Source organism: Oenanthe melanoleuca, chromosome 25 (genome assembly GCF_029582105.1).
Source record: "Oenanthe melanoleuca isolate GR-GAL-2019-014 chromosome 25, OMel1.0, whole genome shotgun sequence".
Classification (NCBI taxonomy): Eukaryota; Metazoa; Chordata; class Aves; order Passeriformes; family Muscicapidae; genus Oenanthe; species Oenanthe melanoleuca.
Genome location: NC_079358.1, coordinates 2,890,458 through 3,023,266, shown reverse-complemented (window position 1 = coordinate 3,023,266; position 132,809 = coordinate 2,890,458). Strand labels below are relative to the sequence as shown.

The 132,809-nt window shown below is 50.2% G+C and overlaps 31 protein-coding genes and 1 pseudogene across 33 annotated transcripts; 17 read left to right on the top strand and 15 right to left on the bottom strand.

The window, feature by feature from the left end:
• Window positions 1-9,094: 9,094 nt before the first annotated feature.
• On the top strand, window positions 9,095-9,403 carry LOC130263250 (claw keratin-like). Its single transcript, XM_056510786.1, has one exon. It carries the CDS (start codon window positions 9,095-9,097, stop codon window positions 9,401-9,403), a length of 309 nt encoding a protein of 102 aa, XP_056366761.1.
• A 2,540-nt stretch (window positions 9,404-11,943) lies between these two features.
• Window positions 11,944-12,381, bottom strand: LOC130263154 (claw keratin-like). Its single transcript, XM_056510627.1, has one exon. The coding sequence runs from the start codon at window positions 12,379-12,381 to the stop codon at window positions 11,944-11,946; it is 438 nt and encodes a 145-aa protein (XP_056366602.1).
• Window positions 12,382-13,814: 1,433 nt separating this feature from the next.
• LOC130263249 (claw keratin-like) lies at window positions 13,815-14,123 on the top strand. Its single transcript, XM_056510784.1, has one exon. It carries the CDS (start codon window positions 13,815-13,817, stop codon window positions 14,121-14,123), a length of 309 nt encoding a protein of 102 aa, XP_056366759.1.
• Window positions 14,124-16,792: 2,669 nt separating this feature from the next.
• Window positions 16,793-17,278, bottom strand: LOC130263140 (claw keratin-like). The gene has a single exon (XM_056510608.1). The coding sequence runs from the start codon at window positions 17,261-17,263 to the stop codon at window positions 16,793-16,795; it is 471 nt and encodes a 156-aa protein (XP_056366583.1). The 5' UTR covers window positions 17,264-17,278.
• Window positions 17,279-18,675: 1,397 nt separating this feature from the next.
• On the top strand, window positions 18,676-18,984 carry LOC130263248 (claw keratin-like). Its single transcript, XM_056510783.1, has one exon. It carries the CDS (start codon window positions 18,676-18,678, stop codon window positions 18,982-18,984), a length of 309 nt encoding a protein of 102 aa, XP_056366758.1.
• Window positions 18,985-21,556: 2,572 nt separating this feature from the next.
• On the bottom strand, window positions 21,557-21,943 carry LOC130263149 (claw keratin-like). Its single transcript, XM_056510620.1, has one exon. It carries the CDS (start codon window positions 21,941-21,943, stop codon window positions 21,557-21,559), a length of 387 nt encoding a protein of 128 aa, XP_056366595.1.
• Window positions 21,944-23,879: 1,936 nt separating this feature from the next.
• LOC130263150 (claw keratin-like) lies at window positions 23,880-24,538 on the top strand. The gene has a single exon (XM_056510621.1). It carries the CDS (start codon window positions 23,880-23,882, stop codon window positions 24,348-24,350), a length of 471 nt encoding a protein of 156 aa, XP_056366596.1. The 3' UTR covers window positions 24,351-24,538.
• Window positions 24,539-26,851: 2,313 nt separating this feature from the next.
• On the bottom strand, window positions 26,852-27,159 carry LOC130263247 (claw keratin-like; annotated as a pseudogene).
• Window positions 27,160-29,224: 2,065 nt separating this feature from the next.
• Window positions 29,225-29,524, top strand: LOC130263246 (claw keratin-like). The gene has a single exon (XM_056510782.1). The coding sequence runs from the start codon at window positions 29,225-29,227 to the stop codon at window positions 29,522-29,524; it is 300 nt and encodes a 99-aa protein (XP_056366757.1).
• Window positions 29,525-31,346: 1,822 nt separating this feature from the next.
• On the bottom strand, window positions 31,347-36,027 carry LOC130263139 (feather keratin 4-like). Its single transcript, XM_056510607.1, has 2 exons — window positions 35,845-36,027; window positions 31,347-32,233 (listed from the first exon to the last, which is right to left on the bottom strand). The coding sequence occupies exon 2, from the start codon at window positions 32,217-32,219 to the stop codon at window positions 31,827-31,829; it is 393 nt and encodes a 130-aa protein (XP_056366582.1). The 5' UTR covers window positions 32,220-32,233; window positions 35,845-36,027; the 3' UTR covers window positions 31,347-31,826.
• A 7,783-nt stretch (window positions 36,028-43,810) lies between these two features.
• LOC130263146 (claw keratin-like) lies at window positions 43,811-52,471 on the bottom strand. The gene is made up of 4 exons (XM_056510616.1): window positions 52,366-52,471; window positions 51,878-51,936; window positions 45,154-45,423; window positions 43,811-45,062 (listed from the first exon to the last, which is right to left on the bottom strand). The coding sequence occupies exons 3-4, from the start codon at window positions 45,407-45,409 to the stop codon at window positions 45,028-45,030; spliced, it is 291 nt and encodes a 96-aa protein (XP_056366591.1). The 5' UTR covers window positions 45,410-45,423; window positions 51,878-51,936; window positions 52,366-52,471; the 3' UTR covers window positions 43,811-45,027.
• Window positions 52,472-55,870: 3,399 nt separating this feature from the next.
• LOC130263125 (feather beta keratin-like) lies at window positions 55,871-56,176 on the top strand. Its single transcript, XM_056510587.1, has one exon. It carries the CDS (start codon window positions 55,871-55,873, stop codon window positions 56,174-56,176), a length of 306 nt encoding a protein of 101 aa, XP_056366562.1.
• A 2,183-nt stretch (window positions 56,177-58,359) lies between these two features.
• On the bottom strand, window positions 58,360-58,666 carry LOC130263164 (feather keratin 1-like). The gene is given in 2 exon segments (XM_056510634.1): window positions 58,360-58,512; window positions 58,514-58,666. Coding segments are annotated over 2 exon segments (306 nt in total).
• A 3,179-nt stretch (window positions 58,667-61,845) lies between these two features.
• On the bottom strand, window positions 61,846-62,151 carry LOC130263126 (feather beta keratin-like). Its single transcript, XM_056510588.1, has one exon. It carries the CDS (start codon window positions 62,149-62,151, stop codon window positions 61,846-61,848), a length of 306 nt encoding a protein of 101 aa, XP_056366563.1.
• Window positions 62,152-66,817: 4,666 nt separating this feature from the next.
• On the bottom strand, window positions 66,818-67,141 carry LOC130263128 (feather keratin 1-like). The gene has a single exon (XM_056510590.1). The coding sequence runs from the start codon at window positions 67,121-67,123 to the stop codon at window positions 66,818-66,820; it is 306 nt and encodes a 101-aa protein (XP_056366565.1). The 5' UTR covers window positions 67,124-67,141.
• A 1,712-nt stretch (window positions 67,142-68,853) lies between these two features.
• LOC130263124 (feather keratin 1) lies at window positions 68,854-69,177 on the top strand. The gene has a single exon (XM_056510586.1). The coding sequence runs from the start codon at window positions 68,872-68,874 to the stop codon at window positions 69,175-69,177; it is 306 nt and encodes a 101-aa protein (XP_056366561.1). The 5' UTR covers window positions 68,854-68,871.
• Window positions 69,178-74,115: 4,938 nt separating this feature from the next.
• On the top strand, window positions 74,116-74,469 carry LOC130263132 (feather keratin 4-like). Its single transcript, XM_056510597.1, has one exon. The coding sequence runs from the start codon at window positions 74,116-74,118 to the stop codon at window positions 74,467-74,469; it is 354 nt and encodes a 117-aa protein (XP_056366572.1).
• A 2,576-nt stretch (window positions 74,470-77,045) lies between these two features.
• Window positions 77,046-78,693, top strand: LOC130263245 (feather keratin 1-like). Its single transcript, XM_056510781.1, has 2 exons — window positions 77,046-77,078; window positions 78,335-78,693. The coding sequence occupies exon 2, from the start codon at window positions 78,352-78,354 to the stop codon at window positions 78,691-78,693; it is 342 nt and encodes a 113-aa protein (XP_056366756.1). The 5' UTR covers window positions 77,046-77,078; window positions 78,335-78,351.
• A 4,434-nt stretch (window positions 78,694-83,127) lies between these two features.
• LOC130263136 (feather keratin 4-like) lies at window positions 83,128-83,481 on the top strand. The gene has a single exon (XM_056510602.1). The coding sequence runs from the start codon at window positions 83,128-83,130 to the stop codon at window positions 83,479-83,481; it is 354 nt and encodes a 117-aa protein (XP_056366577.1).
• Window positions 83,482-87,779: 4,298 nt separating this feature from the next.
• LOC130263130 (feather beta keratin-like) lies at window positions 87,780-89,417 on the top strand. Its single transcript, XM_056510595.1, has 2 exons — window positions 87,780-87,919; window positions 88,744-89,417. Exons 1-2 carry the CDS (start codon window positions 87,804-87,806, stop codon window positions 89,108-89,110), a joined length of 483 nt encoding a protein of 160 aa, XP_056366570.1. The 5' UTR covers window positions 87,780-87,803; the 3' UTR covers window positions 89,111-89,417.
• A 1,216-nt stretch (window positions 89,418-90,633) lies between these two features.
• Window positions 90,634-91,527, bottom strand: LOC130263244 (scale keratin-like). The gene is made up of 2 exons (XM_056510780.1): window positions 91,127-91,527; window positions 90,634-90,922 (listed from the first exon to the last, which is right to left on the bottom strand). The coding sequence occupies exons 1-2, from the start codon at window positions 91,525-91,527 to the stop codon at window positions 90,634-90,636; spliced, it is 690 nt and encodes a 229-aa protein (XP_056366755.1).
• A 4,243-nt stretch (window positions 91,528-95,770) lies between these two features.
• On the top strand, window positions 95,771-96,499 carry LOC130263243 (scale keratin-like). Its single transcript, XM_056510779.1, has 2 exons — window positions 95,771-95,972; window positions 96,126-96,499. The coding sequence occupies exons 1-2, from the start codon at window positions 95,771-95,773 to the stop codon at window positions 96,497-96,499; spliced, it is 576 nt and encodes a 191-aa protein (XP_056366754.1).
• A 637-nt stretch (window positions 96,500-97,136) lies between these two features.
• LOC130263242 (scale keratin-like) lies at window positions 97,137-97,529 on the bottom strand. The gene has a single exon (XM_056510777.1). The coding sequence runs from the start codon at window positions 97,527-97,529 to the stop codon at window positions 97,137-97,139; it is 393 nt and encodes a 130-aa protein (XP_056366752.1).
• A 3,295-nt stretch (window positions 97,530-100,824) lies between these two features.
• On the bottom strand, window positions 100,825-102,420 carry LOC130263134 (feather keratin 4-like). Of its 2 annotated transcripts, none has more exons than XM_056510599.1 (2): window positions 102,010-102,420; window positions 100,825-101,619 (listed from the first exon to the last, which is right to left on the bottom strand). In XM_056510599.1, the coding sequence occupies exons 1-2, from the start codon at window positions 102,121-102,123 to the stop codon at window positions 101,206-101,208; spliced, it is 528 nt and encodes a 175-aa protein (XP_056366574.1). In that variant the 5' UTR covers window positions 102,124-102,420; the 3' UTR covers window positions 100,825-101,205. The 2 variants fall into 2 exon arrangements, with proteins under 2 accessions (XP_056366574.1, XP_056366575.1); XM_056510600.1 differs by lacking the exon at window positions 102,010-102,420 and adding an exon at window positions 101,708-101,737.
• On the top strand, window positions 101,739-103,565 carry LOC130263135 (scale keratin-like). The gene is made up of 2 exons (XM_056510601.1): window positions 101,739-102,877; window positions 102,989-103,565. The coding sequence occupies exon 2, from the start codon at window positions 103,013-103,015 to the stop codon at window positions 103,403-103,405; it is 393 nt and encodes a 130-aa protein (XP_056366576.1). The 5' UTR covers window positions 101,739-102,877; window positions 102,989-103,012; the 3' UTR covers window positions 103,406-103,565.
• A 976-nt stretch (window positions 103,566-104,541) lies between these two features.
• Window positions 104,542-106,026, bottom strand: LOC130263138 (scale keratin-like). The gene is made up of 2 exons (XM_056510606.1): window positions 105,215-106,026; window positions 104,542-105,103 (listed from the first exon to the last, which is right to left on the bottom strand). The coding sequence occupies exon 2, from the start codon at window positions 105,078-105,080 to the stop codon at window positions 104,688-104,690; it is 393 nt and encodes a 130-aa protein (XP_056366581.1). The 5' UTR covers window positions 105,081-105,103; window positions 105,215-106,026; the 3' UTR covers window positions 104,542-104,687.
• Window positions 105,108-107,036, top strand: LOC130263137 (feather keratin 4-like). 2 transcript variants are annotated; one of them, XM_056510604.1, is made up of 2 exons: window positions 105,108-105,514; window positions 106,460-107,036. In XM_056510604.1, the coding sequence occupies exons 1-2, from the start codon at window positions 105,482-105,484 to the stop codon at window positions 106,871-106,873; spliced, it is 447 nt and encodes a 148-aa protein (XP_056366579.1). In that variant the 5' UTR covers window positions 105,108-105,481; the 3' UTR covers window positions 106,874-107,036. The 2 variants fall into 2 exon arrangements, with proteins under 2 accessions (XP_056366579.1, XP_056366580.1); XM_056510605.1 differs by lacking the exon at window positions 105,108-105,514 and adding an exon at window positions 106,147-106,379.
• Window positions 107,037-109,979: 2,943 nt separating this feature from the next.
• LOC130263153 (scale keratin-like) lies at window positions 109,980-110,483 on the bottom strand. The gene has a single exon (XM_056510625.1). It carries the CDS (start codon window positions 110,481-110,483, stop codon window positions 109,980-109,982), a length of 504 nt encoding a protein of 167 aa, XP_056366600.1.
• Window positions 110,484-114,473: 3,990 nt separating this feature from the next.
• On the top strand, window positions 114,474-115,001 carry LOC130263155 (scale keratin-like). Its single transcript, XM_056510628.1, has one exon. The coding sequence runs from the start codon at window positions 114,474-114,476 to the stop codon at window positions 114,999-115,001; it is 528 nt and encodes a 175-aa protein (XP_056366603.1).
• Window positions 115,002-116,881: 1,880 nt separating this feature from the next.
• On the bottom strand, window positions 116,882-117,370 carry LOC130263148 (scale keratin-like). Its single transcript, XM_056510619.1, has one exon. It carries the CDS (start codon window positions 117,368-117,370, stop codon window positions 116,882-116,884), a length of 489 nt encoding a protein of 162 aa, XP_056366594.1.
• A 3,164-nt stretch (window positions 117,371-120,534) lies between these two features.
• Window positions 120,535-122,092, top strand: LOC130263147 (scale keratin-like). Its single transcript, XM_056510617.1, has 2 exons — window positions 120,535-120,660; window positions 121,423-122,092. The coding sequence occupies exon 2, from the start codon at window positions 121,450-121,452 to the stop codon at window positions 121,957-121,959; it is 510 nt and encodes a 169-aa protein (XP_056366592.1). The 5' UTR covers window positions 120,535-120,660; window positions 121,423-121,449; the 3' UTR covers window positions 121,960-122,092.
• Window positions 122,093-126,435: 4,343 nt separating this feature from the next.
• Window positions 126,436-126,804, top strand: LOC130263145 (scale keratin-like). The gene has a single exon (XM_056510615.1). The coding sequence runs from the start codon at window positions 126,436-126,438 to the stop codon at window positions 126,802-126,804; it is 369 nt and encodes a 122-aa protein (XP_056366590.1).
• The last annotated feature ends 6,005 nt before the right edge of the window (window positions 126,805-132,809 follow it).

The following is a 132,809-nucleotide window of genomic DNA, read 5'->3' as shown; positions in this document are numbered from 1 at the left end:
GCGCATATCTAGATAAGCCAAATTTCCACATTTAGCAGCGCCTTAATACCCCATTTTTAACCAAAAAACCCTGAAATGCATGGCCACACACAAAACACAATTCAAATTCAAATTTAAAACATAATTTTAAAATTCACCTACCGCCCCTGCCCCGCTAGGGCAAAGCCCAACAGCAAAGCCCTTTAAGCCCGACTTACCGCGCTGAGCAGGAGCTGAGGCTGAAGGCGCGAGTGCCAAGGCTCGGGTTTCTCTCCCTTTTATACATTTATCAGCCCCAGCCCCTGCTTTAAACTCATTTTCAGCCACCCCGAGCACGTCAGCAGCTGATGGGGTTGTTTTCCTCGCTTTGGGATCGTTACTCAGCTCTTGGCTGCCACAGGGATGACTTCGCGCTGCTCTTTCCTTTCATGTCCAGACTTCCTGGGACAATTAAATCTGGGGAATTAAGGGTGGCGAAATCTGAGTTATAGCAGGAAAAAAGGAAGGAAGGATATTGGGAGCAGAATTAATGGATGCTCGCAATCCCCAATTTGGGATGAATGGGCAAATGGAAATATGTGGAACCTGCAATGAGGCTGGGTTCATCTGAGGAGGAAAGAATTTCAATTGTTTTTCAAGGTGAAAAATCCCCGGAAATAATTTATTGTCTGAGTCTATTTCAAAATCACATTTTTAGGCCGGAATATTTATGTTATTTTTATTTATACTTTTAAAAATTTATTATTAAGTAATTTGATCAAACTTCAACAAACTTCTGAGTTGTAGAAATAAATGGGGATCCTTTTCTATGTAAGACTGGAAAGGCATTTGAATAAATCTTGACATCAATGACTTAAATGAACCTTAAAGCGGGTAGAAATAAAAAAATAAATAAATAAAATAAAAAAAAAAAAATCTAAATTATTTCAAGTCTTCAGGTTTGTTTTGGGACATTTGAAATCCCCAGGCGTGTTTTGTGAAATCCACTCATGAACTCAGTTTTTTTGAAGAGTCAACCCAAGTGAGGAAAATTTCACTGGCTCCAAAAAATCTGCTTGGTGTTTGCTCTCATTTAGACCTGAAAATTATTCGCTCAGGGATTCCCGGCAAGGAGAATTACAAAAAATCTGAGAAATCCCCTGAATCCTGAACACAGTTTAATGAAAATTCTCCTTCATTTTGTCGAGGTGTTTCATTCACCCTAATGAAGGTGAATAATCCCGAGCCCCAGCCTGGGGTTCCCCAGTGACCTTCACCTCCAAACGCTGTTTTGCTGTTTACTCCCATCCCAGGGGTGGATAATGACAGGCAGCACCTGAGGAGTTCTGGGCCTTTCTCTACATTTGGAATATCCAAGCCTTCATTAAGACTTATTAAATGTTTTTGGGCACAGAGAGATTTATTATTTCAGCATGAGCACCACGTTGCTACACCCGGCTGTTATGTAACGCCCGCTCCAAAAAACATCCAAAAAAAAATTGAGGTGTCCTGTTTCCTGCCTTTATTAAAGTTTATAATTTATAGCTTTGCAATTGGATCTCCATGAGGTTTCTTGTTGTTTTTTCCCCCCCTCTAAAAATATATCCTGGACATTCCATGTCAATGCTTACAGGCCAATTTTCTGGCTGAATCAATAATCAAATCAAAGAGTGGCTCTTTCCTCTTTGGAAGTGATGGGAGCCCCAGTGCTTCCTGTGTTATTCAGAATTAGGAAATTTATAACATGCAGAGGTTGTGTGTTCTTTTCCCCCGTGTTATTCAGAATTAGGAAATTTATAACATGCAGAGGTTGTGTGCTCTTTTCCGTCGTGTTATTCAGAATTAGGAAATTCATAAAATGCAGAGGTTGTGTGTCCTGTCCCCTCGTGTTATTCAGGATTAGGAAATTCATAAAATTCAGAGGTTGTGTTTCCTTTTCTCCCGTGTTACTCTGAATTAGGAAATTCATAAAATGCAGAGGTTGTGTGTCCTTTTCCCCCGAGTTATTCAGAATTAGGAAATTCATAAAATGCAGAGGTTGTGTGTCCTGTCCCCTCGTGTTATTCAGGATTAGGAAATTCATAAAATGCAGAGGTTGTGTTTCCTTTTCTCCCGTGTTACTCTGAATTAGGAAATTCATAAAATGCAGAGGTTGTGTGTCCTTTTCCCCCGAGTTATTCAGAATTAGGAAATTCATAAAATGCAGAGGTTGTGTTTCCTTTTCTCCCGTGTTATTCAGAATTAGGAAATTCATAAAATGCAGAGGTTGTGCGTCCCTTTCACGGCTGTTCCAGGGGGAAAAAAAAATCCCAACGAAGCACAATCACAGCCAGGCCGCTCTTCCAGACCTGCCGCGTTGGGAATTCCGCAGGACTTTGCTGATCCCGAGGAGTCGCCGCTGTCCCAAAGCGCAAATTCAGCGCGATGATAGCCAGGTTTAATTGGCCTAAGTGGTTTTGGGATGAGAGGGACGTGGCGGGCGGAGCCTCCCCAGTCACGGATGTGTTTGATGGGGGGGAAAAGGGGCTGGGAATCGGGGCTGACCCAAACACGAGTCCCGTGTGCGGGGCGGGACCGGGAGCTCCATAAAAACCCCGCATCCCTGCGAAGGAACCATCCCCTTCTTCTGCCTTCTCCTCCTTGCAGACCAGGGTAAGTGGGAACAGATTTGGGAAATCCGAGTGAATGAACAAGGGATGGATTCGAGGATGTTCCCCCTCTTTTTTTTTTCTTTTTTTTTTTTTTTTTTTTTTTTTTCTTCCTGCTAAATGCTGCAGCCAAAGGGGAATTGAGATTGTGACTTTGGAGTTATTCCCGTGGGAAAAAAAAAAAAAAAATCCTTCTTGGCTGTTTATTTTAATATCGGAGTGTTTGAAACACCCTCAGTCCTGCACGGGTCCCCTTTTCACTTCAAATTTTTGTCTCAGAGCAGCTCTGAGGATTTCCCAGCCCTGCTTTGACTCAGGGTCGCGGGGCTCTTTTTTGGACTCATTTTTCATCAGGGCTTTGTGCGAAAGCTCAGGATGGAGGATTAGAGGGAAGAGCTGGCCCTAAATTTAGGAAGGAAGATTAGGGGGAAGAACTGGTCCTAAACCTAGGATGGAGGATTAGGGGAAAGAACTGGCCCTAAATTGAGGATGGAGGATTAGGGGAAAGAACTGGCCCTAAATTGAGGATGGAGGATTAGGGAGAAGAACTGGTCCTAAACTCGGGGTGGAGCGATGGATGAGCGCCCTGATCAGTGTTGGCTGTTTCTCCCTTCCCTGCGGGGTTTTACTCGCGGTTTACTCAGGGTTTACTCGCTGTCTGGACGCGTCTCACCGGCTTCTTCTCCCTCCCTCTTTTCCAGCCTCCCTGCAGCCCCAAGATGACTTTCTGCTACCAGCGGCAGTGTGAGGATTCCTGCTACTCTCCCTGCATCCCCAAGACGACTTTCTGCTACCAGCGGCAGTGCGAGGATTCCTGCTACTCCCCCTGCAGCTACGGGACCGTGTTCAGCTCCCGCAGCTACGACTGCGGCAGCCCCTGCGGCTACCAGGGCTACTACGGGAGGCTCGGTGGCTACCGCGACTGCTGCCCGTCCTTCAGCTCCCGCTACTGCTCCCCCTTCTCGTCCCTCTACCTGCAGAGATACTCCTACGGCAGCTGCTACCCCTGCTAAATCCGCGGGGAATTAATTAATGACGGAATTCCCCGCAGCTCCGAGATTTGGGAGAGATCGGGTTTCTATAAAATTCCCCTAAAATCGCTTTGTTTTCCTTTTTTTTTTTTTTTTTCCTCTGCTGTATCTCTCAGCTCTCCCTGGGTTTAGAGATGTAGAAGAAACAGGGTTTAGTATTTATTAACAAATGGCTCATTTTTAGTTTTCTCAGCTCCGTTTAGTGAAACCTGGAGCTTTCCTGTCCTAGGGGTGAATTTCTGACTTAACTGCCTTTGAAACTGCCTCAAAAAATCCCCCAAATCATCTAATCAGCTTCGTTTCGTTGGACTGGAAAAAAGCGGAAAAATCTGAAAACGGAAGATCCACAGCCCAGTGGAACCGGGAGATTTTCTGCACATATAAATTCACACATAAATTCATGTGCCAATTCTTTCTACTGTCTGTGCTAGTTTAGATTGTGACTGCGAGCTTTACTCTCATTAAAAACGTTTCAGCATCACGAAATTGCCCTGGTTTGCTTTTTCTGGCTTTCTGCTTTTTCTGGACTCGGATTTTTGTCCCCGCCTTGGTGTTCCGTGGGGTCACAGCACACCCTGTGGTTTTTCTGAAACTCCTCATAAACTCAGCTTAGGACATTTTGCACACCGATAGCGATGCAGTAGAACCTCAGAAAATTAATTCCAATTCCGGAATTCTCTGGGAAATCTTTGGAAATATTCCTTACAATTTGCTTTCACATCCCAGCGGGTGCGCAGGCATTGGACACAACAGTTCTGTAAAACACTAAGACACTAATAAATTTAATTTTGGAGGATAACACCAGAAATCGGGAGAAAACCCTTATTTATCCCGTTTTTTTTTTTTTTGTTTTTTTTTTTTTTTGTTTGTTTGTTTGTTTGTTTTTTTGTGTCTGGGATTTTCCCATTTTTCCCGATGGCGAGACCCGATCTGTTACAGAACAGAAAATTTCACTTTCCAGAGCAGAAAATCTCACTTTCCCTTCACCCTGGGCTCCATCGGGATGACAATGGGAGCATGAAGTTCCCAGGCTGTTCCACCCCGTCCTTGGGATGAGGAGTGACTCAAATTATTCACGGCACAGGTGTCTCAGAATCTGGGCACAAATGAGCTTTGAAATCTCATTGGGAGTGTAATTGCCGCCCTTCGATCTCACAGGGGCAATCCCGGCATCCCAGAATCCCGGAATCCCCAAATTTTGGGTAGGAAGGGACCTCTGGAGACATCCCAGGGCAGACTCCCGCCAAGGGAACAGAGCTGGGTTCGGCTCAGAGCAAAATATGAGCTCAAAATTCATGGAAAAATTCAGCAAAACTGAGGGTCGTATTTTCCAAATTACAGGCTGGAGCTTTCCCAAAGCTGTTGATTAATTTTGGCGAATTTATCCGAATTTTGTTGAATTTATCCATTCAGAAGCACAGCTCAAGCTGTATTCTGGTCTTTAATGTAGCTGCAACTGATCATAATTTCAATCTATTCTCTAACTAACTCTAATTGATAAAACCCGGGGAGTTACAAATTCCCAAATAAAATCTGGAAAGCTTTGCGCAAGTAAAACCACGTGGAAATAAATTAAATTCTGCCCTCGCAGCCCTACAGACTGATTTAGCTACTTTAACGGGTCCACTTAAAGAAAGAGTTAAAATTCGTGGGATTTTAACATATATTTTTTTCGCCCCGGGAGACCTAAAGATAAAACCAGAAATAAATCCAGATTTGGAGGATGAGGAGGCAAAGGAATTAATTGTTGCGTTTCTCGTGGCTCTTTGTGCAGAGCCGCATTTGAATGAAAGGTTTAAAAGGCTTAAAATAAAAGGTTTAAAATACATTCTGACTAAAGCAAACATCGAACTGCCTCAACCCGCACCTTTGAAGTGACTCTTTTTCAATAATGGAGCAGCAGAGAAAAGAATTAAGCTTTAAATAGAATAATGACAGCTTGTAAATAAATAAAACAGTTACGGGCGTCTCCGAGGTGCTTTGAACTGCTAAAATTATCGACTCTGGGGAAAAGTGGAGACATTGTAACTTTTTGTTGAAGGGCCACAATGGAATAAATAAATTAATTGATATTTTTGCTCTTCAAACCTGTCACTTGGAATAGGGATAATGACTTATTTCCAATTTTCATGCTGGAACACGAAAGGGTCTGAGCTGCTGGGCTTCTCAACACCTCACATGTTCATTCATGTGCCACTGGATGATAAATTTCGAGCCTTGAACTTCATCTGGGGAAGAATTTCTTCTTGGCAAGGGTGGTCAGGACTGGAAGGGGCTGCCCAGGGAGGTTTGGAGTAGCCAGCCCTGGAATTGTCCAAGGAACGCCAGGACGTGGCACTCAGAGCTCTGGGCTGGGTGGGGATTGGTCAAAAATTGGATGAGGATTTTGGAGGTGTTCCCAGCCTGAATAATTCTGGGATACTGACAAAAAATCCCACGGAAAAACAGAGGAGTAAACCCATGAAAACCAACCAAAATCCAAAGGACTGCAGCAACGCAGATTCTTTTCTGTGGATGAAAAATTCCACAGGCAGTGTGAGAGACAAAGCAGCGCAGCAAGAACGCGCTGGAAGCATAAAAATCCTGAGGGGGTTTAGATTGGATTTTGGGAGGAAATTCCTCCCTGTGAGGGTGGGGAGGCCCTGGGTTGGATTTCTCAGAGAAGATGGGGCTGCCCCATCCCTTGAAGTGTCCAAGACCAGGCTGGACAGGGCTTGGAACACTCTTGGATAGTGGATGGTGTCCCTGCCAATGGCAAGGGGTGGAGGAAGTGGATTTTTAAGTTCCCTTCCAACCCAAACCGTGCTGTGATACCACGATGGGACATTTCACACCATTGACCACTTAGAGACTCATTTTCGGCCAGGAAGAATAAACCCAGAACAGAATAAATCGTTGATGCAATGCAGATTCTTTATTGCGGGTGACAAAGGCCACGGGCAGCGCCAGCGAGAGACGAAGCAGCGCAGCAAGAACGCGCTGGAAACCCAAAAATCCGGAGGCAGCAGCGAGGCCCAGGGCAGGGCGGCAGCGCAGAGATTCCCCCGCGCCAGGGCGGGCTGGGGGCTCGGAGCTGGGCAGAGCAGGGCAGAGCCGGAGCCCAGGGCAGCACAGAGGGAGCAGCTTCGGGGGGCAGCGCTGGGGAGCCCGAAGGCGGCGGGCGAGGCTCGGCAGGGTCACCCTGGCAGGGCACGGCGAGCCCGCGGCTCCGGGGGCAGCGGGGCCAGCGCGGAGCAGCGGCTGCAGCTCCGTCCTGCAGCTCCATCCTGCAGCTCCATCCTGCCCCGGGTGGCACAAGGGGTTTGGGGCTTAGCAGGGCTTAGCAGGGCCCGCAGCCTCGGGGGACGCCGCAGCTGCCCCCAAAACCTCCAAAGCCGCCGGAGCCCCCGCGGCGTCCAGCGGAGCCGCCGGAGCCGCCTCCGACGTAGGGAACTCCTGCCGAGCCCACGGAGCTCTGCTGCGAGAAGGAGCTGAGGATGGGCCCGGGGAAGGTGACCACCGTGGCCGGGGGCTGGATCACCACCGTGGAGTCGGGGCACTGCCGCACGCAGGCCTCGTTGCAGGTGTCAGCCAGAGGGGCCGGGGCGGCCACTCCGCAGCTGGGGGCACAGCAGGACATCCTTTGGCTCGGCAGGGGAAGCTGCAAGACAAGGCACAGCCTCGGGCTCATCCCAAATCTCTGCTCCTCTCTCCCTCCTGGAGATCCCGGCCCAGGACACGCTCTGGATCATCTCAGGCCTTCCCAGCAAAACCCCTGGAGCAGCTGGAATGGCTCCTGGAACCCCTCGCTGCCCTCGCCATCCCCGGCTCTACCCGGCCCGTGGGAATGAAGACAATCTCCCCCATCCCCATCACCAGGCTCGCAGAGGACTGGAGCCCACGGGGATAACCCCAACCATCCTAAATGTGCACTGGGAGAGCTGCTGGAGCAAAGATTCCTCGGGAAGTCCAGAGATTCTCTGGGAAAGGTGCAGGGGGAGGAAGAGAGGATGGAGGGAAGATTCGGACTCACCACAACGATCAAGGACAAGAGTGAAGTGGAGAGAGCTGGATGGAGCCCTGTGGAGCGCTCGGCCCTTTTATACATCCCAGAGTGCCCGGGGCATGGGCCAGGGGTTCCGGCAAACGCCCCCAAAATTCGTAATTCATGATGACAAGTTAAATGACACAGCTAATGATGGGGGACAGATCTTTGTCATTCCCTTATTGGAGATATTGGTGAGCAAACGTGTCCTGGACCATGACAGGCAAGGGAGGGCCAGTCCTGACCCATCAATAATTACATGACAGACACGGCACTGCCGGAGCTGAGCTCGCAGCCCCAATAAACCCCGCTCTGGCCCTAATTCCTCACTTTGCTCACAAAGAATCCCGAGCACCCTTTGGGATGCAGCCACGACACCCTGAGCCCAGCCCGGCCGTGCCCATGAGCAGCAGCGCCCAGCTGAGCCCGGCCTGGGGTCACGGCCAGGGCCCGTCTGGCTCTGGGGGGCTCGCCCAACACCCCCTGGGCCAGCGCTGGGGCCAGCTGGGCAATGCAGGAGGGCTCGGCCCCGGCCCCGCTCACACCCACGGGGCTGCAGGAGCCGCAGGGACCCGGCCCCGCTGCTGCCCCGCTGCTCCTCCCGTGCTGGCCCCTCTGGCCCTGCTGGCCTGGGCTGTGTCCCGCCGCTCTCCCCTTCCCTGGGCAAGGGTGCTTGGCCACGAGTGGGATCTTTTGAAGAGGGAAACCGGGACAGGGAAACCACAAAATCCACCAGAACCTTCCAGGGAGGCTATTCACAGACATGTCAAGAGAGCCCAAAACGCAGGGCTGAGCATCTTCTGCTCACCCTGGGAGCTGAGGGGATTTGGGAGACACCCCGAGAGCGGCTCCTGCTCCTGCCCAAGCTGCCGCTGCCTCTGTTTACCAGCCCGTAAAAGGAGCTAATGACAGGGGGGATGGCTGGGGCAGCGCCTCAAAGAGCTGCTACGAGATGCCAGGAATTGCTCTCTGTAAGCAAAGTGAGGGATTAGGGCCAGAGCGGGGTTTATTGGGGCTGCGAGCTCAGCTCCGGCAGCGCCGTGTCTGTTCTGTCATCTAATTACTGATGGGTCACGACTGGCCCTGCGAGCGCTTCTCTCTTGCCCGTTCAATTCCTCACCAATGTCCACAATGGGGGGTGACAGAATTTTCCTGCGTCCCTTCGATTTATGAAGCGTGCATTCCTAATTACCACGGAGGGTCTGCCCCCACCCCCTGGACACTGCCCCAGGCTTTTTGGGGTGTATAAAAGGGCCGAGCTCCTTGCAGAGCTCCATCCACACTCCTCCACTTGACTCCTCTCATCACCCAGGTGAGTGCAGCTCCCCAAAACCTCTTTGGGGAACTCTCTCTGTCTCCTTCCATGCAATTCCTTTCTAACACCTTTCCTTCTCCTTGGGGATGTTTTCCAGAAACCTTTACCTGCCTCAAGGATGTCCTGCTCCAGCCTGTGTGTCCCCAGCTGCGGGGTGGCCACCACGTCCCCTCTGGCTGACACCTGCAACGAGGCCTGCGTGCGGCAGTGCCCCGACTCCACGGTGGTGATCCAGCCCCCGGCCACGGTGGTCACCTTCCCCGGGCCCATCCTCAGCTCCTTCTCGCAGCAGAGCTCCGTGGGCTCGGCAGGAGTTCCCTACGTCGGAGGCGGCTTCGGCGGCTCCGCTGGACGCCGCGGGGGCTCCGGCGGCTTTGGAGGTTTTGGGGGCAGCTGCGGCGTCCCCCGAGGCTGCGGGCCCTGCTAAGCCCCAGCCCGAGCGCGCCCCCAGCCCCAGCAGAGCTCCAGCACCGCCCCCGGCACATCCCCGCTCGCCCCCGCCTGAAGGAAGGAAATCCCTCGTTCCCCTCCGGCCGCCGGGGCCGCTGCGGCCCGAGCCCGCCCGGGGCCCCGCTCTGCCCCGCTCCTGCCGCGCCCGGAGCCCCGCAGCGCCCGCTGCCCGCTCCCAGCTCGGCCCCAGCTCGGCTCCTGCCCCCGCGCCTCGGCCCGGGCTCCGCCGGGCTCTGCCCACGGCCGGGACACGCGGGGAGCGCTCGGCCCGGGCCCCGCTGCTCTGCCGGCCGCCCCCCGGCCCCGCTCGCCAATAAAAGCTGGCTTGCATTGCAATGTTCACCTGCTCCCGTCTGCTCTCTGCTCCGCACCCGCACCCGAGCCCACAGCGTTCCGGGAGGGATCCGGGAGGGTTCTAGAGGGTTCCGGGAGGGTTCTAGAGTGTTCAGGGAGGGTTCCGGGAGGGTTCCGGGAGGGTTCTGGGGGGTTCTGGAGGGATCCCAGAGGGTTCTGGGGGTTCCGCCCAGCCCCACTCGGACAAGGCTCAGGACAAGCCCTGCGAGCTGCCCGGACTCCTCCTGCCCGTCCTCGGCCACCGCAGCCCCTGCAGCCGAGTCCCCCCGGCCGGACCCCGCTCAGCTCCCGGCACGGAGCCTCTCCCGCTGTCCCTGGGCTCCTGCCCACCCTGGGCTCCTGCTCTGCAGCCCCACGCGAGCCCCGCGCCCCAGGGCCAGCTCCCTTCCCACTCGGGCCATTCCCCAGGGGCCGCCTGGAGCCCCGGGGCCGTGGGGACTGGGGGGCGAGGGGAGTCCCCCCAAGGGACAAGTCCCAGCTCGGGGGCTCTGGGGAGGCGCTGGCTCGGGAGGGCAGAGGGAGAACAGCCCCAGCACTGCCCCCGCTCCTTGCCCTGCGCCCCTCACACATCCCTGCAGCCTGGGACCCCCTCCTGCCCCCGATTCTCACGGGCATTCCTCGGCTCCTCGGAGCGTTGCTGGTCCCGCCTCGCCCCCACTGCAGGTTCAGGAGCCTTTCCTGAGGTCCCCGGTGTCACCCAGTCCTTCCCAGGATCTCCGGTGTCACCGAGCCCTGCCTGGAGTCCATGGTGTGATCCAGCCCTTCCTGAGGTCCCCAGTGTCACCGAGCCCTTCCTGGTGTCCCTGGTGTCACGCATCCCTTTTTTTGGGGTCCCCAATGTCACCCAGTTCTTCCAGGGATCCCCTGTGTCTCCCAGCCCTCCCTGGGATACCGGGTTTCACCAGGCCAATTCTGCTGTCCCGGGTGTCACCCTGACTTTCCTGGTGTCCCTGGTGTCACCCAGCCCTTTCCTGAGGTCCCCGGTGTCACCCAGCTCTCCCGTGGGACACGGCAGCAGAGCTTGCCACAGCCCCGAGCTCCCGGCCAGAGCGTTCTGGCTCTTGGCTTTCCCTGCTCACACTGAGTTACACAGCCAAGAATAAAATATTATTTCATATATTCCGAATATCGGATACATCGGAACTGTTGCCATAATATGAACAGAGTATGAAATAACATTGTCTAAAACTGATCTGGATGAACTTACAAACGAATACGAAATCCCAAACCCAGGGAGGTTTTGGTGATAAGTTGATCTCTGCAATCAATTTCAGACGTATCCATAGACAAAGGAAGGGACCTATGTGGGGTGGGGACTCCAAGTTCCCACTTTCATGAGCTTTGTGCTCCATTGGTCCGGACCCTGCGCTCATTCTGTGGCGTGGAGAGGGCTCTGGGAATTCCTGCTTGGGGCCATCTCCTCCCTGGCCTGCAGCCACCACCCCCAGCTGGCCAGGCCGGGACCCCCGGGCCCTGCAGCGGGGATCGCTGCCATTCCCTGCACCCCTCGATGTGCCCGAGCAGCCCCAGCCCAGCCCCAGAGGTGATGTGGGGTTTGCTGCTGTGGCTGAGGATTGGGAAGAGTTGCTGCCAGAGCCCCGTGGCCCCTTTCCTGCTGCCAGCGAGGCTTTGGGGATGTCCCACGGTCCCTGCTGGGGCCACAGCACGGCAAGCCGGGCGGGATGTGCTGCCCAGAGCCTGCGGGCTCTGACACCCATGGAACACACGGAGCCACCCGTGCCCGGCTCCAGGGGCACCTCCCAGGGCATCCCAGAGCCCAGCTCGCACCCAGGAGATCGGGGCAGCGCGGAAAAGGGAGGCTGAAGGAGAACCAGGAGTCAACTTTTGCAATGCAAGACAGATTTTATTGCAGGGGGAGGGCAGGGGGGGCTCGGCAGAAGAGCGGGGCCATGGCCAAGGGTTTCCCCTGGGTGTCCTGGCCCCGGGTGAGCAGGAGCAGCAGCCCCGGGCGAGTCTCTGGCACCGGGGCACCAGGAGCCCCGTGGCGAGGCTCAGGCGGGGCAGGGACGAGGCAGAGGTGCTTCCCGAGCTGGCACGGGGCTCCCGAGGAGAGGAGCTTTTCCTTCACACAGCGTCGGGTCGGGATGTGCCGGGGTTTCTCCTGGAGCTCTTGTTGGTCGGAGGCCGCGCTGGCGCTGGGGCTTAGCAGGGCCCACAGTTGCCATTGAGGTAGCGGTGGCCACTGCTCCAGCCCCCGTAGCCACAGCTCCCATAGCCCCCGTAGCCTCCATAGCCTCCATAACCCCATCCTCCGTAGCCACCACGGCCTCCATAGCCTCCATAGCCCCAACCCCCGTAGCCACCGTAGCCACCAAATCCTCCGTAGCCCCCGTAGCCACCACGGCCTCCAAAGGAGCCCCCGGAGCCAGCTCCCACGTAGGGAGCTCCAGCCGAGCCCACGGCGCTCTGCTGGGGGAAGGAGCTGAGGATGGGCCCGGGGAAGGTGACCACCGAGGCCGGGGGCTGGATCACCACCGTGGAGTCGGGGCACTGCCGCACGCAGGGCTCGTTGCAGGTGTCAGCCAGAGGGGCCGGGGTGGCCACCCCGCAGCTGGGGACACACAGGCTGGAGCAGGACATCCTTACGATCGGCAGGGGAAGCTGCAAGGCAAGGCAGAGCCACGGCTCAGGCCAAGGGATCATCCCAAATCCTCTCTCGCACCTGCAGCCCTTGTCCCATCCGGATCATCTCAGATGTTCTGAACACAGCCCCATCCCGTGGAAATGCCTGCTCAGATCCCTCATTTCCCTCTCCATCCCCAGGTCTTGTTTGCCCATGGAAGAAAGAAAACATTGACAACCAAAGGACAGAAAACCCTCAAGCTTCCAAAAGCCCTCAGTCCACCAGTGAAACATCAACCCTCCTAACTCTGCACTAGGAGAGCAAGAGGAACAGAGGTTCATCTAAAAAACCCCAAAGACTCCTTGAGAAAGCCTCAAAGATTCATTGAGAAAGCCGCAAAGATTCCTTGAGAATGCCCCAAAGATTCCTTCAGAAACAAATGGATGAAGAAGGAAAGAGGAAGGAAGGCTTGGACTTACCAAGTTGATAAGGCGAGTCAAGCTGTGGAAGATGGATAGAGCTCTGTGAAAGGTCTGGGCCTTTTATACATCTCCCAAAGGGCCTGGGGCGTCAGGAAAAGGGAGCGGTGGCACAAAAAAACACCTAATTAGGAATTCCAGCTGACAAGCTTCATCAAAAAGATAATGTTGCAATACAATTATGCACCTCAACATCAGGGAGATTGGTGTGGAAATGTGTCCTGGACCATTGGAGGAGAGATGTGGCCCGTCATTAATTACATGAAGGAACAGACACAGCGCTGGCGGAGCTGAGCTCGCAGCCCCAATAAACCCCGCTCTGGCCCTAATCCCTCACTTTGCTTACAAAGAATCCCGAGCATCCTTTGGGATGCAGCCATGACAGGCTGGCCCTGGCCGTAACCCCAGGCCGGGCTCAGCTGGGCGCTGCTGCTCACGGGCACGGCCGGGCTGGGCTCAGGGTGGCGGGGCTGGGCACGGACGCATCCCAAAGGAACTCGGGATTCTTTGTAAGCAAAGTGAGGGATTAGGGCCAGAGCGGGGTTTATTGGGGCTGCAAGCTCAGCTCCGGCAGCACCGTGTCTGTTCTGTCATGTAATTAATGACGGGCCCGGACTGGCCCTGCGAGCGCTTCTCTCTTGCCCGTTCAATTCCACACCAATGTCCACAATGGGGGGTGACAGAGTTTTCCTGCGTCCCTTCGATTTATGAAGCGTGCATTCCTAATTACCACGAAGGGTCTGCCCCCACCCCCTGGACACTGCCCCAGGCTTTTTGGGGTGTATAAAAGAGCCGAGCTCCTTGCAGAGCTCCATCCACACTCCTCCACTTGACTCCTCTCATCACCCAGGTGAGTGCAGCTCCCCAAAACCTCTTTGGGGATCTCTCTCTGTCTCCTTCCATGCAATTCCTTTCTAACACCTTTCCTTCTCCTTGGGAATGTTTTCCAGAAACCTTTACCTGTCTCAAGGATGTCCTGCTCCAGCCTGTGTGTCCCCAGCTGCGGGGTGGCCACCACGTCCCCTCTGGCTGACACCTGCAACGAGGCCTGCGTGCGGCAGTGCCCCGACTCCACGGTGGTGATCCAGCCCCCGGCCACGGTGGTCACCTTCCCCGGGCCCATCCTCAGCTCCTTCTCGCAGCAGAGCTCCGTGGGCTCGGCAGGAGTTCCCTACGTCGGAGGCGGCTTCGGCGGCTCCGCTGGACGCCGCGGGGGCTCCGGCGGCTTTGGAGGTTTTGGGGGCAGCTGCGGCGTCCCCCGAGGCTGCGGGCCCTGCTAAGCCCCAGCCCGAGCGCGCCCCCAGCCCCAGCAGAGCTCCAGCACCGCCCCCGGCACATCCCCGCTCGCCCCCGCCTGAAGGAAGGAAATCCCTCGTTCCCCTCCGGCCGCCGGGGCCGCTGCGGCCCGAGCCCGCCCGGGGCCCCGCTCTGCCCCGCTCCTGCCGCGCTCGGAGCCCCGCAGCGCCCGCTGCCCGCTGCCAGCTCGGCCCCAGCTCGGCTCCTGCCCCCGCGCCTCGGCCCGGGCTCCGCCGGGCTCTGCCCACGGCCGGGACACGCGGGGAGCGCTCGGCCCGGGCCCCGCTGCTCTGCCGGCCGCCCCCCGGCCCCGCTCGCCAATAAAAGCTGGCTTGCATTGCAATGTTCACCTGCTCCCGTCTGCTCTCTGCTCCGCACCCGCACCCGAGCCCAGAGGGTTCCGGGAAGGATCCGGGAGGGTTCTAGAGTGTTCCGGGAGGGTTGCGAGAGGGTTCTGGGAAGGTTCTAGAGGGTTCCGGGAGGGTTCCGGGAGGGTTCTAGAGTGTTCTGGGAGGGTTCCGGGAGGGTTCTGGGAGGGTTCCGGGAGGGTTCTAGATAGTTCCGGGAGGGTTCCGAGAGGGTTCTGGGGATGTTCTGGACGGTTCCGGGAGGGTTCTGGGGGGTTCTGGAGGGATCCGAGACGGTTCTGGGGGGCTCCGCCCAGCCCCGCTCGGACAAGGCTCAGGACAAGCCCTGCGAGCTGCCCGGACTCCTGCCCGTCCTCGGCCACCGCAGCCCCTGCAGCCGAGTCCCCCCGGCCGGACCCCGCTCAGCTCCCGGCACGGAGCCTCTCCCGCTGTCCCTAGGCTCCTGCCCACCCTGGGCTCCTGCTCTGCAGCCCCACGCCAGCCCCGCGCCCCAGGGCCAGCTCCCTTCCCACTCGGGCCATTCCCCAGGGGCCGCCTGGAGCCCCGGGGCCGTGGGGACTGGGGGGCGAGGGGAGCCCCCCAAGGGACCTGGCCCAGCTCGGGGGCTCTGGGGAGGCGCTGGCTCGGGAGGGCAGAGGGAGAACAGCCCCAGCACTGCCCCCACTCCTTGCCCTGCGCCCCTCACACATCCCTGCAGCCTGGGACCCCCTCCTGCCCCCGATTCTCACGGGCATTCCTCGGCTCCTCGGAGCGCTGCTGGCCCCGAATCGCCCCCACTGCAGGTTCAGGAGCCTTTCCTGAGGTCCCCGGTGTCACCCAGCCCTTCCCAGGATCTCCGGTGTCACCCAGCCCTGCCTGGAGTCCCTGGTGTGATCCAGCCCTTCCTGAGGTCCCCAGTGTCACCGAGCCCTTCCTGGTGTCCCTGGTGTCACGCATCCCTTTTTTTGGGGTCCCCAATGTCACCCAGTCCTTCCAGGGATCTCCTGTGTCTCCCAGCCCTCCCTGGGATTCCGGGTGTCACCAGGCTATTTCTGTCGTCCCGGGTGTCACTCTGACTTTCCTGGTGTCCCTGGTGTCACCCAGCCCTTCCCTGAGGTCCCCGGTGTCTCCCAGCTCTCCCCTGGGACTCGGCTCTGCCCACAGCGGCAGCAGAGCTTCCCACAGCCCCGAGCTCCCGGCCAGAGCGTTCTGGCTCTTGGCTGCCCCTGCTCACACTGAGTTACACAGCCAAGAATAAAATATTATTTCATATATTCCGAATATCGGATACATCGGAACTGTTGCCATACTATGAACAGAGTATGAAATAATAGTGTCTAAAACTGATCTGGATGAACTTACAAACAAATACGAAATCCCAAACCCAGGGAGGTTTTGGTGTTAAGTTGATCTCTGCAATCAATTTCAGACGTATCCATAGACAAAGGAAGGGACCTATGTGGGGTGGGGACTCCAAGTTCCCACTTTCAGGAGCTTTGTGCTCCGAACCCCGCGCTCATTCTGTGGCGTGGAGAGGGCTCTGGGAATTCCTGCTCGGGGCCATCTCCTCCCTGGCCTGCAGCCACCACCCAGCTGGCCAGGCCAGGACCCCCGGGCCCTGCAGCGGGGATCGCTGCCATTCCCTGCACCCCTCGATGTGCCCGAGCAGCGCCAGCCCAGCCCCAGAGGTGGTGTGGGGTTTGCTGCTGTGGCTGAGGATTGGGAAGAGTTGCTGCCAGAGCCCCGTGGCCCCTTTCCTGCTGCCAGAGAGGCTTTGGGGATGTCCCACGGTCCCTGCTGGGGGAGAGCACGGCAAGCCGGGCGGGATGTGCTGCCTAGAGCCTGCGGACTCTGACATCCATGGAACACACGGAGCCACCCGTGCCCGGCTCCAGGGGCACCTCCCAGGGCATCCCAGAGCCCAGCACGCACCCAGGAGATCGGGGCAGCGCGGAAAAGGGAGGCTGAAGGAGAACCAGGAGTCAACATTGCAATGCAAGACAGCTTTTATTGCAGGGGGAGGGCAGGGGGGGCTCGACAGAAGAGCGGGGCCATGGCCAAGGGTTTCCCCTGGGTGTCCTGGCCCCAGGTGAGCAGGAGCAGCAGCCCCGGGCGAGTCTCTGGCACCGGGGCACCAGGAGCCCCGTGGCGAGGCTCAGGCGGGGCAGGGACGAGGCAGAGGTGCTTCCCGAGCTGGCACAGGGCTCCCGAGGAGAGGAGCTTTTCCTTCACACAGCGTCGGGTCGGGATGTGCCGGGGTTTCTCCTGGAGCTCTCGTTGGTCGGAGGCCGCGCTGGCGCTGGGGCTTAGCAGGGCCCACAGTTGCCATTGAGGTAGCGGTGGCCACTGCTCCAGCCCCCGTAGCCACAGCTCCCAGAGCCCCCGTAGCCTCCATAGCCTCCATATCCTCCACAGCCCCATCCCCCGTAGCCCCCACGGCCTCCATAGCCCCAACCCCCGTAGCCCCCACGGCTTCCATAACCCCAGCCTCCATATCCTCCATAGCCACCAAACCCTCCGTAGCCCCCGTAGCCACCACGGCCTCCAAAGGAGCCCCCGGAGCCGGCTCCCACGTAGGGAGCTCCTGCCGAGCCCACGGCGCTCTGCTGGGGGAAGGAGCTGAGGATGGGCCCGGGGAAGGTGACCACCGAGGCCGGGGGCTGGATCACCACCGTGGAGTCGGGGCACTGCCGCACGCAGGGCTCGTTGCAGGTGTCAGCCAGAGGGGCCGGGGTGGCCACCCCGCAGCTGGGGACACACAGGCTGGAGCAGGACATCCTTAGGATCGGCAGGGGAAGCTGCAAGACAAGGCAGAGCCACGGCTCAGGCCACGGGCTTATCCCAAATCCTCTCTCGCACCTGCAGCCCTTGTCCCATCCGGATCATCTCAGATGTTCTGAACACAGCCCCATCCCGTGGAAATGCCTGCTCAGATCCCTCATTTCCCTCTCCATCCCCGGGTCTTGTTTGCCCATGGAACAAAGAAAACATTGACAACCAAAGGACAGAAAACCCTCAAGCTTCCAAAAGCCCTCAGTCCACCAGTGAAACATCAACCCTCCTAACTCTGCACTAGGAGAGCAAGAGGAACAGAGGTTCATCTAAAAAACCCCAAAGACTCCTTGAGAAAGCCTCAAAGATTCCTTGAGAATGCCCCAAAGATTCCTTCAGAAAGAAATGGATGAAGAAGGAAAGAGGAAGGAAGGCTTGGACTAACCAAGTTGATAAGGCGAGTCAAGCTGTGGAAGATGGATAGAGCTCTGTGAAAGGTCTGGGCCTTTTATACATCTCCCAAAGGGCCTGGGGCGTCAGGAAAAGGGAGCGGTGGCACAAAAAAACACCTAATTAGGAATTCCAGCTGACAAGCTTCATCAAAAAGATAATGTTGCAATACAATTATACACCTCAACATCAGGGAGATTGGTGTGGAAATGTGTCCTGGACCATTGGAGGAGAGATGTGGCCCGTCATTAACTACATGAACGAACAGACACAGCGCTGGCGGAGCTGAGCTCGCAGCCCCAATAAACCCCGCTCTGGCCCTAATCCCTCACTTTGCTTACAAAGAATCCCGAGCATCCTTTGGGATGCAGCCATGACAGGCTGGCCCTGGCCGTGACCCCAGGCCGGGCTCAGCTGGGCGCTGCTGCTCACGGGCACGGCAGGGCTGGGCTCAGGGTGGCGGGGCTGGGCACGGCCGCATCCCAAAGGAACTCGGGATTCTTTGTAAGCAAAGTGAGGGATTAGGGCCAGAGCGGGGTTTATTGGGGCTGCAAGCTCAGCTGCGGCAGCGCCGTGTCTGTTCCGTCATGTAATTAATGACGGGCCAGGACTGGCCCTGTGAACGCTTCTCTCTTGCCCGTTCAATTCCTCACCAATGTCCACAATGGGGGGTGACAGAGTTTTCCTTCGTCCCTTCGATTTATGAAGCGTGCATTCCTAATTACCACGGGGGGGTCTGCCCCCACCCCCTGGACACTGCCCCAGGCTTTTTGGGGTGTATAAAAGAGCCGAGCTCCTTGCAGAGCTCCATCCACAATCCTCCACTTGACTCCTCTCATCACCCAGGTGAGTGCAGCTCCCCAAAACCTCTTTGGGGATCTCTCTCTGTCGCCTTCCATGCAATTCCTTTCTAACACCTTTCCTTCTCCTTGGGGATGTTTTCCAGAAACCTTTACCTGTCTCAAGGATGTCCTGCTCCAGCCTGTGTGTCCCCAGCTGCGGGGTGACCGCCCCGGCCCCTCTGGCTGACACCTGCAACGAGGCCTGCGTGCGGCAGTGCCCCGACTCCACGGTGGTGATCCAGCCCCCGGCCTCGGTGGTCACCTTCCCCGGGCCCATCCTCAGCTCCTTCTCGCAGCAGAGCTCCGTGGGCTCGGCTGGAGTTCCCTACGTCGGAGGCGGCTTCGGCGGCTCCGCTGGACGCCGCGGGGGCTCCGGCGGCTTTGGAGGTTTTGGGGGCAGCTGCGGCGTCCCCCGAGGCTGCGGGCCCTGCTAAGCCCCAGCCCGAGCGCGCCCCCAGCCCCAGCAGAGCTCCAGCACCGCCCCCGGCACATCCCCGCTCGCCCCCGCCTGAAGGAAGGAAATCCCTCGTTCCCCTCCGGCCGCCGGGGCCGCTGCGGCCCGAGCCCGCCCGGGGCCCCGCTCTGCCCCGCTCCTGCCGCGCCCGGAGGCCCGCAGCGCCCGCTGCCCGCTCCCAGCTCGGCCCCAGCTCGGCTCCTGCCCCCGCGCCTCGGCCCGTGCTCCGCCGGGCTCTGCCCACGGCCGGGACACGCGGGGAGCGCTCGGCCCGGGCCCCGCTGCTCTGCCGGCCGCCCCCCGGCCCCGCTCGCCAATAAAAGCTGGCTTGCATTGCAATGTTCACCTGCTCCCGTCTGCTCTCTGCTCCGCACCCGCACCCGAGCCCACAGCGTTCCGGGAGGGATCCGGGAGGGTTCTAGAGTGTTCCGGGAGGGTTCTAGAGTGTTCCGGGAGGGTTCCGGGAGGGTTCTGGGGGGTTCCGGGAGGGTCCCGGGAGGGTTCTGGGAGGGTTCTAGAGTGTTCCGGGAGAGTTCCGAGAGGGTTCTGGGGGGTTCTGGGAGGGTTCCGGGAGGGTTCTAGAGTGTTCCGGGAGGGTTCTGGGGGGTTCTGGACGGTTCCGAGAGGGTTCTGGGGGTTCCGCCCAGCCCCGCTCGGACAAGGCTCAGGACAAGCCCTGCGAGCTGCCCGGACTCCTCCTGCCCGTCCTCGGCCACCGCAGCCCCTGCAGCAGAGTCCCCCCGGCCGGACCCCGCTCAGCTCCCGGCACGGAGCCTCTCCCGCTGTCCCTGGGCTCCTGCCCACCCTGGGCTCCTGCTCTGCAGCCCCACGCGAGCCCCGCACGCCAGGGCCAGCGCCCTTCCCACTCGGGCCATTCCCCAGGGGCCGCCTGGAGCCCCGGGGCCGTGGGGACTGGGGGGCGAGCGGAGTCCCCCAAGGGACCTGGCCCAGCTCGGGGGCTCTGGGGAGGCGCTGGCTCGGGAGGGCAGAGGGAGAACAGCCCCAGCTCTGCCCCCGCTCCTTGCCCTGCGCCCCTCACACATCCCTGCAGCCTGGAACCCCCTCCTGCCCCCGATTCTCACGGGCATTCCGTCGCTCCTCGGAGCGCTGCCGGTCCCGCCTCGCCCCCACTGCAGGTTCAGGAGCCTTTACTGAGGTCCCCGGTGTCACCCAGCCCTTCCCAGGATCTCCGGTGCCACTCAGCCCTCCCTGGAATCCCGGGTGTCACCAGGCCATTGCTGCAGTCCCGGGTGTCAACCTGACTTTCCTGGTGTACCTGGTGTCACCCAGCCCTTCCCTGAGGTCCCCGGTGTCACCCAGCTCTCCCCTGGGACTCGGCTCTGCCCACAGCGGCAGAAGAGCTTCCCAGAGCTCCGAGCTCCCGGCCAGAGCGTTCTGGCTCTTGGCTTTCCCTGCTCACACTGAGTTACACAGCCAAGATTAAAATATTATTTCATATATTCCGCATATTGGATTCATCGGAACTGTTGCCATAATATGAATAGAGTATGAAATAATATTGTCTAAAACTGATCTGGATGAACTTACAAACGAATACGAAATCCCAAACCCAGGGAGGTTTTGGTGTTAAGTTGATCTCTGCAATCAATTTCAGACGTATCCATAGACAAAGGAAGGGACCTATGTGGGGTGGGGACTCCAAGTTCCCACTTCAGGAGCTTTGTGCTCCATGGGACCAAACCCTGCGTTCATTCCGTGGCGTGGAGAGGGCTCTGGGAATTCCTGCTCGGGGCCATCTCCTCCCTGGCCTGCAGCCACCACCCCCAGCTGGCCAGGCCGGGACCCCCGGGCCCTGCAGCGGGGATCGCTGCCATTCCCTGCACCCCTCGATGTGCCCGAGCAGCGCCAGCCCAGCCCCAGAGGTGATGTGGGGTTTGCTGCTGTGGCTGAGGATTGGGAAGAGTTTCTGCCAGAGCCCCGTGGCCCCTTTCCTGCTGCCAGCGAGGCTTTGGGGATGTCCCACGGTCCCTGCTGGGGCAGAGCACGGCAAGCCGGGCGGGATGTGCTGCCTAGAGCCTGCGGGCTCTGACATCCATGGAACACACGGAGCCACCCGTGCCCGGCTCCAGGGGCACCGCCCAGGGCATCCCAGAGCCCAGCACGCACCCAGGAGATCGGGGCAGCGCGGAAAAGGGAGGCTGAAGGACAACCAGGAGTCAACATTAAAATGCAAGACAGCTTTTATTGCAGGGGGAGGGCAGGGGGGGCTCGGCAGAAGAGCGGGGCCATGGCCAAGGGTTTCCCCTGGGTGTCCTGGCCCCGGGTGAGCAGGAGCAGCAGCCCCGGGCGAGTCTCTGGCACCGGGGCACCAGGAGCCCCGTGGCGAGGCTCAGGCGGGGCAGGGACGAGGCAGAGGTGCTTCCCGAGCTGGCACGGGGCTCCCGAGGAGAGGAGCTTTTCCTTCACACAGCGTCGGGTCGGGATGTGCCGGGGTTTCTCCTGGAGCTCTCGTTGGTCGGAGGCCGCGCTGGCGCTGGGGCTTAGCAGGGCCCACAGTTGCCATTGAGGTAGCGGTGGCCACTGCTCCAGCCCTAGTAGCCACAGCTCCCAGAGCCCCCGTAGCCTCCATAGCCTCCATAACCCCATCCTCCGTAGCCACCACGGCCTCCATAGCCTCCATAGCCCCAACCCCCGTAGCCACCGTAGCCACCAAATCCTCCGTAGCCCCCGTAGCCACCACGGCCTCCAAAGGAGCCCCCGGAGCCGGCTCCCACGTAGGGAGCTCCTGCCGAGCCCACGGCGCTCTGCTGGGGGAAGGAGCTGAGGATGGGCCCGGGGAAGGTGACCACCGAGGCCGGGGGCTGGATCACCACCGTGGAGTCGGGGCACTGCCGCACGCAGGGCTCATTGCAGGTGTCAGCCAGAGGGGCCGGGGTGGCCACCCCGCAGCTGGGGACACACAGGCTGGAGCAGGACATCCTTGAGACAGGTAAAGGTTTCTGGAAAACATCCCCAAGGAGAAGGAAAGGTGTTAGAAAGGAATTGCATGGAAGGAGACAGAGAGAGATCCCCAAAGAGGTTTTGGGGAGCTGCACTCACCTGGGTGATGAGAGGAGTCAAGTGGAGGAGTGTGGATGGAGCTCTGCAAGGAGCTCGGCTCTTTTATACACCCCAAAAAGCCTGGGGCTTTAGGAAACGGGGTGTTGTCAAAAAGAAAAAAAAAAAAACCAAGTAATTAGGAATTTACGCTGACAAGCTTCATCAGAGAGATAATGTCGCAAGATAATTCCATGGCATCCCCTCATTGGGGACACAGGTGTGAAAACGTGCCCTGGACCAGGAGGAGGTGATGGGACGGCCAGTCCTGGCCCGTCATTAATTAGGTGACAAACACGGCGCTGCCGGAGCTGAGCTCGCAGCCCCAATAAACCCCGCTCTGGCCCTAATCCCTCACTTTGCTTACAGAGAGCAATTCCTGGCATCTCGCAGCAGCTCTTTGAGGCGCTGCCCCAGCCATCCCCCCTGTCATTAGCTCCTTTTACGGGCTGGTAAACAGAGGCAGTGGTAGCTTGGGCAGGAGCAGGAGCCGCTCTCGGGGTGTCTCCCAAATCCCCTCAGCTCCCAGGGTGAGCAGAAGATGCTCAGCCCAGAGTTTTGGGATCCCTTGACATGTCTGTGAATTGCCTCCCTGGAAGGTTCTGGTGGATTTTGTGATTCCGTGTCCCAGTTTCCCTCTGCAAAGAGCAGAAGGGGCAGATCCCACTCGTGGCCAAGCACCCTTGCCCAGGGAAGGGGAGAGCGGCGGGACAGAGCCTGGGCCAGCAGGGCCAGAGGGGCCAGCACGGGAGGAGCAGCGGGGCAGCAGCGGGGCCGGGTCCCTGCGGCTCCTGCAGCCCCGTGGGTGTGAGCGGGGCCGGGGCCGAGCCCTCCTGCATTGCCCAGCTGGCCCCAGCGCTGGCCCAGGGGTGTTGGGCGAGCCCCCAGAGCCAGGCTGGCCCTGGCCGTGACCCCAGGCCGGGCTCAGCTGGGCGCTGCTGCTCACGGGCACAGCCGGGCTGGGCTCAGGGTGTCGTGGCTGCATCCCAAAGGATGCTCGGGATTCTTTGTGAGCAAAGTGAGGGATTAGGGCCAGAGCGGGGTTTATTGGGGCTGCGAGCTCAGCTGCGGCAGCGCCGTGTCTGTTCCGTCATGTAATTAATGACGGGCCACATCTCTCCTCCCATGGTCCAGGACACGTTTCCACACCAATCTCCCTGATGTTGAGGTGTATAATTGTATTGCAACATTATCTTTTTGATGAAGCTTGTCAGCTGGAATTCCTAATTAGGTGTTTTTTTGTGCCACCGCTCCCTTTTCCTGACGCCCCAGGCCCTTTGGGAGATGTATAAAAGGCCCAGACCTTTCACAGAGCTCTATCCATCTTCCACAGCTTGACTCGCCTTATCAACTTGGTAAGTCCAAGCCTTCCTTCCTCTTTCCTTCTTCATCCATTTCTTTCTGAAGGAATCTTTGGTGCTTTCTTAAGGAATCTTTGAGGTTTCCTCAAGGAATCTTCGAGGCTTTCTCAAGGAATCTTTAGGGCTTTCTAGATGAACCTTTGTTCCTCTTGCTCTCCTAGTGCAGAGTTAGGAGGGTTGATGTTCCACTGGCAGACTAAGGGCTTTTGGAAGCTTGAGGATTTTCTGTCTTGTGGATGTCAATGTTTTCTTTGTTCCCATGGGCAAGCAAGACCCAGGGATGGCGAGAGGAATGAGGGATCTGAGCAGGCATTTCCACGGGATGGGGCTGTGTTCAGAACATCTGAGATGATCCGGATGGGACAAGGGCTGCAGGTGCGAGAGAGGATTTGGGATGATCCCTTGGCCTGAGCCGTGGCTCTGCCTTGTCTTGCAGCTTCCCCTGCCGATCCTAAGGATGTCCTGCTCCAGCCTGTGTGTCCCCAGCTGCGGGGTGGCCACCCCGGCCCCTCTGGCTGACACCTGCAACGAGCCCTGCGTGCGGCAGTGCCCCGACTCCACGGTGGTGATCCAGCCCCCGGCCTCGGTGGTCACCTTCCCCGGGCCCATCCTCAGCTCCTTCCCCCAGCAGAGCGCCGTGGGCTCGGCAGGAGCTCCCTACGTGGGAGCCGGCTCCGGGGGCTCCTTTGGAGGCCGTGGTGGCTACGGGGGCTACGGAGGATTTGGTGGCTATGGAGGATATGGAGGCTGGGGTTATGGAAGCCGTGGGGGCTACGGGGGTTGGGGCTATGGAGGCCGTGGGGGCTACGGGGGATGGGGCTGTGGAGGATATGGAGGCTATGGAGGCTACGGGGGCTCTGGGAGCTGTGGCTACGGGGGCTGGAGCAGTGGCCACCGCTACCTCAATGGCAACTGTGGGCCCTGCTAAGCCCCAGCGCCAGCGCGGCCTCCGACCAACGAGAGCTCCAGGAGAAACCCCGGCACATCCCGACCCGACGCTGTGTGAAGGAAAAGCTCCTCTCCTCGGGAGCCCCGTGCCAGCTCGGGAAGCACCTCTGCCTCGTCCCTGCCCCGCCTGAGCCTCGCCACGGGGCTCCTGGTGCCCCGGTGCCAGAGACTCGCCCGGGGCTGCTGCTCCTGCTCACCCGGGGCCAGGACACCCAGGGGAAACCCTTGGCCATGGCCCTGCTCTTCTGCCGAGCCCCCCCTGCCCTCCCCCTGCAATAAAATCCGTCTTGCATTGCAATGTTGACTCCTGGTTCTCCTTCAGCCTCCCTTTTCCGCGCTGCCCCGATCTCCTGGGTGCGTGCTGGGCTCTGGGATGCCCTGGGCGGTGCCCCTGGAGCCGGGCACGGGTGGCTCCGTGTGTTCCATGGGTGTCAGAGCCCGCAGGCTCTGGGCAGCACATCCCGCCCGGCTTGCCGTGCTCTGGCCCCAGCAGGGACCGTGGGACATCCCCAAAGCCTCGCTGGCAGCAGGAAAGGGGCCACGGGGCTCTGGCAGGAACTCTTCCCAATCCTCAGCCACAGCAGCAAACCCCACATCACCTCTGGGGCTGGGCTGGCGCTGCTCGGGCACATCGAGGGGTGCAGGGAATGGCAGCGATCCCCGCTGCAGGGCCCGGGGGTCCCGGCCTGGCCAGCTGGGGGTGGTGGCTGCAGGCCAGGGAGGAGATGGCCCCGAGCAGGAATTCCCAGAGCCCTCTCCACGCCACGGAATGAGCGCAGGGTTCGGACCAATGGAGCACAAAGCTCCTGAAGTGCTAACTTGGAGTCCCCACCCCACATAGGTCCCTTCCTTTGTCTATGGATGCGTCTGAAAATTCATTGCAGAGATCAACTTATCACCAAAACCTCCCTGGGTTTGGGATTTTGTATTCGTTTGTAAGTTCATCCAGATCAGTTTTAGACAATGTTATTTCATACTCTGTTCATATTATGGCAACAGTTTCGATGTATCTGATATTCGGAATATATGAAATAATATTTTATTCTTGGCTGTGTAACTCAGTGTGAGCAGGGAAAGCCAAGAGCCAGAACACTCTGGCTGGGAGCTCGGGGCTGTGGCAAGCTCTGCTGCCGCTGTGGGCAGAGCCGAGTCCCAGGGGAGAGCTGGGTGACACCGGGGACACCAGGAAAGTCAGGGTGACACCCGGGATGGCAGAAATGGCCTGGTGAAACCCGGGATTCCAGGGAGGGCTGAGTGGCACCGGAGATCCTGGGAAGGGCTGGGTGACACCGGGGACCTCAGGAAAGGCTCCTGAACCTGCAGTGGGGGCGAGACTGGACCAGCAACGCTCCGAGGAGCCGAGTAATGCCCGTGAGAATCAGGGGCAGGAGGGGGTTCCAGGCTGCAGGGATGTGTGAGGGGCGCAGGGCAAGGAGCGGGGGCAGTGCTGGGGCTGTTCGCCCTCTGCCCTCTCGAGCCAGCGCCTCCCCAGAGCCCCCGAGCTGGGCCAGGTCCCTTGGGGGGACTCCGCTCGCCCCCCAGTCCCCACGGCCCCGGGGCTCCAGGCGGCCCCTGGGGAATGGCCCGAGTGGGAAGGGCGCTGGCCCTGGGGCGCGGGGCTCGCGTGGGGCTGCAGAGCAGGAGCCCAGGGTGGGCAGGAGCCCAGGGACAGCGGGAGAGGCTCCGTGCCGGGAGCTGAGCGGGGTCCGGCCGGGGGGACTCTGCTGCAGGGGCTGCGGTGGCCGAGGACGGGCAGGAGGAGTCCGGGCAGCTCGCAGGGCTTGTCCTGAGCCTTGTCCGAGCGGGGCTGGGCGGAACCCCCAGAACCCTCTAATCCTCTGGGATCCCTCCAGAACCCCCCAGAACCCTCTCGGAACCGTCCAGAACATCCCCAGAACCCTCCCGGAACCCTCCCGGAACACTCTAGAACCCTTCCGGAACACTCTAGAACCCTCCCGGAACCCTCCCAGAACCCTCCCGGAATACTCTAGAACCCTTCCGGAACACTCTAGAACCCTCCCGGAACACTCTAGAACCCTCCCGGAACACTCTAGAACCCTCCCGGAACGCTGTGGGCTCGGGTGCGGGTGCGGAGCAGAGAGCAGACGGGAGCAGGTGAACATTGCAATGCAAGCCAGCTTTTATTGGCGAGCGGGGCCGGGGGGCGGCCGGCAGAGCAGCGGGGCCCGGGCCGAGCGCTCCCCGCGTGTCCCGGCCGTGGGCAGAGCCCGGCGGAGCCCGGGCCGAGGCGCGGGGGCAGGAGCCGAGCTGGGGCCGAGCTGGGAGCGGGCAGCGGGCGCTGCGGGGCTCCGGGCGCGGCAGGAGCGGGGCAGAGCGGGGCCCCGGGCGGGCTCGGGCCGCAGCGGCCCCGGCGGCCGGAGGGGAACGAGGGATTTCCTTCCTTCAGGCGGGGGCGAGCGGGGATGTGCCGGGGGCGGTGCTGGAGCTCTGCTGGGGCTGGGGGCGCGCTCGGGCTGGGGCTTAGCAGGGCCCGCAGCCTCGGGGGACGCCGCAGCTGCCCCCAAAACCTCCAAAGCCGCCGGAGCCCCCGCGGCGTCCAGCGGAGCCGCCGAAGCCGCCTCCGACGTAGGGAACTCCTGCCGAGCCCACGGAGCTCTGCTGCGAGAAGGAGCTGAGGATGGGCCCGGGGAAGGTGACCACCGTGGCCGGGGGCTGGATCACCACCGTGGAGTCGGGGCACTGCCGCACGCAGGCCTCGTTGCAGGTGTCAGCCAGAGGGACGTGGTGGCCACCCCGCAGCTGGGGACACACAGGCTGGAGCAGGACATCCTTGAGACAGGTAAAGGTTTCTGGAAAACATCCCCAAAGAGAAGGAAAGGTGTTAGAAAGGAATTGCATGGAAGGAGACAGAGAGAGATCCCCAAAGAGGTTTTGGGGAGCTGCACTCACCTGGGTGATGAGAGGAGTCAAGTGGAGGAGTGTGGATGGAGCTCTGCAAGGAGCTCGGCTCTTTTTATACACCCCAAAAAGCCTGGGGCAGTGTCCAGGGGGTGGGGGCAGATCCCTCCGTGGTAATTAGGAATGCACGCTTCATAAATCGAAGGGACGCAGGAAAACTCTGTCACCCCCCATTGTGGACATTGGTGTGGAATTGAATGGGCAAGAGAGAAGCGCTCGCAGGGCCAGTCCTGGCCCGTCATTAATTACATGACAGAACAGACACGGCGCTGCCGGAGCTGAGCTTGCAGCCCCAATAAACCCCGCTCTGGCCCTAATCCCTCACTTTGCTTACAAAGAATCCCGAGTTCCTTTGGGATGCGGCCGTGCCCAGCCCCGCCACCCTGAGCCCAGCCTGGCTGTGCCTGTGAGCAGCAGCGCCCAGCTGAGCCCGGCCTGGGGTCACGGCCAGGGCCAGCCTGGCTCTGGGGGGCTCGCACAACACTCCAGGTAGCACACACGGGGCTGGAGGGGCTGAGTGTTTCCTGATTTTCCTTCTGCTCTCCTGCCCCTCTGTATCAGCCTCCCCTTCCTCGTTTATTCCTGATCTCATCCCTGTCCCACCCAGGATGAAGTTTCTTCACATGGGCTCCATCTCTGCTCTGTGCACGTCCGTCGGGTCATTCGGGGACTTTACAAATCCTCCTGTGGCACAAATATCTCTGGGGGTTTCTCCCTCTGTGCCCAGCCCGGCAGAGTGCCGTGTGGGGTGACCCTGCCTGGGCAGGACATTGGGGCTGATGTCCCTGACCCTGTGCTGATGTCCCCGTCCCTCTCCTGATGACCCAGGGCTAATATCCCTCTCCTGATGTCCCTGACCCGGAGCTGATGTCCCTGATCCTCTCCCGACGTCCCTTTCCTGATGTCCCTGTCTCTCTGTTGATGACTCGGGGCTGAAGACCCAGGGCTGATGTCCCTGTCCCTCTCGTGATGACCCTCTCCTGATGTCCCCCTGCGGTCCCTTCCACCCCGACCCTCTCTGTGACTCTGCGCTCCCGTGACCTCTCCTGCCACGTCTGGCGTTTGGGATGTGCCCGCAGTGGGTGGGATGGCTTCTTCCTCCCGGCGTCCCTGTTTAGCAGCCCGTAAAAAAGGGATTAATGACAGATGTGCTGGCTGTGCCCAGCATTTCAAAGCGCTCCTGAGTGATGCCCAAAACTCTCGTGCATAAGCAAAGCGGGGGATTAGGAACACATTGGGTTTTATTTGGGCTCTGAGTACAACAAATCATCTTTAACACAGTGATTGGTCACAGGCTGTTGGTCCCAGGGCCTGGTGGCTCTCCAGGCCACCTTTGCTTGCCCCTAGCCCCAGTGAGGATGGATTTAATTGCCCCGCGTTCCAGTTTGTGTCATGAGGTTTGTTCGCTTGATTCCATGGTCAGTTGGGGCTCCTGCCCCCACCCCTGGCCGATGCCCCGGGCACTCTGGGATGTATAAAAGGGCCGAGAGCTCCACAGGGCTCCATCCAGCTCTCTCCACTTCACTCTTCTCCTTGATCGTTGTGGTGAGTCCGAGTCTTCCCTCCATCCTCTCTTCTCCCCCTCGCCTTTCCCAGGGAATCTCTGGATTTCCCGAGGAATCTTTGCTCCAGCAGCTCTCCCAGTGCACATTTAGGATGGTTGGGGTTATCCCCGTGGGCTCCAGTCTGCTGAGAGCCTGGTGATGGGGATGGGGGAGATTGTCTTCATTCCCACGGGCCGGGTAGAGCCGGGGATGGCGAGGGCAGCGAGGGTTTCCAGGAGCCATTCCAGCTGCTCCAGGGGTTTTTCCGGGAAGGCCTGAGATGATCCAGAGCGTGTCCTGGGCCGAGTCTCCAGGAGGGAGAGAGGAGCAGAGATTTGGGATGAGCCCGAGGCTGTGCCTTGTCTTGCAGCTTCCCCTGCCGATCCTAAGGATGTCCTGCTGTGCCCCCAGCTGCGGAGTGGCCGCCCCGGCCCCTCTGGCTGACACCTGCAACGAGGCCTGCGTGCGGCAGTGCCCCGACTCCACGGTGGTGATCCAGCCCCCGGCCACGGTGGTCACCTTCCCCGGGCCCATCCTCAGCTCCTTCTCGCAGCAGAGCTCCGTGGGCTCGGCAGGAGTTCCCTACGTCGGAGGCGGCTCCGGGGGCTCCGCTGGACGCCGCGGGGGCTCCGGCGGCTTTGGAGGTTTTGGGGGCAGCTGCGGCGTCCCCCGAGGCTGCGGGCCCTGCTAAGCCCTGCTGAGCCCCAAACCCCTGCGCCGCCCGGGGCAGGATGGAGCTGCAGGATGGAGCTGCAGGATGGAGCTGCAGCCGCTGCTCCGCGCTGGCCCCGCTGCCCCCGGAGCCGCGGGCTCGCCGTGCCCCGCCAGGGTGACCCTGCCGAGCCTCGCCCGCCGCCTTCGGGCTCCCCAGCGCTGCCCCCCGAAGCTGCTCCCTCTGTGCTGCCCTGGGCTCCGGCTCTGCCCTGCTCTGCCCAGCTCCGAGCCCCCAGCCCGCCCTGGCGCGGGGGAATCTCTGCGCTGCCGCCCTGCCCTGGGCCTCGCTGCTGCCTCCGGGTTTTTGGGTTTCCAGCGCGTTCTTGCTGCGCTGCTTCGTCTCTCGCTGGCGCTGCCCGTGGCCTTTGCCACCCGCAATAAAGAATCTGCATTGCATCAACGATTTATTGTGTTCTGGGTTTATTCCTCCTGGCCGGAAATGAGTCTCTAAGTGGGCAATGGTGTGAAATGTCCCATCGTGGAATGGGTTGGAAGGGAACTTAAAAATCCACTTCTTCCACCCCTTGTCATTGGCAGGGACAGCTTCCACTGTCGCAGGGTGTTTCAAGCCCTGTCCAGCCAGGCCTTGGACACTTCCAGGGATGGGACATCCATGGAATGGGACATCCATGGAATAACCCCTGCCAGGGCCTCTTCACCCTCCTAGGAAGGAGTTACTTCCCAAAATCCCTCCTAAACCCACTCCCTGTCAGTCTGAACCCATTCCCCCTCATCCTGGCCCTCCATCCCTTGGGAATTTTCTCTCCCCGTGTTCCTCGGAGCCCCTGCAGCTCCTGCCAGGCCACAGCGAGGTCACCCCAAAGTTTCTGGAGGCTGAACAATCCCAGCTGTGCCAGCCTTTCCTGGCAGCCTTTCCTCCATCCCTGGGATCCCATCCTGGAGCCTCCTCTGGGCTCTCTCCAGCAGCTCCAGTTCCTCCCCGCGCTGGGGCAGCTCTGCAGGTGGGGTCTCACCTGAGCAGGGCAGAATCACCCCTTCCCTGCTGCCCACGCTGGGGGCTCAGCCCCGGACACCCCAAATTCTTCTCCAGCTGCTCCTGCCCTGCCTGGATCCATCCTGAGGGTCTCCCCAATTCCGGTGCTGCCCTTTGACCACCCTAACCCCTGAGATGGGAATTATTTCGCTACAGCCCCTCGTGGCAGCTCTGAATTTCTGCCAGAAAAGTTTTTTGAGCTGCGAGCCTGGAGCACCTCGGGCAGGTGCGATCCGTGCGTGGATTCCTCCTCCCACACATCCACGTCTGGCTTTGGGCTCGGGAAAAAGGGAGGGAAATTCGCAAATTCGCTCTGCCCTGAGCTGGATTTGGGAAACCAAGGGCTGAGCCTCACCTGAGCCCCCGCAGCACTGCCAGGGGTTGGGTTCAGGTGGGTTCTGGGGAGGGTCAAATGTTCAGCTCACGTTTAATGTATTAAAAATATATTCCCGAGTTTTTTGTGGCATTTGAATTCCAAGTAGAAACACGGAATATCTATAAATGAGGATAAACAGTGGTGTAGGTTCAATTAAAAAAAAAAAAAATAGAATAACAGGGAAGTTATTGTTATAGAATGAAGGAATTTTCTATCATGGAATTATAAAATATCCTGAGCTGGAAGGGACCCACAGGAATAATATAAATCCAGAGACATCCCAGAATCCCAGAGTCCCTGGGCAGTGCCCAGCACCTTCTGGGGCAAGATATCCCACCCAAAACTTCCCTACACCCTTTTTTTTTTATTTTTTTTTTATTTTTTTTTTTTAATATGGTAAAGGAAAACAGAAAAAGCATTTTGGTACAGAAAATTTATTTGGAAAGAGAAGCTTTCCTACAATCCTGGAACAAAACTGTACAGGATACAAAGAGCATTATTCCAGGGGTACAGCGAGGCTCTGGCAGATCACAGCACCCGAGTGATGCCGCCTGTAAAAACCGGGAATTTCCCTTTTCCCGTGCAAATCCGAGCATTTCAAGTCACCTCTCCAAGCTCAGTGCCAGTAAAAAAAATCCGGGAAAAGCCAAAGCACGGCGGAAAGCCATGACTGCGCTGGAAAGCTGCTGGAAAACCGCTCTAAACTAAAGAAAAAAAACCAAAAAACCAAAAACAAAAAAGGAATTGCAACGCGAGCCTGGCTCTGGCGGGGCTGAGGAGCCGGAGCAGCCCCGGGGCCGCTGCCGCAGCTGCAGCCGGAATTTCAGCAGCCGGAATTCCATTTCAGCAGCTGGAATTCCATTTCAGCAGCTGGAATTTCATCTGGAATTTTACCCCCCACCGCAGGGCTCAGCAGTTCCAGCGCTTCCCGGAGCGGTAGGAATTGCAGGGATGAGTCCATTGCGAGGAGTAGGTGTAGGAATATTTGGGGGCGCAGCGCGGCTCGGGTCGGGCCAGCGCCGGCGCTGCCGCTTTGTCCTCCAGCCTGGCCGTGACCTCGGCGGGCAGCGGGGCCGGGGGCTCGCCCAGGGCCACCTCCGAGGGCTCCGAGGCTCCCACCACGGTTTGCTGCGGGTACGTGGTGAGGATGGGCCCCGGGAAGGTGACGACCACGGGAGGGGGGTAAATGATGACCCGGGAGTCGCCGCAGGCCACCACGCAGGGCTCGTTGGTGCTGCTGGCCAGCGGCTGCGGACACTTGGGCTCGCAGGGAGGGGCACAGGCCAGCTGGGTGGAAGCCATCGCCTGGGGAGAGCCTGCAAAGAATTCCAGGAGTTAAAAAAAACAAAAAAAAACCAACCAACCAACCAAACAAACAAAACAAAAAAAAAAAACAAAAACAAAACAAAAACAAAAAAAACAAAAAAAAAAAAAACAAACAAAACAAAACAAAACAAAAAAAAAACAACAAAAAAACAACAACAAAAAAAAAAACCCCAAAAAAAACCCCAAAAAACAAACAAAACAAAACAAAACAAACAAACAAACAAAACAAAAAACAAACAAACAAAAAAACAAACCAAACCAAAACAAAAAACAAAAAAAACCCAAAAAAAACCCCAAAAAAACCAACCAACCAACCAACCAAACAACAACAACAACAACAACAAAACAAAACAAACAAAAAAAAGACAAATAAAGCTCCAAACCCGGAGAAAAACTCCTCCCCGCTCTTGGTTATTGATATTTGGCTCTAAGGTAGAAATGATTGGGATAGAGACAGAAATTAAGCTTTTTGTTATTGATATTTGGCTCTAAATGATCGGAAGAGTTAATTGGGATAGAGACAGAAATGGATTTCTTGGTTATTGATATTTGGCTCTAAGGTAGAGGTAATTGAGATAGAGACAGAAATTGAGCTCTTGGTTAATGAGATTTGGCTCTAGAGTAGAGATAATTGGGATAGAGACAGAAATTGAGCTTTTGGTTATTGATATTTGGCTCTAAGATAGAAATTATTTGGATAGAGATAGAAATTGAGTTATTGGTTAATGGGATTTGGCTCTAAGGTAGAGATAATTGGGATAGAGACAGGAATGGAGTTCTTGGTTATTGGTATTTGGCTCGAAATGTTTGTTAGAGAGACTGAAATGCATTGGCGGAGTTAAAAAAAAAAACAAAAACAAAACAATACAGAAATAAAGCTCCAAACCCGGAGAAAACCTCCTTCCTGATCTTGGTTATGGGTATTTGGCTCTAAGGTAGAAATGATTGGGATAGAGACAGAAATTGAACTCTTGGTTAATGAGATTTGGCTCTAAGGTAGAAATAATTGAGATAGAGACAAAAATTTAGTTATCGGTTAATGAGATTTGGCTCTAAGGTAGAGATAATTGGGATAGAGACAGAAAATGAGCTTTTGGTTATTGATATTTGGCTCTAAGGTAGAGATAATTTGGATAGAGACAGAAATTGAGTTACTGGTTATTGGTATTTGGCTCTAAGGTAGAGGTAATTGAGATAGAGACAGAAATTTAGCTCTTGGTTATTGATATTAGGCTCTAAATGATCGGAAGAGTTAATTTGGATTGAGACAGAAATTTAGCTCTTGGTTATTGATATTTGGCTCTAAATGTTTGTTAGGGAGCCTGCAATGCATTGGTGGAGTTAAAAAAAAAAAAAAAAACAACTAAAAAACCAAAAACCAAAAAACAAAAAAAAAAAAAAAAAACAAAAACAAAAAAAACACAACAAAACAAAACAAAAAAAAAAAACAAAAAAAACCAAAAAAAACACAAAAAAACCACAAAAAAAACCAAAAACCAAAAAACCCCAAACAAATAAAGCTCCAAACCCGAAACTATTTGGCTCCAAGAGATAAGCAGAATTAATTGGAATAGAGACAGAAATTCAACTTTTGTAATTGATATTTGGCTCTAAATGAACGCCAGAGGTAATTGGGATAGAGACAGAAATAGAGCTCTTGGCTATTGATATTTGGCTCTAAGAGATTGTTAAAGATAATTGATGTAAAGACAGGAGTTGAGCGCGTGTTTATTGACATTCTAAGAGAAAATTCAGGTAAGATCAAGAGTTAATCATTCGCTTTTTGACATTTGGCTCTAAGAAATTGCGAATCAAGCCCTTCTTTACTGACATTTGGCAATTGATATAAAGATATAAATTGATATAAAGATATAAATTGATAGAAAGATATAAATTGATAAAAGGGCATATAATTGATATGAAGACAGGAGTCGAGCACTTTTTACTGGCATTTCTTTCTCCTCAGCGATAACTCGGAAAAAGACCAGAGCTGAGCACTTGGCTGTTGACATTCTGAGAGATAATTCGGGTAAGGACAAGAGTTCATGGCTTATTTGTTGAGATTTGGCTCTAGAACCTCATTAGAGATAAATTTGATAAAGACAATAATTGATTTTTTTTTATTTTTGACATTTCATTTTAGGATCGTGTCAGGGATAATTTGGATAAAGACAAAAATTGGTCTCTTGGCTATTGACGTTTCATTTTAGGATCTTGTTAGTGATAATTTTGATAAAGACAAGAATTGATTTTTTGATTACTGGCATTTCATTTTAGGAATTTTTTAGTGGTAATTTATATAAAGACAAGAATCGATTTCTCTGATTATTGAAATTTGGCTTTGGGGGATCCTCAGAGAGAATTTGGACGCGGTTTTATCTTTCACCTTTCACTTTCCCGCCCGGATTTGTTCTGAATTCCCGCTGGGAATTAAAATTTCTCCCTTTTCTCCTCCTCTTTCCTTCCGCTCCGCCTCCCAGCCCCATCCCTGCCCCAAACCCTCCCGGCCCTTTGGAGGAATTCCCGAGGACGCGCTGGAACTCGTTCCCACCGCGCCTCTGTTCCTCCCACACGGGAAAAACCAAAACAAAACCAAAAAATCCGGATTTTCCACCTATTTAAGCGCGGAATAATCATCTTAGCACTCTGCTTGATTTTTGTATTATTTTCCTTGCAGATTCCTGTTTTCAGGAAAATATTCTGCTCAAACACAGGAAAAAAAACCCAAAAGGCTGAGAATAAGTGGGAGTGTTAAGTGCTGGTTTAATAAGTGAAACATATAATTAAAATATTTATATAATATAATATATATTAAAATATTTCTATAGTCATATAGCTAACCCAAAGAAGAAAATTACATTTTCACCTGGGGGAGATTTATTTAATAATGTTTATTTCTTCAGGTTAAATCCTCACATAAAAGCCTGGTGTAGCATCAGAATGGTTTTATAAGCTTGTAAATCAAATTTATCCTTCTGATAATTAAAAAAAAATAATTTAAAACGTGCAGGGTATTTTCCTCCAAATTCCCTCAAGTTAGAATGCAGCATTGACCTACAGGAATGCCGAATTTAATCTCTGTAAAAGCGCTTTAGGATTTTAGATCAGTTTGAAGGGTTAGAAATGAAAGTTATTGGCGCAGTTACATTAATAGTCCATAATCATCGCTCGGTGCAGCTCCATGTGGCTCCAATTAAATTAAGAACGGGCTGATGCAAACACGTCTGGAGCTGCACCGAGCTCTCTTCCAAGAAGGAATTTTCACAATTTTTCCGTGAATTCTCCCCGCCCGATCTTGCCATCCACACCAAACCTCTCCCCGATCGTGCCGCAGGATCAAACAAGGATTTTAATTCATCCCCGAAACTTACCCAAATATTTTTTTTCAGAATTAAGAGACCGATTCCCTCATTGTCCCATGAATTCCAAAGCACTGGAAAAACCCTCGCTTTGTTTTTTGCACCTTTTCCCCAGCAAGGAAAGCGCTCCTAAATCCCTCAGAGCCAGAATATTTCTGCAGAATAATTCAGCCCAGATTTTGAGGAGAAATCCGCGCAAAGGCAGAAGGAAATTTTTCGAGCAGCGGAAAATCAAAACTTACTCAGAGAGGCGGAGAGAAGTGGAGTCGGGAGAGGCAGTGAGAAAATCCCGGCGAGGATGGGGAGGTTTTTATATCCTGCCCTGGATGCCCGGGGGCGGCTGAGCCACCCTTCGTGCAAAAATCTTTAATGACTCGGGAGCGGAGCCCGGTGCAGGGATCGCTCCTGGAGCCGCAGGAATTGTTTTGCTCGCTGTTTATGATTATCTAAAGCCGCGTTGGGCAAGAACCTCCCCCCCAAAAAATGCAGATGGGAACCCGCCAGGTCTTTTCATCTCGGAATTTCCTGCTTTTCCCCTCCTGGTTTCATTAAGAGGTGAAAAGGCAGCGTGAGTTAATGAGGTTTTTTTAGCTTATCTTGGCTAAAAAAACTGGAGTGTGCAGACAGTCTTGGAGTGCCAAGAAGATTTTCCTTATAGAAGCAAAACTTAGCGCCCTGAATTCTGTCCGTGCCTCCTTTAAAGGCTGGAAAATCAGCGATTCTTTCCCGTAATATTGCTGGGGTTTACAGATGCGCTCCTAATTCAGGGGAAAGATCTGGCTCGAATTTAAAGAGAAGCTCAGGGTTATCTTTGGAATAAAAACCAAGCCGTTCATGAATTATGCCAATTGTGGAGTTTAAAACGAGGAGTTTGATGAAACACTTTCCATAATTTATTCTTTGTGAGGTCACGGCAGATCCTCTAGGATGTCATTACCGTGATTACCATGGGATGATTTCCCTGGATGACAAACTCGCGGAGGTTTTGAGATCCTCTTTGAAATCTCATTTTTCTGATGTCTCCGGAATATTCCCGATAAGCTCCAAAGCCCTGCGGGATCTCTGGAGGTGCTTAATAAAATCCGAGTAATTCCTGGGGTGTCACAAACCCCGGGATGGTTTTACCTCGTCTCAGTGCGGGAATTTCCATGCGCCAAAATCCCCTCCGGAGGAAAGGGGGAGTGGAAACGAAAAAAGGGGGAAAAGAGAAAAGAGGGAAAAAAGGGGTGCAGAGCACCGGGATTTTGGGAAGGTCCTCCCAAAACCTCCCAGTTGGTTCGTCAGGAATTGTGTGGCCAGGGATGTATTCGGAGTGAAAGAGGTGAGGTTTGGGTGGGAATTTGGGAAGGAATTGTTCCCTGTTAGGGTGGAGGGGACCCTGGCACAACTTTCCCAGGGGAATGTCTGGGCAAATCCATTCTCAAAACTTCCCCAAATGTTTTTCTTCCAGAATTAAGCGTCGGAAAACCTTCATTCGCCCATAAATTCAAAATTGGGCAATTTTTGCACCCTTTACCGGGCACAGAAAGCAGGAGCAGGAGCGCGCTCCTAAACCCCGCAGAACCAGAATATTTCGGCAGAGTTCAGCCCCGATTTTGGGAAAAAAATCCCCCAAAATGAAGAAAGCATCCGAGGCCAGGCTGGAAGGAGCCGGGACCGCGGCAGGGGCGGAACCGGGCGAGTTTTAAGTCCCGTTCCAACCCAAACCATCCCGTGAGTAACAAAGGGAATAAAGAGCGAGCGCAGACTGCAAACCCCACAACAGAGCACCTTAATATGGCCGGGGCCTCATAAATCCTAAATCGTTTTCGAAAATTACATCCCTGAGCAGGGCAGGGGCAGCTTTAATGACGCTTAATTGGGTTTTGGTGCCCGAACCGGTTCCGCAGAGCCGCGGGTGCAGCTGAGTCAGGAGCGCTGCCCCACGAAGGAATAATCAAAGATTTTGGGGTGGGAGCCTCGCAGCGCTGGCTGTCCTCACTTCAAAGGATTTTCTGCCCGCTGACATCAGCGGCACAAAGCTCGCATCAGCAGCAATTCCGGGAGGAGCTGGCAGAGCGTAATTAACAGCAATTAACGCGTCACTCGCCGCGCCATTCCGCGCTACCGGGAGCTCGGATTTCGCTGCAGTGAAAGGTGGAGAATCCTGAAATCTACAGAGTGCTGAAATCTAGAGAATCCTGGAAGATGGTGAATCCTGGAAGATGGAGAATCCTGGAAGATGGAGAATCCAAAGCGCTGCAGAATCCTGAAATCTGCAGAATCTCAAAATCTGCAGAATCCTGAAATCTGCAGAATCTCGAAATCTGCAGAATTCTAAAAGCTGCAGAATCCTGAAATCTGGAGAATCCTGAAAGCTCCAGAATCCTGAAATCTGGAGAATCCTGAAAGCTCCAGAATCCCAAAATCTGCAGAATCCCCAAACCCAAGGCCCTCACCCCTGGCCCAGAGTGACCCTGGGTGATGTCGGGGTCATCGCCCAAGAGCAGGCGGCACTAGGGCGGGCGTTGGAACATTGAAATCTGGAAATTTTGGGAATTTTTGGAATTTTGGGAGTTTTGGGAGTTTCGAACTTCCTGTGCTTTCTGCAGCTGACCTCCAAGAGAACACTGCTTTTGACCTGAGGCCTTGGAGAAGACTCCCAAATTTGAGTTAAAATCACGGGTGTGTGGTTAGGATAGAAGTGTGTCAGGTTTGGAATTTGGGGTTTTTAGGATATAGTAACGGGTATGGGACAAGGATGGAGGTTCTTGGACGTCATCCCACCTTCCTTTTCTTGTTCCTCCTTCTTCATGATTTTCAGGTAGCAGGTTTTGGATAGTTAGTGCTGCACTGCGGGTCACAGGAGTTTGTTATTGGGTCAAAATTATAAATAATAAAATTATTAGCTCTTTCTTGGACTGTTTAGCATTAAAACACCTTGTAACAAACTCGATTTTGCTCGTTTTTATCTGGAAGCTAAAACTCTTACAAAACTCTCTTTACTTTAGATAAGATTTTATAAACAACCAAGTCCCAACGAGAAATTCATCTCCTTCTGGTTTTTAATCCTGACCCTGAGTGAAGGCAGAAGAAAATGAAGACAAGCCATTAATTAAGTGGTGCAACCCAACCACCACAGGCGGGGACAAATCTCCAAAATCCGCCAGGGAAGCGATTCCTGAGCTCTGGGAACTCTGCCCGGGCTGTGGAGCACGCCCAGGGTGTCTCATCCAAAATTCTCCTGATCCCAAATTCCTGCAGCGTGGGGAGGATCAGGCAAAGCTGCATTTGATACAGGGAGACTCTTCTCCAAAAAATGTGCCGGGTCACTTTTCTGGGGTTTTTTTGGTTGCTAAAAATGGAATTTATCGCTTTTTTTTTTTTTTTTTCTTTCTTTTTTTCTTTTTCGTGTTTGGATTTATTTGTTTATTCATTCTTATCTGTCGGACAGCACTTTTACCTAAGAAACTAAAAATGAAGAAGTGAAGAAACGGTGATGGATTTCACCAAATAGTCCAATTAGAAACTAACTTCGATTATTTTGACTTTTGATCTGATGACCAAATACCCGTGTGCCATTTTTAATTCAAAGCTCCCAGGATTTAGGGTCCCAACAGGAATTTTTAATTTTGGATGGCCCACCTTTGTCAGGACGCCGATGTTTGAGGATATTGAGGTTCACTGGGATTTTTTTTTTTTGTCTTTTCAGAGCGGCCAAACCCCCTAAATTCAGCAGTGGGAGCCGAGATTTCTGATTTTTGTTCAGATTTTAAATCCTGGAAAAATAACGAAAAAGATGTTGGCAAACAAAAAGATAAAATCAGGGAATTAAATGTTGGAGGAGCACAGAAGGAAAGGGAATGAAAGGAGGAGTGAAAAGAAAAATATCTCCCTCAACAAGTGCTGAGCAGAGCTGGGCTGAGGTGTAGAATTTAGAGAAATATATTAAACAAATATGAATATTATATAAATAAATATAAATATTATAGAAATGAATAGAAAGATTCTAGAAATAAATATAAATCTTATAGAAAGAAATGTAAATATTATAGAAAGAAATGCAAATATTATAGAAATAAATATAATTATTATATAGGTGTTGGGTAAAATACAAGAATGATATAAATGAAAGAAAGATATAAATACCGTGCATAAATATTATACATAAATATTTCTATTTCCATTTAATTAATTATATAAATAAAATAAATTTATATAAATATTTCTATTTAATTAATTATATAAATAAAGTAAATTTATTTAAAGAAAATAGATAAACTAATAGTTAATTACAAGAAAATTAAAATGTTGGGTTGGCCGGGGCAGCAAAAATTGAATAAATTAAATTATATAAACAACATAAATCTGTTCTGCATTCTCTTTTTTTAAAATGAATTTTAATTTTAAATGTTTGAATAATTTTTATTATTTTTTTAATTTAAAAAAAATAATGAATAATGAATTTTAATGGTTTTTGGGTGGAGCCCAGGGCCAGAACCGAGTCCCTTCGGTGACTTCGCGTCTCCCCCTGCTTGTCCCAGGTGGGATTGCAAAACCTGCCTCAGTTTCCCCACAACGCCCGCGATTTTTCCCTCTCTCAGCCGCCCCAAATTCTTCCTTTTACAGCACAAAAGTGGCGCCGGTTTTCCTTCTGTCCCTTGAAAATCCCTGACTCGGGAAAAGGCACCGGGAGGGGCTCCGGGGAAGCTGGAGAGGGAATTTCCCTCCCTTTGTCAGGGAATGGGGTCAGGGGCACCGAGCGGGAATTTGGGCGGGATTTTGGGCAGGAATTGTTCCCTGGGAGGGCTTGGCCCAGGGAATTCCTTGGATTTCCCATCCCTGGAAGTGTCCCAGGCCAGGCTGGACAGGTCTTGGAGCCACCTGGGATGGGGGAATTTTCCCACTTATCTTTGGAATTATTCCCAGAGTTCTTTGGAATTATTTCTACTCGGTTATGGAATTTTTCCCACTGGGTTTTGGAATTATTCCCCCTAGGCTTTGGAATTTTTCCCACTCGGATTTGGAATTATTCCCATTCAGTTTCGGAATTATTCCCCCTAGGTTTTGGAATTTTTCCCATTCAGATTTGGAATTATTCCCAAAGACCTTCGGAATTCTTCCCCCATGACTTTGTAACCATTCCCCCTGGATTTTTATTCCCACACGGCTTTGGCATTATTCCCACTCGGATTTGAAATTTTTCCCACTCGGTTCTGGAATTTTTCCCACTTAGATTTGGAATCATTCCCACTCAGATTTGGAATTATTCCCACTCGGTTCTGGAATTTTTCCCACCCGCCTTTGGGATTTTCCCTTCCCCCCGGGGGAAACCCCACATTTTCCGGAGGGTTTGGGGCAGGGAAAGTTGTTTAATGGGAACAAACCACAGGAATACAAACAAACGATGCGGGAGCAGGAGCTGAGTATTTTTAGCAACCTCTGGGTGTGGTTCGGAGTCACCCTGGTCCTCCTGGGGTGGCTCCGGGGTGACAAATTCCGGCCACCAACCTGCCCCGGGGGGCTGAATTTAATGGAAATTCAAATGCTCGGGGGCTGGAGTATCAACGAAGCGTCATTAATGGAATTTTTGTGCTTAATTAAGGGATTTTATCTCTGATATTTGAATATTTGGAGTCTGATAAGACACGGTTTAATTCATCGGGGTTTTTTGTTCTGATGTTCAGTGTAGGAAACGCAAAAATAGGGCAAAGATGAGGATTTGAGATTTGCTTCTTCTAAATATTCCTGCCAGGAGACGGCAAACCAAAAACTTCCTGTGAAGAGAATGGAAGAAGTTGCAGATTTAGGAAGGGAGGGAAGAATCAGAACGTGATTAATTGGATTCTGTGATTAATTGTTGCTGCTCCGGCGATCTCTGGAAGCGGAGAGGGAAGGGCAGGGATGTCGGGGGAGGATTTGGGATGGAGATTTTTCCCTCCCGGCAAATTCCCTTTGCACATCCCAGGGTTGGATCAGCTCCATCCCATCCCTGCCCGAGAGGAGAGCGCTGATCCCTGAGCGGGGTCACACCGGGGAATCCACCCCGGGCACTTTGCTTTGGAAATCCAGGCCGGGAAGAGGCTGAAATTATTCCCTTGAATCCTTGGAAATTCTCCAGGGAATAATTTTGCCCCTCTCGGAGAGGCACTTCCTGCGCTGGAGGTGGTTTGGGGTTAGAAAAATCTGATTGAATCAAACCTCAGGCAGCGCAGGAGCTGCGAGAGGGAGGAAAAGGGGAGTAAAATCTGATTTTAATAACAAATCGTTCAGCGCACGGGGCTGCCCAGGACACTCCAAACACCCAAAATATCCCAGATTCCAGACCAGAAATATCCCAGATTCCTGCCCAGAAATATCCCAGATTCCTACCAAAAAGCCCCCAAATATCCCAAATTCCTGCCCAGAAATATCCCAAATTCCTGCCCAGTGAAATCCCGGGGGTTTCCTGAGGGGTTTCCCATAAGGGGAGGAGAAGTTTTTTGCTCCCACCACCTCGGAAATTTTTCCGATTTCTTCACGCAATACTAGGGCGTGCAGGAGCTGATTAACTAAAAATACAAAAAAAGCTCAAAACAAAAACAAAACAAAAACAAAAAACAAAAACAACAACAAACACACACACACACAAAAAAACCAAAAACAAAAACAAAAAAACAAAAAACAAACACAAAAATAAAAGCGAAAACGAAACAAAAAACCCTAAACAAACAAACCCCAAAACAAACAAAAAAAAACACCTACAAAAAAACCCCCAAACAAATAAATTTAAAATTAAAAAAAAAAAAAAAAAGCAAAACAAGGATTCTGAGAGGTGCTGCTTTCAATCCCCATGCTCGTGTTTCTAAATGCAGCTGTTGCCCAACATCTGGATGTCCAAATCCCAAGGCTCCGTGGCGCAAGGCTTGTGTACAAAGATAATTAATGATGTAATTAACGCTTGTGGAGCGTTCCCTCTGTCATTAGGGGAAGGATCGTTCAGGGGCTGATTTGTGGAAAAAGCCGATTTGCAGATTTCCTTTGTGGATTACAGGAATTTCAGTGGATTGGCGTGGACAGGAATCCCTGGAGGGGGCGGTGAGGGAGGAGATGGAAACGAGATTCCCTGGAAATTCCGGTGGGGGGAATTTAATTCCTCATTAATTCTCAGCTTAATCGCTCATTACTTCTAGCTATTAGCAAATATTGGCCAATAGAAATATTATATAATATTTGCACTTATTTCTTTCATGCTTTAAGCTGCATGTCCCCATCTTGCTGATTGTGCTTGCTTACAATATATAATATATAAAATGTACAAAATGTATAAAATATATAAAATATATAAAATGTATAAAATGTACAAAATGTATAAAATGTATAAAATGTATAAAATGTAATATATAATATGTTTATATATATATATATAGTTATAGTTATATAGTTATTTCTTATATTTATGTCTTTAATGTGCTGCAGATTATCCTTGCCAATAATATAGAATATTTATATTTATTTCTTTCCCACTTTGCAGATTGTCCTTGCACGCTATGTGTAATATTTATATTCATTTCCTTCACACGTTGCAGCTTATCCTTGCCTATAATTTATAATATTTATATTTATTTCTTTCACAACTTGTCCCAGCCTGGTGCCCCAGGGAGGGTGACAGTGCCCAGGTCCTGCCTGAACACGCTTGGCCCAGAATTTTAGGCTTGTTTTTTGGGGAACAGCCTGGTGAGTCGGCTGGAAAATTCAATGCAGGGCTTCGATTAATTAAACAAAACAAAAAAAAACCCAAAATCTGCATTTTTGTGTTGTAGGCAGATCATTTCACCCCAAAATCCAGGCTGGGTGAGCTCTGAGAAAAGGCAAAATCTCAATTTGGAGCCGGAGGAGGAGTTGAAACTCAGGAAAAAAATCCCAAAGTCACTTCTGGGACCCCCAAAAGTTTGAAATAAAATGGAGAGGAGAAAGTTTTCCATGGAAAACTGGACTGAGGGGAGTGAGTTCAGACTGAAACAGGGCAAATTTGGGTTGGATTTGGGCAGGAACTGTTCTCTGGGAGGATTCCAGGTGATTCCATGGATTCCCCATCCCTGGCTGGATCCACCTGGGCATGGTGGGAATGTCCCTGCCCATGGCAGAGCGTGGCACTGGATGATTTTTGGGGTCCCTTCCACCCCAAACCATCCTAAAAAAGCAAAACCCAAAAGTGCATCTGATGACAGCATTTAATGGGAACGAGAAGCTCGATTTACAAAACTCGCTGGAAAGGAAAAAAAAAAATCAAAGAATTCCAGGAGGGTCCACAACAAATCCCCACTCCCATGATTTTCATAGATTTTAGCAGAAGGATTTTGCAAAGAGATTTGATCTTACAATTGCTGTAAATATTTTGATTTTGTTTTTTTTTTTTTTTTTTTCCCCGTGATTTGCATTAAATGAGGTAAAGACAGGAAAAGAATCTGGGAGAGCATTACATGGTGGGGCTAAGCAGGAATAAAGCACAGCAGGGAGCTACAAATTCCTAATTTTCAGAAATGCCAAGTAGAGCTGATTTTATTTGTCTCTTTTTCAATGTTGGTTCAGCAAAATTTACAAATATGAAGAGGAGTTTGGGTAAAATTTCATTTTGGAAACCAAGATTTTCCAGTCATATTGTTTGGGGGGATTTTATGCCTTTTTTTAAATTTAATTTGAGAGAAATCGATAATAAAACTTCCATGTTGGCATAAAAAATGAAATTTATTGACACACAGCTTTTAGCAAACCAAAAAAAAAAAAAAAAAAAAAAAAAAGGAGATAAATATAATTTTTAAATCTGGTTTCTTGGAAAATTCTGGGCTTTGGTTCATCCTAATTGGAATGAGGTCAATAGAGAAATTTCAGTTTTCTCATAGGCTGGAAATTCTAGTCCTCGGGCAGTTCTAGTGCCAGGAATCCCTGGATTTATGGACTCCATGGGAACAGAAATCCTTGGATTTATGGATGCCATGGGAACAGGAATCCTTGGATTTATGGACACCATGGGAACAGAAATCCTTGGACTTATGGACGCCATGGGATCAGAAATCCTTGGATTTATGGACTCCATGGGATCAGAAATCCTTGGATTTATGGACTCTGTGGGGACAGGAATCTTTGGATTTTTGGATTCCATGGAACAGGAATCTCTGGATTTTTGGACTCCATGGGAACAGGGATCCCTGCATTTTTGGACTCCATAGGACAGGAATCTCTGGATTTTTGGACTCCATGGAACAGGAACCCCTGGATTTTTGGACTCCATAGGACAGGAATCTCTGGATTTTTGGACTCCATGGGAACAGGAACCCCTGGATTTTTGGACTCCATGGGAACAGGAATCCCTGCATTTTTGGACTCCATGGGAACCTCGGGAGCTCGGCACTTCTACAATCCATTATCCAATAACCTTTAGTCGGGGCTCAGCTCTGCTTCCCGGTCTATCCACAGATATCCAGGCAAGGTTTAGGTTGGCCTGCAAGTTCCACAACAAAACAGCCGCCGTAAGTCAGCGCCAAAAGGATTCCAACTCCCCGCGCCCCACAGAGACCCCAGAGCACACGTACCCCCAAACCCAGGGAATCCCCGCGGGCCCAGCAGGTTCCTGATGTCCAGCAGGGCCGTGGAGCCCACCAGGGTCTGCTGGGGGAAGGTGGTGAGGGTGGGCCCGGGGTAGATGACGGAGTAGGGCGGGAAATCGGGCTCCACGATGTCCACCACGGTGTCGGGGTATTTGATGACGCAGGTTTCGTTGCGGGTCACGGCGAAGGGCTCGGGGCACGCCAGGCCCGGGGGCAGGCAGCACTCGTGGAAGGGAGACATGGGGAGGGGAAGAGCTGGAAATGAGGAAAAGAGGGAAAATCAGGAAGAAACCCATCCTCGGTAAGGCGGGAAATGTGCGTTAAGTATTATGAAATTTTGGTTACGCGGTTGAGGGGATTTTCGGTAAATTGGGGATTTTCGGTAAATTTGGGTTGTGAAGAGTTCAGGTAGGCGTCAGATTTGTCCAGTTTAGTTTTCTAACCTTTTTTCCTTCCTGGTTCTTTTTTTCCTGAACTTTTTGGTTTTCAATATAACGATTTTTTTTACACCATTACCATTTTAACCCCCAAAACTTTTATCCTATCGCTTCTCCTCCCAGGATTTTCACTGTGTCCATTCCACTCTTATTGCCAGTGGGAAACCACAACTCCCAACTCAACCCCAGATTTTAAACTCAGGTTTTAACCCTCTTTTAAATCCCAAATGTGGGGGCTGGAGCTCCTCCCAGCTGGTTCCAGGTGGAGCAGTGAGATCCAGGCTGGAGATCCACCCATCTTTTATGGGTCTCATTAGGGACCAGCTGGATGTTTGAAATCCCAGAGCACTTTAAACCCAGCTTGGTATCGAGGCCAGAATTTTCCTGGGCATTGTTTAATTGCATTGTTTAATTAATTGAAGGCCGTGCTTGCCCTGAGTTGTGCCCACACAGATTGGGCAAGGAAAACACGAGGAGAAGGGATCATTTCCCTTGTTTTATCTCTGTGAAGCTGCTGGGGAAGAAATTAAGGGGAAAAAAAAGGGGGACTTGAAGCTATAAATCCCCATTTCACCCCAGAAATCTTTAGGGGAGACAAAATCCAGGGGGGATTTCTCCTGTCTCCACCTGAACATCCCATTTTAACCTTCCCAGTCCTCGGAGAATTCTGATTTTTTTTTTTTTTTCCAGTTGATTCAATTCCAGTCTCCTTAGACTTGAAGGTGAGAAAAAGGCAAGCATGGAGTATTTTTCCATCTGAAGAGCTGGATCTGGACTGGCTGATTTTGGCTTTGGCAAAACAGGGTTGGTCTGAGGGTTGGGATCTTCGAGTGATTCCACACAATTTGGAAAAGCTCCTCCCAGAACTCCGGAAAAGGAGGTGGAAAAGGAGCACTTGGATGTTCCTTCTACATTTGGAATTCAGAACTATGAATATATTTTAACGCAAGACAGTAATAAAGTGGATTTTGAGTAAGGAAAATCTGTGTTCTGCAGGATTGGGGAAATATTTAGGGCGAGTTCTCCAACTTAAAAGACACCAGAGGCTCCTGGAAGACAGGGTGAGAACATCGTAGAAATTAAAATTTAAATTATAATTTCTTTAATGACACCGAGTCTTTCGAATATGAAGAGAGTGCCGTGGAATTTTTGAGACTCTTTAGGACTCAGAGGGAGTTTTCTGTGCCCTCTCTGGTTTCCACAAGCTGAGCTCTCTCCTCTGAAGTGTAAAACTTCAATTAACTCCAAACTAAAGGACAACAGAAAAGCTTTTTCTGGAAAAACACCCCATTGTCCTTTCACGAGGTCACCCTGTCATTTGATATTCAGATAGCAATAATAATAATGATAATAATAACAACAATAATTGATTTAAAATTCAATAATTGATTCAAAATTGACTTACCCGGATCATCCAAGGAGGAGAGTAAAAGAAAAGTGATTAGGGAAGCTTCTACGTAGCAAATGCTTTTATACACGTCCCCAGAGCGCCTGGAGGATGTGACACCCTCTTTGCATGAAGTCTTAATTAGTTGCAAAACAAACTTTGCTGCCTGCATAACTTCTGCGAGTAATGAAACTGTTTTGCTCCCTGTTTGTGTTTGTTCCCTCCCGGAGCTTCCCAGAGTGTGCTACGCCCGCCGGGCAGGATTCACTTTGCCCTTTCAAGGGCCAAAAAAAGGGCTTGATCTGCAGCTAATTAACCACATTTCAGTTATTTCGGGGCCTGATCAAGGGTTCTTTTATTAGCATTGGGTTTTCCCTCTCAGGTTCTGGGAAAGGGAGTTGCAGTGGCATCATTTCCAGTGGGGTATCAGCATTATTTTTGTAATTTCCCAGTGCAGATGGGATTTTTTAATTCCAAAACCACTCCCAGGGGCATTAATTGTACCAATACACAGCTGGGCATCCATGGGCAAGGAGCAAAAATGAATTTACAATTCCACAACTCTCAATAAATGCCATGAATTCTCAATAAATCTTTAATTTTAATTAACACCTCCAAACGGGGCTGACCTCGTGGAGAAAGCTCGGCCTTACAAATCCTGGGATGGGGTCCAAGTGGAGTAGCTGGACTTTGTTCCTGGGCTCTGCAGGGTTTGACCCCAGTGCAATTAAAAGCAAATCCCAAATCCCACCCACGACTCTTGGCTCCCGACTCAGGGTGAAGTCACCGAGCCTCACACAGTCTTGGTTTTATTTGTTGGGGCTTTTTTTCCCCCCTCATTTCCCCCCCAATTTATTGGGCTGGAAAGGACAAAATTGTGGGAGAGGGAAGGTTGGAAGAATCCAGGTTTTCTTGGGGCAGAATTAAGGGGGGAAAAAGTAGACAAGAAATTGCTCTGTGATGAAATTGTGTGAAGAAATTGTTCTGTGATGAAAATTAGAGATGTGAGATTAATATAAAGCCATTAAAATATTGGAGAAAATGGGAGTGGGCAGTTTATCAACACTTTTGAGTGAGCCAGACATGGATTTAAGATGTTTTTATTAAGATTTTAAAGAGAAAATCAATGACAGAAAAATCACAATGAAGAGACAATCAGGGTTCTTACAGAAAGAGATTTCTGAGGGAGCCCCCAGGAACGTTTTGGGATGACAGCCCACAGCCAATTTCATTTCTTTACTACATAAAAGGTGCCTTTAATTTAAATCTTATTGGAATACCGGGATGAGGTTCACTTAAATATTTGGGGACATCCTTAAAAGCACAATTCCACCTCTGAGGTGTGTCCCTGATGCCCAAATCTGCATAAATCACTTGGGATCACCCCAGCCCTTTTGTTCCCAGCTGCCCACAAATGCTTTTGCCTTAGGACCCCTCTCAGGCTGCAGATAATTTATGCTGGGAGGGAAAATTGAGAGTAAATAATAATTAGGAACAAAGGGAGGCAGCTCAGCTTCCTGGGAGCTTGCCTGGAATATGAATCCTGGGAAAGAGGAATGAGAATCGTGGATATCCCATCCCTGGAAGTGTCCAAGGCAGGTGGGAATGTCCCAAGATTTAAATCTAATTAACCTGCCTAAGGTTATAGGAAAGGAGTTCTGCAGGATTCATTCAGCTGAAATGTCTTTTATGAAGAGATAGAGGGACACTAATGCATATTTTTATATTTTAATATTAATTTTTATATTTTTATATTTTAATTTTTATTTATATATATTCTATATATTTCTATTTTATATATGTATGTATGTATATACATATCTATATGTATGTATATATTTATACTTTAGGCTTATATGTATATGAATATATGTATATATGTATATATGTATACATGTATATAGTTTTACATATATTTATATATATATATTTAAAATATATATTTTATATTTTTAAATTTTTATATTTTTATATTCTATATTTCTGTATTTCTATATTTTTTATTTCTGCATTTCTATATTTGGGGGGTTTTTTGTATTTTATTTTCTTTCAGCACATATTAAGATTTGCTTCTTGCCGTTTAACCACTTAACACTCTTTTAAAAAGACAATAATCAATTTTATCTGTATAAAATTCACACAATGTGCTGCCAAGTGAAGATAAACCTGAAGGTTTATCCATCAGTGCTCCATGCTCCTTCCATTCCCTTTTTCCAGCCCCTTGTGCTGCAGAACTTTTTAGGATTTGTGGGGATTTCTGCTCTGTGCCCATTCCATTCCCTTTTTCCAGCCCCTTGTGCTGCAGAACTTTTTGCCACTCCCGTTGATTTCTGCTCTCTCTGCATTTTTGGGCCCTCTATAAAAAAACTCCTCAGCCCTTCCCTCAGAACCGGATTTTCCGTTGCCTTTGGCAGATTTTAATTCCAGTTATTATCTGGGTTTAGCAGGGAGAGCACGGGAGGCAAATGAATTGTCAGAGGTCACCCCGGGAGCAGCTCCCGTTTATCCCATTCCCAAAGATTTGAATGCCGACGGCTCCTTGAGGCCTTGGCAGCGGTTTTGTGGAATCTGGGGGGGGAAGGAGAAGCCCCCACAGCCAGGGATGAGCAGCTCGAGCTGGGAAGTGAAGCAATAGGAGTTCCACAATCTGCCAGGGAGGAAGGGAGGGGCTGGCAACGCTTTTGGACGTGTCCTGAAATGGCTTCTCCAGCTCGGGCCTGGAAATCTCCTCCAGCAAACACAGCCTTGTGATTTATTTAAATAAATTATTCTGTTGGAAAAGTGCTCTGTGTTGTCACGTTGTCCCAGTGTGCCGTTTTATGGAGCTGTGGATTGTTTTGGGTGGGAAAGAACTTAAAATAATTTAATTCCAGCCCCTGGGACACCTCCCAGGGGCCCAGGCCTCGGCCAAGCAGGCCTTGGTCATTTCCAGGGATGGGGAATCCACAATTCTCCCACAGAACAATTTTTTCCTAATTTTTACCTCTGAATGAACAGCAAACTTTGATTTCTTTCAATTTTCCCCTCACCACCAAGAAAAAAAAAGAAAATCATCCGCAAGGAGTTTTCCAAAGCTGTTTCAGGCCTTCAAGGCCCAATCCCTAATTAAAACCCTGGGCTTGGTTTATGTCTTTCGAAACCTAAAGCTGCCACTTAAGAAATCTGCAATTACTGGGGCCTGCAAATTGCTCACGATGGGGTAATGATCCCCAGTCAGAAAATAATTCCTTTTTAATGAAAATCCTGCCTCAAAAATCATCCCTTAGGAAACGCTCGGCTCCCAAGGAATACTCGTGTCAGAGTGAATTTATCAGCTTTTTAACAGTCAAAGAGGAGGAAAACCAAGCAAATAATTAATAATAATATTAAAAACAGGAGGGTGAAGCAATGGGAATTTTCTTCAATTAATCGAAATGTTTAACAAAGCCTTTTGTGTGTGTGTGAGGTTCTAATTAATTAATTTTTCAGGACTGAGTTCTGCATTCTTTCCTTGTGGGTCACGCTGGCCCCATTTGTATTTTCTGACCTTCCCACTCTGCTCATGTTCCTTCCTCAGGGATGTTTTTAATGCCAGAGTTCCAGAATAATTCTCTTTTTTGGACTGTGAGGCTCAGAATTAAACTGAAAAATCCAATTTTTTTCCTGAAATCCTTCCCCTGAAATGCCCCAAACTTTTATTAAATCTTAATCAAAGGAGTTTATTTTTTATCTCTTTATCAATATGAAAATTTTAGCTCTTCCCCTAAATCCAAAATTAGCCATGAATGATCTCTGAATTTTGATTTAATAATTATTTACTGCTTGTGTAATTCCTGAGAAATCAGTGCTGTCCAATGTCCAGATTTTCTCTGCAACAAATTCCAGCATTTGCCTGTTCTGGGAAATCTGGCAGAAGTAAAAAAAACGATTTTCAAATCAAAATAAAACCAGAGAAAATATTTATAATTGTTAATATTATATTTATAATAACACTTATGATTGCAATTTATTATTTAGTATATTGCTAATATAGCATTATTTATGACAAATATACTTAATATTTATATTTTATTATATTTGTTACATTATATAAATATTTATAAATATAAAATAAATTTAAAGTTATTTATATTTGTGTATTTGTATTTATATATTTATATTTTAACTTATTTATTATTTATATATTTGTCTGTATTTGTGTATATTTGTGCATTTATATACCCATATATTCTATTTTATTTGTTTATATTTATATTTATTCACATATTTATATATGAATATATTTGTGTATTTATATATTTGGGTGTTTTTATATATATAATTTTATATGTATGTATTTATATATTTATTTTTATTTATAAAATATTTATTATATATCTATTATATAAATATATATTTATATATTTTAATATACATATTTAAAATACCTATTTATGACCAAAGAATGTCCATTACCAACCTTGCTACGTCCTTCAGGGTGACTTTGTGACTCTCTTTGCCATCCTGCAATCCTGCTGCATCCCTAAAAGCTGCTAATGAGGGTTTTGCATGAATAAATCATTAATGTGAGTTTGCAAAGGACTTTGAAATCCTTTAATGTGAAACTTCCTGGGGCTGTTCCTGGGGACTGGGAACTTTGCAGAGTCACCCATTTTTGCAGCAAGAATTCCAGAGAGGAGCCCCAGAAATGAGATGAATTGGTAAAGAAGCGGAAATAGGAATAAAAATGGGGAAATTAAATGATGTCCAGGGGAAGGGGGTGGAGCATGAGCCCTTTTCCTGCTGAAATTTCCCAATATTCTAATGAATATTGAATATTCCACTGAATATTCTAATTTTTTATTATCCTTCCCAGCTGTGGGGAGGTGCTGGGGGAAGAAGGGAGGGAATTTTCCCTTTTCCAAACCTTTTCCAAGCAGGAATGAAGAGGCTCCGCTGCGAATTGACGCCTCCTGAACAGATTTTCTGGAGCAAATGAGAAAAAAAAAAAAAAAAAAAAAAAAAAAAGAAATTATGCAGCAGAGAACCCCCAATTCCTTGTGGTTATTTCTGGGACACCCCAATCCCTGGGGAAGGACCTGGAGTTGCTGGAGCTCCCGGGAGGATGCGAGGGATGCAGGAAAGGTGAAGGGAATCATTCTGCCCACGCTGAAATTGGGATTTTGGTTCTTATTCTTTCCAAAAATTAAATTTTTCCCACCCTCATTGTGCGCTCAATCTCTGAAACTCTGCTTTGAGCATCGCCCCCCATTAAAGGCTGACAAAAATGCTGATTGTGGGGCAGTTTGACCAAAAACTGCAGATTTCAGCCCATAAGAGGCAGAGAAAGTGCCCTGTGTGTCCCCCGAGCTCTGCCCTTCCCTACAGCCAAATTTCCTGCCCGCGGTTGTTTACCTGCTCCTTGTTTGCTGCTTTAATAGAGCAGTAATTTTAATTTTTTTCCTCTTTAAATCCCTCCAAATGACGAGGTGTGATGGGGAGAGCCCCGAGGCAGCGACTCGGATCACGTCCTGCCTGCACCAAATGTCCCAGGTGCTCATTAATTAATGGTTTGCACATCCCTTGTGTCATTATCCCGAGCGTGGAATTGGCTTCAGACACCCATGGGTTGAGCAATAAAAGCCCTCAAAGATAAACAGATCAAAGCTCAGCTGTCATTCCAGTAATCAGCTCCTAATCAGGTCAGGATTCTTGGCCTCATAAGGGTTTTAAAAATTTTATTATTTCCTACGCTGCATCTTTATTAAATCCCAATAAGGGAATAAATTAAATCCCAATGGTGGAATAAATTAAATCTCAGTGGTGGAATAAATTAAATTCCAATAATGGAATAAATTAAATCCCAGTGGTGGAATAAATTAAATCCCAGTAATGGAATAGATTTAATGGAATAAATTCCATTATAATTAATGGAATAACCTGGATCCAGGGAGAGGCAAAACCCTTTCCCTGGGTTTCACAAATCCATTCCCTGCATTTGTGTTATTGCGGTGATTTCTCATCTGTCTCCCAGGAAATCATGGAGTGTTTTGGGATGGAAGGGGCCTTAAAACTCATCTTAAAAAGGGCAGGAACATTCCCAGCATCCCTGAGAGCTCCAGCTTGGCCTTGGACACATCCAGGGATGGAATAATCCCTGCCAGTGCCTCCCTATATTTACAGGGAAGAATTTATCCCCAAACCCCCCCCTAAGCCCCGTCCCTGTTAGCCTGAACCCATTCCCCCTCATCCTGGCCCTCCATCCCTTGGGAATTGTCTCTCCCCGTGTTCCTCGGAGCCCCTGCAGCTCCTGCCAGGCCACAGCGAGGTCACCCCAAAGTTTCTGGAGGCTGAACAATCCCAGCTGTGCCAGCCTTTCCTGCCAGCCTTTCCCCCATCCCTGGGATCCCATCCTGGAGCCTCCTCTGGGTTCTCTCCAGCAGCTCCAGCTCCTCCCCAGCTCTGCAGGTGGGGTCTCACCTGAGCCCCCCACCTCATTTTTTTCCCTGTGCTGCTGCATTAAATCCTCACCAGAATCCCGAGCATCCCTGGATCTGTTCCAGAGGAACCACCTATGGGAGGTTGTTACGACACACAAAACGACTTTTTAATGAAAAAAAAAAATTAATAACCCTGGGTTCTGACGCTCTCAAATGTTGTCTGCCCAAGGAGTAGCCAAATTTAGGGTGACGTTATTGCCCAAGTGACAAAACAATTCCAATTTTGCATGGTGGCTGCAATATTTCCATGGCTGATGCACTTTGTGTGTCTCAAGCATTTAATGAATATTTGGGATTGGCTTTGAAGTTGTTCCCTTTCAAGAAGCTGAAGCTTCAGTTGTTGTGCAGCCCCAGGGAGCTGCAGACAGACACCTTGGAGGCTTCGGGATGGGGATGAAGCTAAATGAGAGATGGAGGTTCTGATACTGCTGGCAGGGACCTTTGAAGGAAATGTCCTTTTCTTTCATTATTATTTGATTTAAAAAATACTTCCTAAAAAATTCCCACCAATTCTGGGATCATGGAATGATTTGGGGTGGAAAGGGACCTGAAAGATCAGCTTGTCCCAACCCCTTCCATGGGCAGGGCCACCTCCCACTGGATTGGGTTGCTCAATATCCCATCCAACCTGGCCTGGAATGGATCACATCCTGGAATTGATCATTTCTTTGGCCTCAATCATCACAGCCTACATTCCCAATTAATCTGGTTCTTTGCTGAACTGAAATCTTAAAATAATTCTAAAAATAAAACCCCCAGTCTGGGGATTGAATTATTGCTTCAATTGTTTTATTCCTTCACGGTCAGTTTAACTCTTGTTTTGCTGCAGTCACAATAAACTCTGCTTTAATGAATGAAATGAAACATTTCTCTCCTCAGAAACGTTTTGGGGCCGAAAAACTGAAGCTGGAGATTTCTTCCCCTTGGTTAGCCAAAATTACCCGCTCAAATTGTCTGAGCTGAGCAGAAATGATTGTTGGCTGCACCACCTGAGTGAAGCATTTGGGGTTCTGGCTTTGGCCTTTTTATTTATGGCCATAAATAAACTGAAATTAGGTGTCCCAGCAATTGCAGGGATGCCACCAACCCCTGGTTCCCAATTGCTTCCACTCCTGTCCTACAGCAGAGTTGTCAGGATATTACCCGTGGTCATCCTGGCCTCCAAACTGTGGTGCCAAGACATAAAACCTGAGCACATTCCAGGCCTAATTAGGCCAAGGAAGCAACTTGCCCAGTATCCCAAATCCAACACCAGCTGCTGAATATTTTATTTCCACTGAGAAACAGAGTTCAGCGCAGAAAACGGGAGGAAAAACCACTCCTGGAGACTTTACAGAAGTTGCTCTGAGGGTCAAGGAGTAATTATTCCCAAAAACGGCTTCCAGTATGAAGCTGATTTGGGAAAAAACACATTTTAAAAAATTCAGATTTTGGTTATTAAGTGCACTTGGAGATCCTACACAAGTTGAAGGTGGTGAGACAATAAACTATAAGCCATGAAGTGGGTTCTGGAATAAAATGCTTAATGTTGAGTGAAAAACTGAAAGAATTGGTGCCACGCAGGGTTTGTGACCTAATTAGGCTCTCATCTAAACGAGCATTTCATTCCCAATGAGCAATTCAAACCAGACATGTGGCACAATCTGAAAACACAGGGAAATATAGCTGCAATTATATTTATGCAAAAACATGCAAATGCGGCTTGAATGTGGAGCTATCTGGGATGAGTCTGGCATAGTTTTAATTTGGAAATGGCCACGAGACAGACGAGGCAGTGACTAAACTGCCAGACTGAGGAAAAACACGGATGGCCATAAATTAAATTACCTGAATCAACAATGCTGGCCATGAGAAGCGTTTGATCTCTAATTAAGTCGCCTAAAACGAGGTTTCAGCCTGGAATGGGGATTGCCACCAGCAAGGAAACGGGGAAGGAGCGTTGCAGCACCAAATCAAAGGCTGGGATTTGGAAGGGAGTGTTTTACATGCGGGATGAGCTTGGGAAACACATCCTGAGAGCAAAGGGTGGCCCCAGGGCTGGCCAGCACGGTATAAAACCCACTGTGAGCGCAGGATCCCTCATCCAGCTCTCCTGCCTTCTCCTCCTTGGTGACACAGGTGAGCTCAAACCACCTTCACCTTCCTCTTGTCGTTCTCCTTCCTCTCTTTCTCTTTGCCTTCATCTCTGCCCTTGCTGCTCCTCATTTTCTGCTGAGCATTTCTCTCCCAGACCCAGCTCCCAGTCCCTGTTCAATGGGAAGAACTGGGAGAAGCTCTTGGGCTCTTTGGGGATGGGGTTCTGGATCCTTTCTTCCTCTCCCATTCCCTGTCCCCTCTCACCGAGCCCTGCTCTTTCTCCTGCCGAGGCCGTGCCTCACGTTCTGCCCGTGCCTCCTGCAGGTGCTCCTGCAGCCACAGCCATGTCCTGCTACGACCTGTGCCGGCCCTGCGGCCCCACCCCGCTGGCCAACAGCTGCAACGAGCCCTGTGTGCGGCAGTGCCAGGACTCGCGGGTCATCATCGAGCCCTCGCCCGTGGTGGTCACCCTGCCCGGGCCCATCCTCAGCTCCTTCCCCCAGAACACCGCCGTGGGATCCTCCACCTCCGCCGCCGTGGGCAGCATCCTCAGCGAGTCCGGGGTCCCCATCAACTCGGGGGGCTTTGGGCTCTCGGGGCTCTCTGGCCTTGGTGGCCGCTACTGCGGCCGCAGGTGCCTGCCCTGCTAGAGCCGGGCCGCACGTCCAGCGAGTGCCTCCCCCAGGAAGCCCCAGGCCAGGGGCCCGACTGAGGCTGGAGCTGCTGGCCAGCGTTTCCAGAGGCCTTGGGCCCCTCCAGCCCTCCTGACAAGGAGGGAGGCAAACGTGGCCAGCTGAGCCTTCTGCCTGTCCTGCTTTCTTCTGCGCCTCCCCTGCTCTGCTGGCCCAGGGGCTCAGCCCCGAGCCTGGCGCAGGCAGACCACAGTGTGGCCACTGCTGGCCAGGGCAGCCTGGCCCAGGGCCCTGCCCACCCTCTGCTTTGTTTCTGTCTGCACACTCAATAAAGTTCATTCTGCATTGAACTGGAGCCTCCTGCAATTCCTTCCACTTTGGGATCCAAAACTAAAACAGCTCCATGGGGCTGTGGTGCCCTGGGGGGAGTTTGGGTGGTCCAGGACTACTGATGGACCTTGCTCACACCTGGGCAAGGTGAGCACCTGCAAGGGCACTGGAATGCCATGGGGCAGTGGAGGGAGTGTGGCCTTGTGTGAGTGTGACAGGGTGACCAGGAGGTGCCCCAGGGGACACCTGAGCCAGGACACAGGTTGAGGACGTGCTGAGGGTGGGTGTATCGTGGATTTGGGTCAGGGATGGGCACACAGGGACCATGATCCCTCCTCTGAGAGAGCAGGACTGACAGTGACATCGCCTGGGATGGTACCCAGGCCCAGAAAAGAGCAGCGTGTTGGATTTCGCCCTTTTCTGTTGTTGTTGGGCCGCACCCAACATATGAAAGGTCACACTACATTTCATACGGCTTATATTTTTTCATTACAAGAGCTTTTACACATGTTTTTGATATTCTCTACGAAGTTTACACCTCATTTATTGGTTGCAGTAAATTAACATAACATTCATTGGTGCAAAACCATTTCCGCCTCTGTTGTTCACGAAACTTTTCTGAAAATACTTTTCCCAGCTACAGATTTTTCTTGATAATATTTTTTTCTTTATTTTTGGTCTCTGTACCAACAGCCTTGATAAAATTCCTTTCAGAAGCAAACCTTATCCATGAACCTTCTCTGGCTCACAGAGCAGCTATAAGCGCCCTCTCATATTTTTCTGACCCGGAGAGGGGGCAACTGAGTGGTGTTGCCTATTCCATGGCATTTCTAAGTCAGGATTTCTTATGTCTAAGTTTGCACACAGCTGCATACTGTGTGTCAGGCCCTGAGAACTCTCTACAAATCCATTTCCCGCAGCAGTGGAAGTATCTTATCCCCACCAAAACTGTCCTGTGGTCAGAAACATCAATTACTGAGAAATCATTCTGTGTGTCACCGTGTCCTGAAGGAGCAGGAGTCTGGAGCAGATCTGCAGAAATCTGCTATGTTACTTGAACTTGGAGCTTTTCTCCAACCTTGAGGATTCTGCGATTCCTCCAGAAGAGTGACCCATCCTCAGTCCATTCCCACTGTGCCAATGTCTGGCACAGAAATCACATTTCTCTCTGCACACCTGCCCTGAGTGCCACGAGTCACCTCAGCACTGGGGATTGTCCCTGTCCAGGGTCTGGATGCTGTGCTTGCATGCAGGCTAGGATAACAACCACTTGTAGCTGGAAATGCACAGTTAAGGCTTTAAGGAAGGTGACTGTGAATCTGCACAGAAATCTCTTCTGGAAGGTCAATGTTTAGCCCCATCTACTGGAACCCAAGGTCCAGTCTCCCTCTGGGCTCAGGTGTCCCCTGAGCATCTCCTAGTCACTCACACAAAGCCACACTCCCTCTAATCCCACACAAACATCCCCAGGGCACCACAGCCCCATGGAGCAACTTTAGCTGTGGATCCCAAAGTGGAAGGAATTGCAGGAGGCTCCAGTTCAATGCAGAATGAACTTTATTGAGTGTGCAGACAGAAACAAAGCAGAGAGTGGGCAGGGCCCTGGGCCAGGCTGCCCTGGCCAGCAGTGGCCACACTGTGGTCTGCCTGCGCCAGGCTCGGGGCTGAGCCCCTGGGCCAGCAGAGCAGGGGAGGCGCAGAAGAAAGCAGGACAGGCAGAAGGCTCAGCTGGCCACGTTTGCCTCCCTCCTTGTCAGGAGGGCTGGAGGGGCCCAAGGCCTCTGGAAACGCTGGCCAGCAGCTCCAGCCTCAGTCGGGCCCCTGGCCTGGGGCTTCCTGGGGGAGGCACTCGCTGGACGTGCGGCCCGGCTCTAGCAGGGCAGGCACCTGCGGCCGCAGTAGCGGCCACCAAGGCCAGAGAGCCCCGAGAGCCCAAAGCCCCCCGAGTTGATGGGCACTCCCTCCTCACTCAGGATGCTGCCCACGGCGGCGGAGGTGGAGGATCCCACGGCGGTGTTCTGGGGGGAAGGAGCTGAGGATGGGGCCGGGCAGGGTGACCACCACGGGCGAGGGCTGGATGACCACGCGGGAGTCCTGGCACTGCCGCACACAGGGCTCGTTGCAGCTGTTGGCCAGCGGGGTGGGGCCGCAGGGCCGGCACAGGTCGTAGCAGGACATGGCTGTGGCTGCAGGAGCACCTGGGGAGAGGGCAGGGAAAGCAGCCACGCAATGAGAGGCACAGGGCGAGACGCTGCTCACAGGAGAAAGAGCAGAGCCCGTGGAGAAGAGACAGTCTGGAGAGGGAGGAAGGGGAGTTCCAACAGCCCTGAGCCCAAAGAGTTCTCTGCAAAGAAATCCCAACATCTCCCACCTCTGCCCAGTGAAAAACAACCACAAAACCCCGGTGAGAGCAGGATCAAGGAGAAAGACTCAAAGAGCACCAGAAAGAAGCAAAGGTTCCGTTGAAGCACAAGGAGAAAGAGAAGAGGAAGAGCAGCGTGAGGCCCTTGGAGCTCACCTGTGTCACCAAGGAGCAGGAGAAGGCAGGAGAGCTGGATGAGGGATCCTGCTCTTGCTCTGCCTTTTATACTGCCCCACACAGCCCCGGGCCCAGACGCGCCTTTGCACAGGGAACGTGTTTACCAACAAGCTCATATTTTATGCAAAGCATCCCAATTAAGTAAACTCGAGGTTGTTTATGTTCCCTGCAACGCTGCCTTTTCATTTCCCTGTGCAGGATGTGCCCATTCAGCCAATCTGGCTCCTTTCAAGTGCCAGCATTAGAGGCCAAAATGTTTTTAGGGTATTTTTCAGCCCGAACCAGGCTGATGTTTCAGCCAGCTGGGTGGAGTGGTGCCATATTTCCAGGTGATGTCAGCATCTTCCCCTCCTGAGGCAGCTCTGAGCCTTTGGAGTAATAAATGCAGTTTTTTTATTATAAACTCAGGATTAAAGGGCTGGCTTTGGTGGGGACTGGCCCTCGACGTTGCTCTCTGTGACTCCAAGGCCTTTCAAGCTTTCTTAGACATAATTTATTCAGCAGAGAGACTTCATGGGCTGGTTTTGAACTTTCTTTGGGATCTCACATTGCCTTTAGAAGAAATTATCTCTTTTCTTCTGCCTTTCAGGTCTTCCAGCATTGCCTGGAGTTCTCCAATCAGCAGAACAGGACTCCTCCAGAAGGAAGGACGCTGCTGTCCCAACAGCAAATCTTAGTCAGGGTCATTATCTTGCAGAAAACACTCCCTAATGAGAACATCTGACTTCAAAACTCTTCCTTCTTCCATTCCTCATGGCCATCCTTCTACTTCTGCTTCCCCCCAGCCTCTGACCAGACCCTTCTCATTGTCCTAAATATTTCCAAGCAGGACACAGGGAGCACCTGAGGGCTGGCAGTGCCAGCAAACCCAGCCTGGGGAGCAGCAGGGACCAGGATGTCCCTAGAGATGCCCGGCAAGGGAAGGATTCCACATTCTGAGTGTTATTTCCTGGGGCAGGACAAGAGCTGGTGTCCCCAGGAGAGGTGACAGCCCCGCTCAGGCACCACCTGAAACCCCTTGTGGCAAAGGGGGCAAAATTCCTGTCCCAGTGAGGCTGGGGCTCCATCAGAGACAGAAAAATCTTAAATCCCACGGGTGCAAGCCAGACTCCACATGCAGGAGGATGAAGGGAGCTTTCAGGTTGTCAGGAGAAGTTTCTCTAAACAAACACATCCAGAAGGAAACCCCAGGTGTGGCGGGGCATATCCAGCAGAGAGATTTCCTTCAAAACACACACCACCCTTCCATCCATGGCATTTCCACTAAAATGTCTTCCACAACAAAGGCTTTTCCAGCCCTTTGTCCTTCTCCCTGACCCAGCCCTCCCCATCGAGGGTCAACAAGAAGTCTCGGGTGTCATGACCCACCCCACGCTCTCAGGGGTGTCCTGGGGGTGTTGACTCCCTCCCCTGGTTTCATTTTGACCCTGTTGCTGCCAATGACCCCTCCTGGCTCAGGGATGGGAGGGTGTCCCTGTTGAGGTGGGCACGACATACAAAAGGACACATTACACTTCAGAAGGCTAAAATCTGTTTATTACAACAGTACACTGTCTTTTATACTCTCTGCAAAATTTGCGCTTTATTCAGTGGTTACAATAAGTCAACGCAACTTTCATTGGTGTAAAACCATCTCCACCTCTGTTTTTCACAAAATTTTTCTAAAAATACTTTTCCCTGCTGCAGGTTTTCTTTCTTGCTTATCTCCTTCTCCTTCTTCTCTTTTTGGTCTTCAGGCCAACAGCCTTGGTAAGAAATACATTTCAAAAACACACCTGATTCATTAACCCTCTCTGGCCCACAGAGCAGCCATGAGTCCTACCATAGGAGGGCATTTCCACAGCAGAAAAAGAGACAGAGGAACTTAGCAGGATCGCTTTATTTCAGACAGTGACAGCCAAAATAGGGCAGAAGAGCAGCCTTGGGCTGTCCCAAGATGGCTGCAGAGCCAGGCACACCCCATTTCCCAGGGAGAAACACCCCACAGAAAGCAGGAAAAGAAAATTGGACATCACATTGAGTTTGGCAATGGCATTGAATGTCCCTGCAACTTGTTTGGGGCTCCCTCAGCATCCAGGGGCTGGGAGAAGTGCTTGGATGAAGGAAGGAAGGGAAAGATGCAATTGTAGAGGTAAAACGCAACCATGGCCTTAGGCACATGGGTGAAACTGGCACAGAAGCCATCGGGGCAGTGGCTTGACTCGTCAGCTGGAAGTTGCCCAACCTGTGTCCTGGCTCAGTGGCCCCTGGGGCACCTCCTGGTCACCCTGGTCATCTCCTGGTCACCCTGTCACACTCACACAAGGCCACACTCCCTCCACAGCCCCATGGCATTTCAGTGGCCCTTGCATGTTCTCAAATTGCCCAGGTGTGAGCAAGGTCCATCAGTAGTCCTGGACCACCCAAACTCCCCCCAGGGCAACACAGGCCCATGGAGCAGTTTTAACTGTGGATCCCAAGATGGAAGGAACTGCAGGAGGCTCCAGTTCAATGCAGAGTGAACTTTATTGAGTGTGCAGACAGAAACAAAGCAGAGGGTGGGCAGGGCCCTGGGCCAGGCTGCCCTGGCCAGCAGTGGCCACACTGTGGTCTGCCTGCGCCAGGCTCGGGGCTGAGCCCCTGGGCCAGCAGAGCAGGGGAGGCGCAGAAGAAAGCAGGACAGGCAGAAGGCTCAGCTGGCCACGTTTGCCTCCCTCCTTGTCAGGAGGGCTGGAGGGGCCCAAGGCCTCTGGAAACACTGGCCAGCAGCTCCAGCCTCAGTCGGGCCCCTGGCCTGGGGCTTCCTGGGGGAGGCACTCGCTGGACGTGCGGCCCGGCTCTAGCAGGGCAGGCACCTGCGGCCGCAGTAGCGGCCACCAAGGCCAGAGAGCCCCGAGAGCCCAAAGCCCCCCGAGTTGATGGGGACCCCGGACTCGCTGAGGATGCTGCCCACGGCGGCGGAGGTGGAGGATCCCACGGCGGTGTTCTGGGGGAAGGAGCTGAGGATGGGCCCGGGCAGGGTGACCACCACGGGCGAGGGCTCGATGATGACCCGCGAGTCCTGGCACTGCCGCACACAGGGCTCGTTGCAGCTGTTGGCCAGCGGGGTGGGGCCGCAGGGCCGGCACAGGTCGTAGCAGGACATGGCTGTGGCTGCAGGAGCACCTGCAGGAGGCACAGGCAGAACGTGAGGCACGGCCTCGGCAGGAGAAAGAGCAGGGCTCGGTAAGAGGGGACAGGGAATGGGAGAGGAAGAAAGGATCCAGAACCCCATCCCCAAAGAGCCCAAGAGCTTCTCCCAGTTCCTCCCATTGAACAGGGACTGGGAGGTGGGTCTGGGAGAGAAATGCTCAGCAGAAAATGAGGAGCAGCAAGGGCAGAGATGAAGGCAAAGACAAAGAGGAGAAGGAGAAGGACAAGAGGAAGGTGAAGATGGATGGAGCTCACCTGTGTCACCAAGGAGGAGAAGGCAGGAGAGCTGGATGAGGGATCCTGCTCTTGCTCTTCCTTTTATACTGCCCCACAGAGCCCCGGGCCCACGGGCACCCTCAGCACATGGAACGTGTTTACCAAGCTCCTCTCGCATGCAAAACATCCCCATTAGAGAAATGGGGACACATGCAATGCTGCTTTTTCATTTCCCTGTGCAAGACGTGCCCAGTCAGCCTCCCAGGCTCCTTTCAAGTGCCAGGATTAGAGGCCAAAACATGTCTCGGGGTCATGCCACGTCAGCAGGGCTGGGTGGTGCAGCCAGGGCTGGGGATTGTCCTATTTCACCAGGGGACACCAGGCCCTGTGCCCTCCAGGACCTCAATTTAGGATTCTCAGAATGGTCAGGGCATTTTTTTCCTACAGCCCTAAAATTACAAGCCACGCTTAAAAATGTGTTTTTTGTGACAGGAGTCACCTCCTCCACCATGTAACCAAATTCTCGGCTCCATCTGAGCTGGGTGGAAACTTTCTTGTCACCTTGGTCACTCTGAAGAAACAGGAATTCCACATCCAGACAAATCCAAGTGTTCTCTGCCCCTCCATGCCTTTGTGGAGAGCCCCCAGCACCCTGGAGGCAGCAGGAAGATGTTTGAAAAGCACAAAGTCCTCTCCAACACACCCTGATTCTGCTCCCACCCCACCCCAAGTGTCCATTTTGGGTCTTTCCCACTGTTCCTCCTCCATCCCCAAATCTCCAAACTCCTTGGAGCCTACACCCAAACTCAGTATCGGAGGGGGGTGGGAAGGGCCTGCAGAGCTCTCCAAGGAGACATCCAAACACATCAGAAGGATGCGCGGTTGTTGCGTTTTACGCTAGAGGTGAGTGGTGCAAAGAATAATGCAACATAGTTCCTCATGCAATGGAGAAGCAGAAGAGAGAGAGAGAGCGAGCTTTATTTAAAGAAGCACTACATTTTACATAGGGTAGTACACGAAAAACAAAATAGAAAAGACTCATTGGTCCAAGAAGGCAACACCTTTTTGAAAACATGCTTTCTGCAAAATATCATGCGACATTCACATGGCTCTCACTCACCCTGCAGGTGTTCAATCATTGTTATAATTTCTTGTCCTTGTCCAGCCTGAGAAACTCAAGGCTTCAAGGCTGCTTTTTCCCTGGTTCCCAGTAGTATCCAACCACAAACAGTCTGGGAATGTCAGCAGGACAACTGGAGGCAAGCAGACAGGGAGATCAGCACTTCCTCTGCCATTGTGCCAGCACACTCAGACACGCAGGATCCGACTGGCCTGGCCTCATCCCATGGCTGGCACAGAGGGGCTGCCCCTAAAGGTCTCTGACCCTTCCATTCCATCCTGGAATGGTCTCTGACCCCTCCATTGCCTCCCTGGAATGGTCTCTTGTAAGAGTCTAAAAGAGGGATGCAGGACTCCAGATGACTCTTTAAAATTCTGTTTATTGTATCCAGATGATACAGCAATTTATTTATTATTTAAAATTCTGTTCATTGTATCCAGAGGATACAGCAATTCATGGGTTGTGGGTGACAAAAGCCCAGCCTACGGCTGGAGGTTTGTCTGAAGCCAGCTCTAGTTTTGGTTGCAATGCATTATATACTTTTCTTTTAATACATAACAGCCAATCAATACCTTTACTATTATCTATAGCCTATCAAAATGACTAACATTGCCATATTCATGTGTCCTGGTTCCACGTGGAAGGGTGGGGGGCGGAACTGCCAGAGGTAACGGAGGGGCTGTCCCCTCTCTGGGAGCTTCCCCTGTGGGATGTGGGGACCAGTTGGAGGGCTGATTTGGCGGTTGGCATCCCAGGTGGCCAATGAGAGAGTTGTTTTGTTTTCATAAATCACATTGGCGGGGGGTGGGCTGCTCTCTTTCGGCTTCCAGCCTCCCTGGAGCTGCGGCGGCCTCTGGCCATGGCCCCGCAACCCGGCCCTGGGTCGGCAGGTCTCGGCTCGGCTTGGCTCTGCTCTGCTCGGCTCAGCTTGGCTCTGCTCAGCTCGGCTCCCTTCTCCACATGGCATGGCTGAGCCAGGGGAATTGGAGAGACACCAAAGGCTCTTCCTTCCTCCCCCTGCCCCGTTCTGAGAAGAGAGGCCCCAAATGATCCATGTGGCTCAGAGTTTTTCCAGCAATGGCCTGGACTAGCTTCTTCACGTCCTGGATGCAACTTCAACCCTTTTAATGCCTGGATAAGATTCTTGATCTCCTGAACTCCCCTGAATGAGAAGAAATAAAGCATGAAGTCTACATAAGTCAGTGGAATGAAGATAAAGTTCCTGATGGGAAGAGATTGAAAAGATGCAACTGATGAGTAGCTGAAAACCTTTTTTGTGGGGCTAAAAGGGAACTGTGACTACACTAAAATTCGTTTAAACTGTGAAATACACTTGGGGAGGTTTAAGTGAAAAGAAGACCTTTTTGCTTTGAGGAAATGGGTCTCTCTGTTTTAGGACTGGAAATATGGACAGAGACATTTAATAGAAAAAGATATAAAGAGAACTCTGTTTTTCAGCAGCTTGCCTTTAAAAGTGGCACCCCAAGTGTGCAACATAACCCATAGCACCGCTCTGGAAGGACTGTGGAGATGGGAGGAAATTCATGGTTTTGTAGGTCCAGGCAGATGCAGACTGTGAAAGTGAAGACACCCCTTTAAGCCTAAACCAAAAAAGGAACTTTTCTCTCTAAAGTGAACTGAAATGGTTATTTAAGTAGATAACTGACTGAAGTGTTTTCTGTATGTTGTTGTTAAGAAATGCGGAATGAAGGAAGGGGGAGGAGGGAACAATCTAGGAATCTTATTCTGAATTCTTTTTTGTGCTATTAATAAATTTCTTCTTATACCCTTTTAAGTTTTAAGCCTGCCTTGTCTTTCCTCCTAAATCCTATCTCTAAAAGAAATTTTAAAATTGGCAAACCCAAGTCACACCGTGACATCATGTTACTATTTTCCAGTCACAAAAAGTTAGTGTGTTACAGTTTAAACTAGAAGTTGTTTTTCAGTTTTCTTGCAGTGGAAAATTCTGAGAAATTTTTTCTACTTGCAACATAGGCAGTCGTGTTTGCGTGTAGAATCATTTTGCTTGGTAGAAACATCTTCTGTTTGAGGTGGATTTATCCTTTGCTCTGAGCTATAAAATCCCCTTCCAACTCACATGCCCTTTGCCTTCTTAGTTATCCAGTACGACTGGCTCAGCAATTCTTTTCTTCTATATGGAAACTGGCTTTCATTTCTATTCCTTCTTCAGGTTCTGCATTCAAAGATCTTTCTGTTATACATACATATCTGTGAGACTTCCTTGTCAAACTTTTATCCATCTTTGGAATGGTCTCTGACCCCTCCATTCCACCCCAGGAATGGTCTCTAACTCCTCCGTTCTCCTGCTCCAGGAAGAACGAGGGTCACTTTTTGTGTTTGGAAAACATTTTTAGGCACAGGGTGGGATTTTGGGCTGTCAGGGCCAGGAGTGGGTTCTGATGATTTGTGGGTCCCTTCCAACCTGGCTACTCACAATTCTGTTATTCCCTGAATGTCAGGGAGCAGAAGATGTGGGAGGAAGCAGAAGCACCTTGTCCTCCTCTACATCACCAACCCCATAACAACTCAACCCTCTAGTGATGCTCTCCCCCTCCCCAACATCTCCTGTGAACCCCTGAGAATGGTTGGCAGGTCCAGGAACGACAGGAGGGAAAAGGGGATGCTGTGGTAGAAGAAGTGAACAGTGATAACTCCTTGGGATTATGTCCTGAGCAGGACATGAGCTATGGAAGCCGTTCCAGGAAACATATTTTTACAGAGCAATGAAAGGCATGGACCAGGGAGGTTGTGGGGTGTCCATCCTTGGACACAGCGAGAAGTTGTTGGCATCTAAAGCAGCTCCCACAAGGTTGTTCCACCTGAGCAGAGGGTTGGACCACATATCTGGAAGTGAATTCCAACCCCAAAAAATGGTAATTTTGTGCCCTCCCCACGCAGCAGCTTTTGCTGGATCCCAAAATGGAAAGAACTGCAGGAGGCTCCAGTTCAATGCAGAATGAACTTTATTGAGTGTGCAGACAGAAACAAAGCAGGGAGTGGGCACGGCCCTGGGCCAGGCTGCCCTGGCCAGCAGTGGCCACACTGTGGTCTGCCTGCGCCAGGCTCGGGGCTGAGCCCCTGGGCCAGCAGAGCAGGGGAGGCGCAGAAGAAAGCAGGACAGGCAGAAGGCTCAGCTGGCCACGTTTGCCTCCCTCAAGGGGGCCCGAGGCCTCTGGAAACGCTGGCCAGCAGCTCCAGCCTCAGTCGGGCCCCTGGCCTGGGGCTTCCTGGGGGAGGCACTCGCTGGACGTGCGGCCCGGCTCTAGCAGGGCAGGCACCTGCGGCCGCAGTAGCGGCCACCAAGGCCAGAGAGCCCCGAGAGCCCAAAGCCCCCCGAGTTGATGGGGACCCCAGACTCGCTGAGGATGCTGCCCACGGCGGCGGAGGTGGAGGATCCCACGGCGGTGTTCTGGGGGAAGGAGCTGAGGATGGGCCCGGGCAGGGTGACCACCACGGGCGAGGGCTGGATGACCACACGGGAGTCCTGGCACTGCCGCACACAGGGCTCGTTGCAGCTGTTGGCCAGCGGGGTGGGGCCGCAGGGCCGGCACAGGTCGTAGCAGGACATGGCTGTGGCTGCAGGAGCACCTGGGGAGAGGGCAGGGAAAGCAGCCACGCAATGAGAGGCACAGAGGGAGACACTGTTCACAGGAGAAAGAGCAGAGTCCGCAGAGGAGGGACAGCCTGGAGAGGGAGATGGAAAGGACGAGGAATTGCAGTCCCAAAGAGAGCCCCCAAAACATTGACAAGACCTTCTCCCACCACCCTCCAGTGTGGCACAGAGAATGGAGATGATCACCAACTGTCCCAGAAAACGAAACTAAGGTAAAGCTCCAGTGGAAGCCAGAATAGACAGAGGAAAAGAAATAGAAACAGAGGAAGGAACTCACCTGTTTCACTGAGCAGGAGAAGGCAGGAGAGGTGGATTAGGGACCTGCACTTGTGCTCTGCCTTTTATACTGTCCCACACAGCCCCAGGCCCAGGGACAGTCTTTGCACACAGAATGTGTTTACCAAGCTCATCTTGCATGCAAAACATCCCAATTACAAAAATTAGTGTTTTTATTTTTGCCCTGCAACGCTGCCTTTTCATTTCCCTGTGCAAGACATGCCCAGTCAGCCTCCCAGGCTCCTTTCAAGTGCCAGGATTAGAGGCCAAAACATTTCCAGGGAAAAATGATTTGTCAGCAGGGCTGGGTGATGCAGCCACGGCTGGACACTGTCCCACTGACCATCTGGGGCCAGTTCCTGCCCCTCCAGGGCACAACTTCCATGTGCAGGGGCAGACTCATGTTCCTTGCTAGACATTGGCCCCATGGGACTGGGCTGAGGACTGCCCCTCCTCTGAAGGGATCCCAGAAATTGGAAAAGCTCTCCCATAGCATCAAGTCCAGCTTATGACGGATCACCGCTTTGTCACTCAGCCCTGGGCACTGAGTGCCACATCCAGTTTGCCCTTGGACACCTCCAGGGATGGCAACCCCAAACCTGCCAAGGCCAGAGCAGTAATGTCCAGCCTGGAGAGGGTGAGGGACAGAGCTGACCCTCACAGGGGAATGGCCAGGCTGGAGCCTCAGGGCCCTGGCCCCATCATCAGGAAACACTTTAAAGACCTGCCCTGGAGGGCCAGGGCTGGAATTCTTTGGGATGTAGGACACTCCTCAGTCCTGGCTGCACTACCCAGCCCTGCTGACGTGGCATCGCCCCCAGACACGTTTTGGCCTCTAATCCTGGCACTTGAAAGGAGCCTGGGAGGCTGACTGGGCATGTCCTGCACAGGGAAATGAAAAAGCAGCATTGCAGTGTCCCCATTTCTCTAATAGGGATGTTTTGCATGCGAGAGGAGCTTGGTAAACACGTTCCATGTGCTGAGGGTGCCCGTGGGCCCGGGGCTGTGTGGGGCAGTATAAAAGGCAGAGCAAGAGCAGGATCCCTCATCCAGCCCTCCTGCCTTCTCCTGCTCCTTGGTGACACAGGTGAGCTCCAAGGGCCTCACTCTTCTCTTCCTCTTCTTTTTCTCCTTGTGCTTCAACGGAATCTTTGCTTCTTTCTGGTGCTCTTTGAGTCTTTCTCCTTGATCCTGCTCTCACTGGGGTTTTGTGGTTGTTTTTCACTGGGCAGAGGTGGGAGATGTTGGGATTTCTTTGCAGGGAACGCTTTGGGCTCAGGGCTCTTGGATCTCCCCTTCCTCCCTCTCCAGACTGTCTCTTCTCCACGGGCTCTGCTCTTTCTCCTGTGAGCAGCGTCTCCCCCTGTGCCCCTCATTGCGTGGCTGCTTTCCCTGCCCTCTCCCCAGGTGCTCCTGCAGCCACAGCCATGTCCTGCTACGACCTGTGCCGGCCCTGCGGCCCCACCCCGCTGGCCAACAGCTGCAACGAGCCCTGTGTGCGGCAGTGCCAGGACTCCCGCGTGGTCATCCAGCCCTCGCCCGTGGTGGTCACCCTGCCCGGCCCCATCCTCAGCTCCTTCCCCCAGAACACCGCCGTGGGATCCTCCACCTCCGCCGCCGTGGGCAGCATCCTGAGTGAGGAGGGAGTGCCCATCAACTCGGGGGGCTTTGGGCTCTCGGGGCTCTCTGGCCTTGGTGGCCGCTACTGCGGCCGCAGGTGCCTGCCCTGCTAGAGCCGGGCCGCACGTCCAGCGAGTGCCTCCCCCAGGAAGCCCCAGGCCAGGGGCCCGACTGAGGCTGGAGCTGCTGGCCAGCGTTTCCAGAGGCCTTGGGCCCCTCCAGCCCTCCTGACAAGGAGGGAGGGAGTCAGGTGCTGCCTGGATATGTGGCCAACCTGTTTCATCCTTGAAAGTCCTGCTTTTGAAGAATTTCCTGTTCTCTGAGTTTGCATTTCACCCTGACGTGGTTTAATGCTGTAATAGCCACCAGTCAGTGGAAGGGCTTTACTCAGGAATTAAGGAAAGGTGGAAGTCTTGCTTGCTGTCTTTCAGCTGAAATGTTTTCAGTGGCTTCTTTTCCTATCATAAATAAGTATTTTCCCTTTATTTTTGCTGAATGCTACTTTCACTTTTTATCATTAAACTGATGTTGCATCTGATTTTGAGTTTCGTTGTGGCTTTTCTCTCCTTTTTACCTCCCCTCGGGGCAGAATTATGTGAAAATCTATGCAAGAATTTCACAGAGGAAAATGTGCACCCAAAGTGACCGCAACCCATTCAATCAAAATAATTCAATTGGTTTTAACACTCTTGAGAATCACTGAACAGGTTCACAAATATACTTCTCTTTCTATGATTGTTCCCTCCATTTTTTAATCTGACCTCTGTATTTAAAAGTACAATTGTGGTGTTTAAGCTTGAGAGACTTTAAAGTTCCCCCCTATTTGGCATCTTTTAAACCCTTGAGAGTTGGAACGAACTTTAATACAGCAGAAGCAACACTTGCCAGTGTGGCAACCAAAGGAGATCCAAGAAAATAAAGTAATGAAAAAAAATTATTTGCGAATGAAATCATCCTGGAGCTGGGATATAAATATTTGAGGAAATCGAGGGAAGGCTCCTGGCATTCAGGCCCATCCAAATGTCCACAGAACAGGCAAAAGAGATGACATTCTCTTTTAAAACATTATATGCTTCTGTTTAAAGCTTATTAAAAACCATTTACTTGCAAATTTATGAATTTGTGAGGAGAAGAGTTTAGCAAAAGAATGAGATAGAATCCTGGAATAACATCATGGGAAGGGACCCTCAAGTGTCATCTAAGCCAGCTCCTGCTCCTGCACAGGAAAGGAAATCCCTAATCCCAAAATGTCCCTGGGAACTGTGGCAGCTCTGGGGCCGTGGCCATTCCCTGGGGAACCTGGGCAGTGCCCAGCACCCTCTGGGGGAAGAATTTTCCACAAACATCCAGCCCAAAGCTCCCAGGCATAGCTCCAGCCCTTCCTTGGTCACAGCCAGCAAAGATCGTGGCTGCCCCTCTGCCAGGTTCCCGTTCCGTCGGTGGCTCGAGGCAGAAACGCCAAAAAATGAAAGATGGCAAATGGAAATGTCCCACACTGAGAGGATTGAAAATTCCAGCCCAGACTGGGCTTGGAAAGACTTTTCCACGGGAGAATTTTCCAAACAAATAATCAGAGGGACTGGTGGGATGAGTTGTTCCTTGGGATCTGCCAGTAATCGCCATGCGCTCTGTGTGGCAGATTATATTTGTGACGAGACAATTTTTTCTGGTTTTTAAAATACAAAAAAAGAGACGGTCAGCTGAAGTGACACCCCAGATATGGTACCTGCTGATAAAAATGTCACACAGAAGGTTTCTGTGCTATAACAATTTTATTATGGTGTCAAATTGATGTAATACCAATTAAAAAGTATGGGGCTTAAAAACCAGTTTAAATCTATTTTTATTAAAACATATGTTTGGGATTTGAAAACATTCTGTATCTACCACCAACAGACCATTTAATCTATTTATATTTATATATATATTTATTTATATATTTATTATATATTTGTATATTTAATTTATTTAATATATTTAATCTATTTAATCTATTTTGTCAATTTTAAATCTATTTATCTATTAATCCCGTGGTGCAGATGGATACAGAGCACTAAGGGTAGAGTGAGGAGGGAAGTTTGGGAGAGTGAGGAGTCTGGGTAAGGGGAAATAAACCCCAAAATTTTCCCTTGCTGACCTAAAGGGAAAAACGGGAAAAAAGGCATTTTCTGGAACATTCAGAGCCCAGCATGGCAGGGCTGTGCAGGATGATTGAAGTTTTTATTAAGTGGAGATGCTCAGTTCTATTTCAAGCAGAATTTTTTACCTTTAAGGGCCTGAAACTCACCAGAGAGACAATTTCTGAAAAATGTGAGCATGATTTGGAATCCATATCCCCTTTGGATATTCAGGTGGAAAAATAGATGCGATAATTCTGCAGATATTTTTTACTTTATGGGGTTATTGAAGCACCTTTCTTTTTTGCATTAATTAGTTCCCACACATATTTTTGCAAGTGGAACGATTCCTTGATAAAGGAATTGCCCTGCTTTTGTTTCTCAGTCTAGGTTCAGGCTGGCGTTGCATGAGAAGTATCATCCACTCATTAAAAATCCTTTCATCTTCCCAGTTTACAGGTACTTTTAATTTCTGGTACTTTTAGACCGACTCTAATAATGTCAATGTGAAATTACTTCAAGCACAGTCTAATAAAGACAAATTTTTTTTCCAGCTCCTCAGCAATTTGTTCACTTGTGGCTGCCTTGGGATCCTAGATCAAATCCAAGAGGAGCCAAAAATCTTTGAGTGCCATTCCCAGTCTGACCCAGTTACAAACAATTGCCAATTAAAATGTTCATATCTCAAAAAAAAAAAAAAAAAAAAAAAAAAAAAAAAAAAAAAAATCTCTGAGGACCTCCTCAAACTTGGAGAAGCTTTGGGGTGACCTAATTGTGGCCTTCCAGGACCTGAAGGTGCCAAGGGGAAACACGGGGAGAGGATTTCCAAAAGCCTGGAGTGACAGGACAAGGGGGAAAGGAGTCAGACTGAAAGAGGGGAGATTCAGGAGCGATTTGGGGAGGAATTCTCCCCTGTGGGGGTGGTGAGCCTCTGGCACAGATGATTCCATGGATTCCCCACTCCTGGAAGTATCCCAGGCCAAGTTGGATGGGGTTTGGAGCAACCTGGGATTGTGGGAGGTGTCCCTGCCCCTGGATTGGCACAAAATGAGCTTTAAGGTCCCTTCCCACCCAAACAATTCCATGATCCCATGATTCTCACTGGCATTTGTGGGCTGGGATGGCACAGAAGGGTTTTAGAGGTTCCCTTTGTAAAAGATCTGACAAATCAGGATTAAATGCCCCCTTGTTCTTCCAGCTGTGCCCCAAACTGGGTCACCCAAATGTAAAACCATCAAACCACCTGAATTTGATGTGATAAAGCCATCATTTGTCTCTGAATTCCACAATTATGGCAATTCCTGCCTGGGCTCTGTGGGATTTCAGGGCTCTTTAGGCAGGGCTTTCTCTAAACCCAGAACTGGGATTGTTCTGACGCCCGACTGGAGGCAGAACCCAGCAAGCATCAGTGGAGACAGGAATTTATTAAGGATTTGCACTCATACCCTTAATAAAAGAACACCTTGGAATGATGAATTATACATTATAGAAATTCTTAGTATTTTTCTTTATGACTAAAGTCAAACATACGCTGGAGTCTGGATTTTGTTGTGACTGAAAGGTGGCCCTGGAATAAATTTGGTCCCTAATTCCCGAGATGAGAGAAACCTGCGGCACGGAATCTGTCTGTCAGAAGATAAGGAAATAAAAACAAAGTAAATAAGCAGTGAGGAAAAGACATTTAATCAGGTGGAACATTTGACATTCAGGACATACTCGTTGGGAATTAATTCCAGGTACAAAGGCTGTCTGTGGTCCCCAGGCCATCAGGGCTGAGGTATAAAAACCAACTCAACCCAACTCCTTCCTACCACTTCTCTTCCCTCTTTCCTCTTTTGTGAGCAAGGTCAGTTCAAATCCACTTCTCTTTCTCTGTTTGCTGAGTTCTTGCCTTTTAATAACCTGCATTTTCCCCCACAGTCTTCTGCTGGTTGCTGGATTCTTTGGGCAGGGAGAGGGAAGATTTTTTCTGTTTTAAAAAGTTGGGATTTGCTGTTGGAATTGTGTAATTTCTGGAGTCCTGGCTTGGTTATAGATTTCTTTTAACTGGTGAGAGAAACTTATTCAAAAGTGGGATTTCAGACATATTAAATGACGTAGAAATACTAGAACAAATAAAGACTACGGATGCGTGGAATAACTGTTCAAAGGTTTGGAACTGGGATCTTTAAAGGTCCTTTTAAACTCCAAATATTTGTTAAAACAGAAAATCCAGGAGCTCAGTTATATTACAGCAGCATTTTCTGTCTTGGATGGTCTTTTCCATCCTGGAATGCCAGCAGAGTCAAGTGTGGAAATTTTGTTCTGGAGTGCAATGACGTCTCCTGGAATGTTGGGAAGCAGGATCAGGGATTGTGGGGGTGAAGGCAAAGAGGGGGAAAACTGGAGCAGATTTTCCTAGAAACTAGAGAATTTTGGCTTTATTGCTGTGGTGCAGATAAAACCCAGGAGCGTGCACAGAATTCCTGCCTTTTCTCACATCCAGGTACGAGTTGGCTGGGAAGGATTTCAGGAAGGATTTCAAAGATCTCTCCGAGGCTGCTTAATGACAAATTGAAAGTTGTACCTCTTTGTAGGCAAAGCTGGAGCCTCCAAATGAATCCTCCCTTTCATTTTTCCAGCTCTCCCTCTCCACAGGCACATTTGTGGTCGGGTTTCCCTCCTCACTGTTCTCTCCAGACGTGCAATCGAAATCCTACAATTAAATTAATGATACAGGTTTGTTTCTTTTGTTCTGCTGCCAGTTCTTCCCTGGAACACCGACAGCCCAGAGGACGTTTCAGCCTCTGTCTCTCTCTATTTAAGAGTTTGGTTTCCTCCTCAGCTCCTAAAAGGCTCCTTGGGAAGTCGCCATACAGAAAACTGAACTGAGTGAACTCAGGTGTGACAGAGCTCCCACCTTGTGCTCCTGTATTCCAGACCTCATCCCGAGCCATGTCCTGCTACGAGCGATGTGCCCCCACGTCCTGCGGCCCCACCCCGCTGGCCAACAGCTGCAACGAGCCCTGTGTCCGGCAGTGCCAGGACTCCACCGTGGTCATCCAGCCCTCGCCCGTGGTGGTCACCCTGCCCGGCCCCATCCTCAGCTCCTTCCCCCAGAACACCACCGTGGGATCCTCGGCGTCCGCGGCCGTGGGGAACGTTCTGAGTGCTGAGGGTGTCCCCATCAACTCGGGGAGTTCCTCCTTGGGGCTTGGGGGTTTTGGCTTCTCCGGGCTGGGCAGTGGCTACAGCCGGCCCTACCGGCGCTACAACCCGTCCCGCAGCGGCTTCTACGGGCCCTGCTGAGGCGGGAGGGGAAAGCGGGAGAAGGAACCAGGAATGCTGAATCCAGACCCGTCCTTGGAGCAGGACTGAGCTCCCAGTTCCGAAAGCAATGCCAGATCCTCACAGCTCTGCCTGGACGGGGTCAATCAGCCCCTGGCACGAGGCCATCGCTCCCGTTTTACTCCCGTATGTTCCTGATCCGGTTCGTAGCTCTGCTGCTCTGTGTACTTGGTACTACCTGGTGTAAAAGTTTGAATTTTGGAAGTGGAAGAAGAGCTCTGCCTGTGGGACACGTCCCCCTGAGCTGAGCCTTCCCTCCACACTGACCCCTGGTGCTTTGCAGGGTTTTAATCCTCTCATTTGGATTAATAAAATGATGCTTTTATCATAATCTCCTGAGTGTCCTGCTGTTTTTTTCTCTCTCCTCCTGTTCTTCTTTGAAACTTTATCACTGAGTAGATCATCAGTAGTCTGGGGGAGTTGGGTATGTTGGGAATGTCCAACCTGGAGTGTGGCAAACTCAGAGCACCTCCAGGATCTTATTTAGACTTGCAAAGCCACTGAAGGCACTAAACCAGTCAGTTTTGGGCGGAAAAAATGGAAGAAACTCTCTTGTTGGGAAGATTTGGGGCATTCCAACAAGTCAGTTATACAAATAACGTCTGCAGCAGGTTGAGTTGGGAGTTAAATTGCTCATGGTTTATGCACCAGCCTGGCGTGAGATGAAAAACCTCCCTGAAAGCTTCTTTCATCTGCGGGACCTGGGGTTCATTCCAGTCCTTTGTTCCATCACACCCAGGGCTCCGGAGCCAACACGACGCTAACAAATTTCAATTCACGCAGTAATTTGTCAACTGGCTGGTGCCTCACCTGTCCCGGGAGCTCCGCGTTGTGGCGCGAGGGCGTTGATGGAGTGTGGAAAATTAACTCCACCAACAGGACTCCTCATGTTCCCAGCCAAGGGCTCCCAACCTCTTGGATGAACTCTGTGCGTAAATTAGGGAACTGGAAACCCTGCCAGGCTGTCCATGAGGCTTTTCCCCAAATGGGATCTCCCCTCCAAGAGCAGCAGTTTCTGTGCCTGGAGGGGAGGATGAGGAGGAGGAGGAAGCATTCCTGGGTTATCTCAGTTTTATGGATGAAAGGGAGGAGAATTTTTCTTGGGAGTGATTTCTACTAGAAGGAATTTATTTTGTGACGTATCTAAAAAATTACAGGCTGTTGGGTTATAGGGATTTTGAGTAGAGGGAGGAGAAAGACTTTCTTTTATAGAAAAATCGTTTCTAGAAAAACCTTTTGCAGAAAAACCTTCTTCTAGAAAAACCTTTTCGTAGAAAAGACTCTAAAAATAAGAGAATTTTCTTGCCGAGAAAATAGGAGGATTTAAAGGATTTTAAAAGGAGATTAAAATTTTGCTGCTTTTTTAAAAGATTAATTATACACAGGTTTAATAAAATAACTGAAATTTCACCTTGAATTAGGTGAAGTCCTTTGAGTGCTCCTGACTCACTGGCTTTGATTGAAGTTCTCACCCAGGGGATGTGGGTGCTGAAGTCTCCACACAACCACGGGGAGCCAAAATTTTGCATATTCAAGCCATTAGCGAGAAGTGTTGGGAACTTTGAAGTCCTTCGAGCCCAGACTTTGTACAAATCCTTTTCATTTGGAGTTCATTCCTATCTTTCGCTGTGCTCCCCATCCCGTTTTTTTTGCATCCTTTCCATGCAGGAATTTCCAGCAGGGACAAATCAGGCTCTGATAAATGGGATGGTGAGCTGGGCACAACTTATGATGCTGTCGTCAGGCTCAGACACCGCACAGCCTCTAAACCCCAAAATTTGAATTAATCTCCAACATCCAACAGCTTCATTTTTAATTTGTCGTGAAAATTGCTGCACACCCTGGCGACTTCCTGGGATTTTGGGGGTGACCCGGCCATGGAAATGATATTAAAATTCATGTTTGGGTAAAGAGATGCAGGATTGTGGCTTGTTTGGGTTGGCTGTGGCTTGGCCAAAGCAATTTCAGAACGTGTTTTGTTGCTCAGCAATTCTGGGTTTAATTTTCTTCCAGCTTTGCAATCCTCAGGGGAAAAGTGCTCCTCCTCTCAGCTGTGGGAAGTGGGAAATTTGGGAATATCTACCCCGCATCATGTGGTAAAGCTTGGAATGTAACACTGAGGATCCACGTCAGAAAATAAATAAATTTTTAAAAGAGATTATTCACCTAAAGGAGTGAAGTCTTGAATGAGGACTAAACATCACAACACGTCCCTGGAGCAGTGTCTTAATGACTAAAACCAAGCCTAAAATGTCCACTGGCCTGGGGAGGCGACTTAATTAATGCTGTAATTCAGTCGAGTCGCCACAGCCTCCCCAGCAATTAATCGGGAGCAGAGGACTGAAGATGAAAGCTCTGAAATGGGAAAGGGGGCAGGAAAAGGGAGCAATTCCAAGGGGAGATTTCGAAATGCACAACCAGCCGATCGGTTCGGGGGGTTTTGCATGCAAAAGGAGGGATGATGATGGAATTCCATGCATAGGAGAGGGCTCTGATGGCGCTATAAAAGCCTTGGGACAGAAACCTTTTCCATCCACTTCTCCTGCCTCATTCTCCCCGCGAGCAGGTGAGTCTGGACCTCGTTTTAATTGCTAAAGTGCCACTTTGATGGCTGCTTTTATTCTATTTTTTGTTGTTATTGTTGGGTGTTCTTATTCCTTTATAAATATTTCTAAGTGGGGTTTTTTGTTTTTTTTTTTGGTTTGGGGTTTTTTCGTTTGTTTGTTTTGTTTGCTTTTTTTTTTTTTTTTTTTTTTCCTTTTGTTTTACCTTAAAGAGAAATTAGAAAGGTTTATTTCTACCCAAAGGAAAGGCTTTATTTACTTGTAAAGCAGAAGGTGACAGGACTTGAAGGATACTGAGAATGTCTTTCCAAAATAAGTGACTTCATCCTGCAGCAACATCTGCTCCAGGAACTCAAACCTGCCTGGATTTCCTGGTGGTGGATTTAAAAGCCCAGTTTAATGGCAATCAGGAGGTGCTCAGAATAGAAATCTTAAATAAATACTCTGATGATCCATTCCCAGCCTCCATTAATCCGCATTCACGCCCAAAACAGGCTTTTTGTGGCTGGCAGAGGGTGGACGGGGCTGGATCTGATGAGTGGTGAACTTTCCCCCACCTCCTGTGGGTGCTTGGGCATCTCTCACCCCCCTGGATGAATTTTAGAAAATGGCTGAAGCTTTGAAATTGGGTTTTTGTTGCATATACATAAAACCTTATAAAATAAGGGCCTTGTTACCCTCATAAAATCACAGCTCAGGTGTGCCAGGGGGAAAAGGGCTATGGGAAAGTGACTCAGCTGAGTCAGAGGAAGAAAACCAAGTTATTTTGCCATTCTGTTCTCCCATCGCCGTTTATGGCGGTTGGTTGAGTTCCATTTGTTGTGCTTAGACAGAATGTAACTGATAACGGCTTAATTCTTTCAAAAGGCTTCAAATACATTAAAAATTCCTTCAAAATGTATAAAAATACCTTGTTTTTGTAATAAATAGCTCTCTCTTGCGGCTGCCTGGGGACTCTGCCTCGCTCTGTTCCGTGGCAGGGTTTGATTTCCTTCCTGTTCTCCAGAGCTCGCTCCATCCCAAGAATGTCTTTCCTAGGATTTGTGTTCCGTGCAGAAGGAGTGTGGTGGGAAAGGAGCGCTCAGAAGGAGGCACAGCTGCCCTTGGTGCTGTGGGGAGGTCTGAGCTTCACACAAATCTCCTTTCAAGCCCAGACCAAACCCTTCACTCCATCCTCCACACAGCTCTCCATCACCACAACACCTTCATTGCGCGACTAATTGCAACCCGTTCCTTGCCTTCCAGAGCTCCCCGTTTTCCAGACTCACCGCCCACAGCCATGTCCTGCTACGACCTCTGTGCCCCAACGTCCTGCGGCCCCACCCCGCTGGCCAACAGCTGCAACGAGCCCTGTGTCCGGCAGTGCCAGGACTCCACCTACGTGATCCAGCCCTCGCCAGTGGTGGTCACTCTGCCCGGGCCCATCCTCAGCTCCTTCCCCCAGAACACCGCCGTGGGATCCTCGGCGTCCGCGGCCGTGGGCAGTACCCTCAGCGAGGAGGGGATCCCCATCAACTCGGGGAGCTCCTCCTCAGGACTGGGGGGATTTGGGGGATTTGGGGGATTTGGGTACAGCCGGCCCTCCCGCCGCTACAGCTCCCGCCCCGGGGAGCCGTGCTAAGGGGAATGAGGGATAAAACCCCTGGGAATGCTGGAGCACCACCCAATCCTGCTCCAAATGTGGTGGGAGGCACCCACAACCTGCCCAAGGTTCATGGAGCTGTGGGAGCTCCTCAAACCAGGCCTTTGCTTGTCTTATTCTTCGATATTTCTGGTGAAATACTTTAATTTCCTGTCGCTTTGTTGTCTCAGTCCACGGCGGCTCTGAGAGAAGAATCCCAGGATAAAAATCCGTAACACTTCTTCTTGAATCCTAGAAATATTTCCTTACTTTTTTTATTCTGCTGTTTTGCTCTCATTAAAGTCATACTGCATTACATTCCAAATCTCCTGTGGTTTTTTGGAGAACTTTGAGCAGAAAGCTAATTTTGTTTTTTGCAAATTTTCTTGCTGTTCCTCTGTTTTACACAGTGAAAGGAGGCGGCAGAGATTGCAGGAATTTACCTGGAGAGAAGAATCTTAGGGGTGGCCTAACTGGGACCTTCCAGGACTTGAGGGAGCCAAAAAAAACATGGAGAGGGACTTTGGGAAAGGGCAGGGAGTGAGAGGACAAGGGGGGATGGGTTCAGACTGATAGGAAGAAGTTTTAGATGGGATTTTGGGAAGGAATTGTTCCCTGTGAGGGTGGGGATGCCCTGGCTCAGGTTATTTACTGGATTCCCTATTCCTGGAAGTGTCCAAGGCCAGGGTGAACAGGGCTTGGAGCAACCTGTGATCATGGGAGGTGTGCCTGCCCATGGTCCAGATGATCTTTAATGTCCCTTGCAAGCCAAACAATTCCGTGATCTCCAGAGTCAAAGGACACGCTGAATTCTCACCCGAGTTTATTTTGAGCATGAAATTCTTCCTCATTTATCCTGAGATGGAAAAGTTTTCCAGGAATGTGTTCAATCCTGGCTCTCCAGCTCCAAACAAGCCCACCAGGATCCTTTCCTTCCCGAATGAAAGAAGGAAAGAAACGGGAAATCAAGGATCTGGGATGTGAATGCAGCAAAAGTGAGGTGACGGGCTTGAAAAGAAACGCTTTTTGCACGGCATCCATTCCGATTATTCCAGGCAAATCCTGGCTCCAAGGGGGTGGATCAGAATCTCACATGGAGCAGCCTTGGTGGCACCAAACACTGTTCAGTGAGGAAGGTGGAGCCGGCATCCAGGGCAGCGCTAATTGCACTCATCCAATTTGAAACCTAATTAAAATCTGCGTATTAAAGCTGGTGAAAAACAGGTCTGAAAACCAAACAAAACCCTCCCTTTCTGGGTGTGTTGTTTTGCAGAGCTTCTGGTGAGTAAATAATTTCTCCCCTCGAGTGTGAATTAATTTTTGGTGCAGTTTTCTGCTGTTCCCAGCAGAATTCCAGATGGGAATTCCACACTACCCTGACTCCTTGCAGGAAGTCTCTGCAGGTCCATCCAGGAGTGAGTGACATTAATTTTTGGACAAAACCAGAAGAGGAATTGTTTATTAGCCCAGAGTAAGATGCCAAAGCAAACATCAAACATGAGGGATTTTAGAGTTGTTCATGACAGAATCTGAATAAAATTAACAACAGAATGAGCTCCAGTCAGGTGTGAATATGGAGGATTTCACATCTCGCTGTGCCAAAACCCACCTCAGATCACAAGTCCACACGTTGTCTGCCTAACCTGGGCAGCAAATTCCAGCCAGGAGCAAGGGGGATTGCAAAACCCCCAAATTCCAGGCAGACATGGCCAGAGGGGCTGAATTAAACACCTTAAACCTCAGGAACACCTGCAGGTTCACACAGTTCCCAGTCTAGGGGGAACTGGGCAGGTGGGACTGGGCCAACCCCAAGGGCAAACCCCATTTTGGGGCAATCCCGAGAATCCAGGGAGGGGATTCTGCCCCTTGGCTCTGCTCTGGGGAGATTCAACCCAGAATAGTGTCCAGATCTGAAATAGTGTCCAGCTCTGGAATGGTGTTCAGTTCCGGAATTGTGTCCAATTCTGGAATTGTGTCCTGTTCTGGGATTGTGTCGTGTTCTGGAACTGGATTATTGTGAGAATCTCAAATGTCTCCATGAAGTCCCCACAAGCTCAGTCCAGAATTACTGAGAGAAAAGCAAAACTCAGCAGAGGAGGGAACTCAGGAGCAGCAAGAATTTTACAGAGGTTTCATCCAAGCCTTTGAGGAACTAATTCTTCATAAAGAGCTAATTAATTACAATCCAAAATGAATTGCAGATGCTGCTCTTGCCAGGGAAATTCCCCCTGCTTCTCCATGGATTTTAGGGTCACTTCTCTACCTGGAGACTTTACTCAGGCATGACTGTGAGTAACCTCCCAGTTCCATTTTGATTAAAAATCACTTTTTTTTTCAGATCTTCAGACACTCACAGGTGTCTCAGGAGGATGTTCTCACATTATGCAAGAAGTTTTAATTATAATTTGAATATTTACGTCTGGCCTTGATGACAAAAATCTGTGAACTCTTATTTCACTCACTTTAATTCATCTCAAAATCAGGCCATTAAGTCATTCTGAGCATACAGTAAAATAAAGGCTGGAGTTGGAACAATATTTATTGTAATTATTTACAAGGAAGGCTCCAAACAGCACTGAAAATGTTGCCAGATCTGTTTTTAAATTCACAGCTGGATTTTGAAAGTGTTTTGTGTTTTCCAAGTAAAGCTCTGATAAAGGAGGAATTAAAAAAATGAGGAAAATTTTTAAAAAGATGAGAAAAAAAATCTGTGGATGGTGTTACACAAATGAATTCCTCAACTATCTCCTAGAAAAGAAATATTTTTTGAAATAGCTGCTAATTCCTTAAAATATGGAGAAATAGTGAAGAACGCACAGCAAAAAACAGCCAAGGAAATTTTTTTGGAGAATCCTCCTGAAATATGAGATGGCTCAAACCAAACCTTGAACTTTTCTATTTGATTTAAAATAAAGGAGCTCTAATTCCTGCAGACAGAAACAATGGCATCAATTTCACAGCCCAATTATTGCCCTGCACCCCCAAATCTTCCAAATGTATTATTAAATAAAACACAGGAATTCAGATCTAGGTCAGGGATCTGAAATGTGCCCAGGATGGGATATTTGCATGGTGGCCCTCGAATAAAGCTGCTGATAAACTTTGAAGTCCTGGGGAGGCTCTGCCCAAGCCAAACGAGTTTCTGTTCCTGGGGGATCCCCACAGAGACAGCCCTGATTTAAATCTGATTTCCATGTCTCGGGAGTGGATGTGCCAGGAGAGCAAGAACCTCGGGGTTAATCCCCGTACCCAGGAGTGCTCCTGAGTGGATTTGGGGTCAGAAAAGAGCTCCAGGATCATCAACCCCAACATATGGTTGATCAATCTCAATGTTCCTGGGAGACCTCCAGGGATGGAGACTCCAAACCCACCCAGACAGCCCCTTCCATGGAAAAATTCCTTCCTGCTTTTTTAGATAGCCTCTCCAGGCCTGGAGACATCCGAGGAAGGGATGGTGACAAGGCTGGGATTGGGAACAGCTTGAGCTTGATGATCCTGGAGGTCTTTCCCAACCTCAGGGGTCCTGGGATTCTGTGAAACAGCAAGTCCAAATACTCACAGCTTGGCTTCCAAAATTTACAACTCTCTGTGAATTCCCCCAGGATTTACCTTGTAGAGGAGGGCACCCAATTATGCAAATGAGGCTTAATCTCTTTTAATGACACCAAGCAGATCCCGAAGGGGTTTGAAAGCTGAATAAATCCTGCTGAATTAATTACTGTAGTGTTCCCAGGAACGAACCCAGCCTGGAATATTTTAAGATGAAAGCACCTTGTGGTCAGATAGACAAACCACAAGATAAGGAAGTGAAGCAGTAAAAAACACAAATACTGAGGCAAAAAAGCCTCTAATCAGTCGTGGCCCATAAATCACTTCTTGCACAAAGAGTGGCCCGGGTCGTTGGGCAACTCAAAACTCAGTATAAAAACCTGAGCAACTCCAGCTCTCCCAGCCACTTCTCTTCCCTCCTTTGCCATCGTGAATAAGGTGAGTTTGAACCTCTTTATTCTCTTCATACAACCAACTTTTACCTTGATTTTGTAGTTTTTCCCTCACTCCTGTTGCAGATTTTTCTCAGAGGGAGGAAGGGGTTTTGTACCAAAGAGGGACTTTCATGTTGGTGGGGCGTCATAAAAATAATTTATTAGCCAAATTACTATGGGTTATTTATTAAATGGGTTATTTATTCAGTTTTGGGATCCAAGGAAGTTTTAAGGTTGTGGTGAATTCTTGGGCCTGTTCGGAATCACTTCATTGCGTCCTACCAGAGCCCAAGCTAAGAATTCACCTAAGGCCAGAACATGAAGAGCACGAAAAATCTGATTTCCTTCCCAATTCCCTATCCTGAATGGATCCCTGGAAAGCTGCTGATAAATGCTGATAAATTGGGTGTAACACAGCTCCTGTATTCCAGAATTCCCTCCGGCCGCGGTTATGTCCTGCTACGACCTCTGTGCCCCCACGTCCTGCGGCCCCACCCCGCTGGCCAACAGCTGCAACGAGCCCTGTGTCCGGCAGTGCCAGGACTCCACCGTGGTCATCCAGCCCTCGCCCGTGGTGGTCACCCTGCCCGGGCCCATCCTCAGCTCCTTCCCCCAGAACACCACCGTGGGATCCTCGGCGTCCGCGGCCGTGGGGAACGCTCTGAGTGCCGGGGGTGTCCCCATTAACTCGGGGAGTTCCTCCTTGGGGCTTGGGGGTTTTGGCTTCTCCGGGCTGGGCAGTGGCTACAGCCGGCCCTACCGGCGCTACAACCCGTCCCGCAGCGGCTTCTACGGGCCCTGCTGAGGCGGGAGAAGGAACCAGGAGGAGAAGACCATGAATGCTGAACCCCGACCCATCCCTGGAGCAGGACTGAGCTCACGGCTGCGGTTTTTGGATGCCACATGAGACACCCCCAGCCTGGAGTTCAAGGAGCTGTGGGAGTCTGGCATCTCCCCAAACCAGGCCTTTGCTTGCCTTTTGTTGTGCTTTACTTCGTATTTCTGACCAAATGTCTTGTCCTGCTTTTTTTGTTGTGTTTTTTTGGTTTTTTTTTTTTGTATTTGATAATAGGCAAAATATTAATTGTTGGCAATTGTTCTGCATGGCTGGATTAGCGCAGGTCATTCATCAGTGAAGAAGGGAGTTTTCCACTTGCTGAATGTGTCACTGTGAGCGGGATGAGCGGGTTCTGTCCTTACTGGACCATGGAAATGTATTCCTGACTTTTACGTTGCTTCCTTCCCTTCCTCAACCCATTAAACTCGTGCTGCATCAACCCCCGAGTCTGCCTGGCCTTCTTTTCTCTCCAAGCCCCTTTCCCAGTGCCTTTGGAAGTCCCCACTTCCAGAAAACACTATGCAAATAATTTCAAAGGAGAACGAGTCAGATTTCAGTGGTGGAAAACTTTTAAAACCAAACCTGAGACCCCCTTACCAAAGGCAAAAAGGGACAAAGGCATCTTGCAGTGGTTGCCTCCTGCTGCAACACAAACAGGGAAATTTTAAAGATGCAATAAACGGGAAAAATCTTTTTGAAGAAGGGACCTGAGCTTAGATTCCTCAGGGAGGTGGAGGGAGAGAAGCAGCAGTTGGGGCATCCTTTGGGCACAGCCTGCAGCTTTTGGGATGCAAAATCTCCTGGCAGCTGATCCTGGGAGGGGAAGCACGGAAGGATGGGAAATGTTTCTCCCCTTGGAATTTGCTGGGTTGGGGAAGCGAGTCTGGGACAAAGAGATTAAAGGAGTGAAGTTTAAAGAATTTTTAGTTCTAGACCTTTCTTTGGGTGTTTGAAGCTGTCATGTCTGGCAGAGCTGAGGTTTATCAGGCACTGCTTTGTTCCTCCTGGATTGGGATGAAGGTGATGTTTGGACACTGGAGCTTTGCTCTCTGAAGGAAGGTTTGGAAAACTTCCCCTGAAGGCTCCTGGTGACTCAGCCTCCTGTCAGCCCCTAAAACTCCTGATATCTCTGAAAAGTCTCGCTTGGAGTCTTTGTCTGCCTGTCCAGAATGAGGCTGAACTGTAATTAAATATGCTGATGAGGTTGTGCCGACTGCAGTCATTAGTGGAATGAAATTAAAGGAGGCAAATGAAAGAATTAATGATTTTAAGGAGGAGGTTTTCTTAATAAACACTAGAAGACAGTGGAAAGCTGGCAGTTTGATGTTCTATTACAGGAGAAGCTCGGTCTGGATTAAATGTTTAATTTAATGTATTTTTGCCATCTCAACTGAAGCTATTCCCCGATCAAAGGTGATGAATTCCAAAAAGTCCAGTGGCTCCAAAGAGCTGTGACTGAGGCACTGCTGAGAGCTGCCTTAGACAGGTTCAGGTGGATATTCCTCATGACAAAATTAATTTCCTTACCCTTGCAATTTAAACAAATTAATTAATTTAAACATTATTTAAACAAAGCCCCTTCCCAGCTTGCAAAAAAAGTCCCCTCAAAGCTGGGATGTTTCCTCCAAGCATTCAGAAATTCAGGTCAAACTTTTCAAAATAAAATAGCAGCCACCCTCAAGCATCTCTCCCCCTTTATTAGAGTCCCAAACGGCCTTTTTGGGTGAAAACTTGCTGTGGCAAAAAGTAAAGAACAATTTGAGGGAAAAAGGGAAATCTGTGTGGGTTTGCAGTCAGCTAGAAAGTGATTTATTTGCTGCTGCAGAAAATGAGTGGGAATATCGTGTTAGACAGAAATGTTTTCACATTTCTTCTGAAGACCTGCAACAACTTGGTCCCCTAGAAACAAAAAATACTGTGTTTTTGTTTTTTTCCCTGGAAATAGTTGTTGTCAATGAAAATCCCTTTCAGTGCTGAATTCTGCAAAAATAGCTGCAGCATCTCCTGGGTTTACCGGAGAAGGGAAAAGGCAGGAAGGCTCTGGAGAGCTTTTGTGGATTTTTGGGGCTGCCTGGAGGATCCGAGGCATTCCTGCACCTTTTGTTACCAAATCCCTGCAGGAATTATTTGGTTTGCTTTGCATTTGGCCGGGTTCCCAGCAGGGAAATGAGTTTGTTTACAGTTTGTGTTCATTACGGGTTTTTCCTGGCCGCGGGTGAAACCCACGACCCGCGAGGCCGCTTTCATCTCCGGGGTTTGCATCCATTAAATATTCCCGACTCCATCGCGCCGACTCCACCTCCCAAAGTGGGCATGAGTCAAAATTCGATTTGTTTAGGACTTCTGGCGTTTTGGGCACACACCTGGGAGCAGCCAGAGTTTTAATTGGAGTCCTGAGTGTGCAATTCCAGCCTTGATAAGCGCCCGGGAGATTTCAGATCGTGGTTTCCTGTAATATTCCCGTGAGCAACATCCCAGAGATTTCGGCTCCTGGAGATGGAGCCAGCCAGACAAGCTGGACTTAGGATCACCTTTAGAAGTGGGATTTGGGCTCTTTTTATCTTCTCTGCAGCTTTTGATGAGTTGACTTTGAAACCACAAGCTGCTCTTAGAGTCAACAATTAATTCTTGTTGTAAAGGAAAGTCAGGTAATCTTGGAATGGTTTGGGTGGAAAGGGGCCTCAAAAATCATCTAAACCATGGGCAGGGACACCTTGCACTATCCCAGGTTGCTCCAAATCCCATCCAATCCTTGGAAATTTCCAGGGATCCAGGAGCAGCCACAGCTTTTCTGGACGTTGAATTTTTTATTTTTTAAAAAAATTTTTAAACATTTCTGTGTGTGCAAAGAGAACTTTGGGAAAGTCAAATCTTGAGGGACAGGTTGAGTTTCCAGCCATTGTGGTGGATGTCATCCCAAGATGGGGACATCCAGTGACGCACAGCTGGAATTGTGAAAATTCTGATTTGTATTTCAAGGCCAAGGTGGAAGGACTGGAGCTGGTGAGGAAGTTTCTGGAATCCAGCAGGAACCTTGGCCACCCCTTTGAACCCCTGGTCATGTTCAAAGAGTCCTTTTTGCTGATCATCCCCCATTTGCATGTCTGAGTGGTCGAGAGAAACGTTTTGGGAACTTTGAAGATTTCTGCTCTTCAGAAGTCTCCAACCAGCATTTATTTCCCAGGAGATGTTGGGGATGATACTCCTGGTTCAGGGCTGATTTGCCTGTCTCTGCCTCGGAGATGAAACACGAGGAGAGGTTGGAATGCTCAGCCCTGCCCTCCAGTCCGCTCCTGCACTGTCTGCAATTACTTTTTTAATCTGGAAATTGCCTTTGAAAAGGAACTGGAATTGCTGCACGCTGAGGTGCTCTTTGAGATGTGCAAAGTGAAAGCCAGAATTGGCTTTCAAAGAGGAAAAAAAAGGGAACAGGAACATTATAAACTACTCTAATTAACTGCTATTAATTTGGGGAACAACTTTGCATAATGGTGCAAGGCCCAGCAGGGGAAAGTAATAATTTGGTGGCAGATGTAAAAGGGTTTGGCGTCTTTGATGACCCCAAAGATGAGCTTGGGCAAGGCTTTGAGCCCCAAATTCCCAGGCATCCTCCAGCTGACCTCAATCACTGTCCTGGAGTTTGATGTAGGGACAAAGCCCAACCTGGAGACTCCTGAGATGAAGGACTTGGACACTCCGTTCCCAAATTGTGTCTCAGATTCCATCAGGGGAGCGTGGTGGTTTAATAACAAAGGAATAGATCAGATGCTGATCCTCTTTGATGCTCTCTGCTGAGTCAAGAAAATAAAATCTGTTACCTCAAAGAATCCACTTCCCAGTGCCTTTGAGAGTGGTGGGGTTCAGTCAGCTCTAAATGCTTTAAAACAAATTTATTTCCTTTATTTTTTTGTGCCTCTGTCCTCTGTTTGAGAGGAACATGCTGAAATTCTGAGGCAGAAATAGGAAAATTTCATGCCAAAAAACTCGTGGCGTCCATGCAGAGGGACAGAGATCCCACAGCAAAGTTCACTGTGCTTTTCCTGATGGTTTCATCCATCTGTGTCACGGTTCCTTGGGATGCAAAAGAATTTCCTGAGTAACCCAGATGAATCAGCCTCCGACCAGGAATTAACCGGGCTCGTAAGATTTGAGGATAAAAGAAAACCTCAGCGGAGGAATGCATACATTACGGGGAGGAAATGAAATCCAGGCAAGAAACACAGAGAGGAAAAGCAAATCCCCAGCCAGGTGTATTTTGCATATGAGGAATCGTTAGCAATTGGCTGCTAATGAGCTACAAGCACAATTTTTGTCCCAGGTCCTCGGGCTCTCTGGGCCAGGGTATAAAACCAGGCGGGTCAGAGGAGCTAAAACCACTCCTGCTTTATCCTCCTGGGAGAAAAGGGTGAGTCTTGATCTGCTTCCCATTTTCCTGGGTTGTTGCTGTCTTTGTGTTTTATTTTCTGCTGTTTGTCTGTGGGCTCCGAGGTTTGTGCTCTTTAAAATCTCCGGGGAGACCTCAGAGCACCTTTTTCTCCAGGGAGGGACATTCTGTGAAGGGTGGAGGTTCTTCCTGTGCTGATTCTGGGTTTTCTACATTTCTGTCACCCAAACCTTTCCCTTCCGAGAAATTCCAAGCTCTGTCTGAGCGTTGCCCAGTAGCTGGGAGTGGATGCGGGGAATCTGTGCAGAGCTTTTGGCTCTTGGAGCGGAATCACAAAATATTCGGGGTCGGAAGGGATCTCTGGAGATCTCTCCGGGACCACCTGGAGCAGGTGACACAGGAAAGGCTCCAAGCGGGTTTGGAAAGACTCCGGAGAGGGACAATCCTGGGCAGGAGGCTCTGAATATCTTCGGAGGGAGATACCCTGAATTCCCTCACCCAGGGCAACCTGTGCCAAGGACTCACCACCCTCAGGGTGAAATTTCTGCTTCTCGTTTTTATGCGCTGAGGATTTTTTTATTTTTTCCCTCTGTTTTAGGGCGCAGTTTTTTCCTTGTTTTTCTGACTGCCTGGTCCCTCACTTCCCCACTTATTTCAGGAGAAAAGGAGGGGAAGGGAGAGCTCAGGGGGAGGCGCAGCTGCCTTTGGTGGTGTGGAGACCTCTGGGCTTGAAAGGAAATTTGAGTGAAGCCCAGATCAACCCTTCATTCCACCCTCCACCTGTCTCTCCATCACCACTTCAGCTTCATTACGCCACTAATTACAACTCGTTCCTTGCCTTCCAGAGCTCCTCGTTTTCCAGACTCACCGCCCACAGCCATGTCCTGCTACGACCTCTGTGCCCCAACATCCTGCGGCCCCACCCCGCTGGCCAACAGCTGCAACGAGCCCTGTGTCCGGCAGTGCCAGGACTCCACCTACGTGATCCAGCCCTCGCCCGTGGTGGTCACCCTGCCCGGGCCCATCCTCAGCTCCTTCCCCCAGAACACCGCCGTGGGATCCTCGGCGTCCGCGGCCGTCGGGGATGCTCTGAGCGCCGGGGGTGTCCCCATCTCCTCGGGCAGCTCCTCGGGGCTCGGCGCTTTGGGGTACTCCGGTTTGGGGGGGCTTTATGGAAGGTCCTACCGGCGCTCCAACCGCTGCGGGCCCTGAGGAAGGGTCGGGAAGGGAAGGAGCAGGAGATGGAAAGCGCGATCCGGATGCAGGACTGAGCCCGTGCCCACCCGCTTGCTGACCCTCTGCCCTGAGCTCTGGGGCTTGGTCTTTCCCATTTGATGCCTTTCTGTGCTGTCAGGGAGGTGAAAAATGCCACTCGATTGTCGCTGGGTGTCCAGCTGTAAAGCACTGCCTTGAAAAATGGGTGATCAATTTTAATCCGTATTCAGCCCTTCTGCTTTCTTACTCTGCATTTTTTTTTTTTAAATTCCACTTCTTGCTCATTAAATCGTTGGTGCATCACAATTTGTGGTTTGCAGTGTTCCTTCTCTCTCTTCCTCTTTGGAGTCTCCTCTGGGGAAAATTTGCCTGTGCATAAACTGTGCGTACCAAGCAGATCTGCATTTAAGTTATAGCACGCTAGTTACTGACGAATTAATCATAGAAAAATATATACAATGAGTAATATCCATTTTTTTTTAAAGGGAATATTTTCCTTCTGTCTCATTTCTGGAGGAACAATGTAAAATAATCACTCCTTGCTGACAACAAATGCGGGGAAAGAGGTGGGAAAGCTAAAGTTGCTTTAGAGACAAAACTTTATTTAATTTATTCCCAATATCTCATCTAAACCTCCGCTCCATAAATTCGAACTTGTTCCCCCTTGTCCTGACCCTCCAGGAAATATTTTGCCTTGGAAATAATTTCTTCCCGTATTTTTCTGCTCCCTCAGACACTGAAAGGTGAAATGAGGTCAACCCGAAGCTTCTCTTCTTCAGGCTGAACAAATCCAGGCTGAACACTTAAAACCCAGCAAACAAAATGAGAACTTAGGTCTCGTTCTTCCTTTGCTGTCCTGCTAGCTTAGAAAGGCAGCAATTATATCTTAATTACTTTCTAAACGATGTGGTGACTGAGGGACCTTTGTCACCAGAGCAAGAACAATTACTCAGAACCTCGGGGAAGATAATGAACCTCGAGTAAATTGCTAAACAAACATTCCTAACATCATGTCAAGTACCCCAATTAAACTCCCATTCCGCGTTTTAAAGACGTGGAGCAGGGCAGATCCTGTGAGATAAAGAACCCTCAGCACGCTGGAGAGTACTGCTCCAGCAGGAAAAAAAATCAAGGACAAATGAAAACCAGAGAGGCTTTTGTGCAGCACAAACGTGGGTTTAATGTCAGAGAGAAGATCAACAGACGAGTGCAGGGAATCCAGGCCAACTCAGGGGCAGCAGGGGAAGCAGGACTTGTGGTCTGAGAGCAGGGTTTGGCTTGGGACCAGGATACAGCCAGGGGATGGAGGGGTCAGGGTAATCCCAAGGGAATGGAGGGCTCAGGGGATCCCGAGGGGATGGAGGGCTCAGGGCAATCCCAAGGGAATGGAGGGCTCAGGGGATCCCGAGGGGATGGAGGGCTCAGGGCACACCCGGGGATGCTGGGCACACTCAGCTGCCGCTGCCAGCAGCTCCTTCCCGGTGTCCCCATGGCCCAGGGCTGTCACTGCCAGGGGGGCTTTAGAAAACCCCACAGCTCCCGCGGCGGGACCTGCCCCATCTCTGGAAGCCGGGCAGGGAATAGCCCAGGCCCCGAGAGGAGAATCCGGAGCTGTAGGAGCGCCCGCAATTGCCAAAGGAGCCCCCGTAGCCCCCGAGGGAGCCGCCATAGCCCCCAAAGCCCCCATAGCCCCCAGAGCCCCCATAGCCCCCAAAGGAGCCCCCATAGCCAGTGTCACCTCCATAACCCAGGGAACGGCCGTAGCCAAAGGAGCCCCCATATCTAGGGGAGCCCCCATAGCCCCCAAAGCTTCCTAGACCAAAGGAGCCCCCATAGCCCCGGGACCCCCCATATCCAAGGGAGCCCCCATAGCCCTGGGAGCCCTCGAAACCCTGGGAGTCCCCATAGCCTGAGAAACCCCCATAACCAGAGGAGCCCCCATAACCTGAGAAACCTGAGCCCCCATAACTTCCTAATCCAAAGGAGCCCCTATAACCCCGGGAGCCCCCCAACCCAAAGGAGCCCCCATAGCCCTGGGAACCTCCATAAGGTCCCCACCCAAAGGAGCCCAAATTTCTCCAGGAGCCCCCATAACCTCCAGACCCAAAGGAGCCCCCATAGCCAGAGGAGCTCCCCAAGGCCAGGGACCCCCCAGAAGATCCCAAGCCAAAGTTGCCCCCGTAGCCCTCGGAGCTGCGGGAACTGAAGGAACGCCCCAGCCAGGCTGGGCCCGACGATCCCACGACGCTCTCCTGGGGGAAGGTGCTGAGCACGGGGCCCGGGATGGTCACCACCACGGGCGGGGGCAGGATCAGGGCCCTGGACTCGGGACACTGCTGCACACACGGCTCGTTGACGCTCTGGGCCACGGGCTGCGGGCAGCTCACGCCGCAGGGCTCGCTGGAGTAGGACATCCTTCTGTGCTGGGAGCCTGCAACGCACCGCACCACAAAGGTTTCACATCCAGAGCTTCCCACCTGACTCTGCCTCTGCTTTCCCGTGGGAAATGGGAGAGCCCAGAGCTCATTGCTTTCCAATCCTGACCGTCATTTGAGCACAGAAATCGCATCCCAAACTGTCTGCTGTGCAGATCCCCCAGATGTCACACTCAGATGAACACATCTGGTGTCACCTCCAGTGAAACCCACACTAATCTGGATTTATCTCCTCATAAATTCACTAAGAGCAGCTGAAATCTGGCAATGTATTTATAGGTAGTTAAGAAGTGTCAGATTCAAGGCAGCAATTTTTGTCTATGCTTATCCTTTCCCAAGTAGCCCTCAGCTTCCAAACCAGAAAATTTACAAATATTTCCCCATGGTGGGAATCATCTTCCAGATGTTTTCAGTTGTTTTCACATTGGACCTAAAATGCCTGGGGAATGGTTATTCCAAGTGGCATGGTGAAAATTCGCATTTTATTTTCTTACCGCTTTCTGAGTCCCACAGTTTTAAAATCTGCCAATCCATAACATCAGCAGGGCACAGCAGAAAGGAGGTTTAAGCTAAACTGGCCTAGAACAATCAAAATTAAGCTCTGTGTCTGAAATATCAGAGGGAAAGTTCCAAGGTGATATCAAAGAAATCTCATTATTGTATCAACTCCACCTCTAACCTCCCTCTCACCACGATCGTCCTGGAGAGAAAAAATATCTGTTGGATAAATTAAAGAAATCTGTGGCAAAGAATTACTCAGAGGTGTAAGACCAGCGAGAAAGAAGCCAAGAGGAAGAGGAAGAAAGGCTTATTGAGTTACGCAGTAATTCAGATTTTACGAGGACAAATGGCACCACTTACCTCGTTCACCGCAGGAATGGGAACAAGAGAAGTGGATGAAGGGCCCTGGGTGATCTGAGCTTTTATATCCTGCTCAAAGCCACCCTTGGTGCCTCCCGTCCTCGTTTATTACAAAACCAACGCCACAGTGGGTGCCTCAATTCTGTCACCTCAGCACTGTTCCTCCCAAACTCGCGTGGCTGTGACACAACCACTGATGGCAATCTGCTCCCTCCAAGGGTGGCTCGAGGGGATTTGGGGAGTTTGGGGCTGAGGGGTGGGCATGGAGCCATCGATTAAAGCCTGTTTAGGCCAATTTTAATGTTGTCCTGCTCTACTGGGATATTATTTTCATTTTAATTTAAGAGTTGTACTTCCATGTTGGAACTCTGAAGCTTACGAGTTTTGAAATTTTTGTGTTTTTTGGCACTGACTTCTAAAAGATCACTGCCTTTGACTCGAGGCCTTGGAGAAGACTTCTAAATTTGAATGATGGAGTTGGAATCACTGGTGTGCAGTTGGAATAGAAGCATGTGATATCACATGGTGAGGGGTTTGAAAAACTAAAAATTTTGGAATAAAAAGTAGAAAAAATATTGGTTTTAGAATATAGTAATAGGTATGGGACAAGATAGAGGTTTTGGCCTTTTAAAAGGTTTTTTTTTTGTTCCTTTTTTTAGTTTTAAGTATTAGTCTTTGGTTGGATAGAAAGTACTACACTGTGAGTTACAGGTGCTTGGTCATAGAGTTAAAAGTATAAATAATGCAAATGTGAGTTTTTAATTGGATAGTTAGGCTTTAAAAGACTTTGTAAAGAGTGAGATGCAGCTTCATTTTGTCATTTTTAGCACGTTAGTTAAAGGTATTTTAGAACTGACTGTACTCTAGATAAGAACTAATAAACAACTAAGTTTAAACACAAAAAGTTTGTCTTTCGTGTTTTAATTTTGACTTTGACAGAAGGCAGAGAAAAAAAAAGTTGGCCACTAATACTTCTATGGTGTGGAGCCCATGGTGTGACACTTTGTCCAGGTGAAGGTCACCCAACCAGACCCAAAATTTTGGCTCTGGGAGGACACAAATACTCCTTGAAGCTGAGTAGGGATCAGTAAAAGTTGTCCCCAAAGAAACAGAAATTGGTACAGCCAGAAGAGACTTTGGCCTAAAGCTAATTCCAAACATTCCATTGAAATCTTGAAGTTCACTTAGAAATACATTAAAAATCTTAATTTTCCTTCCCTCCCCGAAGTACTGACCACAACAGAAAAAAAAGAGAGAATTTAATAAAGTAGTAATAAAATATAAATATATTTCATTGGGATGAGTCTGGGCATCCTGCAGTTATTTCTTTTCTTCCCTTTTGCAATTGTTTTCTAATTTTACAATCTTGCAAAAGAGAGGCAATAAATTGTAAAATAGCTCTGCTTGTGAAGTGTCATCAGAATTTGCTGATAATAATGAGAAGTACCTGCAGGATAATGACTTTAATCTGCCTCACAAATACTCATTAATAATCTGTCAGTGCTTGCAATTTCTGTTATTATCCTATTAAATGAAGGCCGGGAGTTATGAGGATTTATTCTGAGTTAGGAGCTCCCTTGTTGTGAAACAGCATAATTTAAGAATATCAATCAATGTCATTCCTCTTGAATCCCTAATCAGCCTCTGATTAAGAATTTCAGTGCTGGTAATTATTTGATTTTCATTCACGAGATCAAATTCTTTATTTTATTAAGTATTAATATGCTTGGGGTGATTATGATAAATGCATTGTCTGGCATATCAAGTGCAGCTTCTCCTTTATTTATGAGGCAGCATTTTGCTGAAATATCTTAAATTTTCAGGGAGAAATAAAAGCTTGATTGCAAATGATCTGAATTTTCAGGCTTAACTATCAGTGTTCTGCAGAAAAAGGGGGTTTCAAACTGATGTTCTAAAATCACTTGGGCTCTCACCTGCAATTATTTTCTAAATATTTTGTAAATATTTTGCCAATGAAATTGTGTCTCATGATGTGGAGCCCTCAGCTCACACATCTCTGAACTGGCCCTCCTGTCCCGGCTTTGGGCTCTGATATTTCTGTGTTTGTGTCTAACACACCAAATAGGAATTTCCAGTGGGCGTTCACGGTCCTGGAAGGATCTGGAACATCCCCAAAGTGTCACTGCCTTCGTCCATGACATTCCAAAGCCAACAGGAAATGGGGCAACACAACCCACTTTGGAACTGTTGAGTGATTATTGGTGCTTGAGCTGCAAGAACAGATCTTAAAACGTTTCTAAAGCACTGGAGATAATTGATATTCTCTTCATTTTTTATACCACTCTCCCTCTTTTTGTGCAGCTTCCATGAATTTTCACAGGATCCACTAAAACCCCACCAATTCTAAAAGACGGAGCTAATTAATCTGAACTCATCGAACCTAAATGAAGTGCTCATGATTTTATTACCTCATCATTCAACAGCTCGATGTCCTCAAGTCTGTCCTGACATCGCCTCACGCCCGTTTCTGCACCTGGGGAGTGGCAGTGCAAAGCCAGCAGAATTAAATCCCTCCATGCCAGGGTTGTTTTGTGTGGGACTGGAGGCACGGAGGGAGTTTTGTCCTTGTAAGCACTTTGGGAAATGTATAAAAGCTGCCACGACTCCCAGTTATCCACATCTCCATCCACAACTCCTGAGTTATTCCTGGTGAACAAGGTAAGACTGATTTAGCTCCTCTATCCTTTTCTATCCTTCTTTTTTCCCATCCAATGCATTGATGTTATGGATTGGCAGATTTTAAAACTGTGGGGCTCATAAAGCTGTTAGAGAATAAAATGTGAATTTTCACCATGCCACTTGGAATAACCATTCCCCAGGCATTTTAGGCCCAATGCATGATTGTAACATTTAAAAACATCTGGAAGATGATTCCCACCATGGGGAAATATTTGTAAATTTTCAGGTTTGGAAGCTGAGGGCTACTTGGGAAAGGATAAGCATAGACAAAAATTGCTGCCTTGAATCTGACACTTCTTAACTACCTATAAATACATTGCCAGATTTCAGCTGCTCTTTTTATAAGGATTTTTAGAAATAGATAGAGATAGAGATAGTGATAGAGAAAAAGATAATTTATAAGGAGATAAACCCAGATTGGTGACAGTGTAGGATTCACTGGAAGTGACACCAGATGTGTTCTTCTGAGTGTGACATCTGGGGGATCTGCACAGCAGACAGTTTGGGATGCGATTTCTGTGTTCAAATGACGGTCAGGATTGGAAAGCAATGAGCTCTGGGCTCTCCCATTTCCCACGGGAAAGCAGAGGCAGAGTCAGGTGGGAAGCTCTGGATGTGAAACCTTTGTGGTGCGGTGCGTTGCAGGCTCCCAGCACAGAAGATGTCCTACTCCAGCGAGCCGTGCGGCGTGAGCTGCCCGCAGCCCGTGGCCCAGAGCGTCAACGAGCCGTGTGTGCAGCAGTGTCCCGAGTCCAGGGCCCTGATCCTGCCCCCGCCCGTGGTGGTGACCATCCCGGGCCCCGTGCTCAGCACCTTCCCCCAGGAGAGCGTCGTGGGATCGTCGGGCCCAGCCTGGCTGGGGCGTTCCTTCAGTTCCCGCAGCTCCGAGGGCTACGGGGGCAACTTTGGCCTGGGATCTTCTGGGGGCTCCCTGGCCTTGGGGAGCTCCTCTGGCTATGGCGGCTCCTTTGGGTCTGGAGGTTATGGGGGATCCTCTGGTTACGGGGGCTTCTCAGGCTATGGGGGCTCCCAGGGTTTTGAGGGTTCCCAGGGCTACGGGGGCTCCCTTGGTTATGGGGGGTCCCGGGGCTATGGGGGCTCCTTTGGTCTAGGAAGCTTTGGGGGCTATGGGGGCCCCTTTGGATATGGGGGCTCCTTTGGCTACGGCCGTTCCCTGGGTTATGGAGGTGACACTGGCTATGGGGGCTCCTTTGGGGGCTATGGGGGCTCGTCTGGGGGCTATGGAGGCTCCCTTGGGGGCTATGGGGGCTCCTTTGGCAATTGCGGGCGCTCCTATAGCTCCGGATTCTCCTCTCGGGGCCTGGGCTATTCCCTGCCCGGCTTCCAGAGATGGGGCAGATCCCGCCGTGGGAGCTGTGGGGTTTTCTAAAGCCCCCCTGGCAGTGACAGCCCTGGGCCATGGGGACACCGGGAAGGAGCCGCTGGCAGCGGCAGCTGAGTGTGCCCAGCATCCCCGGGTGTGCCCTGAGCCCTCCATCCCCTCGGGAATGCCCTGAGCCCTCCATCCTCTCTCTGTGCCCTGACCCCTCCATCCCCTGGCTGTATCCTGGTCCTGAGCCAAACCCTGATCCCAGACCACAAGTCCTGCATCCCCTGCTGCCCCTGAGTTCGCTTGGATTCCCTGCACTCGGCTGCTGATCTTCTCTCTGACATTAAACCCCTGTTTGTGCTGCACAAGAGCCTTTCTGGTGTTCATTTGTCCTTGATTTTTTATCTGTGGGGGGAATATTCACTCATGTGCAGGGAAGAGGGGCCTAAAGTTCCTTAACTGGCCAAGGATTTTGGGTCTTTTTGATTTGACAAAAGAAGACAAAAAGACAGGAATTAGATGCAGGAAAACTTTATTGTACCAAGAAGGACAGGAGAGGCCGGGAGAGGGACGGTGGGCAGGGCCTAGGCAGGCCAGGTGTTAGGGGCTGCAGAAGGCCAGGGCAGCTTGAACCAAGCTCAACTTCTCCATACTGGGCTGAGGCGACCGCGGGACTTTGGGCTGGGCTGTGGTGGCTCTAGCAGGGCCCGCAGGTGTCCCAGAACTTCTTGCTGTAGCGGGGCAAGGCGCAGGGGCTGTAGGCAGGAGCAGCGCAGGCTCTGCCAAAGGTGCAGAGGCCTCCCGAGGCCTGGGTGGCGCCGGCACCGTAGAGGCCGCCCAGCCCCAGGGAGCCGCCAAAGGCCGGGACTCCGGAGGAGCCAACCACGGCTTGCTGGGGGAAGGAGCTGAGGATGGGCCCGGGGAAGGTGACCACAACTGGTGGTGGCTGGATCAGGGCCGACGAGTCGGGGCACTGGCGGGCGCACAGCTCGTTGCAGCTCTCAGCGATGGGCTGGGGCACGGCCACGCCGGTTCTGGGTGGGCACAGCTCAGAGCTGCTCCTTGGTGGGCACAGATCGTAGCAGGACATCTTATGAGGTTAAAGGTTGGTTTTCAGCAGATGGAGAAGTAAAAACTGTCAAAAGCAAGAAGTTGGTGTGAGGAATTTTCAAAATGGTTGAAATTGCTGTGTCGCGTTTTCTGTTCACCCTTGAGCAATGTGAATGCTCATTGACCACCTGAGTCAAAAAATTTTTTGCCTCTGTAAAACCATCCCCAGAATGACCCAAACCCACATGGTTATGTTTTTCAGCTTTTGGAAATTGCCTTGAAGAACAATATAAAACCTCAGCCGCTTCTCTCATAAACTTCCCCAAAGTGCCAACAGAGCCCTGAATTAGATGTGGCTTTCCTTGAAACTGGAAGTTTATTATGACTCTTGCAATGCCATTGAACTCAGCTGAAAAAGGTCTCAATTCTTGTCCTGAATTTTATAAAGTACTAAAGTAATCACCTGGAATAAATGTTTTAATCTGTGCCTTTAAAAGCCACTAATTGGCTTGGAACACTCCAGTTTCTCAAAGTTTCTGGGCTCATACCCATCCTCCCAAATCCCACATTTCCCACAGGTTTCATTAAGAGCAATTCCAGACAGAAACGAGGTAAAGCTAATCTAAATCTCAGCATTCCTAAAGGCATCTTCCCCAGCTGCTCTGCTCTGATTAAATAAATAGAAAGAAATTAAAAATTCATACTCACTAAGCTCCGCAAGGCGAGTGAGCTGCGAGAAGTGTCTGGCTTGACCCAGGCACTGGAGCTTATATAGAGGATCCCAACATTCCTGAGGCCTTGGAATCTTGCTTGGGGTGGGGGTTCTGCCTAAAAGAAATTGTTTACCAGCTTTGAGTCACAAAAGTTTGGAGTTTGTGGCAGTTCTGATTTCATTCACATTCTCCTATCGTGCGATGTCAGAGTTTCACCATCTTGATTTCTTTAATCTTGGGTCCTAATTGGCTCTGGCAGCTCCTGGCACCATTAAAGTGACCTCACTGGAATTACCATGTTCATTAAGCTGACTCCACATGTTACTTCTTCCTTTACAACCTTGTCATGAGATTGTCTGCTGCAAGATTTTGTAAGACTCGTCTTTGGCTGACATGGACATTTTTCCTTAACAGCCCTTTAAAATTATCTGATAAATTAATTAGAAGCAGCAACCAGCTTATTCCAGGAGTACCCAGGAATAAATGTCTTTTCCAGCCTTAATTAGAGAGATCTTGTTGGGCCGAGATGGATTTAAGAGGTCATGAATATTTGCTGAGATCATCCAGGACATTCAGCAATTCCCCAATAGTTTTCCATTGAGAGGAAGGTTTGGAAAGAATACTGAATAAAAATCACTTTGTTTAACTAAAGAAGTTTTAGTGGGAAATTAAATTCAGTTTTAAAAGTGTCAGTGGTGCTTAATGTTCCCATATCGAGTCCTGTAATTCCAAATTTGAGGAAAAAGCAAAGAGGCAGATCAAGGTTTTTCTTTATTGTCATGGGTGTGATCTCTTATCAACAGTGCTCTGGCCTTCTTGAGAAAAATACTTTGTAATGATTTCACAAACATTCATTATCTACTGCTCAACCCAGCTAATGTTCAGTGTTGTATGACATGAGTGATTTAGACATTTCACTCTTACACAACCCCAGCTCCTTTAATGTGCAGGAAACAAGGTGGTGCCTGCCATTACTTTAATTAAATCATTATTTGTGCCATTGGAAGTCAAGGGTTAATAATTAATGCAGCTCTTCTTTTCTCTCTTAACAAAACAAAATCTTTTCCATATCTGCAGTTGAATACTCTGTGAGTTTAAGATCCCACCTTTGCTGTATTTGTCTTGTTTCAAACTATATTTTTTATAAAAAATAAATCTTTGTGATTATTTACCCTTTTCATGTGATTTTTAAGAGCACAACTTTTAGGTTTTCACCTCTATCCAGTGCATTTTACACACCCTTCTTGTCATTCCTGAGAAATCCCCCCAAAGGTTAAATATCTGCTCTTAATTCCTACACTAAGGATTGGTTGTGGTCCAGGTTCACCCCAATATTTTCATTTTCTCTGCCGGTGATAAAGGATTTGGGTTTAGCTTTGTGTTTTGCTTGTTGCCCCAACAAATTTCCCTGTACTTGCTGCAAGGGAAGGAAAAATAAAAAAGATTCTCCAAGCACAGAAAGAGATTGAGTGGTTTCCGCATCTCCCAGCCCGGGGAGGAATTTCTTCGCCTTGATTTATATTTTACATAAATCTGACAGTCAGAGCAAGTTGTGCCTCATCCTTGGCTCAAACTCCCTTCAAATCCAACCCCTCCACTTCACCTGGGCTGCACCAAAATCCCCTTGGGCCCTGCTCAGGTGAGACCCCACCTGCAGAGCTGCCCCAGCCCGGGGAGGAGCTGGAGCTGCTGGAGAGAGCCCAGAGGAGGCTCCAGGATGGGATCCCAGGGATGGAGGAAAGGCTGGCAGGAAAGGCTGGCACAGCTGGGATTGTTCAGCCTCCAGAAACTTTGGGGTGACCTCGCTGTGGCCTGGCAGGAGCTGCAGGGTCTCCAAGGAACACGGGGAGAGACAAATCCCAAGGGATGGAGGGCCAGGATGAGGGGGAATGGGTTCAGACTGACAGGGAGGGGTTTAGGTGGGGTTTTGGGAAGGAATTTCTCCCTGTGAGTGTAGGGCAGAGGTTATTCCATGCATTCCCCATCCCTGGCAGTGTCCATGGCCAGCCTGGACAGGAATTTGATCAACCTGAGGGTGGTGGGAATGTGCCTGCCCATGACAGGGTGTGGAACAAGATGATTTTAAGATCCCACCCAAACCATTACACTATTCTGTGATTGCCTCTCTCCACTTTGTATTAAAAACACCACAATTTCAGCACTCTCTGAACTATAATTTTTTTTTTTTTTTGGGGGGGGGGTTGCTGTGAGGAAAAACCCCCTTTAACTGCAGATTTTCTCGATCCTCTGAATAACAAGGGCTGTGAGAGCATTGAGTAATGATCTCTGCTCCCTGTTTTGTTGTTTCAATGGGCCTTGCATGTCCCAGGGTGAGTAAGAGAGGAGCTGCCAGGAGCCTAAGCCCTGATCAGATCCTTCGTAGCCGCTGGGTTTGGCCAGCCCATGCCCTGCCCTGCTCTTACTTTCCCTTTTGTGTCATCCAGAGCAGGCTACTCCTCCCAAAGTGGCTCCAGCAATTCCAGGCCCTTTCCAGTGGCTCTCCAGAGATTTAAGCAACCAGATGTGGTCAAGTTGAACAGCTCTGTTATGAGCAGGTAAGACCACAAGTGAACACTTAGCATAATTTAAAATAAATAGGAACAAAAACAACACAAAAATTTTATGCATAAAAGATTTATTGAAGGAACAACTTCGAATCACACTCAGAGTATGAAGGAGAGGGGAGAACAGAGGTACAAAGAGAATCAAAAAAATAAATCTAAAATTTTTAACTTGCTCAGTTGTCAACAAGCAGAGCTAAATAAAGGCAAATAGGACATGAGGTTGATATAAATGATAAAAAAATAAAGATCAAAGATAAAGAAAGAAAAATGAAATTGTTATGCGCAAGAAATTTACAAAAGAAAACATAAAGCTGGAGATTAAGTAAAATGCAAAGTGTAGGAAAAGGTTTGAAGTAGAGAGTAATGGTGGCAGCAATGGGGATGACCAATTTCTAGACTTCTTCACGGCCAACAGATACGAAAGGCACTGGACTTGAGTCTAGCAGGGCCCGCAGGTGTCCCAGAACTTCTTGCTGTAGCGGGGCAAGGCGCAGGGGCTGTAGGCAGGAGCAGCGCAGGCTCTGCCAAAGGTGCAGAGGCCTCCCGAGGCCTGGGTGGCGCCGGCGCCGTAGAGGCCGCCCAGCCCCAGGGAGCCGCCAAAGGCCGGGACTCCAGAGGAGCCAACCACGGCTTGCTGGGGGAAGGAGCTGAGGATGGGCCCGGGGAAGGTGACCACAACTGGTGGTGGCTGGATCAGGGCCGACGAGTCGGGGCACTGGCGGGCGCACAGCTCGTTGCAGCTCTCAGCGATGGGCTGGGGCACGGCCACGCCGGTTCTGGGTGGGCACAGCTCAGAGCTGCTCCTTGGTGGGCACAGATCGTAGCAGGACATCTTGGCGTGTGAGAGATGAGGCTGAAAGAGAATTCAGAAAGACAGGCATTAGAACAGCTATGGGCATCTCACCATTCAGCAGTGCCCAGTTACTAGTCTTGCTACAGACCCTGACTGGCCAAAGCCACATGGCCATGCCCACACTGCCCAACACTGGCCTTGTGTCCTGCAGCCCCCTCAGAGCCCCGATCCCCACACCTCCAGAGCTCACAAGCCCTGCCTGAGTCCCTGTGCCCAGCCTGGCTCCATCTGTCCCAGCCAAGAGGCTCTTTCCTCACTCCCCTGAGGAGGCTGAGCCAGGCCTGGCTGTGCCAGGCTGGTGCCAGCAAGGCCGCTGCCCCAGCAGCTCTGGTGGCCACAGAGGGCCCTGGGCAGCCCCTGGACCAGCAGGCAGAGCCCTGGAGGACCCACCTGGCTTTGAGCTGAGGAGAGCGAGGCCGCAGCAGTGGATGCAGCCCTGGGCCAGCACAGCGCTTTTATGGGTGGCCGCAGGGGCGGGGTAGGAGCTGCCCATGCTGGGGCCATGCGTGCGGGGGCAAGGCCTGACCTCAGTCCTGCTGCCACGGGGCTCTTCTGCTGACTCCTGCCTTTCCTGGCCAGCCCCAAGCTGCACCATCAGCCCCTGCAATTATCCTGCTGGGACATTGCCAGTGTCACCTCTTGGGTCACAGCAGCCCCAGGAGGCACTTGTCGTGTGCCATCCGCTGTCCCTGAAGGGCACAGGGCAGAGCTGGCCCAAGGGCCAGGCAAAGAGAGCTCGTTTGGGGCCCTTACTGCTCAGCACCATGCAGCACTGGCCAGTCCAGCAGAGCTGGGCTCCATCTGCCCCCAGGCATTGCCAGGGAGCTCTGTGACACAGGGGACAAAGAGTCTCATGCCAGGCCTGACATGCACAGCACAAGGATCAGAAATCCCCTCAAAAAGCACAACAGAGCTCAGGGTTCTCTCAGCCCTCCCCAGAGACCTTCCAAGCCCTCACATGTGACTCTGGAGCCAAATTCCTGGGTGCCATCCTGGCTATCAAGTATCTGACGTGGCTGGAAGGACAAGATGGCTTGGGCAGCAGGAGGTGCTGGGGTGGCACCAGGGGGATGCTGACTCAGGGAGGAGCAGGGGCCGCACAGCCCTGGTGTCAGCAGCAGCAGCAGCAGGGAGTGTCCCCTGTGCAGATTGGCCCAGCTGGTGCTGAGCAATGCTGGGGCTGCTATAAAAGCCCTGCCTGGGCCAGACTGGGCCAAGCACTGGCCTGGCCACCTTCTCCTCCTCCTCAGGGACAAGGGTAAGTGTGCAAGTGCTTTTGCTCGCAGCCCCTGTGGTGGCTCCAGCCCCGGCCCCTGTGGCTCGGGCTCTGCCTCTGCCGCTCGTCTGCCATGGCTGCCCTCTCTTGCAGAGCACCCTCGGATCCCTCGCCAAGATGTCCTGCTACGATCTGTGCCCACCAAGGAGCAGCTCTGAGCTGTGCCCACCCAGAACCGGCGTGGCCGTGCCCCAGCCCATCGCTGAGAGCTGCAACGAGCTGTGCGCCCGCCAGTGCCCCGACTCGTCGGCCCTGATCCAGCCACCACCAGTTGTGGTCACCTTCCCCGGGCCCATCCTCAGCTCCTTCCCCCAGCAAGCCGTGGTTGGCTCCTCCGGAGTCCCGGCCTTTGGCGGCTCCCTGGGGCTGGGCGGCCTCTACGGCGCCGGCGCCACCCAGGCCTCGGGAGGCCTCTGCACCTTTGGCAGAGCCTGCGCTGCTCCTGCCTACAGCCCCTGCGCCTTGCCCCGCTACAGCAAGAAGTTCTGGGACACCTGCGGGCCCTGCTAGAGCCACCACAGCCAGGAGATGTTGATCTCAGCTCAAGTTACCCTGGCCTCCTGCAGCATGTGACACCCAGCCTGCCTGGGTCCTTCTTACCATCCCTCTCCTGCCCCTCTTGGAAGGACATCTCCTGCCCTTCTTGGAACAATAAAATTTTTCTGCATCTAATTCCTGTCTTGTTGCTTCCTTTTCCCTAATTATGAAAACTCTGGGGATGGGGTGTTCCAAGAGTGGGAGGGGAAATGGTGATTCTGGGTGATCTGGAAATGGAAGCTGAAGGAAACGGTAAAATTGAAGAGGGGAGGGGACAGCGGAGGTTAAAGTGCAGAAGAAAACGTAATCAAAGGGGAAGTGGGAGCATATGAAGGAGAGCAAAGGGAATGGGTCAGAGAAGGAGAAGGAGAAGGAGAAGGAGAAGGAGAAGGAGAAGGAGAAGGAGAAGGAGAAGGAGAAGGAGAAGGAGAAGGAGACGGAGCTCCAGGCAGTTGGCCTGAAGACAGACAGATCCCCTGGCTGCCAGACATGAGACCAGGACCTTTTACAGACTTGTAGCCTTGTTGGCAATGAGTGGGGTTGGCCCCAGAGCTGGGAGCCATCCAGGGGTAAAGGCTACCAGAGCTGCAGGTCCTCTGTGCCACCATGGCTGTGTTAAAGGACCAGGGACAGAAATCAGAGAGACACTTCACAGCCACTGCGCCCTGTACATTAAATTTCATTGTCATCAACTCCTCTCTCCTTTTCTAAGTCTTAGTCTTTCTTCTTTATCGTTCTCATTGCCTGTTTGTCATCTCCTCTTTCCTCTTCTCTTTCTTCTCTTTCATCTTGTCCTTCTTGTTCACCTTCTTCTTCTCATCCTCATTCTTCTCCTCATTCTCTTCAGCCTATTTCTCATTCTCTATCTCCTCTTCCTCCTCACCAAACCCCTTCCCAATATTCTCAGTCTTTTGATTCAGTTTCCATTTTGATTAAATTTTCTTCTCCACATAAGCTTTCACTCTCCCATTACCTCTTCTGTTTTATTTTCCCTTTCCACTTCAATTTTCCATTCCCCCTGGCCATCACCATTTCCCCTCCCACTCTTGCAACTCCCACATACCCCTGGACTTTGAGATTTGGGAAAAGATGGCAAAGAGATAGAAATTGGATGCAGGAAAACTTTATTGTTCCAAAAAGGGCAGGAGAGACCAGGAAAGGGACCGTGGGCAGGCTTGAGACAGGCCAGGTGTCACAGGCTGCAGGAGGCCAGGGCAGCTTGAGCCGAGATCAATATCTCCTGGCTGTGGTGGCTCTAGCAGGGCCCGCAGGTGTCCCAGAACTTCTTGCTGTAGCGGGGCAAGGCGCAGGGGCTGTAGGCAGGAGCAGCGCAGGCTCTGCCAAAGGTGCAGAGGCCTCCCGAGGCCTGGGTGGCGCCGGCGCCGTAGAGGCCGCCCAGCCCCAGGGAGCCGCCAAAGGCCGGGACTCCGGAGGAGCCAACCACGGCTTGCTGGGGGAAGGAGCTGAGGATGGGCCCGGGGAAGGTGACCACAACTGGTGGTGGCTGGATCAGGGCCGACGAGTCGGGGCACTGGCGGGCGCACAGCTCGTTGCTGCTCTCAGCGATGGGCTGGGGCACGGCCACGCCGGTTCTGGGTGGGCACAGCTCAGAGCTGCTCCTTGGTGGGCACAGATCGTAGCAGGACATCTTGTGAGGGATCCGAGGGTGCTCTGCAAGAGAGGGCAGCCATGGCAGATGAGCGGCAGAGGCAGAGCCCGATCCACAGGGGCCGGGGCTGGAGCCACCACAGGGGCTGTGAGCAAAAGCACTTGCACACTTACCCTTGTCCCTGAGGAGGAGGAGAAGGTGGCCAGGCCAGTGCTTGGCCCAGTCTGGCCCAGGCAGGGCTTTTATAGCAGCCCCAGCATTGCTCAGCACCAGCTGGGCCAATCTGCACAGGGGACACTCCCTGCTGCTCCTGCTGCTGACACCAGGGCTGTGCGGCCCCTGCTCCTCCCTGAGTCAGCATCCCCCTGGTGCCACCCCAGCACCTCCCGCTGCCCAAGCCATCTTGTCCTTCCAGCCACGTCAGATACTTGATAGCCAGGATGGCACCCAGGAATTTGGCTCCAGAGTCACATGTGAGGGCTTGGAAGGTCTCTGGGGAGGGCTGAGAGAACCCTGAGCTCTGTTGTGCTTTTTGAGGGGATTTCTGATCCTTGTGCTGTGCATGTCAGGCCTGGCATGAGACTCTTTGTCCCCTGTGTCACAGAGCTCCCTGGCAATGCCTGGGGGCAGATGGAGCTCAGCTCTGCTGGACTGGCCAGTGCTGCATGGTGCTGAGCAGGCAGGGCCCCAAACGAGCTGTCTTTGCCTGGGCCTTGGGCCAGCTCTGCCCTGTGCCCTTCAGGGACAGCGGATGGCACACGACAAGTGCTTCCTGGGGCTGCTGTGGCCCAAGAGGTGACACTGGCAATGTCCCAGCAGGATAATTGCAGGGGCTGATGGTGCAGCTTGGGGCTGGCCAGGAAAGGCAGGAGTCAGCAGAAGAGCCCCGTGGCAGCAGGGCTGAGGTCAAGCCTTGCCCCCGCACTCGCGGCCCCAGCATGGGCAGCTCCTACCCCGCCCCTGCGGCCACCCATAAAAGCGCTGTGCTGGCCCAGGGCTGCATCCACTGCTGCAGCCTCGCTCTCCTCAGCTCAAAGCCAGGTGGGTCCTCCAGGGCTCTGCCTGCTGGTCCAGGGGCTGCCCAGGGCCCTCTGTGGCCACCAGAGCTGCTGGGGCAGCGGCTTTGCTGGCACCAGCCTGGCACAGCCTGGCTCAGCCTCCTCAGGGGAGTGAGGAAAGAGCCTCTTGGCTGGGACAGATGGAGCCAGGCTGGGCACAGGGACTCAGGCAGGGCTTGTGAGCTCTGGAGGTGTGGGGATCGGGGCTCTGAGGGGGCTGCAGGACACAAGGCCAGTGTTGGGCAGTGTGGGCATGGACGTGTGGCTTTGGCCAGTACGGGTCAGTGGCAAGGCTGGTAAAGCTGAATGGTGAGATGCCCATGGCTGTTCTAAGGCTTGTTTTTCTGAATTCTCTTTCAGCCTCATCTCTCACACACCAAGATGTCCTGCTACGATCTGTGCCCACCAAGGAGCAGCTCTGAGCTGTGCCCACCCAGAACCGGCGTGGCTGTGCCCCAGCCCATCGCTGAGAGCTGCAACGAGCTGTGCGCCCGCCAGTGCCCCGACTCGTCGGCCCTGATCCAGCCACCACCAGTTGTGGTCACCTTCCCCGGGCCCATCCTCAGCTCCTTCCCCCAGCAAGCCGTGGTTGGCTCCTCCGGAGTCCCAGCCTTTGGCGGCTCCCTGGGGCTGGGCGGCCTCTACGGCGCCGGCGCCACCCAGGCCTCGGGAGGCCTCTGCACCTTTGGCAGAGCCTGCGCTGCTCCTGCCTACAGCCCCTGCGCCTTGCCCCGCTACAGCAAGAAGTTCTGGGACACCTGCGGGCCCTGCTAGAGCCACCACAGCCCAGCCCAAAGTCCCGTTGTCATCTCAGCCCGGTATGGAGCAGTTGAGCTCGGCTTAAGCTGCCCTGGCACCCGGCCTGCCTGGGCCCTGCCCACCATCCTTCTCCCAACCTCTCCTGCAGTTCTTGTAACAATAAAGTTTTCCTGCATCCAATTCTTGTCTCTCTGTCTATTTTTCTTGAGTTCTGTTCCCTCCACTACTGCTGGGTTGATTCTGATCCCTCCGTTTTTCACCAGGGCGTGTCTCGCCCTTTATCCTCATTTGAGAGGTCAGATGATTTCTGCTTTATTTTTATCACTTCATTTACTATATTTTGGTTTACTCAGGATTAGTTCCATTCACTTTTCGTGGGTACACCCTGTCTGTGAGACATGCAGGGACTTGTTTTCAAAGGGAAAGGGAAATTGGGTGCGCTCTTTCCCTTGGTTTTACAGGTTCTGCTTATATTAAATCTCTCTGACATTTTATGTTTTCAGTTTATTCACTCCAGAGTATGTAAAAGGCACAGGGACCTCTGACCCAGCCACTTGACTGAACCCTTGTGGTCACAGCAGGAGCTGATGTCCCCAGGCTTTGAGGGTATAAAATCCCTTTGTTTGTCCCTTCTTTGCGTCACCATCTCGAGCTGTTATTCTTTTTGCACCATGATTAAATTATTTTAAATGTCCAGGGGTCTGAGGCTCTGCTTAGAAAACCTGGGCTTGAGTCAGGAAGGAATCCTTGTGTGACTGTAAGTACAAGAGCTGTGGGGAGTCAAGCAGAGGTCACTGGAACCAGAGGTCTTGTCTCAAATGGTTCAACTGGATGTGACCCTCACTGTTCTCGGCTGGTTGACAACTTGGGGATTAGTCTTGGGGTGGACTTGGTGATGTTGGAGGTGTTTTCCTCATTCCTGGGATTCTGAGGTGGCTCCTGGAAGGTGGGACAGGAAAATTTCCTTGCCACTGTGCCACTCCTTTCCCCATAGTCAGCGGGCACCTGGCTCTGCCCCATCCCATGACGGTCACTCCATTCCTGCTGCTCCCAGCAGTTCAGCCACCTTGTTTTTCCAGTCAGAAGCTCTTATTCCTCCTGCTTAGTGCCACTCAGCTTTCTCTTATCAGGGCTCCCAAAAGATGTGCCAATGCCAGGAACGCAAATGAATAATTAGAGGTTTTTTGGGGACGGATCCTTGAGTAAGGAATGGAGCAAACTCCCTCCACCCCATAACTCCCCTAGACACCGAGACAAAGGTCAGCCCTCAGTTGGATTTTGCAATCAGACATGAGCTCACTCCGAGCAGGCATCCAGCCCAAATTAAAGCTGTGTAATCGTTGTTCCCTCAGTGTTAATGGCTCTCTCCAGGGGTGTTATCTTGGGCAGAGCACTTGTCTGACACAACACTTAATTAGACTGGTACCTGCCTGGCACTGCCTCGCTGAGAGCTGTGAAATTTGGCAGTCGCAGCTCAGGTATTCGGCTGCACTCATGATTTTCACCCAGCACCTCTTGGAGGCTGAGGGCGGAAGCAAAGATCAGAAGAGAAAAGAGGGAAAGGCGTCAGCCTTTTGTAAAGTTGTCCCAAAACTGCCCTGGATGAGAGGAAAGAAGGGACAATGAGGATGGAATAGGGACAGAGATAAGAACCTGTCAGGGGAGAGCTTTTGGAGATGCAGGAGGGGATGTTCAGGTTGGACATAGGAATTTCCTCCTGGAAAGGGTGGTCAGGAAAGGGAAAGGGGCTCAGGAAGGTTTGGAATTCCCATCTCTTGAGATGTCCAGGGAATTTCTGGATGTTGGCCTGGGTGACCAGGTGGGGATCAGGCACAGTCCAACCTAAACAATTCTGTGGTTTTTTTAGTCAAAATGTTCTCAAATAAGTGTTCTCAAATATGTTTACCCATAAAAATGAAGTCTTGTTTTCTGAAAATAAAAGCAGCATTCACAGGTACCATGCACTAATTTCCATTTCAATTTATTACTCGTGGCTGTCTGACAGATCCTGTCCCACATGAGGAAGAATATTGAAATTACCTGTGAAAAATAAGATTTGCTGTTCTTTGACACTGATCAAGACATTTTCTTTGAAATAGTCCCAGGTGAAGGAAGAAGTAAATCCTCTCTAATGCATCAGTTCATGTTCTTTTTACCTCATCTGCTGACAGGTTCAGCCAAACCTTCCCCGAGGCAACTTTATCATGGCAGTGATTAATGAAAAAAGAGAAGGTAGTGCCTCATCTTTGCTCATCAGATACCAATCTCAAGAATTGTTTCCCTTTGTTCACCTTCCTCCTATCATTCCTTCTCAGAACGTGCTTTGCCATAACTTCAGGCAGTGTTTTTTAACTTTGTCTTTGAAGGCAGTTGGATGATTTCTAATACATTGCCTGGAAGATGTAAAATTAAAAGGAACTCCAGCACTAAATCAACCACTTAAAAAAGAAAACCATGAAATATCCCGGGTTGGAAGGGCCATGCAGGGATTGAGTCTAAACCCTGGCCCTGCACAGGCACCCCAAGAATCCCACCCTGTGCCTGAGAATGCTGTCCCTGAGCTCTGGTAACCTTGGGGATATGACTGTCCCCTGTTCCAGTGCCAGACTGGATGGAAATAATTGGAACAACTTCGGAAGTCTGGCAACTGGAATAATTTGTAATAGTTAGTGAGAGAGGACTCTCAGCTGCAAAAGCATCTCAGCCTGGTTCTGATGGGGAGGAGAGGGAGCCCCGAATCCCATGATGGAACTTAACAGGAAAAAAACAAAGGCAGGGGTTGGATGCAGGATTTTTTTATTGCAGGGAAGGTCCCACTGGACGAGGACACGTGAGGCAAAGACAGGCAGGTTGTCCCTCAGGAGAGCTGCTCCCTCAGCCCTGTGGCAGGAGGCAGCAGTGTCAGGGAGAAGCCAGGGGATGTCAGAGCATCACATTTGGCCACTGGAAGGGGCGGGGAAGAGGAAACCAAACAAAGGGAGGAGGAAACAAAAAGGGGAATTTCTAGAGGGGTTCTGGCTCCACGGTCAGAAGTGAAGTCTGATGCTGTGCCCCTTCCTCAGGAGCTCAGGGTAGGATCCAATGGTGCCATTTGCCAAGTTGAGGGATTTTCCCCCCGGGTTTAGCAGGAGCCGCAGCTGCCGCGGCCGTAGCGGCTGTAGCGGGAGGACCAAGGGCCGCAATAGCCAGAGCCAAAGGATCTCCCAGAGCCATACAGGCCCCGGAACCCCCCACAGGAGCCCAGACCCCCAAAGGAGCCCAGGGAGGAGCCCCCATATCCACAGAGACCCCCATATCCCAGGGAGCCAAATCCCCCATAGCTGCTAGATCCGTAACCCCCGTAGCCCCCGTATCCATAACCCCCATATCCGCCAGATCCAAATCCCCCGTAGCCCAGGGAGCCCCCAGAGGCTGCAAGGACGGGAGCTCCAGCCGATCCCACCACGGAATCCTGCGGGAAGGAGCTGAGGATGGGCCCGGGGAAGGTGACCACCACGGCGGGAGGCTGGATCACGGTGGTGGAGTCGGGGCACTGGCGGACGCACGGCTCGTTGCCGCTGTCAGCCAGGGGCTGGGGCCGCAGGACGCCGGAGCCAGCGGTGGAGCACAGGTCGTAGCAGGACATCTTGCAGGGATTGGAGGTTGATCTACAAGAGTTGATTTGCACAAGTATAAGATGTTATTCACCTCCAGTAAAGGGCTCTGGATTTGGCTGCCTTTCCCCAGACAGGAGAGCTTTGAAGCACCGGAATTTCCCCACGTCTCTTAAAGATGAAAATTGAATGAGAACAGCCCAAATGATTTTCTGGGCCACTTTGGTGAGTCAGGGGATCAACAAGGAGTCAGGCTGTGCTCCAAGAGTCGAGTGCGTTGTTATTCAGGATTTCATTACTCTGGCTCTTGATTCCCACTGATCTCCTTTCTGCTGATCCTTGTCAAAACAGGGATTATAACTCATTGTCTGTTCAGATGGAACTTCTTGGGTGAGACCATTACAAGGGAATTGCAGAGACGATTGTCCCAAATTTCTGAGCATTGAATCAAGGCTTTGGGATCCCTACAAGGAGCTTAACACCCCAGCATTTAGATTTTGGGCTCTGAACTCCTTTGAAAAATTCTCACACCAAACCTCTTGCCCTCGGTAACTTGGAAAATCCCAGCGCTTCACATTTCGGCTCCTTAAATTCCCTCCAGGATCCCTTTTAATCTTAAATAAATCTCTTACAGAGTGTTTTAAACAGTTCTCAATTTGTCTCTGTGTCCTACTCCAAGCCGGTCTCTGGGGGTGCTCATGCCCATTTATCTTGAATTAAAGGCATTTGGGTGATTTGTAATATTTGGATCTAAAGGCAGGTTTGCCTCTAAACTCAACATTTCCCTGCGAACAGGAAGATTTAAACTTTCCAACATTTTCCAGTCATTCATTTAACCAAGCAGAGGGTAGGAATAAACACTGAACCTGTCCCATCATGGACACAACAGGTGAAGGCAACCCAATATCCAACAGAATTTCCTGACAAAAAAACCTTTCAATTTGGTTCGGAACAGAACACCAACCTCTAAAGCAGAGAGCAGCCTTCTGTGAGGCTTTTCCAAGGTTTATCTCTCCACCTAAAATTTTGCCTACGAGTTCCCAACGGAAGAGAGTGCCCCAGATGAATTGTACAGTAAAGAGAGATTCCAAAAGCAGCAAAAAAATTGTTCCAAAAGCAGCAAACAGCAATTCCAAAAGCAGCAAAGAGCAGCTCCAGACTTACCAAGTCGTTGAGAGGAACGAGTGAAGGGAAGATGTTTGAGAGAACCCCAAGTGGAGACAGCTTTTATACAGTTCAGACTTGCCTGAGGGCTCAGAGGAGCTCATTAGTTGACACAGAACATTTTTTTGTATTGATTGCTCCTCAAAGTGATGAAATTGTTGCTCTTTCTGTTTGTGTTTATTCTTGATTTCAATTATCACGTCACGTCATGCAAGGTCCTTTGATCTGAAAAGCTGATGGGTGAAATTGGTGCATCTTTCATCCTAAAACATGATTCACTAATAAGTACCAATTTTCTGAAGTGGCACCATGTACTGAGCTGTTCATACACAAATATCCTTGTCCTATCTTATAAGAAAATTATGTTCAGACATTCACAGAAAATAGAAAAATCGCAGAATGTTTTGGGGACACAAATATCCAGAAAATTCTTATACTTTTTCTGTCCCTTAAGCCACAACTTAAACCCAAACTTAGTTCTGAGGGGAGAGATATTTATAATTTTAAGGATTAGAATGGAAAGCTCAAAATAATCAGAGTAGACATTGAATTAATAATTGAATTTAAGTTTTATTGAGCTGGCTTCATCTCTGGAAGTGTTCAAGGTTAGTTTGGATCAATCTGGGACAGTGGAAGGTGTCCCTGTCCATGGCAGGGGGTGAAACAAGATGGTTTTTGAACCATTTTAAACCATTCCATGATTCCCAAATTTAGCTGCAGTGGAAGTAAAAACCCTTTGTTTTTAGAGAGGATCTTGCAGCTAATCCCAACTTTGACGGCATCTTTCAGCACAGAGCAATTACGAGGTGGGAATCTGCTGGGAAAAGCAAATGTTGGATTTGCTGAGGTTTCTCTCTCTGTTTACACCACAATTGTCCTACTCTATCATTATCATCGTTATCATAATCACCCACGTTGTTGTCTTCACACCATGCATTATTTATGAATTATGAGCTTTTCCAAACCTGGAGATACATATGAGGATTTCCTGAGCCATTATCCTGGGGAGAAAAAAAAAAAAAAAGTCAAATTTTACAAGAACATTCCAAGGGATTTTTGAGCACCCTCTGAACAACCATTACTGACTTGTTCCTACTGTGTCACAGTAATATAAAACCTGTGCCTGGATGTAAACACCCCACAATTACAAGAGATTATCACATTAAAATGGGTAAATTGAGGCCACTTGGGTTTTTCCCGTAATCAGCTCTTGGTTTGTAACTTTGACCTTCCTGTCTTTGACCTTAAGAACAAAATCTATTTGGCATTTTTATTTAAAACACAGAATTTTGTGTTTGTAAAGTGTAAAAATAGGAGGGGAAAACATGAGAAAGGAAAGGAAAGCTCAGTGAAACAACTCAGAAAACCCAATTTCCACAGAATTGTGGCTGCCAGGTGAAATATTTCTCAGTTTCCAGGGACTGAAAGAGAACCAGGAGAGTTTAAAAATGAACATGGAGACTTCTTCTAAGGGATGAATTGGCAGGAAAAGAGGGGATGGATTAAAACTGAGAGACAGGAGGTTTAGGGGGGGATAATGGGAAGGAATCATTCCCTGTGAGGGTGGGGAGACCCTGGCACGGGTGATTCCATGGATTCCCCATCCCTGGAAGCATCCAAGGCCAGGATGGACGAGGCCAGGATGGACAAGGTGTCCCTGCCCATGTCAGGGGGTGCCACTGTATGATCTTTAAGGTCTTTTACAACCCAAACCATTCCACAAGAACATTTTATGATAAGAAGTCCATTCAAAGGTGCTCCTGCTGATTGTGTATGCCTTGCCTTGAGTAGGTGGAGGGAGAAATGCTGAGCCTGCAGAACCAATGTTTTTCCCTCTGTTATTTGTCCTCAGTCCTCATTTGAGTTACTGAAAAAAATTCCACATCTCCTGTTGATCACTCAAGCACCCTTACCTGGGCAAAACCATGAGTGTCCTCCAATCATCCCAATTATGAAGGACTCGTAAATAAATCAAGTCAGCTTCATTTCCTCCCCTTACGTTAAGGAAAGCAATGGGATCATAAAAAATAATTCCCCACATAAAGCCCAGAGACAATAGAGGTCTGGGGCGGAATGTGCAGCTCACGCTATGTGTGGGTTTGAAGAGCACCAGCAATAAGCAAAGACAATTTCAGCACTTTGAGGAATTATGTGTCCTGCAATTTGGGGTTGGGACCTAATTACGAGCTGGCACATCAGGTGCCCCGTGCCCTCTGGGCAAGCAGGGAGCTCTATAAAAGGTGTCTGCTTCAGATCCTTCCATCCACTTCTCTCACCTGCTCTGCCTCCGTGAACCAGGTAAGTCACTTTTCTCTCAAACCTCTTGACATTGAAGTTCCTGTGAAGATATCTGGTGGTGGTCAGGCTGCCGCTGCTCTCTATAGGGTATTTGGTGTTTAATTTCTCTTTCATCTCTAGGTCTTGTAGGAGAGAGGTTCATTGAGTGATGTTGAACTCCAAACTTGTGTTATTTTATCACTCCAAAGGGTTCCTTGTCTGTATTTTAGAAGACAAAGAATAACCTGTATATGTGGCTATGTTTGGTAGAGTTTTGCTGAGTTTGTAACAGAAAAGATAAAATCTGAGTAGAAATAATCAGCTAAGAGTAATTTAATACTGAAGAAATTATCCATCCTGGAAATTCAAAGATACAGCTGAAGAGTACAGACTATATTGGACTGAAGTCAAGACCAGCCAGGAGATCACATTGATAGGAAAAATAGGAGTAGGAAATAGATTTACTTCCCAGATTTATTACCGATGCCCTTGGACTGCTTAAAGACAGCCTAAAGTCTGCTATTCCTTTAAAATTATTATAAATTAACACTTTCTACAGATCAGCCTCCAATCCCTGCAAGATGTCCTGCTACGACCTGTGCTCCACCGCTGGCTCTGGCGTCCTGCGGCCCCAGCCCCTGGCTGACAGCGGCAACGAGCCGTGCGTCCGCCAGTGCCCCGACTCCACCACCGTGATCCAGCCTCCCGCCGTGGTGGTCACCTTCCCCGGGCCCATCCTCAGCTCCTTCCCGCAGGATTCCGTGGTGGGATCGGCTGGAGCTCCCGTCCTCGCAGCCTCTGGGGGCTCCCTGGGCTACGGGGGCTACGGGTCCCTGGGCTACGGGGGATTTGGATCTGGTGGATATGGGGGTTACGGATCTGGCGGATATGGGGGATTTGGCTATGGGGGCTATGGGGGATTTGGCTCCCTGGGATATGGGGGTCTCTGCGGATATGGGGGCTCCTCCCTGGGCTCCTTTGGGGGTCTGGGCTCCTGTGGGGGGTTCCGGGGCCTGTATGGCTCTGGGAGATCCTTTGGCTCTGGCTATTGCGGCCCTTGGTCCTCTCGCTACAGCCGCTACGGCCGCGGCAGCTGCGGCTCCTGCTAAACCCGGGGGGGAAATCCCAAGTGAGGTCATCGCCAACAGATGGAATGTGATGGTTTCACAGCCAAGGAGCTTGGAACCACCACTGCTCCATCCCAAGACCACGGATTTGTAGCTGTTCAGCCACTTTTGAATTGCTCCTCTTTCAGCTTCTGCCTTAAAGCTTCTCCCACCCCTTTTCTGTCTTGCCTGGGGTAAATGCAGAACAAAAGGGCTCAAAGTGGGCCCTGTTTGTTCACATCAACAGCTGGGATATTGAAGAGAACCTGAATCAATCCCATGTGCCTCTGGCTGGAGAAGAGTTTCTTGCTTCTTGGAGACTCTGCAAATGCATTGCTTTGCTCGCTGTTCATTAAAAATTTGTTGCATGAAAGTTGCCATGTTCTGGTGTTCTTTTCTCCTGTTTTCACCATTGTTATTTGCATTTGGAGAAGCCTCACCTGTATAGGTGTCAGTAACAGCCTAAAATATCTTGGAATCGTGGAATGGTTTGAGTTGGGAGGGATTTTGGAGCTCATCTCATTCCACACCTTGCCATGGGCAAGGACACTTCTCACTGGCCCAGGTTGCTCAGAGCTTAATCCGACATGTTCCTAAACTATGGAGACAAATGTCCTACCCAAAAAAGCCAGGGAAGATTAGATTTAAGTATGAATTTCTTCAAGGTAAAACTTTCATCTCTTTGGGCTTCAGATTCAAATATTTCCTCAGACAAATGTTTAAACTCTATCCTCAGGAATAACCTCGTCAAGAAGTGAAATCAATTTCCTGTCCAATCTTTAAATGAAGTTTTCTGGACCACAGAGTGGAACTTTGAAATCTGAAATATTTCTGAATAATCATGAAAAATAAAGTGTTGGATGGTTTTTGACAGAAAAAGCAACTCCTTGAAGGATTCCCTCACACCAGTGAGAAAAGCTGGAGCAGAGAGAACCTGGGGAGATTGTACCTGGAAAAATTAGGAGGTAGAAAATATCTTAACCTTTGGGCAAATCCCCCCTTCTTCTCTGCTCTGGTGAGATTCCACCTTCCAGGATCTACAGGGAAGCTGGAGAGAGACTTTTCCTTGGGAACTGGAGTGACAGAAAAATTGAGAATGAATTCAAAATGGCAGACGGCAAATTTAGGTTGGATATTGGAAATAAATCTTTCCCTGTGAGGGTGGATAACCTGGCACGGGTTTTCCAGGGAATTTCTGGTTGCCCCATCCCTGCCCCAATGCCAGGTCTCATGGGACGTGTCCCTGCCCATGGTGGGGAGGGTGGAAGGAGAAGATCTTAAGGGTTCTTTCAATCCAACCCATTCCATGAGTCCATGACTCTGTAATGTTTTTATCGTGGCCCAGGGCAGTTGAGGAGGGAGGATTCCTGCTCCCAAATTCTGGATCAAGGAACAGTGATTGACTTCACTCCCATCTGGGATATTTCAGGTGGTTTCAAAGTCTGAACCTCAGCCTATTGTAAGAATATAAATTTCCCCACCTCGTACAGAAAGAAGTGTTGCAAGCCAACAGCCAGAGAAATTAAAACTAAAACTTCTTTGGTTTTTTTTGCAGAACAGAATCACTTTAATGAGAAAAAAAGTATTCACAGAAAAGCATCGCAGAAGATGAAGAACATCAAGTCACAGGCAACTTCTTCCATGGTTTCTCTTCTCTCTGGACCGTGAAGTTGCATTCCAGAAGAATATAAATTATTGCTTTATCCCACGTATTACACACGCACACACAGATGGGGGAAAAAAAAGCCCAGAAGACAACAAGTAGAAGGTGAATGAATCAAGGAGGAGTTGTGGGATGGCTGTGGTCACAACATCTCCTCTGGGGCCAGGATCGGATCTCCCCGTTGCCGGTTATTCCTGATTCCGGGATATTTCCGCAGGATTTAGCAGGACCCCCAGAAGCCGCGGCCGTAGCGGCCGTACCAGGAGGAGTAGGGGCTGCAATAGCCAGAGCTAAAGGATCTGCCAGAGCCATACAGACCCCGGTACCCCCCACAGGAGCCCAGACCCCCATAGCTCCCATATCCATAGAGACCCCCGTAGCCCCCAGATCCGTAACCCCCATAGCCCAGGGATCCAAATCCCCCATATCCGCCAGATCCAAATCCCCCGTAGCCCAGGGACCCGTAGCCCCCATAGCCCAGGGAGGCCCCAGAGGCTGCGAGGACGGGAGCTCCAGCCGATCCCACCACGGAATCCTGCGGGAAGGAGCTGAGGATGGGCCCGGGGAAGGTGACCACCACGGCGGGAGGCTGGATCACGGTGGTGGAGTCGGGGCACTGGCGGACGCACGGCTCGTTGCCGCTGTCAGCCAGGGGCTGGGGCCGCAGGACGCCGCAGGCAGAGGAGGGGTACAGGTCGTAGCAGGACATCTTGCAGGGATGGGAGGTCGACAGAGGCTGAAAAATAAGATGAGGACTTAAAAATCCAGCAGTTTACATCAAAATAACGAGTGTTCTGAGTATCCCCCACTTTGTAATCTCAGCGCTCTCTTTTTCCAAAAAGTGTTTTTCTCCAAAAATTCTCCAAAGGGTGTCCACACACAAGAACAAGTGGGAAATGTTCTGAAAACCTCGTCCCTCATAACAGTCTGCAAAGAACTAAGACTTATTTCTCAACATTAAACTGAAAACTTGGAAACAGAAGCAGCGAGAGCAAAGTGACTTTGTCCAAGGTCATTGGATGAGTCATTAGGAAAACTCGGATTTGGGTTCAGCAGGTTTGCATGAGATGGAGCTTATAGAGAACTTAATTACAGTAGCTTCATCTTCCCACTCATCCCAATTTTGCTGAGAGTCAAGGGAACAACAGATTATAGGATTGTGAGTGCCTGGCTTTCCCAGAAAATCATCTGACAAGACAATAAAGAACAAATCTCTAACGATGTTCTGTAAATCCTTAACAGAGTTTTGAGGAGGAACTTGAAAGCGAGAAGGTGAAGAAGAGCCTGAGGATTTTCAGTAGCAGGAAACACAAATGACATTGTCAAGTGTAGATGGCTGCAGGGGTGACACCCTTGCCAAAACCTTGAACATTTTATGCAAACCTTGAGGTGGGTTAAATGTATCAAAGTGACCATCTGAGACTCACAGGCTTCCTCAAGGTGGAAGTGACTCAAAAGGCTCAAGTTCAACCCCCAGGTCTTTGCAGGATTATTTAGAATGAAACCAGAGGACCTTGGAATTGCCTGGCTTGGAAGAGATTTTAAATCCCATCCAGTCCCACCCCCTGACATGGGCAGGGACACCTCCCACTATCCCAGGCTGCTCCAAGCCCCGTCCCAACTGACTCTGGACACTCCCAGGGATGGAGAATCCATGGAATACCCAGTGCCAGGGCCTTCGCACCTTCCCAGGGAAATATTTCTTCCCAATATCCAACCTAAATTCCTCCTCTGTGCCCCTGACCCCATTCCCTGTGTCCTGTCCCTGCAGTTCCTGAGAAAAAGTCCCTGGAGTCCCTGCAGATCCTGAGAAGGGTTCTGGGGTCTCCACAGGCTCAGCATTCCCAGCCTGAATCCACAGGGAACAGGCTCCTGTCACCTTGGCAGACTCAGAGCACTCTCCAAGGTCTGATGTTCCTGACACCAAGAACTCCACAGGGCTCCAAAAAATTTTGTCTGCCACCCCAGAGACAGAAAAGTCCTCAATCTTTCCCAGATCCACACAGATTCACCCAAAAGAGAGGATGTTGGACATAAACTTGAGTTGAAGCCAAGAATAAAAAACACACCGAGAGCAACGGAGAAGATTCGGACTTACCCAAGTCTCCAAGAAGTCAAGGGAAGCGTTTGGAGGAGCGAGAAGACAGAGGAACTTTTATATCAGCTGGAGGTACCAGATCAGCATCTCTTGCCCGCCCCAATTTCAAACTCATGCAACCACCAGGGTGATGAAATTGTTGGGTTCATTATTGGCGTTTATGAGGCCTTTCAAATTTGTTTGTAGTAATGATCTAAACATCACCTGAGATTATAGACAATTCTTTCATCTTGTGATGGCTTGGGGGGAAATTAATACCTGGCGTTATTCCTGTCACTTCCTTGGAGTTACATCAGGAATTGTCACGCCAGCTCCTCTTAGTATTAACTGAACACCTGGAGAGTGGCTCATGGGTTTATCAGAATCAAAAATTGCACTGAAATTTAATCCTGAGCAGGAAAAACAGTGAAATCCTGAATTTTGGCCAAGTCCACAGGGTTCTATGGAGGAGACAGAGAGAAACTTTTGTCTTCCTGAGGCTTTTTTTGGGTTCAGCAGATAAACATCAAATGAATTCATAAAGTTATCTAAAGCTACTGTGGGACTGGAGGTCCTGAAGAGACTTTTCCCAGGCCTTGATGGTCCAAAGATGATCCCTGAGAACATTGAGCAGGCTGAGGAAACTTTGGATTTTTAAGGGAAAATGGATCCTCGGGTGCAAAAGTCGAAATGTGACGGAAGTACTTTGAATTATTGCCTCGGATTCTTAGGAATCCACGAGCTCCTGTGATACACAAGTCATAAATCCCAAAAATAGCTGAGCTGGAAGTTTCTGGGATGAGGGAACAATCAGGAATTTGGAATGTGCGACGCAAAGGCTCCTTCTTGCCTCGTTTACGGATGGGCCATTTTAATATTGCAGAGTCCACGCCACACGTGATCCCTAAATGGTGAGGTGGGGTTCCCAGCCTTTGGGGGCAGGGGGGGTTTGGACAATAATCTTTTCAAGTCCATGCAAATCCTGTAGATGATCCAGTAGATTAAAGGCATGGAGCTGGATTTAGGTGCCTCACAATTATGGAATGACCTCACATTCAAACACCTCAGTCAAGATATTTGTGTCCTTGGTATCATCAGTTCAAGGGCGAATACTGGAGGTTTTTGTCCCTTCAGAATTTTTCCTAGTGAGAAAGAATTAAAAATAAAAAATTCCCAATAAAACCCAGAATTTCGTGAGCCGTACTTTATCCAAAATAATTCCAGGGATGGGGCAACCACAGGCTCTGCTCCTAGGGAAGAAGGGGCAGGAAAACAGGGAATGAGCTTGGCTGAGGTTCAGTCACAGCTTGGACTCGATGGTCTTGGAGGGCTTTTCCAACACAAATAATTCCAAAATAATTCCAAATGCCATTTAAGGAACATGGGATGCTTCCCATGCCTTCCTTTGGCTTCCATATTGTTATCACATTAAGAGTTGAGACTGATAACGATAAAAACGACCTCCCCAAAGTTGCTCTAGATAATTTTATCTCCAGTTTGCTGTTTTGTTTTTTTAAATGGAAGAAAGCTCTGCTCAGCAGGTGACCCCAAGCGAGCAGACAGGTTTTGCCATTAATGACGGAGAAGCTCCGGAAGAGCGTCGGGATAATTCCTGCTGGAACGCCGGGGCTGTGAACAGAATGATAACAGGAATGAGGATGACTTGTCACCATTCCAGATGAAAGAGGGCTCTGTGACGAAACACCTATCACATTTCACGAGACTTCGGACCAGCAAACAAACAAAGAGTCAGCAGAACTTTGAGGACCTACGTGTCGCATTCATTTGGGGTTTGCCCCAATTATGCACATGCCCAAATTGCACCTTAGATGATCCCCGGGATCTTGGGAATGGTATAAAAGCTCTCCCAACTCAGGGCTCTTCACTTCGCCTTCCTCTCTTCATTCACCTCCGTGAGAAAGGTAAGCACCATCCTAAGGGATCCCTTCCCTTGGAATTTTCCCTTAGAAAATTCCAGTCTCTCTTTTCTGCTGGTTTTCATCAAGGTTGGGATCATCCATAAGGATTCTAAACTTCTTAATAATCAGATTATTTTGTGATGGTTTTATTTTTGTTTGCTGTTGGAAATTCACAAGACTGAAATGGTAAAATCATTATTTCATGTTCGTAGGAATTAGAAAAATTACCAAAGTAGCTTCCAAAATCTTACAGAAGGTTTGTTTGGCCAACAAGAAATTTTTATGGGTTATATAATGAAAGTTCTTGGTATTTGTGTGATCGAAGCTTCAGGATCAGTCAGTCCTAAGAGGAGAAGCTGAGGGAGATGGAGGGGCTCAGCCTGGACAAAAGGAAGCTCAGGGGAAATTTCAGGCTCTCCACAACTCCCTGACATGAGGCTCAGGTTGGATACAGGAGAAATTTCTCCCTGGAAAAGGCTGCTGTTGTAGGAGGGGCCACAAAATGTGGTGGAAGAAATTTACAGAGGTAGGATGAGAGCTTTGTGTGGTTTTGGCAGAGCAAAGAACTTTTAGATGAGAATGAAGTACAAGAAATTAGGAATGAGACCCCAGGAGAGACGACAACTCAGAGTGTGAACAGTTTGCAAAAACATCAATGAGAAGGAAGGACAAAACAATTGAGACATACCAATTATTTTCATCCACATGTCCACCAACCGTCAAAGCTTTTAACCCTTGAATTTCTGTCTTTTGCCCACTCCTCAGTGTCTGCTGACCTCCCATCCCTGCAAGATGTCCTGCTACGACCTGTACCCCTCCTCTGCCTGCGGCGTCCTGCGGCCCCAGCCCCTGGCTGACAGCGGCAACGAGCCGTGCGTCCGCCAGTGCCCCGACTCCACCACCGTGATCCAGCCTCCCGCCGTGGTGGTCACCTTCCCCGGGCCCATCCTCAGCTCCTTCCCGCAGGATTCCGTGGTGGGATCGGCTGGAGCTCCCGTCCTTGCAGCCTCTGGGGCCTCCCTGGGCTACGGGGGCTACGGGTCCCTGGGCTACGGGGGATTTGGATCCCTGGGCTACGGGGGTTATGGATCCCTGGGCTATGGGGGTTACGGATATGGGAGCTACGGGGGTTACGGATCTGGTTATGGGGGTCTCTATGGATATGGGAGCTATGGGGGTCTGGGCTCCTGTGGGGGGTACCGGGGTCTGTATGGCTCTGGCAGATCCTTTGGCTCTGGCTATTGCAGCCCCTACTCCTCCTGGTACGGCCGCTACGGCCGCGGCTTCTGGGGGTCCTGCTAAACCCTACAGAAAACTCTCTGGGTGATGTAGAAGGGCCAAGCAAAATGCAGATTATTCTTCACTTTAAATTTTTTCCCGATACCTCCACGGGTTTGATTCCTCATTATCTTCTTCTGCACCACCCCTGTGGCTGAATGCAGTGACAGACAGGAGTGTCTTTCAGCCTCTGCTGCCTTGCATTTACAACCCTGATGTTACCACGTTGTTTGTGTTCTTTTCATTCTCATTAAAACTCTGTTGCATCACTGAAAATCCTGGCGTTGGTCTTTTGTGTCCTCACCCACCCTCTGAGTTTGCCAAACTCGCTGGGTAAAGCTCCCTGCTCTGCAGGAGGCTGTAAAAACATTGAGCTAACCCTGCCCAGAGGGGGAAAGTCTCCCTGGAGAGCCTTCCATGGAGCTAGTTTACCCATGGATTTACAATTTCAGTTGGTTTCCTGAATTTTCAATGTGGTGGCCAAAGGTGAGCAGAAGTTTCCTCTCCATGTTGAGCTCTATGTGCAGAGGCAATTTCCTCAAATCCACAGCAGGCACCTCTTGAGTGAACATGGAATCCTAGAACTGGGTTGGAAAAGCCTTGAAGATCGTCAAGACCCTGGGGTGGGACACCTTCAACCAGGACTTGGGCAATTCCAGGGATGGGGCAGCCATGGAATCACCTGTGCCAGGGTCTCACCACCCTCAGAGGGAAGAATTCCTCCCCACAATCCAATCTAAACCTCCCTTTCTGGCAATTTGAATCCATTCCCCCTGTCCTATCACTCCAGACACTCTAAAAAGTCTCTCCCCATGTTTCCTGCAGCCCCCTTTAGGTTCTGAAAAGCCATATTTAGGCCACCCCAGAACCTTTTCCAGGCTGAAAATCCCAGTTCCCTCAGCCTTTCACTTGGTATCCCCAGCATTTGGGACTGCTTTGGTTCAGTTTAATCTATTTTTATATGAAATAGAAATAGAAATTGTGCCTGTGTTTTATAAGTAGCCTAAAACCCAACAAAAGCACTGCACCATAAATGTCATTATCTTCTTATGTCATCAGCAAAGCACAAAGGCACCTCCTGAGTCAGGCAGATCCTTATCTCGCAAGGAGTTTTCCTTATCTGCTTCAGCTGCCAAAAGATCTCAGGGTACAATTTTTCCTGCAGTAAAAAGATTTGTTGAACATCACAGCGTTTAGAGAACTGGCCAGAAACTGAAGGGAAAAAGTGTATTAAAAAAAGGCAAAAGCTGCTGCAGTGCCCAGCTCCTCTCTCTGTAACAGGACGGCAAATTTCTCAGTGTTGATGACCCAAAAAAAGCAGTGAAAAATCTGGGTTTTGTTTCATTGTCTCTGGAAAATTGGATGACTCCCAGCAGAACTCAGAGCTTCCCCAGCAGTATCTAAATGATAGGCAGAGGGGATGTTCTACATCCTGCCAGGACCAGAAAATCAGCCAGAAAATCTTTCTATGTCCTGCCAGAACCTGAAAAATCTGCCAGAAAAACCTGTGGGGGGTGAAGATGAGGGTAAGAAAAGCTCAGGCTACAAAATCAGCCCTTAAGCAGGGTTTAAGCCGGGCTCTAACGGAGATCCTGATCCGGAGGGAAGGGACAAAGGATCCGTGTGATGACACTGGATGGTGGCTGAGCCACCACCCTCGGGTCAGGGCAATCCTTTATTTAAATTAATATTTAATGAGTTGGTCATCAGGAAATGTGATGGTCACCGGGTGACATGAGTGTGGCCATCACCCCGCGGAACCTTCTGTGGGACCAGGGGAAAAGCTTGGAAATCTGATGGAAATGGGAAAATTGGGTGTCCAGCTCTCATGGCAGGGGGGACATGGAGGGGCTGGAGAATGTCCAGGGATGGGAACAGGGCTGGAGGAGCTGGAGAAGGGAATGGAGAATCCTGAGGGAGCTGGAGGGGATCAGGCTGGAGAAAAGGGGGATCCAGGGGGAGTTTTGGGATCTGCCAGGGGGGATTCGGGATCTGATCCCAGGGAATGGGACAGGATAAGATAGAACAGCCTCGAGCTGTGCCAGGGGAGGCTCAGGTGGGAAATTTGGGGGAATTCCTCCTGGAAAGGGCAGCCAGGCCTTGGAAGGGCTCAGAGAGATTTGGATTGGCCACCCCTGGAGATGTCTGAGGAATTCCAGGAATTCTGAGTGTCCAGGTGGGGATTGACCCCATCTTGGACTCAATGACCTTGGAGCTCTTTCCCAACTTAAATAATCCTGGGGTTCTGTGAAACTCCAGGCAGTTTCGAGGAGGGCCTTTTGATACATCCTGAGCTTCTGGAGAACCCAAGGCTCCCATTAACGCTTTTATCACACCCGGGTCACCTTGCGGTGACGAAAGAGTTTTGCTCAATATTTCAGTTTATGAGTTGATTCAAATTCTGACGCTGCACGAAAGGCAAATTACAACCCAAAGATTTCTTTCATCTCAGCATTTTAATTGGCCGAGGTTCACGCCTGGTAACGTTCCATGAAATGTGTTGGGAATGACAGCGCGGATTCTGCTGCTTCATTTATTCACCTCTCATTAGCTGGCATAATGCTGCTGGCTCAGGTGTTAATCATCATTTTCATCTGCTTGAAGGTGCAAGATTTTTTTCCTTTCTTCTTCACCCATGGTAGATAAAAAATTGAGTAAAACCTCAGTGTCTTCCTTGTGAAATCAGCAGCTTTTGAGCTTGGTTAGAATTCAGATTTGGACAAAACCATCCAGCACTTTTCAGAGGAAGTTACAGATCTGAGTTTTGTCTCCCAGATGGTCAGGTTACAAACAGAGAAAATGTGAATTAAAACATCAGCACAGAAGGAGAAATTCACTCAAATAAAAGAAAACTTAAATGAAATATGAAAATCCACTGAAATCCTGAGGTGAGAAACCATCAGCTGGTGAAGGGAACAGGAAGAGTTCACTTGAACAATTTATTTTTTTATGTTTTATTTTTAATATTAATTTTAAGACTAATTTTAATTACATTTCAAAATGCTGTGCTGTCAGAACACAACCACATATTTATATTGCAATAATCACACCCCATTTCATGCATAAACTATTAAGGAGGGTTTGGGAAGTGATTAAAAATACAGCCAAAAAATATTTGGACATGTTTTGGGGGGAGTTATTCCTGTTAATCCTCTGAGGCCATCCCAGAGTTTGGGGGAAAGAACCTCCCAATTTCAATGTAACTTGGGCAGAAATGTGTTTATTTAATAATCCATCCACAGCAAATTAGGAGCTTTGAGGTGGGACTTGGCAAAGCTCATGTGTGAAAAACACGCTGCTATTCCTCCAGAAAAAAACCCGTTGATTTAAGCCCTGCTTTAGGTACTAAAATATTGTTTTCTGCATTGAGGAAAACTGGGAATCTCCCAGTCCCAGCTGGCAAATCCACGATTCCCACAACGACATGCGGTTTGTGGCTGTGGGTGAAAGAAACATCGGGAGGCTCCTTCCACCTGTCCAAGCATTCCATTGCAAAATCGGGGAACAGATGTGATGAGAGCCGTGATCCGGAACCCTTAAACCCAAACCTGTGCATGGCAGCAGGTTCTGACTCCGATTAAAACCATTAATGAAGCTAATGAAGGGGAAGCTAATGACGGATATGCTCTGCAAATGGGATTTAATTCCCGCTGGGTGGGATGGGGCTGCTCCGTCAGGCTCCGAGATGAAAGGGAGCCGGGAGCTGGAATGTGCCGATGGTGCTGGGCAGAGATTCAGGGTGGTTTTGCAAACTGCAAGCGAGCAGAGTTTCGTCACTTTTGGGGAGTGATTTGATCTCGTCGGAGGTGGCGACTCCCGGGCTCAGCGTGGTTCAGCCCCAGGGCATCCCAGGGTTTGTATAAAAGCAGCAGCTCTGCGGAGATTTTCCATCATTCTCCTGCTTTTCTCCTCTCCGTCAGGTAAGTCTGATGCCTTTTCATTCCTCTCCCAGCTCCAGAAGGCCTTTGCTTTTTGAATTTTTATTCCAGTTGCTGTTTGCAGTGATTGCATTGATTTTTCAGGACTCTATTTTTCCTTTATTCTTTTTATTCTTTATCCTATCCCCTCTCCATCCCATCTCACCTCTATCCCATTTCATGTCCATCCCACCTCATCTCCATCCTCTCCCATCTCCATCCCATTTCTTCTCCATCTTATTTGTCCTATCCCATTTCCATCTCACCCCATTTCCATTCTACCCTGTCCCATCCCATCCCATCCCATCCCATCCCATCCCATCCCATCCCATCCCATCCCATCCCATCCCATCCCATCCCATCCCATCCATCATTATCCCACTATCCCATTACCCCATCCCATCCCATTCCATCCCACCTCTCCCAACACCAAACCTGCTCCTCTCCCACCCCAATTTTTCCCCTGGGGAACATTTTCCCCCATTCCAACTCCCCCAAACCTCCACCTTCCCTTTCCTCTGACCCTCGCTTTTCAGCAGCTCCTTCCCTGTGTTCCAGGAACCGCCTCCAGCCCCGCTAGGAAATGTCCTGCTACGACCTGTGCCCCAGCCCCAGCGGCATCGCCTGCCCGCAGCCAGTGGCCAACAGCTGCAACGAGCCGTGCGTCCGGCAGTGTCCGGACTCCACCGCCCTCATCCAGCCGCCCCCCGTGGTGGTCACCTTCCCCGGGCCCATCCTCAGCTCCTTCCCCCAGCAAGCCGTGGTGGGATCCACCGGAGCCCCGGCCTTTGGCGGCTCCCTGGGTTATGGGGGTGTCTACGGCTCCGGGGTTTTCCCGGGATACGGAGCTCGCTCTGGGTACGGGATCTCAGCGCTGACCAGCGGCTCCTGCGGCCCCTCCACGTCTCGCCGCTTCAGTCGCCTCTTCCGTGGCTCCTGCGGGCCCTGCTGAAGGCACTGGAGCCTCCTGGGAATTCCCAAATCCATGGCCATTAGGATGAGAGGTCAGAGTTTCCACGGCCCACTCCGCATTCCTGATCATTCTACTTCTTGTTCAGCACCTCCTCGTTGTTCGCTCTCGCTGCCTGTTCCAGAATTCCCAATATATTTATCCGGAATGGGATAGCCCATTCCCTGTTCTGGCATTCCTGATTTATTGCTCTGACACTGGACAGCCATTCCCTGTTCCAGCATTCCCGAATTATTGGACCAGCATGGGACAGCCATTCCTCCTTCCAGCATTCCCAATCTTTTGCTCCAGCATGGGACAGCCCATTCCTCATTCCAGCATTCCCAATTTATTTCTCCAATGTGGGACAGCCCATTCCCTATGGATTTCATCCACAATGACCAATATCCTCGGACATCAACCAGGAAAAGCTGGCTGAAGGCATCTTGGAGTGGGACTTTGGTTGGACTTTTCCCAAAATTGTCTGGGAATGATTTTCCCTGAAATTGTCCGGGAATAGATTTTCCCCAGGAATGGATTTTCCCCAGGAATGGATTTTCCACGTTCTGTGATCTCTGGCTTTGCAAAGCAGCATTTCTCGCTCATTAAAAATTCTTTGCATCGCACAGCAGCCTTCTGGTTTTCTTTTTTCCCCCTTTTTTCTCCCCATTTTCCTTTCTCCAACTGATCTGCCCACAGGCAGGACAGGGCTACTCCCTGAGGAGGAGCACAGCCTGTTTCCTTGGTTTTCCAAAAGTTTCTGTAATAAAACTCCTCAGGAGCAGCTTTTCATCCTTTGAAGGTTAAAAAAAAAAAAAAAAAAAAAAAAAACAACTAAAAAAACCCAACAGAATTACAGAATCATTAAGGTTGGAAAAGGCCATGGGCAAAATTGACATAGGGAATTTATCAGGTACAAATATTTTATTATTTTCTATTTTAAGAGGAATTATGGAATCAAGGAATGGTTTGGGTTTCCAAAGGCCACCCAGTTCAGCACCTCAAGTTTTCCCTCATTAGATCAGGTTGCTCAAAGCCCCTTGAACACTGCAAAAAAATCAAATATTCCATACATTCCTATTAAATTATTTGGGTTTCATTTAAAAACAAAATAAAAAAAAAAAAAAGAGGGAATGGGTTAAAGAAGAAATTTTTTTTCAGTGTGTCTGATGGAGAATTTCACTTAGAACACCTGAAAAAATTGAAGTGCAGCTCCTCCAATTGCAAAATGATAAAACTCCCTTTGCCAATCCCACTGGAATCTGGCCCTGGGCCTGCAGGGAATTTGCCAGCCTGGAGCATCTCAAAATCATCAAATAAAAATTTTGCCAGCCAGGAGCACGTAAAAACCCATCAAATAAAGATTTTGCCAACCCAGAGCATCTAAAAACCATTAAATAAAGATTTTACCCATTAAATAAAGTATGGAAATCAAACATGAGATATTTAATTGCTATCGGGATCTGGCATTCTGCTCAAGTCTTTTTGCAACGCCTTTAATGAGTCAGCTGCTGATTAACATCTCAATTAACTTCCCTCATCCTGAGACTGAACACAGGGTAAGACAAGAGTGCAGTGACCTCTGGGGTTCAGGAGAAGAGTTTTTCTCATCATGAGACTTCTCTTCCAGCTTCCAGGAATTCCCTGTTTTCATGGCAAAGGGATCGGGATCCTGAGTTGCTGCCGTCAGAATTTTTCTGTCCCGCTCTTCTTCAAATTCTGCCTGATAACTCCAGGAAATGTCACAGTTGGACAGATCCTGGTGTTGCAGTGGCAAGAAAATGATGATTTTTGTATCAAATTGGCTCCATAACTAGGGGTTGAAGGAACAGAGGCAGAGGTGGGAAAAGGAGGAGAAAACTCTCTAAACTTTGAGATGTTTTCGGCTCTTTTCCCTGTGTTTCTTTCTTTCTCCTCCAAGCCCTGGGAAAATTAGGGAATTAAAGGTGAAGGAATTGTCCTTTGGAAAGTGGTTTGGGTTGGAAGGGACCTCAAAGATTTGTGGGCAGGGACTCCCTCCCCTATCCCAAGGCACTGGACACTTCCAGGGATGGGGCAACCAGAAATTCCCTGGAAAAGCTACACCAGGGCCTCCCAGGGGAGAGTGGGTTGCTCTGCAGGGAACACTTGAGCAACTCTCATTTAATTTAATTGGATTTATTTATGGGAAAGTTCAAGGAACTCACAGAATTCCAGCAAAAATTTGCCTTTAGGTTAAAAATTCATGTGGGAATTTCCAAGGGAAGTTTTCCAAGGAAAGTTTTTCCCCCCACAGGCTATTTTTAAACAATGAAAAAAACCATAAAATCACCGTGTGGGGATGGAATTAAATCACAGCCCGGGGCAGGCATTGAGACACAAATAATCCGAGTCACCCATGTTTGACTTTCTTTGGGAACACGGAACAGCCACGCCCGCCCTGAGGGAAGATCCCGATGGAATTGGAAGGGTTCCAAAACGTCTTTATCCCTCATGGAATGACTTTGTGTCACCGCTGAAGGGACCTGGGCAACTTCCCGGTGTGGAAAGACACCAAAAGCTTCCAGAATGGCTGAAACCCCCCAAAATGATGGATTAAAACCACAGGGAAACTCTGGATTTTGATGCACAATGGTTTAATGAGAAAGGAGGAAGGGGAATGTTGGGGATGGAAAACACCAGGGGAAAGGAAGGAAAGAATGGCTCCAGGGCTGGCCATTCCACAGGGGTGACTCCTGGGTTTTCAGGCGTGGGAAGGTGACACGCCCTCATCCCAACTTCAGCCAGCCAGAGATGATGGACAGGACCATTCCGAGCTCTCTTTTTGCGGGAGCCGCCCGGAATAAAAAGAAAAATACAGAGTCAGAAAAGGGAATTTGCATAAAATCGGGGCTGAGGATGCTGCGGGAATTGCTGGAGGCTCTGTGGTGGCTCTTTGCTCCCCCCTGCTCACTCCTTGGATATTTAGCAGGGTCTGCAGCTCCCAGAGGATCCGTAGGACGAGTAGGACCTCCTGTAATTGTAGGAGCCGTAGGAACCCCCAGATCCCAGGAAATTTCCGTATCCCTGGAAGTTCCCAGATCCCAGGTAGTTTGAGGGTGCTGAGGATCCCACAACGCTCTCCTGAGGGCAGGAGCTGAGGATGGGGCCCGGGAAGGTCATGACCACGGGCGGGGGGTAGATGACAGCCCTGGAGTCCCCACAGGAGGTGACACAGGGCTCGTTCCAGGTGCTGGCCACGGGCTGGGGGCAGGAGATCCCGCAGGGAGCCAGGCAGCGAGAGCTGGAGTTGCTTCTGTAGGAAAACATCTTCTGGGAATGCGGAACGCACGAAGCCCGGGCAGCAGGAAGGTCAGAGACTGGATTTGGTGGGGTTTGGGCTGGGAAGAGAGAGAATGGGACAAAAAGATGGCCAAGAGACTCAAAATTTGGCTTTTGCCTTCTTCTCATGCACTTGTCTCCTGTTTCTCCCAGCTCTTAATTGTGGAGTCAATTTGACACAAAAATACCGCCCAAAATGAAGAGTAACCCCAAAATTAATAGTAAATCCCAAAATTAACAGTAACCCCAAAAAGAATAGTAACACCCAAATGAACTGTAACCTAAAATGAACAGTAACTCCAAAATGAACAGCAAACCCCAAAATATACAGTAAACCCCAAAATGAACAGTAACCTCAAATTAAAAGTAACCCTAAAGTGAACAGTAACCTCCAAAATGAACAGTAAAACTCAAAATGAACAGTAAACACTAAAATTAACAGTAACTCCAAAATGAAAAGCAAACCCCAAAATTAACAGTAGCACCCAAACCAATGGTAACCCCAAAATGAACAGTAAACTGCAAAACGAACCCCCAAAATTAGCAGTAACCCCAAAATGAACAGTAACCCCCAAAATTAGCAGTGACCCCAAAATGAACAGTAACCCCCAAAATTAGCAGTGACCCCAAAATGAATAGTAAATCCCAAAATTAACAGCAAACCCCAAAATGAAGAGTAACGCCAAAATAAACAGTAGCCTCAAAATGAACAGTAAACTCTAAAATGAAACCCCAAAATTAGCAGTAAGCCCAAAATGTATAGTAAATCCCAAAATTAACAGTAACCCAAAAATTAACAGTAAACCCCAATCCCTGCCCCGGCCCTGCTGCCCCCAGAGTTCTGGGTAGGAGCAAAGCTCAGTTCAGATCCCAACAGTTCCAGGAACAATTCCAGGCTCGGCCTTACCCTTGTGGAGCTCAGAGGAGCCGGAAGATTGTCTGGAGCAGCCCAGAGCTGAGAGGGTTTTTATCCCTTTTCTTGGGCAATCAGCTGGAGCTGAAACATCCACGGCCGATGAATGATCCAACAAAAATTCTCTCCACCTGCCACTGCCCCAGATAAAGTGATTATTTCGCTCAGCAATTATTGCTGTTGTTGTTACATCCCCGGCATTACTCAGGCACAGTAATGATTTATTTTTTTTTCCCCCCTCTTTTATTATTGCTTTTTTTCCTACTTCTGGGATTGCCTCACGGATTGCTCAGAGCTTGATCCGTCAACACGAGGTGCTGACATAGCTCGGATCCCACCCCACTTTTTCCAAGGAAAAGGGAATTGTGCAATTTCTCCCATTATTGACCCACAGTGACTCCCGTGACTCTGATAGGAGGCATGTTCATCCACAGGCGCCTTCCTACAGAATTTTGGAATGGGAAGAGCTCCTTCCCATCCTCCTGGCCAAGGAAACACTCCCAGCTTCATGAAATGTCCAGGTGGAGCAACCTGGGAGTTTTACAGGAGAAATCCACGTCCACTTTTTAGGGAGTCCATGGGATCAGCGCTGCTGAGTGAGGAGGATTCATGGTTTGGGGTGAGCCAGGTCAGGGAGGGGATCCGTGCATCATCCCTGGAAAACCTGGGAATGTCCAGAGGCAGCTCCAGCTGATGCAGAGGTCTGGCTGCAACTTCAGCAGATTTATTGTCCAGATTCCTCCCTCTCCAGCCAGTCACGGATTAAATTTCCTGTTGAGTCTCCACATTTTCCATACCCAACACTATTCCCAAATTTCCTCAAAAAATGAGCTTTTCCCTTAATCCCTCTGCTTTATGGAGTTATGAACTGGACAGTGGGGTTTTGAGTAGCCCTGAGAATTGTTTTCCAAAATGTCCATTTTATTCCATTTTTTCCATTGGTGACTCTCAGTGTACGGAGCCTTTTCTCAGGGTTCCCTGAGTTTCCCGAACCCCTGGAATTTTCAGTCAAGAGGATTCACCCAAACCAAAACCAGGATTAGGAAAAATCAGGGAAGGAGAAATTGTGGGGCCACAACCCCAAAACCCTGGGAGCTGCTCCTGCCCTGACCACACCTGGTTTCACTTTACGTGGCACTGAAGGGTGACAGAGGCGCCACATCCTGACAGCGAATCCCAAAATCCTTGGGAATCACCTCTGTGCCAACCTCTGGGCTCTCCTAAAAGGGCAAAACGAGAACTTAGTGGGATCAGCCCAAATAAACCCTAAAATTGATTCCTTTTGCGTGCTGGTGTTTGATTCTCCCTCTTTGCTCTGCTCTGGTGAGATCCCACCAGGAATTCTGTGCCCGATTCTGGTGTCCCCAAGCCATGGAGCTGCTCAGGGGACTGGAGCCCACCCCGTGTGGATCCAGGCTGGGAATGTTTGGAATGTTGAGAATGTTGGGAATGTTGGGAATGTGGAGACCCCAGAGTCCCTGCCAGGATCTCCAGGGAAACTGGAGAGGGACATTTCCTCAGGAATTGCAGGGACAGGACACAGGGAATGGGGTCAGGGGCACAGAGGGGGAATTTGGGTGGGATTTTGGGCAGGAATTGAATTCCCTGTGAGAGCCTGGCTCAGGGAATTCCATGGATTCTCCACTCCTGGAAGTGTCCAAGGCAGATTTGGAGCCTCCTGGTCTATGGAAGCTGTCCCTGCCTGTTCAGAAATTCCACACAAAAAAAAAAAAAAAAAATTCCCCAACATTTTTACCAATTTGGCAGAATCAGCAGAACGCTGCAGGAAGTGAAA

Coding starts and splice junctions, on each gene's coding strand:
- LOC130263250 (XM_056510786.1), top strand. CDS start 9,095: ATGTCCTGCTCCAGCCTGTGTGTCCCCAGCTGCGGGGTGGCCACCACG.
- LOC130263154 (XM_056510627.1), bottom strand. CDS start 12,381: ATGTCCTGCTCCAGCCTGTGTGTCCCCAGCTGCGGGGTGGCCACCCCG.
- LOC130263249 (XM_056510784.1), top strand. CDS start 13,815: ATGTCCTGCTCCAGCCTGTGTGTCCCCAGCTGCGGGGTGGCCACCACG.
- LOC130263140 (XM_056510608.1), bottom strand. CDS start 17,263: ATGTCCTGCTCCAGCCTGTGTGTCCCCAGCTGCGGGGTGGCCACCCCG.
- LOC130263248 (XM_056510783.1), top strand. CDS start 18,676: ATGTCCTGCTCCAGCCTGTGTGTCCCCAGCTGCGGGGTGACCGCCCCG.
- LOC130263149 (XM_056510620.1), bottom strand. CDS start 21,943: ATGTCCTGCTCCAGCCTGTGTGTCCCCAGCTGCGGGGTGGCCACCCCG.
- LOC130263150 (XM_056510621.1), top strand. CDS start 23,880: ATGTCCTGCTCCAGCCTGTGTGTCCCCAGCTGCGGGGTGGCCACCCCG.
- LOC130263246 (XM_056510782.1), top strand. CDS start 29,225: ATGTCCTGCTGTGCCCCCAGCTGCGGAGTGGCCGCCCCGGCCCCTCTG.
- LOC130263139 (XM_056510607.1), bottom strand. CDS start 32,219: ATGGCTTCCACCCAGCTGGCCTGTGCCCCTCCCTGCGAGCCCAAGTGT.
- LOC130263146 (XM_056510616.1), bottom strand. CDS start 45,409: ATGTCTCCCTTCCACGAGTGCTGCCTGCCCCCGGGCCTGGCGTGCCCC. Junction 45,063..45,153: donor GGGATTCCCTGGGTTTGGGG/GTACGTGTGCTC, acceptor TGGAACTTGCAG/GCCAACCTAAACCTTGCCTG.
- LOC130263125 (XM_056510587.1), top strand. CDS start 55,871: ATGTCCTGCTACGACCTGTGCCGGCCCTGCGGCCCCACCCCGCTGGCC.
- LOC130263126 (XM_056510588.1), bottom strand. CDS start 62,151: ATGTCCTGCTACGACCTGTGCCGGCCCTGCGGCCCCACCCCGCTGGCC.
- LOC130263128 (XM_056510590.1), bottom strand. CDS start 67,123: ATGTCCTGCTACGACCTGTGCCGGCCCTGCGGCCCCACCCCGCTGGCC.
- LOC130263124 (XM_056510586.1), top strand. CDS start 68,872: ATGTCCTGCTACGACCTGTGCCGGCCCTGCGGCCCCACCCCGCTGGCC.
- LOC130263132 (XM_056510597.1), top strand. CDS start 74,116: ATGTCCTGCTACGAGCGATGTGCCCCCACGTCCTGCGGCCCCACCCCG.
- LOC130263245 (XM_056510781.1), top strand. CDS start 78,352: ATGTCCTGCTACGACCTCTGTGCCCCAACGTCCTGCGGCCCCACCCCG.
- LOC130263136 (XM_056510602.1), top strand. CDS start 83,128: ATGTCCTGCTACGACCTCTGTGCCCCCACGTCCTGCGGCCCCACCCCG.
- LOC130263130 (XM_056510595.1), top strand. CDS start 87,804: ATGAGCTACAAGCACAATTTTTGTCCCAGGTCCTCGGGCTCTCTGGGC. Junction 87,920..88,743: donor TATCCTCCTGGGAGAAAAGG/GTGAGTCTTGAT, acceptor CTTGCCTTCCAG/AGCTCCTCGTTTTCCAGACT.
- LOC130263244 (XM_056510780.1), bottom strand. CDS start 91,527: ATGTCCTACTCCAGCGAGCCCTGCGGCGTGAGCTGCCCGCAGCCCGTG. Junction 90,923..91,126: donor GGCTATGGGGGCTCCTTTGG/GTTGGGGGGCTC, acceptor TGGTCTAGGAAG/CTTTGGGGGCTATGGGGGCT.
- LOC130263243 (XM_056510779.1), top strand. CDS start 95,771: ATGTCCTACTCCAGCGAGCCGTGCGGCGTGAGCTGCCCGCAGCCCGTG. Junction 95,973..96,125: donor GGGCCCAGCCTGGCTGGGGC/GTTCCTTCAGTT, acceptor GGGGCTTCTCAG/GCTATGGGGGCTCCCAGGGT.
- LOC130263242 (XM_056510777.1), bottom strand. CDS start 97,529: ATGTCCTGCTACGATCTGTGCCCACCAAGGAGCAGCTCTGAGCTGTGC.
- LOC130263134 (XM_056510599.1), bottom strand. CDS start 102,123: ATGGCCCCAGCATGGGCAGCTCCTACCCCGCCCCTGCGGCCACCCATA. Junction 101,620..102,009: donor TCTCCTCAGCTCAAAGCCAG/GTGGGTCCTCCA, acceptor ATTCTCTTTCAG/CCTCATCTCTCACACGCCAA.
- LOC130263135 (XM_056510601.1), top strand. CDS start 103,013: ATGTCCTGCTACGATCTGTGCCCACCAAGGAGCAGCTCTGAGCTGTGC.
- LOC130263138 (XM_056510606.1), bottom strand. CDS start 105,080: ATGTCCTGCTACGATCTGTGCCCACCAAGGAGCAGCTCTGAGCTGTGC.
- LOC130263137 (XM_056510604.1), top strand. CDS start 105,482: ATGGCACCCAGGAATTTGGCTCCAGAGTCACAT. Junction 105,515..106,459: donor ATTTGGCTCCAGAGTCACAT/GTGAGGGCTTGG, acceptor ATTCTCTTTCAG/CCTCATCTCTCACACACCAA.
- LOC130263153 (XM_056510625.1), bottom strand. CDS start 110,483: ATGTCCTGCTACGACCTGTGCTCCACCGCTGGCTCCGGCGTCCTGCGG.
- LOC130263155 (XM_056510628.1), top strand. CDS start 114,474: ATGTCCTGCTACGACCTGTGCTCCACCGCTGGCTCTGGCGTCCTGCGG.
- LOC130263148 (XM_056510619.1), bottom strand. CDS start 117,370: ATGTCCTGCTACGACCTGTACCCCTCCTCTGCCTGCGGCGTCCTGCGG.
- LOC130263147 (XM_056510617.1), top strand. CDS start 121,450: ATGTCCTGCTACGACCTGTACCCCTCCTCTGCCTGCGGCGTCCTGCGG.
- LOC130263145 (XM_056510615.1), top strand. CDS start 126,436: ATGTCCTGCTACGACCTGTGCCCCAGCCCCAGCGGCATCGCCTGCCCG.